Source organism: Solanum verrucosum, unplaced genomic scaffold, assembly GCF_900185275.1.
Source record: "Solanum verrucosum unplaced genomic scaffold, falcon-dt-bn FXZP01000103.1, whole genome shotgun sequence".
Classification (NCBI taxonomy): Eukaryota; Viridiplantae; Streptophyta; class Magnoliopsida; order Solanales; family Solanaceae; genus Solanum; species Solanum verrucosum.
In genome coordinates this window covers 6,033,258-6,165,411 of record NW_026020048.1, presented here as the reverse complement: position 1 = coordinate 6,165,411, position 132,154 = coordinate 6,033,258, and the positions used below count along the sequence as shown (strand labels likewise).

General features: G+C 34.3%; 13 protein-coding genes and 3 pseudogenes across 14 annotated transcripts; 9 read left to right on the top strand and 7 right to left on the bottom strand.

Annotated features, from left to right (window-relative positions):
• Window positions 1-6,052: 6,052 nt before the first annotated feature.
• Window positions 6,053-7,056, bottom strand: LOC125822436 (histone H1). Its single transcript, XM_049501831.1, has 2 exons — window positions 6,833-7,056; window positions 6,053-6,717 (listed from the first exon to the last, which is right to left on the bottom strand). The coding sequence occupies exons 1-2, from the start codon at window positions 7,007-7,009 to the stop codon at window positions 6,271-6,273; spliced, it is 624 nt and encodes a 207-aa protein (XP_049357788.1). The 5' UTR covers window positions 7,010-7,056; the 3' UTR covers window positions 6,053-6,270.
• A 7,269-nt stretch (window positions 7,057-14,325) lies between these two features.
• Window positions 14,326-19,896, top strand: LOC125822167 (barley B recombinant-like protein D). Its single transcript, XM_049501546.1, has 3 exons — window positions 14,326-14,487; window positions 17,677-17,731; window positions 18,759-19,896. Exons 2-3 carry the CDS (start codon window positions 17,726-17,728, stop codon window positions 19,653-19,655), a joined length of 903 nt encoding a protein of 300 aa, XP_049357503.1. The 5' UTR covers window positions 14,326-14,487; window positions 17,677-17,725; the 3' UTR covers window positions 19,656-19,896.
• Window positions 19,897-20,289: 393 nt separating this feature from the next.
• LOC125822476 (uncharacterized) lies at window positions 20,290-26,703 on the top strand. The gene is made up of 6 exons (XM_049501876.1): window positions 20,290-20,533; window positions 20,626-20,709; window positions 20,795-20,879; window positions 24,662-24,750; window positions 25,882-25,993; window positions 26,181-26,703. Exons 1-6 carry the CDS (start codon window positions 20,498-20,500, stop codon window positions 26,387-26,389), a joined length of 615 nt encoding a protein of 204 aa, XP_049357833.1. The 5' UTR covers window positions 20,290-20,497; the 3' UTR covers window positions 26,390-26,703.
• Window positions 26,704-28,064: 1,361 nt separating this feature from the next.
• LOC125822475 (GDP-mannose 4,6 dehydratase 1-like) lies at window positions 28,065-29,203 on the bottom strand. The gene has a single exon (XM_049501875.1). The coding sequence runs from the start codon at window positions 29,193-29,195 to the stop codon at window positions 28,113-28,115; it is 1,083 nt and encodes a 360-aa protein (XP_049357832.1). The 5' UTR covers window positions 29,196-29,203; the 3' UTR covers window positions 28,065-28,112.
• Window positions 29,204-30,947: 1,744 nt separating this feature from the next.
• Window positions 30,948-37,331, top strand: LOC125822223 (zinc finger CCCH domain-containing protein 68-like). Its single transcript, XM_049501603.1, has 4 exons — window positions 30,948-31,067; window positions 35,400-35,519; window positions 35,612-35,736; window positions 35,828-37,331. The coding sequence occupies exons 1-4, from the start codon at window positions 31,011-31,013 to the stop codon at window positions 37,329-37,331; spliced, it is 1,806 nt and encodes a 601-aa protein (XP_049357560.1). The 5' UTR covers window positions 30,948-31,010.
• A 4,479-nt stretch (window positions 37,332-41,810) lies between these two features.
• Window positions 41,811-43,318, top strand: LOC125821927 (uncharacterized). The gene is made up of 6 exons (XM_049501281.1): window positions 41,811-42,005; window positions 42,223-42,346; window positions 42,753-42,775; window positions 42,921-43,053; window positions 43,146-43,148; window positions 43,259-43,318. Coding segments are annotated over exons 1-6 (345 nt in total). The 5' UTR covers window positions 41,811-42,003.
• A 14,308-nt stretch (window positions 43,319-57,626) lies between these two features.
• LOC125821925 (zinc finger CCCH domain-containing protein 6-like) lies at window positions 57,627-60,360 on the top strand (annotated as a pseudogene).
• Window positions 60,361-64,403: 4,043 nt separating this feature from the next.
• Window positions 64,404-68,703, top strand: LOC125821924 (putative Peroxidase 48; annotated as a pseudogene).
• A 2,521-nt stretch (window positions 68,704-71,224) lies between these two features.
• Window positions 71,225-81,516, top strand: LOC125821923 (zinc finger CCCH domain-containing protein 45-like). The gene is made up of 5 exons (XM_049501279.1): window positions 71,225-71,281; window positions 79,501-79,585; window positions 79,637-79,683; window positions 79,780-79,904; window positions 80,004-81,516. Exons 1-5 carry the CDS (start codon window positions 71,225-71,227, stop codon window positions 81,514-81,516), a joined length of 1,827 nt encoding a protein of 608 aa, XP_049357236.1.
• A 2,682-nt stretch (window positions 81,517-84,198) lies between these two features.
• On the bottom strand, window positions 84,199-89,373 carry LOC125822637 (peptide methionine sulfoxide reductase A5). Its single transcript, XM_049502060.1, has 4 exons — window positions 88,902-89,373; window positions 87,495-87,607; window positions 87,259-87,403; window positions 84,199-84,817 (listed from the first exon to the last, which is right to left on the bottom strand). Exons 1-4 carry the CDS (start codon window positions 89,202-89,204, stop codon window positions 84,620-84,622), a joined length of 759 nt encoding a protein of 252 aa, XP_049358017.1. The 5' UTR covers window positions 89,205-89,373; the 3' UTR covers window positions 84,199-84,619.
• Window positions 89,374-90,742: 1,369 nt separating this feature from the next.
• Window positions 90,743-95,025, top strand: LOC125822149 (small nuclear ribonucleoprotein SmD3b-like). Its single transcript, XM_049501526.1, has 5 exons — window positions 90,743-91,002; window positions 93,931-93,983; window positions 94,056-94,122; window positions 94,197-94,253; window positions 94,775-95,025. The coding sequence occupies exons 1-5, from the start codon at window positions 90,844-90,846 to the stop codon at window positions 94,835-94,837; spliced, it is 399 nt and encodes a 132-aa protein (XP_049357483.1). The 5' UTR covers window positions 90,743-90,843; the 3' UTR covers window positions 94,838-95,025.
• Window positions 95,026-100,523: 5,498 nt separating this feature from the next.
• On the bottom strand, window positions 100,524-101,116 carry LOC125822316 (auxin-responsive protein SAUR50-like). Its single transcript, XM_049501712.1, has one exon. The coding sequence runs from the start codon at window positions 101,093-101,095 to the stop codon at window positions 100,790-100,792; it is 306 nt and encodes a 101-aa protein (XP_049357669.1). The 5' UTR covers window positions 101,096-101,116; the 3' UTR covers window positions 100,524-100,789.
• A 10,756-nt stretch (window positions 101,117-111,872) lies between these two features.
• LOC125822012 (transcription initiation factor TFIID subunit 14b-like) lies at window positions 111,873-115,040 on the bottom strand (annotated as a pseudogene).
• A 1,449-nt stretch (window positions 115,041-116,489) lies between these two features.
• Window positions 116,490-120,736, bottom strand: LOC125822011 (uncharacterized). The gene is made up of 3 exons (XM_049501388.1): window positions 120,600-120,736; window positions 118,840-119,733; window positions 116,490-116,830 (listed from the first exon to the last, which is right to left on the bottom strand). The coding sequence occupies exons 2-3, from the start codon at window positions 119,697-119,699 to the stop codon at window positions 116,656-116,658; spliced, it is 1,035 nt and encodes a 344-aa protein (XP_049357345.1). The 5' UTR covers window positions 119,700-119,733; window positions 120,600-120,736; the 3' UTR covers window positions 116,490-116,655.
• A 688-nt stretch (window positions 120,737-121,424) lies between these two features.
• Window positions 121,425-125,572, bottom strand: LOC125822487 (endoglucanase 2-like). Of its 2 annotated transcripts, XM_049501889.1 has the most exons (7): window positions 125,411-125,572; window positions 124,376-124,498; window positions 124,007-124,290; window positions 123,221-123,655; window positions 122,736-122,886; window positions 122,409-122,575; window positions 121,425-122,123 (listed from the first exon to the last, which is right to left on the bottom strand). In XM_049501889.1, the coding sequence occupies exons 1-7, from the start codon at window positions 125,418-125,420 to the stop codon at window positions 121,785-121,787; spliced, it is 1,509 nt and encodes a 502-aa protein (XP_049357846.1). In that variant the 5' UTR covers window positions 125,421-125,572; the 3' UTR covers window positions 121,425-121,784. The 2 variants fall into 2 exon arrangements, with proteins under 2 accessions (XP_049357846.1, XP_049357845.1); XM_049501888.1 differs by lacking the exon at window positions 125,411-125,572 and having other exon boundaries at window positions 124,376-124,633.
• Window positions 125,573-126,605: 1,033 nt separating this feature from the next.
• On the top strand, window positions 126,606-131,844 carry LOC125822105 (RNA demethylase ALKBH9B). The gene is made up of 6 exons (XM_049501476.1): window positions 126,606-126,800; window positions 127,148-127,834; window positions 130,019-130,104; window positions 130,311-130,621; window positions 130,695-130,766; window positions 130,866-131,844. The coding sequence occupies exons 1-6, from the start codon at window positions 126,629-126,631 to the stop codon at window positions 131,128-131,130; spliced, it is 1,593 nt and encodes a 530-aa protein (XP_049357433.1). The 5' UTR covers window positions 126,606-126,628; the 3' UTR covers window positions 131,131-131,844.
• Window positions 131,845-132,154: the final 310 nt, after the last annotated feature.

Below are 132,154 nucleotides of genomic sequence, written 5' to 3'. Positions count from 1 at the left end.
AAGGCAAATTAGATGTTCAGTTTGTCAGTAACTCCTATTACTATGAAATCACTCATCAGAGAAGAACCATTAAACCCCAAAAGAGACCAGTACTGTTATACAAGGCAACGGAGGATAGTCGGCACCTGATTCTACTACACCTATTGGCAAAAGTAACAACAAAGGTAAAGGTGTAGCCATTCACGAATATGATAGTGATGACGACTACTGGCTCTCATACGACGATTGATTGTAATACATTCTCACCCATCAAACAAAGCAGCAGTTTCATACTCATGCTCAAGTTTTACATGTTAATCAGCTGTACTCTCATTTTTGTCATGTTCTTGTACCTTATCCTCTAAAACGTTTCTGCAATATCAGGGACCATGCAATTAACATCTATTATATTTTCTCCATTCTTTTTGATAGATCGCAGAGCTTCACTTGGGAGAAAGTTTAATTTGTAGCTGAAACCCTTGCTCTCTTGAAATGTTTACTGTTAGTGTTTAATGAGGCGAATTCAAGATTTAAAACTTAATGAATTCAACTTCTAAGGTTACTAAGTAATGAATTTTTACATGTAAATTGATACTCCGCGTGGGGTATATTGGATTCAGGTAAACTTGACTCTGTAACTCTAAATACATCAGGTCAGGAATGATTGGGTAAGTAAAAAATCAGAAGACTAAGTTCAAGTTGGGAGAATTGTCAGTCTTAGAAGCAGCAAACACATTGTAATAAGAAATACAACACTCCAATCAGTAAAACAAATATGTACGACATGTCCTCGTTAACATTGGCCTGTTTGGTTTTGCAACCAAAAGAAGCTAGAAATGTGGTTTTGCATTGTTGTCAGATAACAAACGGAATATTATTTTGTTCTCTGGGAACAGCTGTGACACAAGGGCATTGCTCGTCAGGGGGGCTTTATTACTTCAAAATCCAATACGATTAGTAAAAAATAATGATGCTTAGCCAGTTCTAACTTCACCCACATTAAAGTTTCAAAAAATGATTAGGTGTTTTGAAATATTTTTTACAGAAAACAACCCAAACCAAGTCTTACAAAACAATCTCTAACACAAACTCAATTCTACAACAATAAATTCAAAGACTGGGAACTTAATGACATATTTGCCCTCTTTGCCAAATTGCAGCCTTGCTCCTTTTCACCCCAAGAGCCTAATAGATTGAAATGGGGTAACTCAAGAAAAGGTCACTACACAGTCAAGGAAGGGTATCACAGCTTTTGCTCAAGGAACTCAATGATTGACAAATGGCCATGGAAGCATATATGGAAGACAAAATTACCTACCAAAGTGATTTGTTTCTGTTGGACTGCACTGCATAACTCATGCCTCACACAGGATAATCTCTCCAAAAGGAAACTCCAGCTTGCTAACCGATGCTATTTCTGCCACAAGCACACAGAAAATGTCAACCACTTGCTACTGCACTGCCCAGCTGCCTCAGACCTCTGGAATATGTTTTGTTGCTTTTTTGGTCTTTCCTGGGTCATGCCTTTCTCTGTTAGGGATGCTCTTGAAAGTTGGAGTTCACGGGATGTTGAGAAAGCCATCAAGAGCATGTCGATGATGATCCCTGGTGTTATCTTTTGGTGTTTATGGACAGAGAGGAACAAAAGATGTTTTGATGGAATTTCAACTTCTAGAAATCTTTTGCGAGGCAGATGTCTAGTTAGCCTTTTTAGTTGGTCCAAACTAACCCCTGTAAATAATTTAGAACTCTTCTTGGATTTTGTTAGCTCTATAGCTTAGAAAGAGGCTACAAATCCTTTTTTTGTGAGCTTAACTGATCTAACCTTGTAAAGCTTGCATCTTCTTGATGCCTTGAAATGAATCTACTTACTTCATCCAAAAAAAATAAAAAATTCAAAGACTCACACTCGTTTCCCAACCCCAAAAAAACTAAATAATAAATGCCAACAAAAAATTCACCTTAAATTCCACAGAGTACATTGAAGGCTCCAACGTCAAATCATATAAAGATATTGGGCAGTTTAGGTTCAACAAAAACAGTGGATATATCTGAGATCAACTTCGCTGCTCATAGTCAGAAGCACTGCCAAAAGTCATTGCGATCTTATTAAGTAATTTATGTCTTGGTCCTTTGGAAACAAATCTTGAATTGATATCTGCATTATGAGGGTCAAAGAAAACAAAAACGCTGTCAAAAACAAGCATCCAATATAGAAAATGCTAATCTAAGATTAGTTTTCCATTTTCTTTGTTCAGGAAAATATACTGAAGTAAGTCCATACAAAAATATTCAAGGACCTGCAAATTAAATAGTGGTTGTAAGGGAACCAAAGTATAGAAAAGATAACTTATCACATCTCCTATCCATCAATTTGGGCCTGTATAGCTTTCACTGTGTAAACATCAGGACCTGACCTGAGATGTATCCTGATAGTTTGAATAAGCCATCACTTGCATTCAATTTTATAAGGGAACTTAGATGAATCCCAAAACCACTGGACAATAGCGTTAACGGAGGAGGAGAAACACGTGTGCAAAGCAGGTCATCTTCACTGCGTGCAAATGAACAAAATCTTAAAAAATAAGACAGGAATATCCTTAAGTTAGCTGGAATAACAAAGACGGACCTTTCAATATCAACAAAATTGCAGGAGACATTGGGATGCACAAGGGCGATTCTTAGTAGGGACTTTTTCAGAGAATGCAAGACACCCACTTTGGGCTTCCAGATTATATATGCAAACCAAAAGATCAATCAGGACAGAGTACAGCTTTAGAAGTAATGTATGTAAATCAATATTTTTTATTCGTTTGAATTGTGAGAGAACTAGAAGTACTTGGAGTGCATTTGTTTCCTTCGAACTGGCTGGTTGTAAAATACATCACGAACAACAAATGCAAAAAGAAAAATCCCAACAAATTTCCTTACTAGCAAACAGCAGTCAAACTAGTCAACTCTTGTCTCAGGCAGCCTTATACAGAACTACCTGTTGTACCAACATCTTGTCTACAATCATCAATTCCAAGGTGCAAACACTTGCCCTGTGAACAATGGGAAGAACAAAGACCAAGTTAGTAGTTTTATACTTATCCTAATGGATACTACCAACTAAAACTCAAAAGAACCTTACCGTCAAAATCTTTCCATGAGTTTTAGTAACAATTTTCAACAAGGAAACGTTAGAAGTAGAACTCAGAGACTCTCCTTTAAGGCCAAAGCTTGCTGGGAAAGCATGCATATCATCTGAATGGCAGTATTTTGATGTTGCTGGTGTTAGGCAAGCATACCCAACCATAGTTAAAATGGCCAGACGAAAAGGAAGCATTACAGAATAATAAATAAGAGAGCATCTTTAAGAAGATACATGCAATCCTATAGACTACAACAACCATTTGTAGTCCAGCATTTTGCACAAAGATTACCATATCTTTTCTCCCATCAGCACCAGTCCATTTTGTGGGACACCAGATCCTTCAAAAGAAAGTACAATTTTCAAGTGATGAAATAAAATAAAAAGTTGAGCAGAACTTTCTGCACACCAAAACGCATTGGATCAATGTCAAAGAAATTACAATACTTACCATTGCCATCCACCTTAATATAACAACAGATACCTGGTGGAAGTGGGAAGTGGAAACTGGAAACGGGGTTAAAGTTCAAACTAGGAGTACACAATTTCCATGAAATTTTACACCCATTTTTCTGCATTTTATGTAATGCTTTTCCGTTTGTGTTTTTGGGCGTTCAACAGGGCATGGACAGCTTCAAAAAGGCATCAAAAAACCAGTTATTTCAGGCCTGAAACTGCCTTGAAAATGACCCACCACCAGTCCTCTGTTGATGAATTTTTCGTCGATAACCTTCTTGACCTCTCCAATGACTTCGCTGAAGAAAAAGTTGAGCAATTAGACGAACACCCAAATGGATTTAACACCCCAAACCCATCCTCTGTTTCAACCCAGAAGAAATGGAGGCTGAAAATAAAGAGTCTCACCGGTCACTGCCTTTTGTGCAAGCCACAGACAAATTCACAGGTGCAATCAGTCTAAATGATTAAAACTGCATGAAAGCACGACTTGCCACCGTTAGTCACCTTACTGATCCTCAAATGAAAACATTAACAAAATCAGAAACAATCAAAGTCGAGAAGTCTAGACCATGTAAAGGAAAATGGTCAGTGAGGGCGTTTACAAAGTCTGTCTGTCTGTTTTATAATTAAACTACTTAATTCAAAATATTACAAATACTACTAATCACAACTTCGTATAATTAGAGTTGTGCGAATGGGTTCAAGAACAACTCCACATCTTTCCATAAAGAGTATTGAAACTTTGAAAGGGTAAAGAATAACTTTGTGGCACCAGCATAGAGCTGTTGAAAACCAACTCCGCACCAACCCTTGTGAAATCATACAAGATAACAACATATCACATTGAACTCCAAATAGCCTTAGGTATTCGCTTAGTAAAGTAAAAACAAATTCTTGAACAACCTTAACACACACGGCGAGAATAATAACATAATTTTTTTTTAAAAAGAAAAGATTTCTTGAAGATCCTTGATATTTGTAATACCAATATATTCTTGAAAACTTCAATTTCTTTGATTTCCTTAAAATATACGTTAAAGATTACCAATGTAGTAATTTTAGAAAGCCAACAAGTTCTTGATTTTTCTTAAATCAAGAATTCCAATTTAACTTCAAAAAGACAACAATTTCTTGGTTTTTTTTTTTCTTAAAAGAATGTATGCAAGAATTCAAAGATAATCGGATAATTAAGTTCTCGAATTTTCCTTGTTTCCTTTTTCAACAGATAGAAGGAAACCGGAATCATCGGGGATTCTAAAATTGATTTGGGGTTTAGGGTTTTGATCGGAATCGTCACTGGGACAGCAATCCAGTGGAGAATTCTTGATCTTGATCGGCCATCGTCACCGGGACAGCATGCGAATTCCAATAAACTCGAGTTCTCGAGATTTTATGGATGGAAGAATACCAAGATCCGCCATCGTCACCGGAGAGCAGTGACGCGGAGTAGTCTATGTTACGCTGTGAGTTCTAAAATGAGCGACTACCTTTATTTATATTTATAGTTTTCATAAACGCGGAAAAAAAAAACTACGTCTAGCTAATACAAAATATATTATTTTTGTTTTAATAATAATAAAAAAAAAGTTACTATTTCTCAATCTAAAAATATTAAAACGATTTGGACATATTTCAAATCGTAACTTTGAATTAGTAATTTAAATGTTGATTTTGATTTGCATGGCCAAAATTTCACAATTTATGAAAATTATCAAAAATTCTTCCATGCTTATACATTCTCAACAAATAAGTAAATTACAGTTGATACAGGGTATCAAAATATTTAAGACACTATATTAATTATCACACATCTCAATATTTTGTTTATCAATAATTATTTGTGATAATATATTACTATTAAAAAATTTTAAATACACATAATTTTATAAAAAATTATTAATCCAAAATATCAACAACAGTTCCAACCCGAGATTATTTACATAATACGAATAATCTAATCACTTTAATTATAAATACTTTTTAAGCAAAATTTAAAATTATGAGTCTTTTTTTATACAATATAAATAAACTTAAGAGATTTAAGTTGTACATTTTATAAAATTTTGAGATCAACTTCCAACTTTTTGGGATATGAAATTAAAGTTCAAAATTTGTGTACATATCATAAGTAAGCCTTGAATTCAAATTAAATATTTTTAAATTGGGATTCTAAATTTTGTGATCAAAATGAATTACTTAAAAGGAATTACAGGCTTTCGTATGGTGAACTATTTTTGAGTTTGCGTCTCTTACCACCGATAAAAAATACTTATATACATTATAAATCAATTATGAAACTTGAAAAATGTATTAATAAATATATTTTTTTATCATTCTTCAATGGAATTGCTCGTGTAATGTTCACAAAATCTTGAATTTGTGATACAGGCAATTGATTATCATCGATCAACCAATGATAGTACAACGCCATTAATGATCATTAGAGAAGTAACTCGGCAAATTGGGAAAAAGCATGTTGCAGATTATTAACAGAACAACGCCTTAATTTGCAGAGACACAGAGCGTTCATTAACCAAACTTCAGCAAACCCAAGAAGGGGTTGTGATCCAACCTACACTACGGTCTACGAACTAGATGATTGAAAGTAAAAGCTAAGCTTCATTTTTCCTATTCACAGAACTACAAGAAGCAAACCATTATTCCTCCTATATACACACTGTATTATCCCACCGCCATACTTAGACTGCAATCTTCTTGGCCCTTTTAGCAGCAGGAGACTTGATAGACTTTGGCTGCTTTGCCTTCGCCGGAGTGGACTTCCTTGTCCTCTTGGCTCCAACCTTCTTCGGTTTTGGCGTCGCTTTTGCTTTCTTCGGCACCTCTGTTTTCTTCGCTGCAGTTGTAGTGGCCCTGGTGCTTCTAGGTTTCTTCTTAGAATCGGCCTTGGGGAGCTTTTTGGTAGATGTTTTTGTTGTAGTCTCCTTCTTTCCAGCCTCAGATAGTTTGTATGAAGCCTTGATTTTGATTAGCTTCCCCTTTGCTGCAGAATTCTTCAATTGAAGACCTAGAATTTTCCTGAAATTTGCTGGTAATTCATCCTTGTGTTTGTCTTCCATGTATTTAGCAATTGCATACGGACTCGATCCACCTTTCTCGTTCAGAGCCAACAGAGCCTCCTTAATCATCTGCAAGAATTCCATACCAAAAACTTAATCAAGTTGAAATTTGCAAGTTAAATGAATATCGGCAAAATAATAATGAAAAGCACAGCCATATAGATCGATGAATTGATAAAAATACCTGAAAATAAGGAGGATGAGTAACAGCCTTGGCAGATTTAGGCTTCTTCTCTTTGGGAACCCTAGGTTTCTTCTCCTTAACAGGCTTCTTCGTCGCCGGAGCCTGCTCCTTAACCTTGGCAGCCTCTGTCGATGGCTGCACAACGGCGGGGTTCTCAACTTCTCCGATTGCCATCATCTTCTCAATTCTCACAATCCTCAAAAATATCTCAATAACCGTTTGCTGTGATCAATCTGTAATGCAACTTACGCAATTTATATTAGAGTAACGATCCTGGTTTCACAACTCTCTGCATTTTGATTGGTCAATTTAAGGGGACACGGATCGAACTTTTCTGAAGAATTAATCAGATGCTCACACGTGGATATTATCTAGACGTTGATTTAATTTGCATTGGATTAAGAGCTGTTATTCTTATCTAAGTCTAGTATAGCAAGAAATACTGTGTGCTGTTTTTCTTTACTTCATTTTTATTGTGTGTGTATTAGGGGATGTGTTTTCTAGTTAAACTTGGGATTAAAATTTTAATCATAAAATTTAAATCCTGACATGGAACATTTTTGGGGATTGAAATTAAGAAAATGCTGAATCTAATGTGGCTGGAAATAGGCAAAATGAAGGTCATTTGCATGTATTTTAAAGTCATTAAAGAAATATAATAATCATGCCATTTTCTTTCACTTGTTTACTTTAAATTTTACACTCTCCTTAATAAATAATTACTACTCCTTTTGTCCATCAATATTTGTCCACCGTAATTTTACTATATCACCATTTTTTAGTAATAAATATAATGTCTTTAAAAATGTAATAAAGAAATAACTATAATTAACGACAAGAATAAATTATGAATTAAGTGTAAAATTATCCATTGATTTCAGAAAGTATCAAGTATTGTTTGACATCCCAAAAAATAGTATAGTGAACAACTATTATTGAACGAGGGGAGTAATTAATATAAATACTTTATACCAATATCCAAAATAATTAACATAAAAATTTAAAAGAATAATTACTTTTAAAAATAATTTTGAACATAATACACAAACAGACATTGCCAAGCATATTTTTTTTGGCTATAATTAATTTAAATAGTAAAATACTGGTAAAGACAATGGACAAATTATAATTAATTTATCTTGATGATAAGTAGCTTAAAGTAATTATAACAAAAGAAATTTTAAATAAAAGAGATATAGATGTAATTTAATATCACAAATACAAAGAATGTTGGTGTTATGAAATCAAATTTAGAAGGAGAATTTTGAAACTATTCATATATACTTTCTTACAAGATTTTTTTAGTTTAAATGTCTTGTATTATCTATATTTTATTGTATATACCAAAGTTTCAATGGATCGTTCAGTTTTACTCAAGGTGCCTTTACAAGTATAAACAATCCTGGCAAGAATAATGAAAGCTTTTACTATCTGGGACCGCCCTAAACGCCCTTCTGGCTAACGGGTAATTCAACGGATTCCTTCATCAGCCTTTCAAAAATCTGCCTGGATCATTTTAACTTGACCTTAATAGAACTGTTTGATATGTTCAAACAATAGACATAATCGTCATTTCTTGTAGTAACTTAGTATGTTATAGTTCAACACAAATAGTCTAGCCTATCATTTAGGCTAATCACATAAAGAAAAACAAGAATTAAAATAGTACCTGGAGTAGAACTCCACACAGGATGATGTACAAACCAAGCTGAAGGCTTTTTATTATTCAAACTTAAAAATTTACAGAAGAAAGTATTACAATACTAGAGAGAGAGAGAGAGAGAGGGGATTCTAAGGCCTGCCTCACTAATAAAAGTTTCGCCTCTTTATATAGAGGTCGAGAAATCTAAAACGATAAGACAAGGTGGCTCACACAATTTACAATGGCAAATAAGAAAATGATAAGACCGACAAATAGACGTGATCTTTCCACTACGAAATATGGCCGACATATTATCTTGGCCCGCTTTATTAAAAAAATTTGACTTATTACCCTAATTATTTAATTTGTGGGGCCTTTTTGCCTTACGTCTTTCCTTTTCCTTTGCATGCAGCAACTGGAAGATTCTTCCACTTGGTCTTGGAGTCTTTGGAGAAGAGTATCAATGTCAATCTCTTCATTGCTATTAGCATTCCGTGTTCTCCTGCCATACATGATTCTTCACCATCATTGGTGTGGCTAGCTGAGGCCATGGATATATCATCCCTTATATCTATATCGGGATTTTTAATTAAATCTCTTTTTACTTCCTTCATATATATGGCTATGGCTTCTGATTTGGATATTATTCATTTCTTCATCCGAAGCTTTCTGGCAATCTGTTCGAATGGACTTAGATCATTACCTGTGATTTTGATCTTTCTGTATTTTGATATTTGTCCATGGTTGTCTTTATTAAATCTATAATTTCTTGACCATGAATTTTTCCTTCAAGGTCTTTTTGTATTAATTTGTTCTAGAACTTTTTTACTTTGTATAAAAAGTTCTCTGTAAACATGAAAATCCTTCAGAGGTATTATCATCCTTTACAGACCATCTCATAATCCATGGGATTGAGAATTCTATAAAGAAGTACATTAAGGACATATCCTTAAAGAATATATTATCTTGTTCTAAACTCCTGAGTTTAGGGGATGACATCCACCCATTCAGAATATAATCTCTTGTAAGGTTCTGGTAAATTTTTTACTGAGGGACCATATAAAATCCACCATTGGCAATACCAATTTGGAATGGATTGGTTAAAAACATGAGAACATATTTTTATAAATCAAGAATGTTTTTTATTAGCATTTTCATATAATAAAGCTTTATTAAAGCTATCCATATAGTCCCAGTAATTGTATTTTACTGCTATATTTTGCTCTGGATGGATATAATCATTTTCCTTTAAGGGGGTCATTCCCCATTCTTCTGGAGCCATAACTCTTTTTATAATAATCTTTGAAAAGTTATAAACTTTTTTTGTATTGGCTGGATAAAAAATGCTGAAATTCACCAGACCATGTTGCTGAGAGTATCATCTCATAATGCATTTTGTATTTATAAGCATGTGTGGTATAAGAAACTGAATCCAGATACCTTGACATTATTTGCCACGGGTCATTTTTCCATCGCAAATCACTATGTTCTAGAAGAAGTATAACTTCTTTCTTATCATTTTGATCAAATATCTCTGTGCTCTCTTCATATGTGAGAACTGTGGAATATGATGGAGGAATACTATTCTTTCCTTGCTTTGATTGCATGAAATCCAAGAATTTTTTGTACATTGGATGGTCTGTATTAAGACCACTTGTAGAAGCAATATTTGCTGCTACCAATCTTTGGTTTCCCATTTGAGCGAGGATATTACCTCGTCCAGTTCATGTTCTTCCTCTTCCTCTCTTTGAGGGCGGAGGCCACGAAGGTCTTATCCTGTTATAAAAAATAAAGATTAATTTAAGTATTCTCTCGTAAGAAAATCAGGCAAACTATTATCTAAACCTTTCTTTTATAATGGATATCAAAATCAAATGGTGCTAATAAAGCTTGCCATCTTGCAAACATTTGTTTAGAAACATCATGCTTACAATCTTTATTAAACATGAATTTAGCTGCTTGACAGTCAGTTTTTATCAAAAACTTCTGGTTGTAAAGATCACCTTGAAACTTTAAACACTTTTAACTATTGCCAAAATCTCTTTTGCTATAGTGGCATAATTTTTCTGAGCATCGTTTCATTGGTCAGAATAGAACTAAATAATATAATGGCGTTTATTATCCGGACATTATTGGGTCAGGATACCTCCATATCCTATGTCTGAAGCATCTATCTCAACTCCCAATTTGGGTTGGCTAAAGTAAGACTGGGAAGGTTATGAACCTTTGTTTTAATCCTTTTAGCTGCTTCAGAATGTTTAGCAAACCAGACTTTAGAATTATTTTTTAGCATGTCATACAGAATAGCAGTGTCCTTGGCTAAATCCTTTATAAAAGGAGCAACATAGTTAAGACTTCTAAGAAATCTCTGTAACTGAGTTTTATTAGTCAAAATATCAGGGAATTTGGATGCAAATTCAATACTTCTATTAATAGGGCTAATGTTACCCCTTTCAATATTATGATCCAAAATTCTAACATTTGTTTGAAACAAAGCCATTTTGGGGCTGGATATTACCAAGTCGTTTTGGATAATAATTCTTTTAAATAGATCAAGGTGTTTAAAATGAGTTTCCACATTTTTGAAAAATACAAGAATATCATCTATATAAACTATTATGAAATTACTGTAAGGCATGAAAATATCATTCATGATCTTTTGAAATTCAGAGGGAGCATTTTTTAAATCAAATGGCATAACGTTCCATTCATACTGTCCCATATGGACATTAAAAGTTGGTTTGTACCTGTCTGACTCAGCTATCTCAATCTGCCAATAACTTGATTTTAAATCAAATTTTGAAAATATAGATTGATAATATTCTTCAAAATCCTAAATTACAGGATAAGATTGCCATTTTAAAAAATTAGTTCTCCCTTAATATTTGTGGGATCATCCAAATGCTTTCTGGAATAGAAAAAAGCATGTTGTTAGCCTTCCATATGAGGATAACTTTATTGAGGATAGTATTCCTACAAAAGCAAGACCTTGCCAGATGAACTCGGATTATCTGGAATTATGCAAGAAAGAAATTGACTCCTTGCTTCAAAAAGGCCTTATAAGACATTCTAAATCTCTGTGGTCTTGTACAACTTTTTATGTTAATAAACATGTTGAACAAGAAAGAGGTATGCCCAGGTTGGTAATTAATTATAAACCTCTTAATAAAGCTTTAAAATGGATTAGGTACCCTATCCCTAATAAGAAAGATTTATTGGATAGAGTTTATGATGCCATTATATTTTCAAAATTTGATTTAAAATCAGGTTATTGGCAGATTCAAATAGCTGAGTCAAACAAGTACAAAACAACTTTTAGTGTCCTTATGGGACCGTATGAATGAAACGTTATGCCATTTGGTTTAAAAAACGCTCTCTATGAATTTCAAAAGATCATGAATGATATTTTCATGCCTTACAGTAATTTCATAATAGTTTATATAGATGATATTCTTGTATTTTTCAAAAATGTAGAAACTCATTTTAAATACCTAGATCTGTTTAAAAGAATTATTATCCAAAACGACTTGGTAATATCCAGCCCCAAAATGGCTTTGTTTTTTGATGATATTAATAAAATCTCAGAAAAATATGCAAGAAAACCGATCCAAATGATGTGCTACTATCCTAGACCTACTCCTCAGGATGTGCTCTTGGAAGAGCGTGAACATGTTATAACTAATAGTTATAATGGAAAGGAAATCTATGAATGGAACATAGATGGTTATACAGATAGACAAATTTATACAACTGTACATAGAATACATATGTACAACACTATTTGTAAGGCTAACAAGAATAGTGATAAAACTATTGTTGATATGATAATAATGTTATAAATATATTGTATTGATGATGCCTTTTTAAATACACAATTTTTGAATAAGCTTTCAATTGAATAGGTGTGCAAGTTTGCAATCAAACAACTATCTGAAAAGGCTCACAACAATTGTTTTTTCTTCTTCTATAATTATAAAGTCAATTCAGTTTATTTATATATCAATTTGAAAGATGAATAAATGATCTTTCTCTCCCTTTTCAAATTACAATAATAATTTAACGAGACATGTTATCCATTAATGAACATTCAAGTGGAAAGTGATTACATATACACCATTTATGATGTCCATTTAAGTTCATAAATTTGTGAATGAGCTTGCAATCAAACATGTCGTTGACAAATATCTTATGCACACAACATCCTGAAAAACCATTTAATAACTTATTTTCATCCATAAATAGGAAACTAATACAAATAATTTATACCATAGTTTGAAAAGAAATAAAAACTACTCTTATCTCCTAATTATTCAGAGAGAATTTTACAAATAGTTTATATAATAGACATAATAAGGTTTTATAACTACAGTTTTAATAATTGCACTCTATAGCTATAGTTTTGTTTGTTATGGAGACTGTGATTTGTATATTTCTGTTTGTTTGTATAATTCACTTGTGAATATACAAATATGGTAAGTATATACAAATTCTATATTTGTACATTTAGAAATTTTTTCATAACTCCGTTTGTATATTTCGCTTGCCAATATACAAACATGGTAATTTATTATGATTTTTTCATAAATCGTATACAAATAGCTAGAGTAACCATATACCAATATTCTGAATTTATACAATCAAGAACTGAATTATACAAATTATGGAATTATACAAATCATGCGAATAATAAGAATTAGAGAAAATATAGCCGCGGAATTATAATACCTAATATAGGCTAAATGTTCGTTATTCTACATCATATTCTCATTAATTTATCTACTAGGTACAAAAGCTCTGGCAATCCCGAGCCCAACATATATTAGTTGGAAAAATTACTGAAATACACGTCTTATGTTTCCCTTATTTCTAATATTTCCTTCTATTTCTAAAAACCTCTAAAATTCCTTATTTCTCTCCTAATTCTAAATTATTTTATAATGTATCCGAGCTAGTTTTTAATGTATCTGAGCTACATATTATGTATCCGATTTGTTTTACTTTTTCAGGGATTAATGTAATTACAAACTAAATAGGGATAAATTGTAATTTCATATTAAAACTATGTGATTCATAAAATTTATACTTTAATTTATATGATACTGATAAAATTAGAAGAGTCACTTAAATTATTAAATATTTTTTATTGTTAATTATATTTATAATATTTGTAACGTACTTTTTGAATTATATTTGTGGTACATGTGAATTTTGAGAGTTCATTAATTTTGTAATATATTTTAAAAAAAATTTCCAGTTGTTAATTATTGTGATCTATGTGACTATGTGACACATGTGAAATTTTAATATTTTATGTACTTAATTTTTAAATAATGTATGTTACTTCCTTGTTTCAATTTACGTAGCACATGTGAAATTTTGAGAGTTAATCAACTTTTTAATATGTTTTTAAATACTCAAAGTTGTGATTTATAATACTCTTAACGTAATTTTCAAATAATATATGTTACTACCTTTGTCCCAATTTATGTGACACACATGAAATTTCAAGAGTTAATCACATTTGAATGTTTTTCAAATATTTAAATTGCTAATTATTATGATTTATAGTACTCTCCATGTAATTCTCAAATAATATACGTTATTCTCTTGATCTCAATTATACAATATGGATCAAATTACGAAAAAGTTAACCAATTTTTTAATATTCTACCTTGATTTTTAATATACAATATGTTACTCTATTCTCTTGATCGGTAATGCCTGCAAGGCTGAAACGAGTCAAATCCAAAACGCCGTAGTTTAGTCATTCCAAGATAATTAAACGACAGTGTTTCGATACCGATTCTGAGATTAGACAGTGCATAAGCATCTTCTCTGAATCCATCAGTTGGACAAATCGGAAAAAAGAAGAAAAAAAAAGAAAAAAAGAAAAAAGAAAACAAAGAGGAACAGATAAAGAAGACAACAAAAAGAGGCTTTTGGAATCGAACCTCTCACCTCTGCATCGGTTCTAATCAATTTTCTCGCTTAGCTCTTCTCCCCTCTCCCTCTTGTAAGCTTCGTTCCAATGGCGTTCTCAATTTCATGTTTTCGTTGTTTGATCTCTTCTATTTTGATACTTCATTTCGCTAATCCGAACTGCATTTTTGTGTTTTCTTCTACTTATTCGCTTTTGACTTGTATAAACCCCAGCTTTCGATCTTATTCTGTGTATACCATTTGATCTATGTTGTTTTAGCTTGTGTGCATCCCTAAGAAGTGACTTGTAGAAAGTGTTCTTTTTCCAAAATGTAGATTTAAAAGGTCGAATTCGATTGGATTTACACTTTGTACATATCACAATATGATGAACTTTCTAGGTTCGAAATGATCTAATTGCTTTCACTGCTTGTTGAACCTTAGTGTATGCGAGATGTTGCTTGGACTTTGCTCGAGGAGAATGATGTAATAAATGAAAATGAAGCACATATAGTTAAAGTTGATAAAATGAGGAATGATATGAGGGGTGCTATGCAATAATAAGATGCTTAACTAAGTAAAGAGACTAGCTCTATAGAACGCTAAGAACAATAATGTTATATGAAAGTGAATATTGGGCAGTAAGGCTATACATATCTGTTAAGAATTCCCACATCGGAAAAGGGATGGGAATTCGGTCTCCTTATATGGACTTGGACAATCCTCTCTTCATAAGCTAGCTTTTGAGGTTGAGTTAGGTCCAAGATCCATCTTTACATGGTATCAGGCCCGTCCCAATTTCTTTGTTCACCGATGTTGGGCCCCATATTATAGTGTCCACGCTCCAGTTAACGAGGTCTGGCGTGCGGAGGAGTGTTAAGAATTCCCACATTGGAAAAGGGATGGGAATTTGATCTCCTTATATGGACTTGGACAATTCTCCCTTCATAAGCTAGCTTTTGAGGTTGGGATGGGTATTTGGTCTCCTTATATGGACTTGGACAATCCTCCCTTCATAAGCTAGCTTTTGAGGTTGAGTTAGGCCCAAGATCCATCTTTACAATATCTAGAACATGAGTGTCACAAAATTATTGGACAAGTTCCATATGTGAGGGTGCAAGTATTAGACGTGGAAGATGTAATAAGAGAAGTTCGCCTAAGATGATTTGACCATGTTCTACTTAAACCTTCATGGATTCATTGAAAGGTGTGATAAGTGACGAGGTAGACCTAAAATTAAATAGTGAAAAATTGTCTAGGGAGACCTATAATGTGTCAGATTCAATGTGTATTAAGCTAAGGACAGAACACAATTGAAAGAAAGGGGATTCATATAGGTAATCTTGATCAGTTGGGATAAAGGCTTACTTATTGGTGTCATTCTTACCTTACTTTTAGATTAAAGGGATTCATATAAACGAATATTGTTTATAAGCAAGGTGTAGTGGAATGATTTAGTGCCTAATAAACTGGAGCGGTCATAGAGTATTCAACATGTGTCATACGATGGAACTTTGGGAGTGAGTGATAGAACATAGACTTTCACAAGGTGTCAGAAAACCATTTTGGGTTTATGCTTTGTACAGCGACATCATATGCTGTATATTTGCTAAGAAGATTGATGAAAATTTATAAGGAATGGAAGAATGATCTTTCACCTGATGTTTGTTTATCTAGAAATAGAGTATGTAATTGAATGTCAAGCAAGTCTTTGCTGAATGTGTTGGTGGGTATTGGCGAATTTAAGGATTCTTACCAGATGTACATAACATAAATGATATGTATAAAGGAGTTGCCACAACTGTGAGAACATTAGGAGGATGTATAGGAATTTCTTGCAACTTATTGCAATTAGTTTATGATTGAGGCTTAGTTATTACTACTGTTGTTGGTTATAGAGGATAATGTAGCCTAACTCAACTTTGTTAAATGAAGCATAATTGCTTATTACCTAAGTTGCTCGGACTCTTCACTTTCAATGCCGCACCCGTGTCGACACGATGTGGGTGTGGGATTCGTACCCAATTTGGTCTGCCGATTTTGGGTATTTTGACCAAATTCGAGGGAGAAATTTTGGACAAATTCAATGATTTGTGTAATCAAAACAAAAACTAATGTGAAATTGAAGAAAATGGAATACCTTGTATATATAAATTTCTATTGTCACTCCCTTACCTTTTATCTCCTTCGAGGATTCTCCTCAAGTTTTCCATATTATATCTCATTATTTAGGTTTTATAACTCTATTTTTAGATATTTGAATTAACTTTAGCTGAATCCCCGCACCCGCATCCATTACATGGATCCATATCCCCGAATTTTAAAATTTAGATTATAGAGGATCGGACCTCTACATTCTGCACCCGTATCGTACACCCGCACCAGAGTCCGAGCAACTTAGCTTATTACTATATCTACAACTGATGATTTTATATTAGTAATAATCTGTGAGTGATATCGTCATACTAGAAAACCATACTATAGCTCTGTTTGTCCTTTGTACATAGTTAGAGTTGTAAAAAGAGAGAAAACTACCTTTGGTTTGGGGAAACTTGTGTTTGCTTCCTTGGTTTCTTTGCATAAAATTCAGTAAACTTGTGTCAATCTCATAATTTGTAGGGGTTGAATATATAAATATTTTGTATCCATTCAAGTCTATTTCATTCCGATAATATATAATTTACCCTCGGCAGGTTTGTTGAACCCTGCTGCAGGTAAAAGCTTGGTATTTATGTGGAGAAGGGTAGAGAGGCGGACCCATCATATACTGAGTTTCAATTTGTGCACCATTGGTCCTTCACCGCCCTCATGGATTTCTTGGTTATAAAATAGTGATTTGCTTTTTTAAGAAAAATTATCAGTTCTCAAAGTTTCAACTTTTAGTACACTACTAACTAACTTAATCTCAATTTGAATTGATGTTTTGTATTCATTTTTGTTCTATCCCTAGCTAAGTCGCCTATAGAGTTGGGAGTTGGAGTTTGTTGGTCCTCCTTTACGAAGTCAGAGATGGTAAAAGAAAGGAACTGCTTTTTGTGTGGAAACCTGTGTTTGCTTCCTTTATCTTTGCATATGGACGGACTTAATCTTGAGAAATATTAGATAGAATAGATGGAGATAAGATAAAGTCCCTGTCTCTGGAAAAGCTTGAATGAAAACAATAAGTATTTAGGGTTTGTGACTGATGTGCAGCATTCATTCATCTAGCACTTTGATTGCTTTGAGATCATTAGATCATGCTTTTAGATCACTACATAAAGTATGTTCTTTTGTATTTCTGCAGAAACGGCCACATTGAAGATGGGTTTTTAGCATCTGCTTTCCCCCCCTTAATGATGGTATGATGATGTACTTATATCTTTGCTATTGCATTTTTCTGTATCAGAATATCTTGTTCAGTAAAGGTGGTTTGTTTTTCATTAGAAACAGAAAAATTTATTAGTACTTTTGTGAGAAAAGGCCCAAAATAGTCCCTCATCTTTAGGTTAAGACTCAAAGTCATCCTTGAATTTTCACATGGAGCATTAATAGTCCCTCATGTTTGCAATATTGGTGCACTTTTGGTCCTTCAAAATTTTGTCTATTTTTAAACATTGATTTTATTCATAATTTATGTATGGAATGTTTAATGGTCATTTTATATATTTAGTAGAAATAATAACTCCATGTGAGAGATTGTGAGAATTAAAACACCTTGTTTTGTTTAGAAGAAATCGTATTGCAGGTAAAGTCGAGAGGTTCATCACGATGATTTCACATGCAATAGTACAAATTTTTCTTTTCTTGCAATGTCATATGTTAATGTTTTTAGTTTAGTTGCAGTAATATTTATACTGAACAGAACAAGGTGTTCTTCTCACCTTCTCTCACATAGAGTTATTATTTATACTAAATATATAAAAAGACGATGGGACATTCCTTACATAAAATTATGAACAAAATTAATGTTAAAAAATAGGCAAAAGTTTAGGGGAGGACCAAAAGTGCACCAATATTGCAAACACGAGGGACTATTAGTGCTCCATGTGAAAACTCAATGATGACTTTGAGTCTTAACCCAAAGATGAGGGACTATTTTGGGCCTCCTCTCTACTTTTGTTTAAGGAACTTTAAATATTATCTTAGCAGTGATTATCAGTTATTTATTTGAAATCTCTTAGACTGGGTTTCATTTACTGCAAATTAATGAGACCTGATTGAGCTTATTCTGTATAACCACCAAAAAGATAACTTGTAGAATTTACTCATGGATAATCGTTGCCTCAATTAACTGGCAACTAAATTATTTTTCCTGAACAAGCTACTGCATTAATCTTTAATTGATTTGATTTTGTATGTGCTTAATAATTCTTTCTTTTAATAAAGGACCACAATAACTTTACTATAAAGACTTACATGGCCATCATGGCCGAGAGGGATGCTGCCATCCGTGAACGGAATATGGCACTAGAGGAGAGAAAGAGGGCTTTTGCAGAGCGAGACATGGCAATGCTTCAGAGAGATGCAGCACTTGCAGAGCGTAATGCTTTGATTCAAGAAAGGAACGATGCCATTACTGCTCTTCGATTGCAGGACAGCTCTACAAATGACAACAATATGGTTCCAGATTCACCAGGAAATGGAACTGAAAGTGGTGCAAAGCACATTTATAACCAACAGCAAATGTATAGAACCACAGCTGAAGCTGCTCATGGTTCAATGGAAGATCCCTCAGCTGGCTACTTGAAAGACACAGATACTTCTGAAGCAAAGATTCCTAAAAAGGTCAAGCGACCTAAAGAGAGCAGACACAATAAGCAAGCCAAGATTCCAAGAGTGGGTAAAATTGGCACAGATAGTTTAAGCATGCAGGTCATAGCCACAACATCAGATGATTGGGCAAATCTGCAAGAGATGGACAGTGACAAGGAAGGAGATACACAGCTCACATCATGGAAAGATAATTTGGGGTTCCAAATCAATTTTGATGAGTCTGCCATGCCAGTGCCTGTTTGCTCCTGTACTGGGACTCCACAGCCATGCTATAAATGGGGTCATGGTGGGTGGCAGTCAGCTTGCTGCACAACTACCATATCTATGTATCCATTACCTCAAATATCAAACAAACGCTATTCCCGTGTGGGTGGAAGAAAGATGAGTGGTGGTGCCTTCAGTAAATTGCTTAATCGTCTTGCTGCTCAAGGTTATGACCTGTCTATTCCTCTTGACCTGAAGGATCATTGGGCTAAACATGGCACAAACCGCTACAGCACATTGAAATAGCTTCTGTGTGCACGTTGGATTGGGACCTCACAATATAGAGAAGGCATCGTCGGAAAATGTGTGTTGTGGATGAAAGAAAGTGTACTTTAATACCGTGCAGGAGATATACCGCTAATAGCTATTCATTCACATTTTTTGAGCTCTGTCTCTGTCTCAGAGTTCCAATTCATCTTATCAGAACGGCCACATATTATGTACTGTATTTTTGCTTTCTTCAATATATGTTTAATGAATATGGTGATTCGGGTGTCAAATAGCTTTGCCTAGACAGCGTAAATAGCAATTTGTGTATATCATTTGTTTTCTCACATTACCATAGCAAACTTCATTTATTGCTTCATCTACAGAAAAAAAATTCAATGTGGTAGAACAGGAGCAGTAAATAAAAAAGATGTTATTACTTGTGGTTCAGCTTAAGTAATTATTGCTGTTTGACTCAGAAAATAAAATTTAAATCCATTTGGCATAGTAAGTAATGTCTTCACATTTAAATGAACAAAAAAGAAATGGCACAATGTATTCTCAAATAAATATAAATTGGTTTTTATTAGGAAAAAGGAAGAAAGTTATAAGAGGACTATATATCTCTGCAGTTTCCACCTATGGGCTATGGCCTATGTGGCATCGAGCATTTTGACCCATCTCAGGCCCATTTATGAACAGCCTCTTGACACACAGCTGCTTCCGAGAAAAAGACAGGTTACCGGGGAAGCTTTAACCGTTACAAAATTCAGATTTTCTGTTCTTCCTCCGGCGAAAGGATTTTACTCTTACTACTAGGAGAAGTCCATACCTGTCTATTCATCGGGCTTTAGCACGCTAGTCGTTTCTGTACCCATTCAATGGGTGCATCCGAATCAGTTCTCTCCGGCTCACAAGTAATAATTCTTCTGCTTCATTTTCTATGAATCTCAGTTTAAATTGTTCGCCTTTTTGTCTTTTATTATTTTGAATTTTCTCATGAATGAAGGGGCCAATCGATGAGATCACCACAGTTTCTGAGCGTGTAGAAGGCGTTGATCCTATTTTGGAGAGGCTAAAATCTCTCAAAATTGTAAGTTTTCTTTTCGCTAACTTCACTATATTGGTTTTGAATAGCTATTAAGCGATCACTTATTGTATGAAATTTGTATGACTAGGCTGCTCCAATTCTGAAATCGCCGCCAGCTGAGAGTAGCTTGACTGACATTCTGGTGAGGAAAGCATCCTCCACTTCAAATAAAGGTAATTTCCATATACTATAAACAGTTTCCAATACCTTCTGGCAATGCCATATGCCGTATTGAACATTTTTGAACTTAGGATTTTATGTTAACCTTGAAAATTCTAATTTAAACTTGTTTCAAGTAATTTATTGTCTAGAGCTTACATAAATATCAATTTAGGTTATCTGGTTTGTTTTGCTCCTTAGTACGAAAGGTGTTGGGGATTCAAGTCTAGTTTAGACCTTGTTATTTTCATATAGCAATAGGTGCATATAAAACAATTATTATAAAAATTGGAATAGATTCATTGGCAAGGATTCAAACTTGGGGAAAATGCTGCATCATAGTGGTGCTGAACCAACAAGCCGTGGAGCTATTTGCGTTAAGTAGTGTCACTTATAAAATTCTATAAGTATTTTAATTCTTCAGATAATATACATATATATTATCATTAAAAAAATTGACGAAGGGGTGTAGGATGACACCCCTTGTCTTAAGGTGCATCCGTCCCTGCCTCCTGGACAGGTTTGTAGGGGATGTGAGAAAAGTTTAAAGAGATGATATCACTTGCAAGTTTTGAGAATATGCGTGCCTGTTAATAATTGAAGCGTTGTGTTGCAAGCGGACTGTGGTGGTGTTACTTGGACATAGAAAGTACTTCAGAGTTCCTCAAATGGACAGTATATCAAGAGAATATATCTAGCTTTTTCAAAAAAGGAAAAAGGAAGTAGAGAAAGTCAGTAACATTTCATCCTACAAATTACATTGAGCATAGATCCAAACTGATGGATTCTGTCAGGCTTGTAACGTCTCTAAGTTTATGCCTTATTGCTCTCTTCAAAGTTTCACGGTGTGACTACTAAGTTCAATACCACAATAATCCACATCTTTTAATATATCCTCTATTGGCTTATATCGAGTTAAGTTACTCTTTTTTTAATGTAACATTAAGTAACTTGGTTAGACATTTTAGCCTTTTACAAACTTGTGTTGGGATACTATTTGGACCACATGCTTCTCTATTCGTTATATTCTTCATGGCATCCTTTACTTCAGAATACCGAATTTATGTGCTTCAGCTTCTAAGTCTTATGCTTCTGTAGTTTCGTTTCATATCCAGGTCCACAATGTATGTTCAGTATCTTCCTAGAACTTAGTGTCATTTTCCTTGTTTATTAGCATAGGCACTACCATGTTAATTTTCTCTTTTCCCACACTATCCTAATGAGATAATAATCATGTCGCCAATTCTCTTCAAGGGTGGTGTACTTTCTTCTTTACCCTCATCCGTCCAGGAAGATGTTGGAGATCTTTCCTATCTAACTTCACATCTGGGTGCCAATGTATGGGGTGAATGCCTTAGTCACACCATCCATGATGTGACAACCCTTGGTTATGCTCTCTCATCCCCTGGATGCAACATGGTGGAACTTCTTGGTTAAATTAAAGTTACACCCCTGCATCGATGTAGCATGTTCCAAGAAGACCATGACCGATATAGTTAATATGAGGATTCATTATAAATTTAACTATTTTTTAAATGGCCTTCAACTATTGCAATGTTCTCCTTTCTACAGGATTGGATTGATTGTGCTCTGTGAGCATAGGTAGAGTTTGATGAATCCTAATGATAACCATTTCCCTAGAGTTTCAAACCTACACTAATGAACTGTGATTATTTGTGCAAATATTTAAGTCGTGCTTGAAACTTGAACTAGCCTCCATTCACAATGATAGTTGGTTTGTCTTAAACTGAAGAAAACCAAATCAGAAAATGGGTTGTGGCTTAACTAGGAACTGAAAAGGAACTGAAAACATTGATGATCTGATTCAAGAGATGAAAATGCTAAGCAGCTTAGAGCTCACTTGGCTGCTGCTTCTGAATCTTTTCTTCTGAGAAACCTGTATTACTTCTCAAATTGACTGGCTACAGGGGCCGCTTAACAAAGTTGATGGCCTAAACAAGAATTTTTTAGAAGGCCTTATGTTTTTTTCAAATGTTATTGATATATATTTTTAAGTCTATTTTTCTAAAGTTTTTTAGATGCAAAGTTGTTTACATTTTTCCAAATCAATTTATTCTAAAAAAAGTTCAAGTGATGATATCGCTAATCAATCTTTGACTGTGGATGAATGAGTAACACATACGAAAGGAAACAACAGCTGCTAATCCTCGTAAGTTAAGAAGCAAAAGGAGGAATCCGCTCGGGGGGGGTGGGCTCGCGTCTGATTAGCTAATTGGTGAGGCAATAGCTTACCAAGGCGATGATCAGCCACACTAGGACTGAGATGCGGGCCCAAACTCCCACGAGAGGTAGTAGTGGGGATCTCTCTATTGACATCTTAGAGTGTCCATTCCTTGCAAGCAACATAAGCCCAAGCCCCGCTTCCTTCCTCTTCGGGCAAGCAACTTTTCTTCTTTTGCCCTCTCTCCTGCCGTAGAGTACCCAATGATTTAAAATAGAACAGAGATAAAGGATCCCAGCACAAGGAAACACCTTTGTAGTTGTCTTAATAACTGGATCAGATTGAAGAATCCGATTTTAAACGAGGCAAACAAAAGAGGAGGAAAAACCACTCAATAAATGAAATTGCTGAAGGAAAAAGGATTTTCCTTGAACTGTTTGAAAGTTATCCAACTTGGGTTTCTTTCTATATGGTGTAAATATATGACACCTGGCCTAACTCAATCCCAAAAACTAGCACATGAGGGGAGGTTTGTCCAAGACCATATAAGGAGACCAATTTCCCATCCCTCTACCAATGTGGGACTTCTTAACACTCCCCCGCACGCCCAGACCTTAACTAGAGCGTGAACACTTATAAATGGGGGCCCAACATCGATGAACAACAAATTGAGATGGGCCTAGCTCTAATACCATGTAAAAATATGACACCTGGGCCTAACTCAACCCCTAAAACTAGCTCATGAGGGGAAGTTTGTCCAAGTCCATATAAGGAGACCAATTTCCCATCCCTCTACCGATGTGGGACTTCTTAACATATAGAATAGAAAACTATTGATACGTCTGATGGAAATGAAATCTGTCAATAGTAACATAGTCACACTATTTCAATTAAAACAAAAAAATAAATCAAAATAAATGAAAGTCAAGTACTCTTTTTCACATTCTACATTACATACACTTTTTCTTCGAGAATGCTGGGAATCCCACTCATAATACTTTCATTTAGTTTCTAGATATGTAAATTTTATCGGAATAAATTGAAGATTCTATATCCAAATTTATACTGAACATTAATTAGTTTGATCCTCGTATTCCAAATAAAGCCACATAAATAAAATCACGGGGAGTAAATATATATTTTTTTAAATAGCTATGGAACCTACTATAAATAAAGAAAAAAGGGGAGGGGGGGAGGGAGTTTGTGGGGCCTAAAGCCTTTGCGCTAGTGGCTTTGGCCTTGAGCTGGCTAAGTAACCTAATCATACAAACTGTAGCCCACCAACATCAGATGGCGCACCAGAATCCGGTACTGGAAGTCCTTGAAGGGGACAGGAGCTTCAAAGATGGTAAGTGGAGAATCTAGCTTCCCCCTTAGTCTCAAATATAACCAATGAATTACAACTGAAGCTTCTCTTGAAACGTAATTGCCCAAAAATGGAATGTTCTTTAGATCCAATCCAGGGCAAAACTTTGGAGATTGTGAATGAGATTATATATATGTATGTTTTGATCGAATTAGCATTTGATAAACAATTGTCATCAGGAATAAGTAGGGATTTTTTCTCTTATCCTGCTGGGGAAATATTGATATTCCTTTCTTTTGTTGTTGTAGGTTGCGTAGATCCAAAAGTTCTACTTGAGCTCTTCTCTGTATATCGCCAGTGGCAAGAGGAGAAGGCCCAGAAGATCTGTAAAAGACAGGTTTGCTCAATCATTATCATGTTCTTCTGGTCACTTAATGCTTCAGTAGCCATTTTCCAGTGTGGTAGTGGTTCCATCCATAGAAAGTGTGGATCTAGAACAGGCTGAAATGTATATTTGTATAAGTTTGAGTTAGACTGTATGTAATTACACAAACCATTCTATTCTTAATGCATTCACTTGTCTAACATGGTCGCTTGTGAGTCATTTCTTATTAACACACACACACACTCACACACACAGAGGGGCGGGAGGAGGGAAATTATGAGTATCCTTTTGAGTCAAAGCTGTGGTCTGAATTTGTATGGAATTCTTGCAAGTAAATTAAGGTCAAATAGTTCAGATAACTACTGTTAGCCGTTTTGGGCCAGCAATGAGGTGGATTATCCCGCCGATCCCTCCCAAAGGAAGTAAAACATAGTCATCGTGTTCACCAAAGAAGTTGCATACATGCTCAAAGTTGTTTAGTAGTTATTTGATCCTTATTATGTTTACTATGTAGAAGTGGCTGACTAGATTGATTTGGGTTCTCTAAAACTTGATTCCAACTTTAATATGTGTAAAGGAGCAGCTGCCTCAAAAAAAAATTCTATCTGATTACTAGATATTCCCCAACTTTTCAGACATATATATTTCCTGAAGTTAGTTGCTAAAATTAAATGCCCTCTAGATCAGTAGTAGACAATATCCTTTTGAATCAGTAATTGCCCATCAATCATCATCACACTGAACTTTCAAAGGGTGGGAAAAGATTTTACAAGGTTTATTTTTGTGTTTGATTGTAGCTACATCATTATTTCACCCATCATACGTTGGTCGAGAATTTTCTTGCCACATTCCATAATATGGCTCGTACTATACAGATGGTTGTATGCCATTTATAACGTGTGCTTCCCTGTGACTAGAGTTTAAAGTTAATAGTCAATTTGGTGGTGGTTTTTTCGACACTAGGATTTTTAAGCTCTGTTCAGTACATTAAGTACTATGTTCAAGGTGTTAGGGTACGTATGCTAGCATGTTGAAGTTCTTCATCATGTTTACAAGCTTGTGTTGTTTGTTGTGGTTCTTCTTCATGTGAAAAGAAGAGCTCATATATCTTTTTAAAGTAGATTCCTTGGATAATTGCTGCAGGAAGAACTAGAAAACAAAATAGAAGTTGCAGATGCATTGGCTGTTAAGCTTCTTCAACGCTTCAATTACTCTGTTTCCGCAATGAAAACAACCTCACAGCATCTATCAGAAGGTATTTTAATAGCCAATCTCGGAAAGCAGAAGAGAAAAAAAATGTCCGTCGGGATAACTAGGGCTACTGTAGTGTGGAGCTTTAGAATAAAGTTAAATGTTTGTCCTTGTGATATCTGATTCCCATTATTAAAAAATCTAGCAAGCTAATGCTGTTTTTTTTACCTCAATGTTTGAATTGCACACAGTACATGGTTTGCAGGTTGAACTTGGAGTGTTGAAAGGCAGGTTGACAGAGGTAATCAGTAATTGTGATGCATTGTGCAAGAGGATTGATGCAGAGGGACCAGAATCGCTGCGATCATCTATCAAACCATTTACAACAGCTTCCTCTGATACAGAAAGCAATAGCAGCAGCATGCATACTCTGCAAGGTAAAGTAGATGAAAAGCAATAGTGCCGAGGCCTCTCTTTGGAGCTTATAAAATGTCTCTATACCCCGGTGTACATTACTTGTTTGAGCATTAATGACCCATACTTGTATCTAGCCAACTGACTGGTAGTTCAAGGCTTCAAGCACACTTGGAAATTGATTGCACAGGAAACATAGTCGGGAAATTAATTTCATAGCAAGCATGTTGATCGACTTCTCAGCTAGTATTGACTGTTCATTTAATTGTACTTGAAATGTTAAGATTCACTGTGGTGATGCTATGTTTTTCCCCTCTAAATTATGATAGATGTCCTTCCTATGGATATTCAGGAGCTGTTATGGATTTGAGAATTTAATTGTAGTATGCTGATTCTAATTTTGAGCTGTTGTTTTTCAACTTGATTATGAGAAATCGCTGATGTATTTATGAATATTCGTGAAGAAATTGGGGGTATTCGGATAATAAAGTTTTAAGGGTGCGTACGAAAATGTTTTTCATGGAAAATAAGTGGGTTTTCTACTTATTCTCTTGTGTTCGATTGGTAGATAATAATAATTTAGACAGATACTATATAAGGTGGGGTGGGGAGGTAGGTGTATGGGATGGTAGGGATAAGAGCCAAGGGGAGTGCGGTGAAGATGAATTCTATTAGAGGATGGAGAGGATAAGATCAATGTTGTGGAATGTCTCTAGTAGAGTTTGTTTTCCTAAACTTTTATTAGGTGAGAAGTTTGACTTTTAGAAAAAATATTTTTATAAATATTTGACCAATCGAAGTTAAAAAAAAAATGGAAGACATTTCCTTCCACGACCCATGTTGTACCGTTCCTCCATGATTGAAAAATGACTATCGAAGGTGACTCAACTGCTAGTCTGCTACACAAGTTACTCCGCTGTTATATCTCCTCAATCTAAAAGAGACGAGGTTGAAAGGAGGAAATTCGTGAAAACGTAATTCTTTATAATTTGAATTAAAGAAATTAACTCTAGTTGAATATTCCAACTTCCGTTTTGATTATCTAGACATCTTAACTTGATGTAAGTTGACATCATAAACGATGTTCGATAGATCTAATGTGTGAGTTGCACTCACCAATAGCATGACGAAGTAACAAATAAAAAGTTGAAAACATGTACGTATGTAAACTCATTGATACATTCGCGCGGTTTTGGAAAATATTAGTGCACTAATAAGTTTCAAACAATTAATAACAAGAGGACTAAGTGACGAATGAATGAAGATATATAGTCTGAAATTTGCGGAGTTACGGTGGGAAATATAATATAGCGATATACCATTAGAATTCATGTGCCTTTTGAGTAGTGGCGGAGCAAAAAAATATTGTGTTATTTAGGGTTTGAATCTGGAACTACTTCATTTAAATGGACACTCATTATCAATATGTGTCCATGCTACGGCTACACCCTTGCTTTTGAGGTTAGCGATTAGAGTAATGGAACAAGAAAAAGATGATAAAACAATGATGCTTAAAAAATTAACGTCAATATATCACTCGAAACCTTTAAATTTTGAAATCGTTTTAATTCTCTTAACATTATAAAAAAAGATGAGAGAAAAATACAAAGTAGGAAAAAAAAATTGGTTACACATTAGTTGAACTTTTCATCGTCGCTTGACAATACATTTTTTTTTAAAAAATACAATAAGATAAAAATAAACATATAGTTGCACTAGAACACACAAAAACAAAATGTGGAAGATTTGGTGAAAAACATAACACGTGATCAAGGCTGTTGTTGGGCATCAATATATCCAGCATCAACAAGAACTTTCTCTCTTTTAGCCAACTCTACATCTTCATCCACCATCATCTTCACCAGTTGCTCAAATCCCACTTTTGGTTTCCAACCCAACACTTTTTTCGCTTTGCTTGCATCTCCTTTCAGATTATCAACTTCCGTTGGCCGGAAATATCTCTTGTCAATCTCCACATGTTCCTTCCAGTTCAATCCAACGTACATAAATGCTACTTCTAGAAACTCCTCTACAGTATGTGAATCCTCCGTTGCCACAACGTAGTCGTCTGGTTTCTCTTGCTGCAGCATCATCCACATTGCTTCTACATAGTCTCCAGCAAAGCCCCAGTCCCTTGACGCCTGTAAATTCCCCAAAAACACCTTGCTCTGTAACCCGATTTTTATCCTCCCTACAGCCCGGGTTATCTTCCTCGTCACGAAATTCTCACCCCGACGAGGAGACTCGTGGTTGAAGAGAATCCCATTGCACGCGAATATCCCGTACGCTTCGCGGTAATTCACTGTGTACCAATGCGCCGAGCATTTGGAAACGGCGTAAGGAGATCTCGGGTGAAACGGAGTAGATTCCGATTGCGGTGGCGGTGTAGATCCGAACATCTCCGATGATCCGGCTTGGTAATACTTGACGTGTGACCTTCCGGTAGCGGAGATGTGAGAACGAAGCGCCTCAAGGAAGCGGAGGGCGCCAGTAGCCACCACGTCGGCGGTGTAATCAGGGATCTCAAAAGAGACGGCGACATGAGATTGAGCAGCTAGGTTGTAAATCTCATCAGGGAGGATAATATCGAGCCAGCGTCGGAGAGAACTAGCGTCGGAGAGATCAGCATAATGGAGCTTCATTTTGGCTCTGTAGGTGTTATGAGGATCGATATAAATGTGATTGATGCGTTGGGTATTGAAACTGGAGGATCTACGAATAAGGCCATGGACTTCATAGTTTTTGCTAATGAGTAATTCAGTGAGATAGGAACCATCTTGGCCTGTGATGCCAGTGATCAGTGCAATTTTAGATCTAGGAGAGTTGCCGGTGCTGCCATTTTCAGCTGCCATTTTTGTTGCCAGTTTGGATCAGGTGATTTTGAGACAAATGGGGGTATTTGTTTGATTGTAATGAGAGGCAAATTAGAATTCCAAAATATCGCACTATATATAACACCAATGAAAACTATTAAAAAATTACTAGTATACATAAAAGATTGAGTCAATGTTCTAAAAGAAAAAATGAGAAGTTATTTATTTTCCTTTTCCAATGTCGTGGTCCAGATTAATGAATTGAAATAAGAATTGTAAGATTTTACGTTCAAACTTGAAGCAAAAACATTATTTTTTCCATCCATTGTTATTTATTTTTCATATTAAAAATAAATATTCAACCAAAAGATATTTTATCCTTAAAGGACTATTTAATTGGGGAACAAATTATTTCACCACATGGAATTAAAATAACACAATAATGTCGTCTTTTACTAGTATAGGAAGTGTTCAATATATTTTGAGAATTTACTTTTCTTTATGAGAGGTGCTTGAATGAAGAGTAGAAAAAATTAGAACACATAGTCAATGTTCTAAAAGAAAAAATGAGAAGTTATTCTTTTCATTTAATGAATAAAAAATGACCTTCTTTGTTCTAGCTTCTGCTTTTTTCCCAGGAATTTTCAGTATAAGAAAAAAATAATCACATCCAATGATCTAGTGATTAACAAATTGGGTTGAAAATTATGAGGTTTTAAAATTCTGATAGAAGTAAAAATATTATTTTCTTCGTCCATTTTTTTTCATCTATTATATTAAAAATAAGTATTCAACTAAAAGATAAGTTATTACTTAAAACTCGTTTGATTGGGAACACGTTATTCTCAACATGGAATAAAAATAACACTACATTCCAAATTATTATTCATAGGGAGTCTTTACTTAGTAAATGATAGGGTTGTTCACAACTGAACTGAAATTGATAACCTGAATAAGGAAAAAATTATTCATTTATCAATAATGAATTACGTATGATTTAGCGGTTTTGGTAACAATTTTTTTTATTATAAGATTATCGATTCTTGACGGTTTGAAGTTTCTTCTTAACGGGTTAATCGATAGCCAATAGTAAATTAATAAATTATATTTATATCATTCGGTATATAAAATCATTGACATAGGGTTTAGTTTCATACTTTAATTCCTGATTGTCTTAAACTTTCGATTGTCCTACAATGTATTAGTGTTTGATTTTGAGCAATGTGTAATTTGTCAATTCATGTGCCTGGTTCATTGAGTTTGTTATCTTGTTTTTAAGTGATTTCATTTTTTTGGGTCACATCTTAACGATCAAAATGATAATTAAATCGATAATGATCGATAACCGATAAATCAATAACTTAATAATTCTATGAGGATTTAACATATCACAAGCCGGTAACCGATAAACTTCAAAACTAAACCAAACCAGCGACTAGGAACTAGGAAGTGTAGTGCTTAATTTAAAAATATAAGGGGTCTATCTGCATCTAAGTAATAGTATAAGGGTATTTTAGTGTAATTAACCCTAAATGAAAAATAAAAGGACGAGGACGTAATGAGGTGTAGGCGGTAAATATGAAAAGGCGTGTAACGATCTTTCAAGCAGCAGCCAAAATACAAATATGCTTCCTCCCGCAGCGGCGCAACGTCTTCGACTCTCTTATTTTTTCCACTCCCCAAACAACGATTGCTAGGGTTTTCATTCCAATCTCTGTTCCTCCCGATTTCTACTCTCAATTTTTTTTTTACTGAAACAACATTCCGATTCTTACTCGCATTATCAAGTTGATAATCTGAAGGCGATTTTGAGTGTTGTAGGGTAAATCAAGTGTCCGATAAAGTGATTTCTTTATGGGTTTGAAGAAAGCAAAAACGGTTTCTTGGGCTTCTGGACCTAATCTTTGTCAGGTATACATTACTCATTGAGTCTGTTTACTCTGTTTAGTGCTCAATTTTTTATGTTTATTTTTAATTTTTTATATACGACTATGGATTAAATTCACTCTTTCTTGTATACATAGATATAGATGTGTGTCTGTTTCAGAAAATCACAAAGATGAGTTTTCTTGCAGAATCCTACTGCATTGCCTTTTTTTTTTTTTATGGTTTACCGGTTCTTATGAGTTCTGTGATTTTTTTTGTTAGATTAGATTGGGGAAAGAAGATGCTAACTTGTTTTGCTGCTTTGTCTTACCTGCATTATTTTCTGCTTGATGTTCTGTTATGAATGAGTGGCTGGAATTTAGGAAAATCTGGAAAGGGAAATTATGGATTTTGATACTACTAAAATATTAGGACAAAAGAGTAAAGAAAAAGATTAAGATTAGGTAAATTCTGAAACCTAGCGGGAATCAGTTAATGGCCTTGAGATTATGTTTGATGAGTACCTATATGTTTCTTATATTGGATGTAGACAAGAGAAACTCCAGGTGACCAAGAATTGCTTTGAACAGTGTTAGGGTTTGTAAGGGTAGCAGCCATTTATTTTCTTTTCCAGCTTTGACTTAGTTGTTTACCTTTTCGTTGAAAGGTACCTATCATGCCCTAAATTCATGTGACTGGCACACGAAACACTAACTTACATGTGTGAACCAAACTCGTATAATGCTCCCCGACCACATTTGAACCAAATGTGGAAACATTTGAAAATTTTATACATTCTCAAATCAATCATGAAATGTTCTCAAATTTAAAACTATACATGAATCATTTCATAAGAAAAATAAATGTGTTTTTCCATGTATGTCACGTACACTCCCATTATTAAGACCCAAGTTATCTATGGAGCCTCTATACAATGGAATGTAATTAAACTCTCGGGACAACTTCTGACTAAAGAAAAAGAAGAACATAGTAGTTGACACAAAATAAAAGTGGAAGAAGATCATAATAGGCTAACACGAAATAAAGGCATAATGCATACATGTGCCCTTTAACTTGGCCTCATTGCACATTTATGCCTTTCAACTTTGGTGTGCATAAATAAACATTTAAACTTGTATAAAGTTGAAGAAGTAGGCATATGAGTCCTCTAGGCATATGAGTCCTCTGTGACATAATACACGTAGGACTCAAATTGTCATGTAGCATGCCAAGGAGGATGCGTGTGTCTATTTGTTTAACTTTATACAAGTTTAAGTGTCTATTTGTGCACACTCAAAGTTGGAGAGCATCAATGTGAGCTGAAACCTAGTTAAAAAGTATATTTATGTATTATGCCCAAAATAAAAGTGGTGCTTTAACATGTACCTCAGGAAGAAAGTAACCTTAGCAATGTCCACTCATAACATGCCATGCCTCATTCTTAAATATGGAAACATAGTGGGGGCCTAAAAGGTTTGAGTACACCTTCACAATACTCAATAAGAATTATCGACTCTCTTTCATTAAAAGTTGGGACAACTACTCACCCTGCAAAGAGGTGGAACCAACCAAGACCGACTGAAAAGGAGGCTCGATCCAGAGGGAGAGCATTCGATGTGATTCCAAGAGCCGAACGAGAATCAATACCATAAAGAAAAGTCGAAGACTTTATTAGGGAATCAATTCAAGTATTATTCGACATAGAACAAAATGCACTAAATTTTAAATCACAATATATTTTATATTTGAATTGCAGGATCAAGTGTAAATTTATTTCAACTCAACCTTATTTCGATTCCATTAACAAAATAATTTAATTAAATCATTAAATTCCTTTCAATTGAATTGAAACATAAGAATCACTTTCGGTTCCTTAGGCCCAAGCTTATTCAAATCTTTTATACCTTTCATGGGTAGTACTATACTAGCACCGACACAAGATCCAAAAGGTCAAGTAGGTGATCAATACTGTGAAAAGTATCATAGAACCTACTTGCTCATGTCATGTCATCTCATCGTAGTGTCACATGAATCGACTCAACCATGCTATTATAGCACAATATTAGTACTCTCCCATGAGGCACTTTGGCATAGCCCTTTACTATTAGGTAGAGTCCATGCATACACTAACACGTGTAGTTTCAAGGTGACAATCAAAATTTATCTGAAGCCAATCTCGGTGAACACAAGTAACTCCCAAAATATTTAAATATGTCAAAAATAAATATATGGCCTAGTAGCCTTAAAAGATATACTTACATCACATACTGATGTTCATAACCAATCCAACTCATTTAAATAGAATCAACTATAAGATCTTTTCCTCGAGAGAAAATTTAAGACTCAAAATATTCAACAAGTGCTATTTCAAATCATTTGGCTCTTAGAAGCATAAATACTAATGAATGTAAATTCTTTTTTTTTGTTTTTTTGAACTTGGTAACTTCTAATGAATGTAAATTCTTTATAGCAGATAACACTTGGGTGAATATTTTCAAAATCACTCTCAGATCAATCGTGAAGCATTTTCAACTTTAAAACAATACATGAATCATTTCATAAGAATAATAAATAAAAAATAAAATAAATGTGTTTCCATGTATACACTCCCCATTATTATGACCAAGACAACTATCTATGGAGTCTAATATACAATGGAATGGAATTAAACTCTTGGGACAATTTCTATCTAAAGAAAAGAAGGAACACACGTATTACATACTCGTGTCTACTGTAGTTTGATCCACTTAGTCCAATGTATGTCCATGGACTATGTACTTTCTCATGTTTTGCCAACACTTGAATTTTACTCAAATCACACATGTTCCCAAGTTGTAAAGGTCTATTTGAGTTGACTATTAAATCTTTGCCTACTACAGAATAATTTCAACACCCTCGATGCAGAATATCATATCTGTAACTCATGAGCCTGCAATTTTCGTACAAGCACTTTATTGTAAATATACCCATTTCATTATGAAGGTCACTAACGATCTTCCTTTGTCTTGTTTCTGGTTTCTAGAATCTTTCTTTCTTCACCAGCATCTTAAGGTGACTTTTACGTGTCCCAATTATCCCCCCACTTAGGACTTAGGAGTAGGTCCAATTCAAACTTGTACTGTGTCACTCAGAGATTCCGTTAAGTCATCATCTCTCAGGTACTTCTTGACCATTTACATGTTCAACCTGTTATAACAAGTTATGTTATTCTGAACTAAGAAATCTCACTTTACCATTTCCATTTTCCTTCATCAATCCTTGATTTTCTACCTTTTGTCATCACAGTTGTATTGCTTTTTATTCTGACAATAAGGTACATGTGTGGATGTACGATGAGAAATGAGATCAACACTGGGAGAGGAGCAGGTTTATTTAAGTCATGTGTTTGTGCCATTTCAGCCAAGAGATTCTTTAGTGGGATGTAATAGATTAAAAGAAAGATGCAGCTTGATGCAGATCATATAAAATATTCATTAAAAAAGCCCAACTTAGAATCATATCAATTCCCAACCCACAAGGTAGTCCTTTGACAAGAGCTTTCATCAATTTTGTTCTTGGTCCTATATTATCTTATATTTTGTAGAGATATCAACAACATTCCTAATAACTGGTAATGCTAGGAGGAGAGTAAGTGACTTGATAAATGTTATTGACGCTAACATGTTCCTTGCTTAAAAGTGCATCTTCTTGCATAGGTGCTTGTTCTTAACATGTTTGACATAGAAGTTACAATTGCAAGATCTGTAAACATAGTGAACATGAAGGAAAATGATGAGTTTATACTCTACGATTTCCAAAGCCTATCCCTTAGCTTGAATACTGTCTTCTCCATTTAAGCTCCAAAATTTGGCAATTTCAAGTAGAATGCCCCAACCCTCTTACTGGTTTTCCATTGTTTTGTGCTTAAAACTTTTTCTCTGTCAATTCATCACACACCTAAAGGATTGCTGAGAAATGTTTCTGTTTGTTGTCTAATGTCCATAGACTCTACATGCTTCTAACTGTTAATTGCACTTTTAAACTCCATCTTAGTCATACGAAGTCATAAAAGAAATAAATTGGGATGAAGATTTAGTCGCCTTTCTCCCTTTGGAGAGAAGATGAGCTCCTGATTTGGTGCCTCTTCACAAGACGCACCCAAATGTTTGAGTTGTTAATTGAAAATTGTTCCCCACTTTTTGAAGGTAGAGCAAACATGAAGAAGTGATGTTGTGTTGTTGCTGTATATTATTTTTCCAAGGAGATATTTCTAGTGTAGTCTAAAGGACATGTCAATTTGACATGCTTTCAGGTTTACTTGTCAAGAACATTAATTGCTTTAGTTTTTTCCAATTTCTCCTTAACAAGTTTGCATATTTTACCATTCAACATTATCAGGTAAAACATTATCAAGAAGAGGATTGCCCATCAAAAGTCAGTAGGGGATCTCAACATCATCTTCAGCTGCAAGGGAGGCTTTGTTACAAATCTTTGGCTAAATGGAAATGTCCTCCCAAGGTAATCTAAGTTTTAGATGATAGGAGGTGACTTTATATGCATAGTTTCTGCACACATTATCGTAATAACCAAGTTAATGTTGTTATTTGTAGTTTAACTTGAACGAGAAATGGCGTGTGGTTGCTGGTGAAGAAAGTAAAGAAGCAGGAGATCAGGAGCATAGGGAAAAGAGAGTGCTTGAGGTGGTTTTTCCTTGTCGATCTGCAATTCCTCCGAAGTAAGTAATTTTGGACTATCTCTTTGGTTTATAGCTTATTTGTATCAATTTACTTGGGTTGTAATCCATTGTTTTGCTTATTGCCGTACAGTCCTTCCACCTCGTTGGATCTGGACCAAAATTATGATGATAACCGAACTCCAGCAATCCGAATCATTCCTATTGAAGAAGAAGCAGATGTAGAAGTTCCATCCCAAACCATCAGCAGCAAATCGCCAGATGCATGTCTACCTAACAGTGCCTCATCATCTTTCAGTTTAGTTACTTCGCAAAAGCTACCTGCTAATGAAAAATCACTTCCCCAGTCTTTATCAACCATCCAAAATCCCAGGAAACCTTCAAGCAACTCTCCTCCTTCTGCAAAATGGCCTTCTAAAGTTCAATCAACTCCTCCATATCTTTCAAGATGTCGAAATCTGAAGGGATCTGACCAAACCAAAGTTTCTCCTAAACCACCAACTGTTCCCCAGCATCAGCCGACATTTAAAAATATCAGCACTCAAGACCAGACTGAAATTTATCCAGACCAATCAGCTAATCATAACTATGGGCCCAAATATCAAAGAATATGTGAAAACCAGAATATTCCCCAGCTCAAGTCTGAAGTTTCTGGAATGCCACCTGCTAAGCACAACCCTGTCACCCAGAATATTCCTGGTTTTGAGGGTGATTTGACAGTTGCTATAGCCACAGCTGTAGCTGCTCTTGCAAAAAGTCAAGAGCAGGATAGTCTGATCGATACCAACTTATTGGTTAGGCTTCTCCTTAACCCAGAAGAAATACCAAAGCTGATGAATGAACGTGGACTGGCTACCAATGCCAAAACTGGTGCTGTAACAATTGATTCTCTCGTTGCTGCCATGTCTAGGCCAGTGGATCTACCGGTTCCCTTGCCTAGGACAAAACCCGATAAGGTAATTATCAAGCCCATTAATGAATACCAAGCTCCCCATGCAGGATCTGGACAAATTTTTGGGCCAAAGCCAATGGCAAAATCTGTGCCCTTGACGATGACTAAGCCTGAAACATCATCTGTGAAAAGTAATTTGGTTAATGAACAAAGGGCCCCTCCTCATGTGGGAACTGCAAACATTAGAGAGAGTAAGTCACTAGCTCACCCCACTTCAGACCTAAATCTGGAAAAGATTAAGAAATTGATTAACAAATATGGAGTACCTGACAATGTAGGAGGAAAGCCGTTGGTTAATTCTGAGTTGGTTCCTTCTTCTTGTTCCAAATATGATGTGGTTTCACCCAATGTTGGCCATACATCCCCTTTCTCCTCAATGACTAGTCCTACCCCTCTTCACAAGGATATCAATTACTGCAAGTCCTTGATCAAGCAACATGGAGAAATTTGTGAGTCTGCAGTTGATGATCGTTTGCAAAATACCAATCCTCGTGGTAATTATACACGAGTGCCAGGTTTGTTAATGAACCAAAAACCGATTCAGTGCAGTTTGACGCGTTGTGTTTTCTTTAATAAACCTAGGGGATGCCGTAATGGTTCCTCTTGTCCCTTCCTGCATGATATATCCGGACAAAAGAGGTCTGGGGGGATTTTGGAAGATCGGGATTTTAAGAGAATGTCGTAAAGTGAGGACATGACTCAAGGGGTATTTCTTTTCTTTTATACAGGAAACTAGTGACAAAAGGCAACTGTTAGAACAAAAGCACTCCCGTTGCGCCTTTTCCTTGAGGGAAATTTTGAAAAGCAGATCTTTAAAACTTGGATTAAAATTTTAGAATCAGACATGGCTTTTATCTGAAAATCTTGAAGGAGTTGTCCTTTGAAACTTTGAAGTTGGATGAAGCGTTTTTTGCCTTGGACAATAATTCTCTTTCGACAGGTTTTGAAGTCGTTTTTTTGCTCTCCTAATTGCAATTACAATCCAGTATATTGACCCCTCCCTCCCCTCACTTTAAAAATGAAAAAGTGACCGTTTGATATCAATAATGAATTTAAGATAATTTGATTTAATGCTATAATTTAGTGGGAATTGACAAGGCAATGAAGGATTTGATAGACCGAAGTTTATTAAATTCTTTAAAGGTAGTGAAAATGGTACTAAATCGAATAATAATGGGATAGGGTAATGCTAAATGATCAGAAAATTTGGGTAGAATTTTTGAAAAATCTATAATATTTTTTTTTATTTTAAAAGAATTTTTTTTAAATTTTTTTAATTATAAGATATAAAAGTTAAAAGGATAAAAATGTTTATAAAAGTAAAATGACATAAGTAAAATATGACTAAATTCTGACCAAAAGGATTTTTCCAATGGGATGATGTTGACAATTGACATTAAGTTTGGTTGGAGGAAATGTTGCTTGGCCAGGAAAGAGGAAATAAATAAGCGAATATTATATATAATAACAAACTATTAATTTAAATTAAATGCTATAAATATACTTTGATTTAATTGTATCTTATAGCAAACTATTGCTATTTTCACCACTCTCCCTGGTGGAATCTTGCTCGCCACTCTCGTTTGGTGGCAGTCTCGCTCGCCTCTCTCGCTTTTATACAAACACAAATGTATAAAATGTGTTTGTGTTTGTATGAAACAAGAAGAAATTGTATATATACATATATTTTCGTTCCCCTCTCTCCTCTCTCCCAGATCTCGCTCGCCACTCTCCCAAATCTCACTCGCCACCCTCGCTTCTCTCGCTTATACAAACAGAAACGAAATGTATAAATTGCGCTTCTGTTTGTATAAAGCAAGAGAAAATTGTATATACACATGCAAATACATATATCTTTGTCCTATACACTTATAATTATACAATACAAATATTTTTCTGCCAGTTTTCTTTTGCCTTTCTCGTTTTATACATACACAAATTATACAATTGATCTTTTGTATACAACTGCTTTCTTTTGTATATGTATAGCGAATTATACAACTGTTTTTTTTTGTATATGTATAACGAATTATACATTTGTATGTTTGTTATAGAGCGCAATTATGCAAACTTTGCTACAGCATACAAATATGAATTTTGTGTTTGCTATATGAAAATTACTCAATAAATAAACTGATAATGGGTGGGCACAATTTTCTACAAATTCTGAATTATTTGGAGACTCGGTCTAAAGGCAATTCCTTTATCTTCCCGACAAGTTACTTCATGACCAGAGTTTGTATTGACAAATGCTTCAACTTAAACTACATGAATTACCTGAAAATAATGCATTGTCAGTCGAATGAAGCAAAGATTTAACTGTGCTTTGCGTTGGACTTGATCGGGAAAAAGAGTGATTCATTAGGTAAGAAATAGATAGATCAGCCTTGGCGCGGAGGAACTTGATCGGAAAAGAAAAAAGGTTCATAACTATTTTATACATTAATACAATCGAGAAAGAGATAGATTCATCATTGCTTTCAAAAGACAGCTTGCACAGATTCATTTGGAATCCCGCAATATGCAATGAACAACAATTGATTCGGAGTTGCAAAGTAGCTTGGCCTGCATATTTAATGGCAGGGGTGGATCTAGGGTATCAAGTTTAGTTTTTTGGAAACAACTTTTACATAAACCTTGTGCTTCCACTTAGTCCAATGATAGTGAAGGAATACACACTTTTTTTTTTTTTTACGGGGTTCAATTCTCTTGGACACGTATAAAGAATTTTTCTTTTTTAATTTGAAATATTAAAAGTTCATAAATTTTTGGATCCGCTTTAATAGATTAAATAAAAGCAACGTTCCAACAAAATGTATGATTATGACCTAACCGACCCATATTGGGACGTTAAAGGTTTAACAAATTCTAAGCTATGGGTTTGTGAATTGTGACAGGTTTTACAGAATTGCTACTTTATAAAACCTGAACAACCATGTTAGTCCTCCGCCCAACCGCTTAAACTAAAATTGGCGACATGTATTATATGTGTATAATAATATATAGTAATAATTTTTATATATAAGCTAGAAAAAAGTAAACAGTGAATTTTACTAGCTATTGTTTAGATCATGACACATTGTTATTAAGAAAACAGAAAAAATTTCCCCGTATTACTTTTCAGTTGTCCGATAAAAGTTTAGAAGTAGACAAAGGATAATAAGCAAATTGGATTCAATTTTTCTACAACAAAAATCAATTCTACTTGAGTCAGTTGTAGAGAACTTGAAACAAGACAAACTCAGAAAAGGGACATGGGAGCACAAAACTTTTGCTCATAAGTAGCCACAGAGTCAGTTGTAGAGAAGACAAGCTGATATTTGATCTGTTAATTCAATTGGCTGAACATAAGTCAGGACAGAACATGCCTGAATTTAATGTTGGTGGAGGAACTTGATCGGAAAAAAGAGGGATTCACTAAGCTTTGGGTTGACAAATTAAACGAGAAAGAGATGGATTAGCCTTGGTGGAGGAACTAGATCGGATGACAGCTAACACAATACATTTGAAATTGAGTAAAAATCTTACATATTTCATATTCGTCCTGGACAAATATAAAGAAGTCATAGTTTCCTACAAATTCTGAATTCCATAAACTTGAGACTTAGATGCAAATTTCATATGTATTCAAATGAATGCGTAATTCATTTTCTCATTTATTTCTTTATTCGTTTATTTTTTTCTCAACTTTTTTTTTTCTTGTTTTTTTTGTTATTATTTATTTTTCTCATTTCATTTAATCGTTTTTACGTTTTTATTTGCTTCCGTATGCAATAATACTGTAACTGGTATTATTAAGATTACCTACATTCATTCATTTACCATCAATCATCCGCATTGTGCAAAGAAAAAGATAGAATAAGTGCATAGGAAAATAAATAAATATAAAAAGTGACATCAAACTGATCCCGCGGGAATAATTTGTTTTGTCCAATTTTCAAGTTTATAAAAAACATATATCTACCCCTCTCTCTCTCTAAAATAATTTAAATATGTTTGTAATTCTTGAAAAAATTACATATTTTTTTAAAAAAATTACTTTATATAATTTTTATTTATAACAATTAAATAAAATTGTAGTGTTTTTTTTTCTATAATAGACGCGAACATATAAAATAAACAACGCGTCAAGTTGAAGCTGCTCTCTATAAAAATTACCAAACGCCTTCCACGCTGCTCTCATTCTAGTACTTATCAGTTGTTTATTCGTGATTTTTTATCAAGTTTGACAGTGTTTTAGTCTAATATATTATTTTAATCAAAATTTAATCAATGATTGATAAAGTCTACTTCTTCTTGTTATGTTTCTTGCTTTTCGATCATTCTAGTACTTATCAGTTGTTTTTTTCTGATTTTTCATCAAGTTTGACTATGTTTTTTCATCAAAATTTTGAAATTTAAAGATTTAGTCTAATGCATTATTTCATCTTTTTTTTTTTGGATGTTGGTGGGTAGGCGGGGATGACATGTACATTATGCAGTTCCTTGAGATGATTATTAAGATCTTAAATCTCTCTCTGTGTCTCATTAGTATTATGATTTCAAGATTTTCAGTTAAGTGAAAGAAACTCTCCCTCTCTCCTCTCTGGCATTAAAGTAAGCTTCCTCTCTATTTCAATGGATATTCGTATTATGATTTCAAGATTTTCGGTGAAGTCAAAGAAAGAAAGTAGAAAAATTCAAAATTTACATTTCTACTATATCTAAAATAGTTCTGTTAAAGGTATACTCTTCCAATATTTGCCTTTTTTTTTTTTTTTTTATCTTTCTTTGATCTTTTTTTTTTTCATGTTGACATCATCAAAATCATCCTCACCCCTCCAGATTTGGAGCTTGAGGTGCTGCTGCAGCGTGCCAACAGTTACATTATCAAACTTCTTCAAATAAACCTCCATTTTTGCAAGTTCTTTGCATTTATAGTCTAGATCGGAAGTACTCTTGAACTTGTAGCTTATTATTCAAATATTTGATTTAAGTACCTTGACCTGGTTAAATACTATAATCTTACAATAGTAGGTTTATACATGGATAGAGAAGCCAACAAACTTATGAAAATGAAAAGTGTGAGGCTGTGTGCTTGTAAAACGTCATTTACACCTGTTGTGAAAAGTCTTTTTGAGGTTCAACTTGCATGCAATGAGAAATTATTTGTTTATGATTTTGGACTACCAGGAGAAGGAAAAAAATATGTTGTTTGAAGATGAAAGAGAATATTTAAAGTTGATGATTTCTTTTGCTTTTCACATTTCATATTGTTTCTTACTTCCTTTTTTTCCTTTTAATTGTGGATCCTTATTTTTGCTCTCACAGAACCCAAAAATGCTCTTTGCAAGAAATACAAGCAATCAACTTGAATAATGTAAGCTTTTGGCTAAGTTCTGTTTACCTTTAACCTACAATATTTCATTCTTCTGAAAAAGGAAGTTTCTCTGTATTTATCCCCAACACATTCACAGGAAAAAAGGGAAAGAGAAGAAGAATAAGCCACTCTTGATAAAAAAAAATGATACTCCATTCTGATGAACTGTATCAAAATCAATCAAGTAACTGCTAAACGATTTGTTTTGATGTTACAGGTCGACTTACAGTTTACCGAGAATGCACTTTGAGTTATTGTTGAGGAAGGCATTGCCAAAAAACACTGGTGCACGAGGCTTAAGATCTATACTAGAAAGTATTCTGACTGAAGCCATGTTTGAGGTATTGCATGACACCACAACTTTTTGTATTTGGCGTTAATTCTAGAAGAGCTTGGAAAAATATTTCACCCATTTTACTCTTATCACATTGAGGCTACTAAAGGGAGGAGACATGTCACCTTTTATTTGAGAGTTTGAAGTACCTGCTTTTGAGTATTACTTTCAAAATTTTACGTGAAAACCCCATGAGTGTTGACATAGCTATCTTATGTGAAGAACTTTGCCCAAAATGAAACTAAACATGACTTTTACCTGTCTTTTGAAATGTGCCTAAATATTGGTTTCAAAGGCTCGTATTTCATTGTCAAGCAGACTGCATGGTTTCTCTTTTGTAATCTGGTTCACTTTTGCACTATCAGCAACATAGTTATTCAATTATAAATGTTGGTGTCCATGTTTGTTTGCAGGCTGCTGACTTCAATGTCGAAGCAGCTCAGCAAGGGGTTGCCTACATAGACGAAGTTGATAAAATAGCCAAAAATTATTATCTACTTTATGAATTTGGATAATTGACTTTAAAGTAGTCATTCTCATCAGTCATCTGTTTAGGCTGAGAGCCTTGACATTGGCAGCGATGTATCTGAGGAGGACGTCCAACAGGCACTGCTAAAGATGCTTGAAGGAACTGTGAGTATTTATTGCAAATTATTTCTTCTGTTTGTTCCAATTGCCTATTACTCTTGTAAACATGTTTACAAATTCCTATCTGTAGTTCCTTCACTTCAAATGTGTTCTCTTATGGAACATTTTTCGAAGTTTAATAATTTCACTTGTTGAGTTTATCTTTATTTCTTCTTCAGATTGTAAGTGTACCTGACAATAGAGCATGAAAGCATCCACATGGAGATACTATTCAGGTATACTGAATTTATTATAGCCTCTTTTATCTACTTTTTCTTTTTTTTAATTGCAGGCAAACAGTTTTGAGGGAAAAGCACTAACCACTTGCTATTTGGATAGTAATATAGTTTAGTGCTTTTTAGAATCTATTTGATTAAGTTGCAGGTGGAAAACAAATCTTTACTGGGATAGATTGTTTGGCCAAGGAAAATCAACAAACAAGAAACAACACTTCTTCAGCTTAACTACACGGAAGTCAAGTCAAATACTGATTTATATGCCTTGCAGCAATTATCTACGAAGGCTGTGAAATTAGAACGAGCTGGACATTAATTGTTCAATAGCTCATCACTGTTCTTTCTAGATGCTGACTGCTCTTTATATTTTTCCATATACTAATTTGCAGATAGCTAAAGATATCCTTTTTATCTGTGGTGGAGCTTTTGTGGTTTAGAGAAGGTAATTTTAGAAAGGTTATCTGAAAAACTCAATTAATTTCATGAAACACATTTAGGTTAAGTGATATAATATGGTTCAGCTTATCATTCCTTTACTCCAGACGACAAGATTCTTCAATTGGATTCGGAGCATTTGTTCAAACTAACATGAGAATTGGTGGTCTAACTGATGCTGCAGTTACATCATCACTATTGGAATCTGTGAGGAGGAGATCCCTGTGACTTGAGCATAGTTTTCTTTTCCGGATCACTATTTTGTAAATCTAGTGATTTTATGACTCTTTATTCTCGTGAAATTCTAAAAATCAAATGCATCAGAAGCATTTGTTTGGCATTGCCTTCTGTATCTAGGTAGAAAGTCATGATCTCACTGCGTATGGACTCATACCTGAATTTATGGGGCGGTTTCCAATTTTAGGAGTTTGATGGATGTTTTGGTCACTACTTTTAGGTTCTTTTCTAGGGTTGTAATGCAATTGGCTGTGGAATCTTTATGGTGAAATACTTGGTTAAGATCAAATATATTTTTGGGCTCTTTATTGTTTTTATTTTTCTTTTAAAATGTACCAAGAGTTGAATGTCTGCTGTTATACAATTGGATGGTATTTTTCCCCCTAATATATATGAAGTTAATAATCTGTATGTTCCTGTGCTCTATAGTTAAGTAGCTACAGTGGCTTGGTCATGTTAGAATTCATTTGTATTGTGTGTGACTTTTCCTTTTTCTTATACTCGTGCTGTTCCCGTCTTGGGACTAGGAGCTTCTTATTAACCCTACTAAAATGGTTGTAGTCTTTTTCATATTATAGATCTTGTTGCATAATCAACATCGGCCTGCCAAATATTTCATTTCCTTGTTAAATGGTTCAGCCTTTTCCCATTTGTTGTTTTTTGTGTTGTTCCTATCTTGGGACTAGGAGCTTTTTATTGAACCTACTACAATGGTAGTGATCTTTTTCGTATTATGGATCCTGTTGCATAATCACCCTAGGTCTGTCAAATATTTCATTTTCCTTGTTAAATGGTTTAACCTTTCCCATTTGTTGTTTCTTGTGCTGTTCCTGGCTTGGGACTAGGTGCTTCTTATTGACCCTTACTAAAATGATGGTAATCTTTTTCATATTATCGATCCTATTGCATAATCACCATAGGTCTGCCAAATATTTTGAGACCAAACATGTTTGGCAATTGCACTGTTCAAGTTGTTTTGTGCAACCCTGTTTGATGCCTTGCAGCAATCATCTACGAATGATCTAAAATTCAGCACTGTTCTTTTTAGATGCTGACTGCTCTTCACAATTTTCCATATACTAATTTGCAGATAGACACTAAAAGATTTCCTTTTTATCTGTGGTGGTGCTTTTGTTGGTTTAGAGAAGACAATTTCAGAAAGGTTATCTGTCAAACAAAATTAACTTCATGGAACACAGTTAGGTTAAGTGGAATATTATGGTTCAACTTATCATTCCTTTACTCCCAGACAACAAGATTTTTCAATTGGATTTGGAGCACCAGTTCGAACCAACATGAGAATTGGCGGTCTAACTGATGCTGTAGTCACATCATCACTATTGGAATCTGTGAGGAGATCCCTGTGACTTGAGCATAGTTTTCTTTTCCGGATCACTATTTTGTAGATATAATGACTCTTGTTCTCTTGAAATTCTAGAAACCAAATGCACTGGAAGCATTTATTTGACATTGCTTTCTGTATCTAGGTAGAAAGTGTTGATCTCACTGCATATGAATTTGTGGGGAGATTTCCAGTTTTAGTGAGTTTATCTTCACTGGATGAGGAGCAGCTCGTTCAGGTTTGTCTACTCTTTTTGCCTTTTGGCGATGTAGTTTCCACTTTCACATTCTCCTGATTTAATTGGCTTTTGAGGAACTCTAACTTTGCTTAGGAGGTTGATGGCCAACTTAAAAATAGTCAAATTATAATGAATCCTCATAGTATATGTTGATGAAGTCCTAATGAAATTCGCCCAACCAATGGGAATTATACCCAGATTTGTAAATGTGGTTTTGATCGATTGATTCAATAGGGAACTTTAGTAGTTCTTCATTTTGCTTTTAGGTGCTATTGTGGACTCTTAGCTGGCATTAAGAAGGGAAGAGCAGTAAGCTCAGTATGTTCTGTTAAAAGGTAGCCTCTTCCAATTTTTTCCTTTTCTCTTTTTCTTTGATTCTTTTTTCGATGTTGACAATAGTAAAATCATCTTTGTCCCTTAAGAATTGGAGCTTAAGGTGCTGCTGCCGCATGCCAGCAATTACATTATCAAACTTCTTCAAATAACCTTGCATCCTTTCAGATTCTTTGCATTCATAGTCTAGATTCGAAGTATTCTTGAACTTGTAGATTATAATTCAAATATCTGATTTCAATAGTAGGTTAATACATGGATATATAAGCCAGCCAACTGAAAAATAATGAAAAGTGTGTGGCTGTGCGTGTTTGCAGAACATCACTCACAGTAGTATCTGATGGATGTTTTGGTCACTACTTTGGTTATGGTATGGAGTTCTAGAGGGGCTTTGCAGCTTTGTGGAGGCCTCATTTGTTCCAATATAACAGTAGCTCTTTCAGGGATTCAGGGATGTCTTATTTCACTTCTAGTATATTCATCTGTTCATTCCAATTGCCCATAACTCTTGTAAATATGCTTACAAATTCATATTATGTAGTTCCTTGACTTCAAATACGTTCTCTTTGAAGCATTATTCGAGATTAATGATTTCACTTGCTGAGTTTATTTTTATTTCTTCTTCAGATTGTAAGTGTACCTGAAGAGCACGGAAACTTCCATGTGGCAATACTATTCAGGTATACTGAATCTATTTAGTGCCTATTTTATCTGCATTTTCTTTTTAAAAATTGCAGTCTAACAATTTTGTGGGAAAAACACTTACCACTTGCTAGGAAAGAATGTTTGGCCAAGGAAAATCAGATGTCAGGCACTGACCTATTCAACAGCAAGAAACAGAACATCTTCAGCTAGACTACACTTTTGTTGGGAGGGAGAGGTCAAGTGATGATCTCACTGCATATGGACTCATATCTGTATTTGTGAGGCGGTTTCCAGTTTTAGTGAGTTTTATCTTCACTGGACGAGGATCATCTTGTTCAGGTTTGTCTACTCTTTTTGCCTTTTTGCGATATAGTTTCTAGTTTCACGTTTTCATGATTAGTCGGCTTTTTGGGAACTCCAACTGTGCTTAGGAGGTTGATTACCAACTTTAAAATAGTCATATTATGATGAGTCCTCATAGTATTTGTTGAGATGATGTCCTTTAGGTGCTATCATGTACTCTTAGCTGTCATTAAGAAGGGAAGCAAACTCAATATGTTCTGTTAAAGGTATCCTCTTCCAATATTTGCCTTTTCTATCTTTCTTTGATCCTTTTTACCATGTTGACATCAGTAAAATCATCTTTACCCCTCTAGATTTGGAGCTCAAGGTGCTGCTGCAGCGTGCTAACAATTACATCATCAAACTTCTTCAAACAAACCTCCATTTTTGCAAATTCTTTGCATTTATAGTTTAAATCGGAAGTACTCTTGAACTTGGAGCTTATTTTTCAAATATCTCATTTAAGCACCTTGACCTAGTTAAATGCTATAATCTTACAATAGTAGGTTTATACATGGATATAGAAGCCAACAAACTTATGAAAATTATAAGTGTGAGGCTGTGTGTTTGTAAATCGTCATTACACCTGTTGTGAAAAGTCTTTTTGAGGTTTAACTTGCATGCATTGAGAAATTATTTGTTTATGAATTTTTGACTCCCAGGAGAAGGAAAAAAGTATGCTGCTTGAAGATGAAAGAGGATAATTGAAGTTGATGTTCTCTTTTGTTTTTCACATTTCATATTGTTTCTCACTTCTTTTTTTTCCTTTTAATTGTGGATCCTTGTTTTTGCTCTCACAGAACCCAAAATGCTCTTTGCAAGAAATACACACAATCAACTTGAATAATGTAAGCTTTTAGCTTAGTGCTGTTTAGCTTTAACGTACGATGTTTCATTTCTCTGAAAAAGGAAGTTTCTGTGTCTTTATCCCCAACACATTCACAGGAAAAAAGGGAAAGAGAAGAAGAAGAAGCCACTCTTGATAAAAAAGAAGAAGATAACTCTATTGTGATGCACTGTATCAAAATCGGTCAATTTACTGCTAAAACAATTGTTTTGATGTTACAGGTCAACTTACAGTTTACCGAGAATGCACTTTGAGTTATTGTTGAGGAAGGCATTGCCAAAAACACTGGTGCACGAGACGTAAGATCTATACTAGAAAGTATTCTGACTTAAGCCATGTTTGAGGTATTGCATGGCACCACAACTTTTTGTAATTGGTGTTAATTCTGGAAGAGCTTGGAAAAATATTTCACCCATTTTACTCTTATCACACTGAGGCTACTAAAGGGAGGAGATATGTCACCATTTATTTGAGAGTTTGAAGTACCTGTTTTTGAGTGTTACTTTCAAAATTTTACGTGAGCACCCCATGAGTGTTGAAATGGCTATCTTTTGAAGAACTTAGCCTAAAATGAAACAACATGACTTTTACCTGCCTTTTGAAATGTTTCTAAATATTGGTTTCAAAGGCTCGTATTTCATTGTCAAGTAGACTACAGGGTTTCTCTTTTGTAATCTGGTTCACTTTTGCACTATCAGCAGCATAGTTATTCAATTATAAACTTTTGGTGTTCATGTTTGTTTGCAGGCTTTTGACTTCAATGTTGAAGCAGCTCAGCAAGGGGTTGTCTATATTAGGGGTGGCAATTTCAGCCCATATTAATGAAATGAGTCCATTTTGCCCATATTTAATGACTTGGATCACTCATATTTTAATTGGTTAAATATGAGTTTCAAGCTATTTTAAAAGTCTCTACAAATATGGTCAAAATGGGTTAAATATGGGTATTCATATTGATCCATAATAGATCACTTAGTTTTCACTTCCAATCAAAATTCTTAATTTTGCTAAAAAAAAATAAAAAAAATATTAATTTTCAAAAATTCAATTAATTTTCAAACTTAATTGAAAAAACAGATTTTTTTTTGTTTTTGGAAAACAAAAAAAAAAATTAGGGGTAGGTTGGTGGAAGGGGGGCAAAAAATGCAGGCAAACAGTTTTGTGAGAAAGACACTTACCACTTGCCATTTGGATGGTAATATAGTTTAGTGCTTTTTAGAATCAATTGGATTAAGTTGGGGGTGGAAAACTAATTTCTACGAGGAAAGAATGTTTGGCCAAGGAAAATCAGATGTCAGACCTATTCAACAAACAAGAACAACACTTCTTAGCTAAACTATGTGTTGGGAGTGGGAAGTCAAGTTAAATACCGGTTTATATGCCTTGCAATAATTATCTACCAAGGTTGTCAAGTTGTACTCGTGTTGTTCCTGTCTTGGGACTAGGAGCTTCTTATTGACCCTACTAAAATGGTTGTAGTCTTTTTCATATTATAGATCTTGTTACATAATCAACATCGACCTGCCAAATATTTCATTTTCCTTGTTAAATGGTTTAACCTTTTCCCATTTGTTGTTTCTTGTGTTGTTCCTGTCTTGGGTCCAGGAACGTCTTATTGACCCTACTAAAATGGTAGTAATCTTTTTTCGTATTATAGATTCTGTTGCATAATCACCATTGGTCTGATAAATATTCCATTTTCCTTGTTAAATGGTTTAACCTTTTCCCATTTTGTTGTTTCTTGTGCTGTTCCTTTCTTGGGACTAGGAGCTTCTTATTGACCCAACTACAATGGTAGTAATATTTTTCGTATTATAGATCTTGATGCATAATGTCCCTAGGTCTGTCAAATATTTCATTTTCCTTGTTAAATGGTTTATCCTTTTCCCATTTGTTGTTTCGTATGCTGTTTGGGCTTGGGACTTAGGTGCTTCTTATTGACCCTTACTAAAATGATGGTAATCTTTTTCATATTATAGATCCTATCGCATAATCACCATTTGTCTGCCAAATATTTTGAGACTAAACATGTTTGGCAATTGCACTGTTCAAGTTGTTTTGTGCAACGCTGTTTGTCAAATACTGGTTTATATGCCTTGCAGCAATCATCTATTACAAACATATACTCGAGAAGGTAAACATCACATGGCATGGTATTTTTCTCTTGTATCCATTTCTTACACTCATTTATTTGCAGTACCTAATTCCTAATGCTCCATCCAAATGTGCAGTTTGAGTTAGCTTGACTCCATTTTGCAGATGACAGGCAGGGACAAGGACTACAGATATATGACAACTTCTGATTTGCTAAATGAGCAAAGAGGGGTTTAAACTAAATGTTTCTGGATTGGCAGTGAAATGGTTTGACCTTTTCTCATTTGCTCATAAGTATCCACCGAGTCAGTTGTAGAGAAGACAACTCGTCAAGCATGTCTTCTCGTCTCTCATCTGCTGGTATTTAGAATCTTTCTTTTCTTCACCATCATCTCAAGGCGACTTTCAACTGTCCCAATTCTAAACTAGTTTGCATATTTTACCATTCAACAAGTAAAACATTATCGAGAAGAGGATTGCCCGTCAAAAGTTGGTAGGGGATCTCAACAACATCCACAGTTACAGAGGACGCATCAAAGTATTGTTAGCTCATCATTTGAAGAAAGACATTGCCTGAAGAAGTCAAAAAAGAGACTTTCTTACAAATCTCCGGCTAAATGAAAATCTCCTCCCAAGGTAATCTAAGTTTTAGATGATAGGAGGTACCTTTATATGTGTAGTTTCCACACACATTGTCGTAATAGCTCTTTTAATGTTGTTATTGGTAGTTTCATTTGAACGAGGAATGGCATGTGGTTACTAGTGAAGAAAGTAAAGAAGCAGGGGATCAGCATCATAAGAAAAAAAAGAGTGCTTGAGGTGGTTTGTCCTTGCGTCGGTCCACAATTCCTCCAAAGTATGTAATTTATGGATTATCTCTTAGATTTATAGCTTTCTTTGTCTCAATTTACTTGGTTTTAATCCGTTGTTTCTCCTATTTCCATACAGTTCTTACACTTCATCAGATCTGGACCAAAGTTATGAATTATGATGATAGCAAACTTCGGTTATCTGAACCATTCCCATTGAAGAAGAAGCAGATGTAGAAGTTTCATTTCAATTAGAACCAAGCAATATATGCTGAAGAAGCAGATTTGCTCTTGATGGTTTAGGATGGTGCTAATTGAAATGAACTTCTATATCTGTTTCTTCTTCAATGAGAATGATTTGAATAAGTGACCGAAATCTCAGAGACACATCTTAACTAAATTAAGGTCCTATTATCCTTGAACTAATTTTTTATTTGTAGTTTGAACACATTTTTGACTTACGTGGCAAAACTGCAAAAACAAATGGTCCATTTTTTGCTGCCTGTAATGAATCTTTGTTCAAGAGCCGGAGAGGGAAGAGATGGGAGAGCCTTTTCTTGTCTACGTGAGATTTTCCCATTATTAATAAAATTATTATTATTATTATTACCGTATCAAAAAAAAGGGAAACTGCTATTTTTTATTTTTGTCCTCAAAAAGGTTTACCCCCTCAATAAACAAATAGACACATTTTTCATTTGCTTTTAATTTAAAATTGTGGTGTTTAAATAAATTTGTGCGAACCTCAATTAGTTTTAGGAAATACTGGCAAGTTATTACTAATAATTGGTTATATCTTATAGATAATTTATTTTCATTTTCTATTTATGAGTTTTAAATGATAAATGTTTCAAAAAGGGAAAAGGCTCAAATATGCCATCGAACTTTCAGAAAAGGCTCATTTATGCCATCCGTTAAAAGTTTGGCTCATCTATGCCATTACCGTTTAAGAAAAAGGCTCATTCATCCCATTATTTTTTAACGGTGGTTTTGCAAAACCATTTTTTACACGTGGCCAATTATAATTCGGCCACGTCATTATTTTTTTTATTAATAAAAAATCAAAATTCATGAACAAATATTGAATTAAAATAACCCATCCAACTAAAAACCCACCCAAGTAAAGACCCACCCAAATTTAAATCCCTATAACCCATCAGTAACCCAATTTTTCATTCAACTTTTCAATCCAAAAAGCCCTAAGATCCTTCTCACCCTCTTTCACTTCTTGGGCGATTGGATGAGTTCTAACACATTCCCTAACCCTCAAACTTAATTCTTCCATTATCATCTCTTTCAATTAATTTATTTTCTAACAATGTCTGAGGGGTCGAATGTCTCTTCTAGTTCAAAGAGGAGGTGTTATTGTGGACTTGAAGTCAGTCAATTCACGGCGTGGACACCGAGCAATGGACACCAAATGGATGTTACAAAATGTGTTTGACTGATAACAACTTCAAGAATCTAGCTACTGGAGATGTTGTTGACAAAATTCGTGTGCCATTAACACATGAGGATTTGGTTGGGACTACAAATGTTGAGGGTTATTTCAAGACTTCACTTTTCCACGGAGATTGCAAAGCTATTGTTACTCATCCTATGATGGTGGTTTCATCCTCACCACAATTTAACAGTGCTGCCTACTACATCTGAAAGTAGCAGTGAAAGAGTATTCAGTTACAAATTTATGGCTGCTTGAGTCAAACATGCCATAGGGATTATGTGTAGTAATCTATTTTTTTTTATTTTTTTTTGTGTTGCATTTAAGTGTTTATCATAAATGAAAGTCAGGTTGGACGAACGAATTACTTGTTTTCTATTATTACTATCAACATACTTTTTAGTTGTCATTTTGCGCTAGATATTCGTAACGGAAAGTCTTACAACTTGCAACCTTCTTCATGTCAAATATGATGAAAAATACATCTTCAAATGTTGGTTAAAATTTATATTGTTTGACTTTCAAAATTGAAATTTATATTGTTTGACTCTCAAAATTTCGTGAGCTACTCAGTCGCTCCAATTATCTTGGTTGATCGCAAAAGCTTGTCCATCCCTCCCTTAATCACAAGGGAATAACTCTGCCCATATCACGTCCTATCGCAGAGTGTTTAAACGACATCTTACATCATGATTTTAAAAACAGTGCCCAAAATAAACAACTTTGCTAGAGAAATGCTAGAGAAGCATATCAAAATGAGATTAGAAAGCACCATAATCTGCTATATAAATTCCAGAGTTGCACTTCACCATTGACCAACTATAGAAAGATAACAGTAACATGCACCAGACCGTAGACATTGTCATACATGCATCTAACAGAAATAATGACACAAGACCTTCAACCTCTTAAGTGGAGGATAATAATCACAATGCATAAACAAATTCCAAGCAGTAGCAATACAAAAGCTCATTGAAAAGAATTGTGATGTCAACCTGCACTAAGGAGATACACTTCATTGGTCACTTTAAATCCATTGACAACACCATTGCAAGCAATTTTTCTATGCAGGAAGACAACAAATCTATAACACAAAACTTCAATATCAACATATTGCATAACCTAATATTTCAACAAATCTAGCATCAATTGTCATCCTATTACAAAATAGTTATCATTTTAAGGTTAAACTAATTGTAAAAACAAAAATCACATGTCAACCGCTTTAACCTTTAAAATGTCTAGGCATCACAAAATAAAAGGTTTAACCTTTAAAATGTCTAGGCATCACAAAAGAAAAACAAAACAACTTTCATATTTCAGAAGAATCGGGGGCTGGTTCCCCTTGCCCTTTTCTTGCCATCATCTTGATACGTTTTTTCCTCGCGTCATTTAGTAACTGATTGCATGTAACGACTTCCTTTCCTCGCCAAGTTATCTTTGTTGGTGAATAAGGCAAGTTTGTTGGAGTTGACACCCCAGTTGCATCTCTGATGAATTGAATTCTTCTACCACCAGTTGATGGCGTCATTCTGCTCTTTCTCATGGACAACAATGTATTAGCTTCAGAGATGATTTTTGGCCTCAATATTGGGTCTTCATCGTCACCAATATCAGGTCCATAAGCTATTGACTGTTGAGTATCAAATTGAGTTTGAAAGGCTGATTGTTGAGATGGTTACGTACCAAATTTAGGCTCATAACTGTTGCTTCTTGAGGCATGGCCAGATTGTTGTGTTCCAGTTGATGTCTCACCAATTTTTTCTTTGCCTTTGCCTTTCTTTGAAATCTGTTCAGCCGCTTTTGCCAATCAAACAAAATAATGTTAACTCATATTTCTAACTATTGCAGTCTAAGGAAATACAAAGCTGTAGCAGTCCCAAAAACTAAAACAGTCGCAACAATTTTAGTTTTCAAATATTCAAAATTAAAGTCTAAAGAAATGCCCAACTAAAAACAGTCATAACAACTATTCAACTATTTTTATTCAACTAAAAATAGTTCCAACTATTGCAATCTCCAAAAATACACAATTAATGCAAGTTAAAGATTTACCTAAAATAAGATAATAAGTTAAAAATATACCTTATAACAACCTCTTGCGTTGTGATTTTGTTCCCCACAATTACTACATGTCATTATAGAACCTTTTCTTGATGAAGTCCATTCCCTTTTTCTTTTTCTTGCTTCATCTGTTGTTCTATCTCTTTTTTTCTTGGGTCTTCCAATCGTTTTGATCATATTAGGTGGTTCCATTGCATGAGCAGGATCAACCATTGACATAGGAGCGAAGTACATTGCTCACAACATTCAGTAACCCCTGTAAGATTAAAAAGAAGATAGCAATGAAGTAGAGTTCACGATTAAAACAGAAAATAAGTAAAAAAAATATAATGAAACATGTTTAAAAAATGATAAACCTTTTGCATGTCAGAAATAAAAGTCACTCCACTTCCATCTTTAAGGTCCAAAGACCTCTTCAAAAGCTCCACAAACCATGACCATGTCCTGGTAGTTTCTTTGTCAACCACTGCCAAGCAATTGGATAGAATTGATTCATAGAATCTTGTCCCATAACAACCAACAATTGACCTTTGATCCTATCCTTCAAGAAAGTACCATCCAAACCAATGAGTGGTCTTAATCCACTTTTCCAACCTACCTTCAAGGCATTAAAACATATGTACATCCTCAAGAACTTTCTTATACCTTGCTCAAAAGCATCTTTTGAGATGTTTATTTCAACATCAGTTCCTGGATTAGACTTTTTTAATTCAGCCCCATATGCTTCAAGTTTGTTAAAGTCATCCTTGAAACTCCCGTCTAGTTTTTCAAGGATCATCACCTTAGTCCTCTTTACCTTGAATTTTGTAACATTCAAATCAAAATCAGTTGATAATTCTTCTTTTATTTTCTTCACAGTGTACTTAGGATCTCTCTGTAATTTACTTTTGAAGTATTGAGCTAATGTCTTCGAATTAGCCCTCGAATTTTTGTAGCATGGAAAATAAGTATGCTCACTTATCAAATTTTTTATACTAAATCCAGAAGCCCCTTTTTTATCCTGTGAAATATTACATTTAAAAAGGCATCCAACTTGACAAACATACCTAGCCCTGCTACGATCAGTTTTTTCAATCTTCAATCCACGTCTACTACTAGCCCTGCTACGATCAGTTTTTTCAATCTTCAATCCACGTCTACTAGCTATAGCATAGTAGTTCAGTATCTTTCTAGCTTCCTCAATGGTGGCAAATGACATCCCCTTCTCCAATTCCTTGTAGTGATCCAATTTATCACTTACAGTACTGTTTCTTTGTTTCTCAAACAACTGAAGCCTTTCTTCATCATACTCCACATCAGAAGGAGTATCAACCTCACAATCAGAATCTCCTGGTACATGTTCATTATCTGATGCAACTTCAACATCTACATGATATCTCTCTAAATGATGAAGAATGTTATGGGTATCAACTGTCAAGTCCGTATTATCTACAACAAATAAGTCAATATTCTTAAACTCATGACAAATCAGACATTGTAAAGCCCGAATACCATCATCACCTTCAACTATGTAGTATCTACCAGATGGTCCAGCAACTAAGAGTTGTTTCACTTTAAAATAACCAAGCTCATTTTTAAATTCTTCACACAAGTCTTCGTAAGACAACAAGTCTGGATCAAATTCATGCCACATATGCATCAACTTCTTAGTGTACAATAATTGGGGAGAAAAGATCCATTCACCCCCATAGTGAAAAAGTATTGTTACTTTAGCAATCATTCTTCGGTAATGTACACATGCCAAAAAAAAACAATTGAATAAATGAGGGACCAGCAACATACAACAATAAAAATATAATGATTAAACTATCCATAATAACATAAATCGAAGAACAAGAAACAAGTCTTCAAATTAAAGTAGCTAAGCAACTTGTCTACGATTCATGTCAAATTACTTGATGGAGGGCAAAGGGAGAAAGATTAAAGGAATGCAAGAAACTGAATAGTATAGTGTAAAAGTTTTGTAGAGAATATACACTTCAAAACCACAACAAAAAGGAACAAATAACATCATTAAAAGACAAATTCTAACTAATAAACAATGATTCCCTTTATACTATTGTCACATAAAAACCCCCAAATCTAACATCTGAATACTATTCGGGGCCACAACAAAAAGAAACAAACAAGATCATTAAAAGTTGAGAACTTTAACTATAAAATAGTGTTAAACCATTTACAGAACAATCATAAAAAATACCTAAATTTGACAATGAATACAATATGGGACCACAACAAAAAGAAACAAACAAAGACCATTAAAAGTCAAAAACATTACCTATTACCTATTAAACAGTACATTTACACATACAAAAATAACAAACCCACATCACTTAGAACCCCATATGTACACTTTCTTGAAATCCTCTACCAACCACATTAAATAAATATTTAGTAGTAATATGTAAACTAACCTCTTTTATCTTCATAAACGAGATTGAAGAAAGATCAATAAATTCATCGGAGAAGGAGAAGGAGTTGGTCCTCCTTATAGAAGTGAAAGAAACTTCCTTTCTTAATTAGGGTTTTTAGATTAAAAGTGAATGAAAAATTGGGTTACTATGGGTTATAGGGATTTAAATTTGGGTGGGTCTTTACTTGGGTGGATTTTTAATTGAGTGGGTTATTTTAATTCAATGTTTGTTCATAAATTTTGATTTTTTATTATAAAAAAAAAAATACCGTGACCGAATTATAATTGGCCACGTGTAAAAAATGGTTTTGCAAAACCACCGTTAAAAAATTATGGCATGAATGAGCCTTTTCTTGAATGGTAATGGCATAGATGAGCCAAACTTTTAACGAATGACATAAATAAGTCTTTTCTGAAAGTTCGATGGCATATTTGAGCCTTTTCCCTTTCAAAAAATGTCTTCCCTTTTCTTAAGCAAACATGAAAAGAAAATTTATCTTCTTTTTAAAATTTCATAAAAATTAATCTGTCTTACCGTTTACAATTACTTTTAATTTGTCTTTTACTCTCTCTTCATTTCTACTTGTCACAATTTGACTTGATACACCCATTAAAAAATAATTATTCAAATAGATATTTTATCAAACTATTCTTTATTAAATGATGTCTTGAAAAATAATTTGGAAAATAAGTATTTAATGTTGACGGTAAAACATGAAAAATTATTATCTTTTTTTTTTTACAAGTCAAAAGTGACGAGTAAAAAGAAAATCTATTTTAGAAATAAGTGACAAGTAAAAGTAAATCGAAGGATAATAATTACGTAGATATAATTGACAGTGGGTCATATATAAAGGATCTATCCGTAACTAAGTAGTAGTATAGGGGTATTTTGGTCTAATTAACCCTTAATGAAAAAAATAAAAAGGCATGTCGCAATGAGGTGCTAGGCGGTTAAATACGAAAAGGCAGGTAACGAATCTTTCCACCGGCAGACATATTACAAAGATAGAAAGTACATTACTCACTCCCGCAGACAGAAAGTCCATCTTCTTCATTCACCAAAACGAGAAATTCTAGGGTTCCAGGCTTCTCTTTTGTTGATAAACTCCGATCTCTGATTCTGTTTCAGAGTTGCATTGACAGATAATCATCTTGAAAAGGCGAATTTTGAGTGTTTCATCATGACTTTGAAGAAATCGAGGAAGGTTTCATGGGCTCCTGGACCTGATTTTTGTCAGGTATACACAGCATTTCTTCATCGAGTCTCTGTTTAGTGCAAGAATTTTAATATTTATTTTTATTCATCATAAGTTTTTCATAGATATAGATATGCCTGTTGCAGAAAAGCACACAAATGAATTTGCTTGCAGAATTCTATAATTTTCTTTTGCTAGTTTGGATTGGGGAAAAGATGACGCTAACTAGTTTTGATGCTCTGTTATGAATGAGTCGCTGGAATGTAGAAATTAAGGATTTCGATACTCCCAAAAGACAAGGACAAAACTCAAAAGAGTAAAAAACTGAATTTTTATTAAATTTGAAACATAGCGGGAAAGAGGCAATTGCCTTTGAGATAACTATTTGAGACTTTTGAGTCCCTATATGTTCCTTGAGTTACCTTTTGGACGTCCTAAATCCACATGACTAGCATCCGACACACTAATTGATAAGAGTGAACCAAATCCGTATGGTGCACTCCTACCACATTTGGACCAACCGCGAAAGCCATTTGAAATTTTTTATACATTCTCAAATCAATCCTAAAGTGTTATCAAATTTAAAGCTATAGATGAATAATTTCATAAGAAAGTGTATATTTCATTTCCCAAGGAGATATTCTAAGAGTGTAGTATCAAGGACATGTCAAATTGACATGCTTTCAGTTTTACTTATCAAGAACATTGATATGCTTTAGTTTTTTTCTAAACTTCTCCTTAACAAGTTTGTATAATTTATCACTCAACAGGTAAAACATTATCGAAAAGAGGATTGCCCATCAAAAGTTGGCAGCGGATCTCAGTTAAAACAGACGCATCAAAGCATTGATAGATCATCATCTGAAAGAAGATATTGCTTGAAGAAGTCAAAAGAGAGACTTTCTTCCAAATCTCTGGCTATATGGAAATGCCCTCCCAAGGTAATCTAAGTTTAGATGATTGGAGTTGCCTTTATTTGAATAGTTTCTGTACGCATTGTCGCAATAACCCCATTTATTGTTGTTACTTGTAGTTCCATTTGAACGAGAAATGGCTAGTGGTTGCTGGTGAAGAAAGTAAAGAAGCCAGTAATCAGGAGGATAAGAAAAGAAGGGTGATTGAGGCGGTTTTCCCTAATCGGTCTGCAATTCCTCCAAAGTAAGTAAGTTTTGGATTAATATTTATTGTGCTTATAGCTTTCATTGTCTTAATTTACTTGGTTTTAATCTGTTATTTTTCTTATTTAATTTCCATACAGTCCTTACAACTTGTCTGACCTGGAACAAAGTTATGATGATAACCAAACTCCAGTAATCCGAACCATTCCTATAGAAGAAGAAGAAGCAGATGTAGAAGTTCCAACCCAAACCATTAGCAGATGTCTACCTAACAGTCCATCATCATCTGTCAGGACAGTTACTTCTCAAAAGCTACCTGATAATGGAAAGTCGCTTCCAGAATCTTTGTCAGCCTTCCCAAATGCCAGAAAACCTCCGAGCAACTCTCCTTTATCTAAAAGATCGCCTTCTAATGTGCAATCTACTCCAACATATCATTTAAGATGTCAAAATCTGAAGGGATCTAAGCAAACCCAAGTTTCTCCTAAACTACCTATTAGTTACAGCTTTGTTCCCCGGTATCAGCCGACATTTAAAAGTATCGGCACTCAGACTGAAATATTTCCAGACCAACCAGCTAATGAAAACCATGGGACCAAGTATCAAACAATATGTGAAAACCAGAATATTCCCCAACTCAAGTCTCAAGTTTCTGGAATGGCACCTGCTAAGCACAACCCTGTCACCGAATCTCCATCCACACATGATTTGACAGTTGCTGTAGCCACAGATGTAGCTGCTCTTGCAAAAAGTCAAGAGCAGGGTAGTCTGATCGATACCAACTTATTGGTTAGGCTTCTCCTCAACCCAGAAGAAATACCAAAGCTGATGAATGAACGTGGCATTGCTACCAATACTGCCATGTCTAGGCCAGAGGATCTACTGCTTCCTTTGCCTAGGACAAAACCCGATAAGGTAATTAACAAGCCCATTAATGAATACCAAGCTTCCCTTGCAGGATCTGGACCAAGCTTTGTGCCAAAGCCAATGGCAAATTCTGCACCCTTGATGATGACTAAGCCTGAAACATCCATGAGAAGTAATTTGGTTGCTGAACAAGGGTCCCCTCCAAGTGTAGAAACTGCAAACACTAGAGAGAGTAAGTCACTAGCCCACCCCACTTCAGACCTAAATCTGGAAATTATTAAGAAACTGGTTAACAAATATGGAGTACCTGACAATGAAGGAGGAAAGCCCTCGGTTAATTCTGAGTTTGTTTCCAAATATGGTCGTACCACCTTGCAGCCTAAGCTGTTTCACCAAATGTTGGACATACATCCCCTTCTTCCTCGATATTGACTAGTCATACCCCTCTTCACAAGGATATCAATTATTGCAAGTCCCTGATCAAGCAACATGGAGAACAATGTGAGTCTGTGGTTGATGAAAGCTTACAAAATACCAACCCTCATGGTACTACATGGGGGGCAGGTTTGTTAAAGAACCAAAAACCAATTCCGCACAGCTTGACACCTTGTGTTTTCTTTAATAAACCTAAGGGATGCCGTAATGGTTCCTCTTGTCGCTTCCTGCATGATATATCTGGTCAAAAGAGGTCTGGGGGGACGTCGGAAGGTCGGGATTCGAAGAGAATGAAGTAAAGTGGGGAACATTAATATGACATGACTCAAGAGGTATTCTTTTCTTTTTAAACAAAAGCACTCCGTTTTGCCTTTCCATTGAGGGAAATTTTGAAACGCAGACGTTCAAAACATCAGAATCAATTTTTTGTCAGGTATACCCAACATTTGAAAAACTTGAAGGAGTTTTCCCTTGAAACTTTGAACTTGGATGAAGCATTGTTTTGCCTTGACAATATTTCTATTCTGACAAGTTTTGGTATAATCATTTTTTTATCTCCTAATTGCAATATATTATAGCCCTCCCCCAATTTAAAAACTAAAACGTAAAAGTGATATACTGTTGATATCAATAATGAATTCAACATGTTAATTTGATTTATACTATAAGGTATGGAAGCATGTATTAAATTCTTTGAAGGCAGTGAAAATTGTACCAACGAATAACAATAATAAGATGACTACATAGAGTACCTGTATAAGTTTAGTTTGGTTGGAGTGAAATGTTACTTGAGAATTGAGGCCACAATTTCCTACAAATTCTGAATTCCAGATACTTGAGACTTGAACGGGGTAATATTCTGCTTTCACATATCGTTTGATACTTAGGCCCATGGTTTTGTTCACAATTCTTTTAAAACATCCTTTTACATCATTTAATCTAATTAATTTAGATTTGTATAGTATGAATCTCTTTGAAACACACTTCAATTGATATTTTAATTAAATATTTCATAAATTAATAACTACGTCATAAACGATGAAAAAAATTCATCCTAGCAGCCTTCGTAACGTTTCAAATGTTGTATAGTCACTAAGATTTGATCTTTTCTCTTTTTTCCTTTTTACCTTTTATTACCTTTAAAATATGTTTTCAAATGATTGTGTAATTGTTAAAGGACTTTATATGTTTGGAAGTCGGAAATCTCATATTGATAATACAATATTTTGATTTGATTAATTTTTTTTTTTAGGAAAAACTAAGCTCAGGTCTCATAAAAATAAATTAATTACAAACATATATCCCCATATAATTATGTCTCCTAATTAATTACTGAAAATGTCACATTTCCTTGTAGCTTTAGTTATTTGACTCTTTTTTTAAATTCTTTTGCTTTTTATTTCTCTATTTTTTTATGTTTCTTTATTCATTTAATTTTTTTCTAATTGTTTTATTCTTTATTTGTTTACATCATAATCTATTTTTCACTCAATATTTATTTTATATACTTCCTTTCTTCTTCTTTTTTTCTCATTTATTTTTTGATAAGTCTATTTTTTCTCATTTTGATTTAATTATTTTTACATTTTTATTTCTGTTTATTATAATTTGTAAAATATAATTTGTATAACTGTTTAAAGCTCAAATGATTGTGTTCGTATAAATTCGTTAGTTAAAGTTTTATCATATCATATAATTCTGAATTTTGTATTACTCAATTATACAAAATACACGCAAATTATACTAACGTGCCCGCGAATTATACAAACGAGGTGCGAATAATACAAATTATTGTCCTCTCTCGCTCGCCTCACCTATAGCTACGTATCGTAATTAGCAGATTATAGCTATGAAACGTAATTAAACTATTTTTTAATAGGTATATGCGAAAGTTCCCATTAAGATTTCCTATATTCATTCATGTACAACCAATTATCTGCATAATGCAAAGTAGAAATTGAATTAGCGCATAGGAAAATATATAAATATAAAAGGTGGCATCAAACTGATCTCGCGGTAATAATTTGTTTTGTTGAGTTTTCAAATTTATATATAAAAAAACATATATGTACCCCTCTCTCTCTCTCTCTCTAGAATAATTTAAATGTGTTTGTGATTGTTAATTCTTGATTTTTTTTATTTTTTTTAAAATATTACTTATAGCATTAAATAAAATTTAAACATAAAAAAAGGCGGGGTAGGGGTGGAGTAGACAATAGTACAAGGAGTAATATTTTTAAAAACTTTCTATAATGGACACGGACATGAAATAAACAAGCCAATTTGAAGCAGCTATCTGTATAAATTACCCAAACGCATTCCACTCTTTATATAACCCAAAGTCCAAACGCTGGCATTAGAGTAAGCTTTGTAAAAGAAACTCTCCTTATCTTCTCTCCCTGGCATCTTTCTCTCTCTATTTCAATGTTGATTTCAAGATTTTTGGTGAAGTCAAACAAATTCTCCCTCTTTTGATTGCATCTTAGGTTCTTTAGGGTTTTGTGTTGGAGAATTTGAATTCGTGATGTTTCTTGATTGGAATTTCACAATGTAATTGATGTTCTTTTTGCTTTAGTGGTTTCAAATGTTCAAGAATTTACTATGTCTTTGTGATTTTTTACCAAGATTCTATAATGTCTTTTCTTTAGCAAAGAAAATTGTCTGATAGATTTTTTATCAAAATTGTAATTGTTTGTGGAATCTTTAATAGTGAAATACTTGGTTAGTATCAAATAGATTTCTGGGTTCGCCTGTTTAGAATTGACAACTTCTATTTGTTCTTGTTATGTTTCTTGATTTTCAATCATTCTAGTACTTATCAGTTGTTTTTTTTCTGATTTTTCATCAAGATTATTATCAAGATTGATAGTGTTTTTTCATCAAGATTCTGAAATTTATAAGTTTAGTCTAATGCATTATTTCACCTTTTTTTTTTTGGTTGTTGGTGGGTAGGCGGGGTGTCACACCCCGAGCTACCCCCGAGATGCGGACACGGGACCTAGGACCACAAGTGATCTCAAGCTAACCCTGTTGGCATGATCATGAGCATACTAAATATAATCTGAATAATGGAAACTGTGCAGAAGCTAAATCATAAATAAGATAAAAAGATGGAGAATACCCATATACTATAACTGAGATAAATGAAAACTGATGAATTTAATACAAGGAAGATATTAACTCAATACTAAGCTGAATCTATCTATGTCTGAAATAAGCCTCTAAACTGACTAGAAATGTTGGGACATGCCCCAACTAGGTCTAGCAAAACTGAAACTAAAGACTAAAAGCAATAAAGATAAACATGTCATTAGTCCTCGAAGAATGAAGACTCACCACTAATGCTTCTGAACTGAATATTGGGAATCGATCTAAGCGTGACCTAGATGCTGAGAACCTGAACTTACATCACGAGAAGATGTAGCGTACGTATGCGTCAGTACTTGAAAGGTACTAAGCATGCAAGATAGAGTAAAGCTGAAAGAACATATAACTGAACAAAGCAATGAAATAATCTGAACATGATATAGATACTGAATACTGAGCTAACTGAATGCAATGATCAATTTATAACATGTTGACTGAATACTGAATGAACTGTAAATGTGGTCAATGCAATAGAGTCTGACTGAACTGTGGGAGCTAATAATAACCGACAATAAAACCACATGAGCTAAATGTGGAGTCCAATGTATATGCCCTATCGAGAGGATCCAATATACCCGGCCAGAGGTATAGAGGCATGCTGGCGTGATCACTAAACTGATGTTTCCCACAGAGGAGACTTACACCTACGTGGCTCGTAGTTCTGGGACTATATGGGTACGTTGAACCCTAGTCCAACTCGGTATTATGCTACTCCCAATGAATTAAGTAGTTAACTGGTTATGACTGAATTTCTGTAAATATTGGATAACTCAAGACTGAACATGCAAACTGAGAATGCAACAATTAATCTGATTATGATGCATTAATAACTGAGGCATGTATAACTGAATAACTGAAATATCTGACCTAGCATGTGTAATTCAAGAACTAAAGAAATACATAGCTAGGGTTCTAAAATTCATGCAAGAAACGATGTAACAACATGATAATCTGATTTGGAACATGTTAATAACTAATTCATGATGATCTGCTGTAATTCTAGAAACCCTAGGTCTATTCATAATAAGGGAATCAAGAAACTGACTGAATTTTAGGGACCCAATGGGCGAAAGGAACCCACTAGTGAAATCCCATATACCTGGTGACGAATTCCACGGAGAAATCTTTCGATTTCGGGGCTGGAACTGATGGAACCTTGCTGCGTTCTTGAACTAGGCGCTGCTGAAGAGTGAAGATGCTTGAAGGAACTGTTGAGTATTTATCGCAAATTATTTCAGTTGTTCGTTCTAATTGCTTGTTACCCTTGTTAACATGTTTACAAGTTGATGTCTGTAGTTCCTGAATTTCAAATGTGTCCTCTTTCTAAGCATTTTTCTGGGATCAGTAATCTCACTTGCTCAGTTTATCTTTATTTCTTCTTCAGATTGTAAGTGTACCTGATAATAGAGCATGGAAGCATTCACGTGGCGATGCTATTCAGGTATACTGGATCTATTAAAGCCTCTTTTATCTACTTTTTCTTTTTTAAGAATTGCAGGTAAACAGTTTTGTGGGAAAAGCACTAACCCCTGGCTATTTGGATGGTAAAATATAGTTTAGTGAGTTATCTTACCCAGAGATAAGGATCAGTGTTTGTCTACTCAAATCGCCTTTGGTGATGTAGTTTCTAGTTTCACGTTTTCCTGATTTAATTGGCTATTTGGGAACTCCAACTGTGCTTAGGAGGTTGATGGTATTATTTTATTTTTCCTAAAATATATGAAGATTAATAATCAGTATGTTCCTTTGCTCTATAGTTAAGTAGCTACAATGGCTTGGTCATAGCAGTTAGAATTCAGCTGTATTGTGTGACTTCTCCTTTTTCTGTTTCCTCACTCCTAGAGCTCTTCTTTTCCTGCGATGAACAAATAATTTTTTTCGGTGATGTAGGTTTCTTTTTGACTAGTACATCCTTGTTGGCAAGACACTTGTTAGAGTTATTATACTGTGAATTGAAACTTTGCGAATTTGCACATGATTAGTGATTGTTATTATTTAAAAATAATAATGTTGTTAATTATTATTATTAGTATTTTTGTTTTCATTATTATCTTTTCCATCTGCAGCCAATTAAACTGCAATTGTTTCCTTCTGTTGGTAGAGACCAGGGAAAACATAAACTTTGGAGGTCCCCAAAAATGGTGAATTTGACTCTATTACAAACATACTCTGAGAAGGTAAACATCTCATGGCATGGGTATTTTTCTCTTGTATCCATTTCTTACACATTTATTTGCAGTACCTAACTCCTATTGCTCCATCCAAATGTGCAGTTTGACTTAGCTTGACTCCATTTTTGCAGATGACAGGAAGGGACAAAAACTACAGATATATGGCAACTTCTGATTTGCTAAATGAGTTAAGCAAAGAGGGTTTTAAAATAAATGTTTCTGGATTGGCTGTGAAATGGTATGACCTTTTCTCATTTGTTGTTTCTTATGCTCGTGTTGTTCCTGTTATGGGACTAGGAGCTTCTAATTTGACCCCCTACTAAAATGGTTGTAATCTTTTTCATATTATAACCATAGGCCTGTCAAATATTTTACTTTCCTTGTTAAATGGTGAGCTTTTCCCATTTGTTGTTTCTTGTGTTGTTCCTGTCTTGGGATTAGGATCTTCTTTTTGACCCTTACTAAAGTGATTGAAATCTTTTTCATATTATAGATCCTGTTGCATGATCACCATAGGTCTGTCAAATATTTTACTTTACTTGTTAAATGGTTCAACCTTTTCCCATTTGTTGTTTCTTGTGCTGTTCCTGTCTTGGGATTAGGATCTTCTTATTGACCCTTACTAAAATGATTGTATTTTTTTCATATTAAAGATCCTATCGCATAATCACCATAGGTCTGCCAAATTTTTTGCTTTCCTTGTTGATATTTTTCTTAGTATTGAGACCAATCATGTAGGACAATTGCTCTGCTCATATTTTGCTTTCCTTGTTGATATTTTTCTTAGTATTGAGACCAATTGGGTTAACCTGAGTCAGGACCAGAACATGCCTGAATCAAATTTGATCTGCAAATCAAATGAGAAAGAGATAGATCAGCCTTTGTGGAGGAACTGGATCAGAAAAAACGGGGATTCATTACTGATTAGGACTAGGGTTGACAATTCAAACGAGAAAGAGATAGATCCAGCATAGCTTTCGAAACAAATTGCATAGATTCATATGATTGCGTAAAAACTTGCATATTTGTTCTGGACATATAAAGAAGTCAGATAATTGATAATGTCAAAATGCAACTAGTAATTAGCTAACCTGACACATAAAAAAACAGGTTACACCGAAAAATGCAATGAACTACATTTGATTCAGAGCTGCAAAGTAGCTTGACCTTGCCTACTTAAAGGCCACGGCGGATCTGGGGTATCAGGTTAGGGTTTTCAGGAATAACTTTTGGGCAAACATTATATTTATACTGAGAAATCTATTAAATATATAATAAATATTTGTTGAGAACTTACTAACAAAGCAGTCAGTTGGTCCCGTGTTATTATTGAAGAAGACACTTATAGTTAGCTTACCTTTTTGTATGGGGTTCGATTCGCCTTGGACACATATAAAGAAGTTTTGCTTTTAAATTTGTAATTATTGGGAATTCATAAATTGAACTAGAAAGGGGTAGCACTTAAGCTCAAATTTCTGAAAAATGGACAATAGTGATTTGTTAATATATATATATATATAGTAGTAAAATTATCCACGCATCATGCGGGAATTTAATATCATGGAATTTATAAAATAATACTTAAAATCTATCCGTCATTAATAATGTAAAGGATAATGAAAATTATTACATCTTATCATTTATCCTTAATAACATAAGCATAAATTAATGACTGTAAAAATACATAACAGGATTTGTAACATAAGCAATGGTGTCAGTGAGCCACTCAACAGGAGCAGAGTACACAAATATTTAATTGTAAAGAAGAAGAGGTTCGGAATTTTCATTGTTTTAAAATGAGAGGAAATCCTTTATTTATAGACAACAAAGGGTAGTGTGAACAAATGTTTATTATGCCTTATCGGAAAGGTTACAACTATTTGGAAAAGTTGCAACCCTTCGGAAATGTCACAACCTTTCATAAAAGTCGCAACTCTTCATAAAGTCTTAATTTTTCATAAAAGTCACAACTTTTCATGAAAAGGGAAGAATAGTTTTGTAAATAAATAAATTAAAAGGGAATTCTGGTTTGTGGTGGCGCCACATAGACGGACCTAAGGTTCTCTTTTATAGATATACTAGACTAGAAGCTTAAGTTAATCTCAAATTAAATGAATAATTTTTTCAAACTCATAAATTTTATATTAATCCAATTTCACAACAATATTAAAGCATTTATTGGTTGCTAATCGAACTTGCACTTAGATACTATATATAAGCAGATTTCTAAACTCAATGAAGTTAGTCCAGTTATATTACAGTTTTCCAGAAAAAGACTTGAAACTTGAAACTGAGCAGGGTCGAACACAAAACCTCAAGTAACATTACCTTTGTTTCTTATAGTCAAGCATCTTAAGTTCCTTTGCTGATTTCTTTTTTCTTGCTCTTAGTGCTTTCTATTTCAAGAGCTAATTAAGAGAATAGAATCTGGCTTGGTAAATAGATGTAACTCATACACTTGCATCTTTCCATAGTTCCGTTAAACGATCTTGTAGTGCATATTTTGCACCTTCCAATGGTATCATATGTTAACAACACAGTTCTGAAAATATGGGAATATTCATATACGGTGCATATTATATCTTTAATATCTCGCCTTCACTCTCAAATGCTGATTTCCTACCTTTTTTAGGCTGGTCGACCATATTATCCTGTGCGTACAGGCAGAAGGGACAGTAAGGAGTCATTTTTTGATAGGCGATGGCTGAAATTCCACGACCAAATGGGAATATCATTGAAACTCTTAGACTATTGTCGCTCAGAGGATTTGATGAGTGGGAAACAGTTGCCCTCCTTGGTAATCTTTCTAATCCCGCTACTTTAATCTTCATTCACTGCACCTTTTTTGGAATATACATATTCTGAAATTCTATTATTTTTTCTTCTTTTATCGCACATAATATTGGGAGGATTGGTTGTCAATTTATTCGGCCCAGGCTCGATAATTTCACGGGGACAGGTTTACCTGATCCAACAATTCCTCCTGACTTTGTTGAAGAGTTGAGGCGGAAGTGTCCAGACGACAACAACACCATCAGCAATATGTTGAATGATGAAGATACAGATACAGCTAGGGGTCTGAGTGTATCAATTGGGACATCATTAGATAATCACTACTACAAGACTTTAATGAGAGGAAGAGGGCTGCTGTTTGCTGATCAACAGTTGATGGCTAATGAAAAGACTGCTGCAGCAGTGACAGATTACGCTATTGTTGATGGCATTATATTTAGGACAGAGTTTGCTCATGCCATGGCTAAACTGTCCAATTTTGGTGTTCTTACTGGATCCGAAGGAGAAGTTCGGCACAGTTGCTCACCCTAAATTCGTAGATTAGATAAATTCATGACTTTTACTAGTGCTTGGATCATGGCACACACATGTACAGAGTGAATTGTTTGTTTGGATGAATGCTTAGATCACTATCTGATTTTTCTCATTATTGCATATCTTTTATATGTACATCAATCAACAAATATGTGTGTCTGAGGAATTGCACTAAGGTAAATCAAGAAAAAGAATTGTTTAAATCAAGAACTTGTCAAGATTTGATCAAAAGTCGATTATATCATATAGAAATAATGCTGTGAGCCCTTTCTTTTCCCCGAAGCAAATACTACAGGAAAACCTAATCTGTTGGTACAAGCTAAGTTGATGCCGCCAAATTGAACAAAAAAGCGTAAAGATTTTCAAGATAGTTGTAAAGATTATTATAAACATGAGATTATAGACGACACAATTGGATTTAACAAATATGTATGTATGTCAATATAGTATGAAACAAGAATATAAACAAGATCATACTTGTTTGTTGTTGCTTTGTTGTAGAACGATTAATTCAATGAATTGAAATCAGATCTGAGGAGGATAGGAATTGAAAAGAGATGGCTAAAGTTGTTCTTCTTCATCAATCTCAATTCCCTGGTATCAATCCTTGAAATTATTTTTAAAATCTTGATACGTCCCGTAAGTCCTCAAATGTGGCTTCAAACAACGAAATTCTTTCCATATACCTTGTCTGACCATCTCTATTTATAATACTGCAACAAAACCTATAAAAAAAAAACTATTTTAATTTGGTTTCCTATTCCTATTTAACTAGGAATCCCACTTTTTCTTGCCAAAATATTAAAAAACATAAAAGACTTTTTTAAAAAAAATATGCGGGAATATATATTTACAGTTATTCAGTTAACATAGCCAAAACATTAACAAACATAAAAGACTTTTTTTTTAAAATATGCGGGAATATATATTTACAGTTAACTTATGTTACAAACTACAGGATGTATTTAGTATTATTTATAAACAAAATTGACTATAGGATACTTTAAAAAAAAAAAGACTATAGGATACTTTAAATTTATATTCTTTTTAATTTATCTTTTACTAGTAAAATTATTCGCATTTGCGCTTCGCGCGGGAATTTACTATCACGGAATTTATAAAATAATACTTAAAACCTATCAGTCATTAAAACTAAAACATTATATTATCTTACATACAAGATTAGTAACAAACATTAATAATGTAAAGGAAATGAAAATTATTACATCTTATCATTTATCCTCAATAACATAAACATAAATTAATGACTGTAAAAATACATACCAGGATCTGTAACATAATCAATGGTGTCAATGATCCACTCAACAAGAGTAAAATACACAAATATTTAATTGTGAAGAAGAAGAAGAGGTTCGGAATTTTCGTTGTTTTAAAATGAGAGGAAATCCCTCTATTTATAGACAACAAAGGGTAGTGTGAACAAATGTTTATTGTGCCTTATCGGAAAGGTTACAACTATTTGGAAAAGTTGCAACCCTTCGGAAAGGTCACAACCTTTCATAAAAGTCACAACTTTTCACAAAAATCGCAACTCCTCACCGAAGGCGCAACTCTTCATAAAAGTCACAATTTTTCATAAAAATCACATTTTTTCATAAATGTTACAACTTTTCATGAAAGGGGAAGGTTAGTTTTGGAAATAAATAAATTAAAAGGAAATTCTGATTTGTGGTAGCGCCGCATAGGCGGGCCTAAGATTCTCTTTTATATATGATATATATGATATGAGATGCTATGATTTATTTTGATTTTCTGTTTATGAGATTTGAATGATAAATATTTCAAAAAATGTCTTCCCTTTTTTTTTTAGTCAGACATGAAAAGAAAATTTATCTTCTTTTTAAAATTTCATTAAAAAAAATCTGTCTTATTGTTTATAATTACTTTCAATTTGTCTTTTACTCCCTCCGTTCAATTCTACTTGTCACAATTTGACTTGACACACCCATTAAAAAAATAATTATTCGTATAGATGTTTTACCAAACTATTCTTTATTAACTGATGTCTTGAAAAATAAGTATTTAATGCTGAGAGTAAAACATGAAAAAAATAATTATTGTCCTTTTTTGATATGTCAAAAGTGATAAGTAAAAATAAAAATTTATTTTAAAAATAAATGACAAGTACAATTGAACCGGAGGATAATAATTACATAGATATAATTGATAGTGGGTCATATATAAAGGATCTATCCGTAACTAAGTAGTAGTATAGGGGTATTTTGGTCTAATTAACCCTAAATGAAAAAATAAAAAGACATGACGTAATGAGGTGTTAGGCGGTTAAATACGAAAACGCATGTAACGAATTTTTCCTGCGACAGACAGAATTCAAACATTGAAATTACATTTACTCACTCCCTCCCGCAGGCTGCAGCGGCGCATCCCTCTTCATTCTTCGTTTTCTTCACGGCTTCTCTTTTGTTGATAAACTCCGATCTTTGTTTCTGTTTCAGAGTTATAATCACCTGAAAAGGCGAATTTTGAGTGTTTCATCATGACTTTGAAGAAATTGAAGAAGGTTTCATGGGCTACTGGACCTGATTTTTGTCAGGTATACACAGAATTTCTTCATCGAGTGATGTTTATTTTTATTCATTTTAAGTTATACGACTATGGATCAATTTCAGGTTGGTCTATGTTTCTGGTATAGATGTGTGTCTGTGCACACAGATGAATTTGCTTGCAGAATTCTATGATTTTCTTTTGTTAGTTTGAATTGGGGAAAAAATGATGCTAACTAGTTTGGATCCTCTGTTATGAATGAGTCGATGGAATCTAGAAAAAAAGTAGAAAGGGAAATTAAGGATTTCGATACTATCAAAAGACAAGAACAAAACTCAAAAGAGTAAAAAAAAAAAAAGGATTTTGATAAAATTTGAAACATACCGGGAAAGAGGCAATGGCCTTTGAGATAACTATTTGAAACTTTGAGTCCCTATATGTTCCTTCAATTGGATGTAGACAAAAGAAACTTTGGGTGACCTTTTGGTTGAAAGAGTACTTAACACGTTCTTAATCCACGTGACTAGTATTTTACACATTAATTATATGAGCGAACCAAATCCGTATGATGCACCCCGGCCACATTTGAACCAACCGCAAAAACCGTTTGAAATTTTTTATACATTCTCAAATTAATCATGAAGTGTTCTCAAATTTAAAACTATACATGAATAATTTCATTGGAAAAATAAATATGTTTTTCCATGTATGTCATGTACACTTCTATTATTACAACCCAACACAACTATCGATCTATAGAGCCTCTAATGATATAATTGAATATAAATATAAACTCTTGAGACAATTTCCGATTAAAGAAAAAAGAACATATACTAGCTAACACAAAATAAAAGTGGTGCCTCAACATATATCTCAGGAAAAGAGTAACCTTAGCCTTGTCCACTCATCAATTGCCACACCTCATCCTTAAATATGGAAAATAGAGGGGCCCTTAAAGAGGGTTGAGTACACCATAACAATACTCAAATAAGTATTATTGACTCTGGTTTACTAAAAGTTAGGATAACTACTAGTGTTATTATCCTGCAAAGAAGTGGAACTAACCAAGACCGACTGAAAAGGAGGCTCAACTCAAAGGGAGAGCGGTGGATGTGATTCTAAGAGCCTTACGAGAATGAATACCACAAAGAAACACAACGAATTGTCAACCGACTTTGTTAGGAAATCAATGCAAGTATTATTGGACATAGAACAAAATGCATTAAATGTCAAATAATAATTTATTTTACATTTGAGATGGAGGATCTAGTGTAAATTTGTTTCAACTCAACCTTATATACTTTCAATTCCATTCACAAGATAATTTAAATAAAATCATTAAATCCCATTTCAATTGAATTGAATCATAAGAATCATTTTCGGCTGCTTAGATCTAAACATATTCAAATCTTTTGTACCTTTATTGGGGAGTAACATACTAATACCAACACAATATCCAAGGCCAACTATGTGATCAACTTTTTGACAAATATCATAGAACCTACTTGCTCATGTTCAAGTCATCTCCGCGTAGTGTTGCACGAATCGACTCAACCCTATTAGGTAGAGTTTACGTATACACAGACAAGTGTAGTTTCAAGATGACAATCAAAATTTATCTGAAGCCAATCTGGATAAACATAATTAAATCCCAAAATATTTAAATATGTCGAAAACAAATTTATGGCCTAGTAGCTACTTATAGTAAATCATGGCGTTCATAACCAATCCAACTCATTTTGATAGAAACAACTGTAAATTTTTTTCCTCAAGTTATCAAAGCATATGTCAAATGAAGATTTAATACTTAAAATATTTAACAAGTGTTATTTCAAATATTTGTCTCTCAGGAGATGATATTTTTAAAGATCACTCAGCTTTGGGAATATATATGGTAAAGTCATTGAATTTTGTTTTGTATCAATAAAATTACTCAACTTAGACCTTTGAGATATCATTATTCACTAAATAGTCTTTTTTTAATTCCTATTCTAATCCTTCTTCAAAAGGATTAGTGGTTGTTTTTTTTTCCTCCAAAACAAAACCCCTTTTATTATTGCATCAACGGAATACATAGTTTAACCATATCTTTCGCATCCTGGATGATCCAACTTGGAAAAACTTCTCCCAAGAGACTTCCTTCATCAAAGAGATGGAGTATCTAGCTAAACTATCAACTATTTTGTTCATAGATCTAGAAATATATATAAATTCTACATGATTGAACATTCTTGAAAGCTTCCAAATGTCTTCACACAACACTTCAATCTCCCATGAAGTTGTTACTCGTTTCTGAATCATATCAACAACATTTTTAGCATCAGATAAAATCTTCACTCTCTTTCATCCCTTAATGATAGCATATTCAAGAGCTTTCCCAATAGCAATTGCTTTATCAGTCATGACTTTCCTAACAAATTGGATTGGGGATCCATGGGCATGAAGCATGTTCCCAAGGCTATCCAAAGCCACAATACCGATACTTAACCCTCCATCATCATTCTGCAATCCTCGCATCTGTAAACAATAAAATGCCATCTTGCAATTTTGTTAGTTTAATCATAGGATGATTTATAGAGGAACAAGAAAGATTTTTTGTTAGTAACTCTTTATATTCTTCATACTCCAACATAGATCTAGAAACAATATCTCTTGGTTCTAACCTTTCCGGATTAAACAACCAACTATTTGCCACATAATGTTACCGCTCAAGTTTAACAAGTCAATAGATTCAGAAAAAGATTTGGTATTTAAGAACAAGTCATACCACCAGAAAGAAAAATCAGTAATATTTCCTATATCAGGCCAATTTATAGGACATTGCTTCCACACAAGTTGAGACCGAGGACCTTTGAATAACATATGTTCTATATCTTCAAGTCCAAGACCACAAATCTTACAAGTCTCATCTACATTGTGTAGTCTTTTTGCTAAATTAATATGGATGGGTAAAGAGTTGAGTACACATTTTCTCAAAAAGTGTTTAAGCTTATTTTTAACTCCCAACTTCCACAGGAAGTCCCAAAAACATTTTGGAAAAGAGTGACAACTCGCTTGAGCTTCCGAATTTTTCAATGTCTTACCGATCAAATCCTTTGCGATGTAGTAACCTGACTTAACTTCATAGTTTCTTGTTTTTGTATGGTGCCATATTAACCTATCATTAGAACCTGCAATAGAAATTGGGATAGACAATATAACATTAACATCTTCAGCTTCAAACAATGGATTTAGCTCTTGTATTTCCCATGAGTGCACATTCTTATCAATTGAATCAGATACTACTAAATCTAAATTATATGCCCATGGATACTCTTAGGGATGAAGCCATTATTATTTGGTATCCAAGGGTCAATCCAAACATTAATATTTTTCCCATCAGAAATCCTTTAATCCTTTAGTCAAAAGATTTCTTCCCCACAAAATACTCTTCCATATCCAAGAACCAGAAGATGATGTTGAAGCTTTAAGAAAGGTTGAGTTTGGAAAATATTTGCTTTTAAGAACTCTTGCTATTAAAGAATCTGGTTGCGATAGAATTTGCCAAGCTTGCTTAGCTAATAGAGCCATATTAAAAGTTTTTAGATCTCTAAAGCCTAATCCTCCTATTGATTTAGAGTCACATAATCTATCCCATTTCTCAAAATGCATCTTTCTTTTCTCCTCTGTTTGTCCCCACCAAAAATTTGAAAAGGGGGATGTAATTTCCTTGCACAGACCATCAGGGAGCTCGAAACAAGACAAAGCATATGTAGGGATCGCTGCTAGTACGGACTTAAGCATAATTTCTTTTCTCCAGTACTTTAAAATTTTCCCTTCCGTCCTTTTATTTTCGTCTTGACTCTTTCTGTTATAAACTCTAGCATCCTTTTCTTGGAACATCCCACAACAACCGGTAAGCCTAAATACATACCCATGTCATTTCTTTGTCATTGTCCAAGCAACAAGGATATCTCAACTTTTTCCTCCTCTCTCAATTTTTTACTAAAACAGATAGCTGATTTATTTAGATTAACCACTTGCCCAGAGCATCGTTCATATTTCTTTAAGATATTGGCTACACAACTTGCATTTTGATTGTTAGTTGAACAAAATATAAATGAGTCATCAGCAAAAAATAAATGAGTCATGCTCGGCCCATGTCTATTCAACTTTAGCCCTTGGATTTCATTTTGTTCCTCGAATATGTTCAACAAGGTAGATAAACCTTCAGCACATATTAAAAATAAATATGGTGATAGTGGATCCCCCTGTCTTATCCCTCTGGTAGGTTTAACCGATCTAACTATCTCCTCATTTATATTAAAACTATAAGCAGGTGTAGAGATGCATTGCATTATCCATTTGACAAATCATTTATGGAAACCCATTTGTAAAAGCATTTCTTGTAAATAAATCCATTCGACTCTGTAATAGGCTCTCGACATATCCAATTTCATAGCCATATATTTTTGCCTACATCTGCGTTTGTTTCTTAAAACCTGCATAAATTCATGAGCTAAAGTAGCATTGTCAGTTATTTGTCTATGACCGATGAAAGCCACTTGAGTAGGGGATATCACCTTAGTTAGAACACATTTCATTCTTGCCGCCAGAATTTTTGCAAAAATCTTGTACAAGGTAGAACATAAACTTACAGGTCTAAACTGCAAAACTAAGATGGGGCTTTTAACTTTGGGGACTAGAGTTATTAAAGTATGGTTCCATGTAGGAAGTAGATATCCTGTACTAAAGAAACTTTTAACAGCATAACAGATTTCCTTTGATAAGATATTCCAATACGTTTGAAAAAATAAAGGAGTCATACCATCAACACCTTCAACACCTGGTGCTTCAAGAGGATACATCGCAAACACCGCATTCTTTATTTCCTCATCATCAACTTCCTTAATTAAACATGATTCAAAATACAGTCCAAGTCTGTCGGGTTAGATGTAGAGAATAAATTGTTATAATATTGCTCAACTTCTTGGATTATATCAGTTTGGTCTACCACCCACCTCCCATCAGATGTCTGGAAACCTTTTATCATATTTCTATTTCTTCTTTGCAAGGTTGCCATGTGAAAGTATTAAGTATTTTTATCCCCTTCAAGCAACCATAAAGCTCTAGACTTCTGTTTTCAAAAGGTTTCCTCATCGTTATAGGCTTTGCTTAGTTCCCTTTTCAGTAACCTTAATTTACTCCAGTCAAAATTACTAGTGTTCCTAAGGGCTGTAATCTTTCCCTTAATGCCAATAATTCTCTTTCTTGCATTACCATTACCCCCCACCCCCCCTTAGCCAAGCTAACAAAGATCTACGATAATGTAATGATTTTAAAGCTAACTCGAGATTGCTCAAAGCCATTACAATCATACGACCAAGCTTTTGAAATAATATTCTGAACTCCTTCATGCTCAATCCACCTTCTATCAAAGCAAAACCGTTTTTTCTTCCTAATTGGTTCCGCATCAGAAGACAACATCAAGGAAGAATGATCTGATGCCTCAGTTTCAATATGTTGCACATTCGCATTCTCGAATTTAATTTTCCAATTAGGAGAGACTAAGACACGATCTAGCCTTTCCTGGATTATACCCTCATTTTCCCTGCAACACCACCATGTCCAAGGTTTTCCTTTATAACCTAAGTCAATTGCACCTAAGTTCCATATAAAATTCTTAAAGTCTCTAAAGGTCCAAGTATCTCTACTTCTTCCTCCTTGTCTTTCCGATCCATCAATAATATCATTAAAGTCACCAGCTATGACCCACAAAGCACCCCAATCTATGCATTTTTTAACTAATTTTTGCATCTGATATTTACGAGTGACTCTATCTGTACGTAGATGCACAAATATACACCAATATTTGCAATCAGCTAAGCCATCTTGTATCAAAGTTGCGATATAAAAGGAGAAGAATGTGATTCACATACCTGGATAGTGTCATTCCAAAATAAAGCTAGACCTTCTAATAATCCCATCGGCTCCACAGTTACAGTGTGCACCATATTTACTTGTCTTTGTACCCTCTTAACCGTGCCTTCTCTAATTTTTGTTTCACTTAAGAAAATCATACTTGGAGAGTGAAGACGCATTGTCTCCTTCAAAAAGGGAACTGTCAAGGATCCCACCAGGCCTCGACAATTCCACACCATAGCCCTCATTGTGAAGAGGGAAGCCATTTAGGGCTGGCCTCTCGCTCCGCCATGATTTTATTGTTTTTTGTTGCTATATCAATACTTAAAGCATTACCATTCTTTCGTTTATCCCCTGTAGCTTGTATTCCTTCCTCTATAATAAAAAGCTCACCATAATTTCCGTTAACAATCTTTCATTTTGTATCCTTATTTAAACTATTAGAAACACCAACTAGTCTAGCCCTCTGTTTCCAGTTTATCCTTTTTTTCCCTTCATTCTGATTGTCATTCCTTAGTTACTTAAACTTATTATATTCATTACAATGTTCAAATGCTAACGACTGAGATAAGCACTCAGAATAACCTTCAAGAGCAAAAGTACATACCTGATCTTTTGTTCCAGCTTGTATGGTATTGATTCCTTTATGGCCTCCGATTTGATTAGCGATTATGATACCCTGGTTAATGTTTTCTGTTAGATCTTTTGTATTCATCTGGGCAGCATCTTCATTTTCATTTGTTGTGGCGTCATATGTATTCTTATCATGTGGTAGTTTTGAGCACTTATCCTCCTCCCCCAATCCAATATCCAAAATTTGGGTTTTATTAGCAACAGAAGTTCCCTCTTCTGATTCATAAGTTGCTATCTCCATAGGCTGCAATTGGTTTGATTTTTTCTGTGCAAGGAATCCTCGTCAGTTCCCTTAAGACCTGCAGTTTCTTTGCATTCATTTTGACATAATTTATGGGCATTATCTTTCTTTATACCTATCTGTGTATTAGTCAAGTCAACTCCTTCTTGTATGTGTATCAAGCTTTTTCCAGTTCCTACATCTCTTTTCCTCTCAATCAATTTGGAATTTTTATTTTTCATCAGATTATGCCCCTCGGTACTATGTACTCCTTTATGTCTCTGATAATCTGCGGAAGCCACACGATTCTCTGCTTTTAGCCATGCCCCAAATTGATCCTTTTTTAGTGTGTCTGATCGTATATGTTTGGCTCTTTGGACACAAGTTTTCTCATTGAGTCCTAGTATACCGCAATAGAAACAAACACAAGGAAGATTCTCATATCGTAGTTCAACCCATGTAGTATCCCCTCTTAAGTTGATTAATTTACCTCTAGGCAGTGGCTTGGAGATATTCATCATGACCTTAAGTCTCGTTTATCGTCCCTCCTTGCTCCCATTTCCAGGGATTACAACAGCAATAGTTCCTCCCAACGCTTGCCCTATTTTGCGCCCAACGTCCCCTGACATCCGGTGTAAGGGGACGTTCCAAACTTGAACCCACATATTACATTCATTAAACACTACGGAATCGCTCTTCAATCGTAGTTCCCAAGGATGAGCATTAAGGAGGTATCTATCATATAACCATGGTGTACCCAATCTTATGCTGTCCATACTTTCCTTATCCTTAAAACTAAACTGAAAAAAATTATATCCTATTTCCTTTATTTTCAATCCTACTGGGTTTCCCCAAGCCAAAGGTATAGTGTTCTTGATTCCGTGACAGTTAACCTTTTTATCCGATATCACTTTACCAAAAAGACTTACCTCACACTCCTTCAAGCTTGACTGGATGTCTGGAATTTCATAGCTACAACCTCCTTTTCTTCCTCTGTTAGAATAAATTGATGTAGCCGTTCGGTAATCTCCTCCGTCATCATCCGAATTGTAGGGTTTACTCTCCAATTGGAGTTTGTTGAAACGCTGATGTAACCCAGTAAAGCCACAAAGGAAAACTCTTGATAATTTTAGATTGATTTGAAATTTTGCAGATTTTGGTAGCTAATCTTCAAAAGAAAAGAACCTCCCCTAAAGAGGAAGAAATCTCACAGTATAGACCGGAAAGAGGAAAACCCTCAGTCGGTGACGAGGGAGCTTAAACCACCTATGTTGGAATATAGTGGTTGTTGAATGCATCTGATTTGCTAATTGAGCTATCGAGGCACCTAAATGCTTGAGTTACATTTGTGATGTTAGTGTATATTTCATTTCCCAAGGAGATATTCTAAGTGTGTAGTATCAAGGACATGTCAAATTGAGATGCTTTCAGTTTTACTTATCAAGAACATTGATATGCTTTAGTTTTTTTCCAAATTTCTCCTTAACGAGTTTGTATAATTTACCACTCAACAGGTAAAACATTATCGAAAAGAGGATTGCCCATCAAAAGTTGGCAGCAGATCTCAACAGCATTCTCAGTTAAAGCAGACACACCAAAGCATTAACAGATCATCATCTGAAAGAAGAGATTGCTTGAAGAAGTCAGAAGAGAGACTTTCTTCCAAATCTTTGGCTACATGGAAATGCCCTCCCAAGGTAATCTAAGTTTAGATGATAGGAGTTGCCTTTATTTGAATAGTTTTTGTACACATTGTTGTGATAACCCCATTTATTATTGTTAATTATTTGTAGTTTCATTTGAATAAGAAATGGCTAGTGGTTGCTGGTGAAGAAAGTAAAGAAGCCAGTAAGCAGGAGCATAGGAAAAGGAGGGTGATTGAGGCGGTTTTCCCTAAGAAGTCTGCAATTCCTCCAAAGTAAGTAATTTTTGGATTATTTCTTATGTTTTGTAGGTTTCGTTGTCTTAATTTTACTTGGTTTTAATCTGTTATTTTTCTTATTTAATTTCCATACAGTCCTTACAACTTGTCTGACCTGGAACAAAGTTATGATGATGACCAAACTCCAGTAATCCGAACCACTCCTATAGAAGAAGAAGAAGCAGATGTAGAAGTTCCAGCCCAAACCATCTGCTGCAAATCGCCAGATGCATGTCTACCTAACAGTACATCATCTGTCAGGATAGTTACTTCTCAAAAGCTACCTGATAATGGAACATCGCTTCCAAAGTCTTTGTCAACCTTTCCAAATCCCAGAAAACCTCCGAGAAACTCTCCTTTTTCTAAAAGATCCCCTTTTAATGTGCAATCTACTCCACCATATCATTCAAGATATCAAAATCTGAAGGGATCTGAGCAAACCCAAGTTTCTCCTAAACTACCTGTTAGTTACAACTCTGTTCCTCAGTATAGGCCTACATTAAAAAATATCGGCACTCAGACTGAAACTTTTCCAGACCAACCAGCTAATGAAAACCATGAGCCCAAGTATCGAACAACATGTGAAAACCAGAATATTCCCCAGCTCAAGTCTCAAGTTTCTGGAATGGCACCTGCTAAGCACAACCCTGTCACCGAATCTCCATCCACGCGTGATTTGACAGTTGATGTAGCCACAGCTGTAGCTGCTCTTGCAAAAAGTCAAGAGCAGGGTAGTTGGATCGATACCAACTTATTGGTTAGGCTTCTCCTCAACCCAGAAGAAATACCAAAGTTGATGAATGAACGTGGCATGAATACCAATGTTGCAACTGCTGCTGCAGTAGCTGTTTCTCTCAATGCTGCCATGTCTAGGCCAGTGGATCTACTGGTTCCCTTGCCCAGGACAAAACCGGATAAGGTAATTAACAAACCCATTAATGAATGCCAAGCTCCCCATGCAGGATCTGGACAAAGTTTTGGGCCAAAGCCAATGGAAAAATCTGTGCCTTTGACAATGACGAAGCCTGAAACATCTGTGAAAAGTGATTTGGTTAATGAACAAGGGACCCCTCCTCAGGTAGAAACTGCAAACATTAGAGAGAGTAAGTCACTAGCCTACTCCACTTCAGACCTTGATCTGGAAAATATTAAGAAACTGATTAGCAAATATGGAGTACCTGACAATGCAGGAGGAAAGCCCTTAGTTAATTCTGAGTTGGTTTCTAGATATGGTCCTACCAGCTTGCAGCCTAAGCTGTCTCTTTCACCAAATGTTGGCCATACATCCCCTTCCTCCTCGATGACTAGTCATACCCCTCTTCACAAGGATATCATCAATTACTGCAAGTCCCTGATCAAGCAACGTGGAGAAAAAAGTGAGCATGTGGTTGATGAAAGCTTACAAAATACGAATCCTCATGGTACTCCACGGGGGGCAGGTTTGTTAAAGAACCAAAAACCAATTCCGCGCAGCTTGACACCTTGTGTTTTCTTTAATAAACCTAAGGGATGCCATAGTGGTTCCTATTGTCGTTTCCTGCATGATATATCTGGTAAAAAGAGGTCTGGGGGGAGATCGGAAGGTCGGGATTCGAAGAGACTGAAGTAAAGTGGAGAACATTAATATGACATGACTCAAAGAGGCTGTTTTTATATATATATATATATATACAGGAAACTAGTGACAAAGGCAGTTGCACCGCTGTTTAAACAAAAGCACTCTGTTTTGCCTTTCCCTTGAGGGAAATTTTGAAACGCAGACTTTTAAAACTTTAGAATTTATCTGAAAAACTTGGAAGGAGTTTTCCTTTGAAACTTTGAACTTGGATGAAGCATTGTTTTGCCTTGACAATATTTCTATTCCGACAAGTTTTTTTGAAATCATTGTTTGCTCTCCTAATTGCAATGGCAATATGGTATAGGCAATAACCCTCCCGCACTTTAAAAACGAAAACATAAAAGTGATGTACTGTTGATATCAACAATGAATTTAAGATGATAATTTGATTTATAATATGATTCAGTGGGAATTAATAAGGTATGGAAGCATTTGATAGAACAAATTAAGTGTATTAAATTCTTTGAAGGCAGTGAAAATTGTACTAGCGAATAATAACAATAATGAGATGATTACATACATGTATAAGTGAGAAATGTTACTAATAATGGCTTGCCACAATTTCCTACAAACTCTGAATTCCAGAAACTTGAAACTTGAAACTTGAGCTGGGGAATATTCTGGTTTTCGCATATTGTTCGATACTTGGGCTCATGGTTTTCATTAGTTGGTTGGTCTGGAAAAATTTCAGTCTGAGTGCCGATATTTTTAAATGTAGGCGTATACTGGGGAACAGAGCTGTAACTAACAGGTACTTTAGGAGAAACTTGGGTTTGCTCAGATCCCTTCAGATTTTGAATGCTTATATGGCAACTTGATGCCCCTTTTCTGGAGAAATAAAGAAGTTGGATCACCGATAAGGCACCGACGAAACTAGTAAATAGCTCACCGCAATATGCAAGAACTGCAGTTGATTCAGATCTGCAAAGTCGCTTGGCCATCATACTTAATGGCAGCGGCGGATCTAGGGTATCGGGTTAGGGTTTTCGAGAACAATTTAAGTACGCATGGCCTAGCCGGTGGATCTCGGGTATCAGGTAAGGGTTTTCGGGAACAGTTTAAGCGTGAATGGCGAAATCGGTGGATCTAGGGTATTGGGTAAGGGTTTTCGGGAACAATTTAAACATGAAGGCCAAGCCGGCGGATCTAGGCAACCGGGTTAGGGTTTTCGGTAACAGTTTAAGCATGGCGTCCAAGCCTGCGGATCTAGGCTATCGGGTTAGGTTTGTTGTTTTTTTTATGACAAGGAAAATCAGGGGCCGCTGTAAGGTAAAATCTTGCTCCTATGTAATAACTCGCAAATCACACAATTTAACACATGAAGGCCAAACGATCTAGGCTATCGGAATCAAACGAAGGTCGAAAGACCATTCGATATATTAAGGGGCATAGCGGCGCCCTCACCCGGCGCCATTTCCGAACCTAGCAACAGACAGGCGAGCCATGCCTGGACAAATATGTAGAGATCTTTGTGGGACCGTGAAAGGAGTCTCAATCGATCTTTTCTAGGATTCCTTATCATGCCACACATGGAGATCTTTCCATTGATAGATCAGAGGGTCCTCCCTTGAACAAATTCTTAAAGGTTATGTTACTACCTGCTTCTACGGAAGAGATTTACTTTACTACCGCCCGGAGGTCATATAGATCTGAATCCGGAGCGATAAGAACGAGGTTAGGGTTTTCGGGTACAGTTTAAGCATGGCGGCCAAGCCTGTGAATCTAGGCTATCGGGTTAGGTTTAGGATTTTTTTTTTATGACAAGGAAAATCCGCCGTTGTAAGGTAAAATCCCACTCCTATGTAATAACTCACAAATCACACAGAAAAGGTAACATGCACTAGGCAAGCCGAGGTTAGGGTTTTCGGGAATGATTTTTGTGCAAACTTTACATTTATATTGAGAAATCTATTAAATATATATAAAAAGAATATTTATTGAGAATCTACTAACAAGCTAATCAATTGATCCGGTTATAGGGAAGGAACTCACTTAAACTTAGCTTGCCTTTTTGTAAAGACTAAAGAGGTTTGTTTCCCCTTGATACATACTTAAGGTATTTTTCATTTTTATTTGAAATTATTGAAAATCATAAATTTCAAGTTTTGAATTCATCTTATCTAGCAAAAAGCAAAGTTTCAACCGAATATTTGGGACGTTAAAGATTTGACAGATTCTAAGCTATGGATTTGAAAATCATAAATTTCAAGTTTTGAATTCGTCTTATCTAGCAAAAAGCAAAGTTTCAACCGAATATTTGGGACGTTAAAGATTTGACAGATTCTAAGCTATGGATTTGTGACAGGTTTTGACAGAATTGCTACTTCATAAAACCTGAATAAATAGAAGCACTTATAAATTCCCTCGTATTCCTTTCCAGTTGTCACATAAAAGAAGTAAACACAGAGAATAAGTAAACGAACTGGTAAATCGGTTTGACAGAATTGATTCAACTTTTCTACTAGAATAATCTCTCTGCTGCTGGTTCTGTTCATCTACGGACAATCAAATCTTAACTTCTACAGCATTTCGTTAGCCAGCAGTTTTAAGACAGGTAAAAAGAACATTTAACATCTGTTAAATTCTTAAACCCTCCGAAAACTGGTCAAATTTATAAAAAGAAAAATCCAATCAGCTAAATGTGGTGCTGATTGTAGATAAATAGTAGTATATGTATTTGCAAATTGCAACTACTACAACATGAAAACGGGGTAGCCAAGCATACATGAATTATAAAGTGCTACAACAACATGATTTTAAGGTCCCACAGCCTTGTATCACAATAATATTCAGTTTTGGTGCAATTTACCTATACAGAACAGTCAGATAGTACAAAAAATTTTGATTAATCCCCGCCAAAAAACGTATCTGCTTAGTCTACTCCAATCAACCTATTCTGATTGTACAAACAAATTTTGATTAATCTCTGTAAAAAGGTCTCTGCTCGCTATTCAGACTTCAGAATCTATAGTGTAGGATGAATTTGCATGAAGGTATTCTGTCATCTGCAAGACATTACTTCAGCAAAGGAAACTCTCAGTTTCTACACATTAACAAAGGTCTGCAGGATCTCATATAACCTTAAGATGTATACCTAAACTTCTTTGAGAATGGGCCAACCTTTCTTGATAATATCATTGATCTTTGCATCAATCCGCTTTTGGATTCTTGATGAACAAAGCTCTGCTGCATAGCCATTTAGTTTTGTAGCCAGTGTTGATCTCTCAAGCTCCTCCTCAGGCAAGTTTCCCATCAATTGAAGTAGGAAGGGGTTCCGCTTGAGCTCAAATTTCTGAAAAATGGACAGTAGTGATTTGTCAGTCATGTACTTCAAATGATCATTGGAGCAATGACAGTCGAATAAAAAAGAAGAATTTATATAAACATGAGGAAAAAAAAAGGCCACATTATTTGTGAATCAATAAATGATAAATCACAAAATCAAGGTGGATCTGTTTCTGGGGAAGTTCTGGGTCTTCTATTTCAGAGAAATAATTTTTCTCGTTTCCTGATTTCACTCCTAAAAAATAATTAAAGAAATAAACGTTTGGCAAGAAAAGGTCTTTCTTTTCCAAGTGACTAAAAATCTAAATGTTGTAACAAACTGCGAAACCAAATGGTCCAGTAAACTAAAAGTTTAGAGACACATTTGGTGCCAGTAGTGAATCTTTGTTGAAGAGCAATGGAGGGAAGAGATAGGAGAGCCTTTGATGGGGAAGAGAAAAACTAGTTTCTTTTTGGTGCACCCATGAGTTTTTTCAATTAGTAAAGAAGAGTGGGTATCATCTGTAAAGAATCATGGTTTGATGTAGATTCTCTACCATTTGGTAAACTGCTCGTCTACGGGAGATTTCCCATCATCAATAAAATTATTTACCTAATCAAAGAAGTCCAAACCCACTTGTGGTATTACACTGAGTATGAGTATGTTGTTTGTACTTTGTACCTTATTAAAAAAAGAAAAGAAAAGGTAACCTACAATTTCTTTTTCCTTTTTGGTTCTCCTGTAGTCCTATAGCAACTTTTTCTGAGTGTTAACATTTTGGCAGTTCCTCACAAAAAGATTTCCCCTAAATAGACAAACATGTTTCCCATTTGCTTTGCTTTCACATGAAAGAAAAATTGCAATAAATATTGTCTATATACCACATCATCTAGCCCGCTTAGATTTTTTTATCCCAACTTTTAAAGCAATCTGGGTACCAAATTCCTTGGTGGTTAGAATAAAGGATCAAAATAACATGAGAACAGGGAAATAGGTCAATATGGTGCAAGTCCCTAAAAATTTTCCTTGAACCATTTATCTGTTATAAATCAAATATTTTATTAAGATACACCAAGATAGGGTTAAATACACAAGTATTCTATTATAAATATACTTTCATTTCCCTAGATGATTAGTTAGCTCTTCTAACTAGAGCACCCTAACCCCTGTAAGTATAATTGTTAATTTTTTTTTTACTTGGTTAGAACCATGGTCTTGGCATAGTTTACTCATGTAGTGAGCCAACTACATCTCTTTTGCATGTATTGCATCTTCTTGATGCCTTATTAATGGAATCTTCTTACTTCATTCACATTTTTTGTTGGATGTTCCAAAGAGACTGCAGTCATGACCTTTGTTCACATTGGAAACGGATAAAAGGGGAAATTCCATGGTTTAAGGAAGAGTCGTCAAATGAGACTCCAGCCAGAATAATATATGATTCTTGATTCCAATTTTTTATTAAGAACCCTACGAATCAGGATAAAGCTTATCTACATAATCGCTTTTACACACTCATAACTGATGATGATTTGACGTCATCTGGAAAACAAATCTCTATGTTGATTTATCCAATAGAGCTCAAGAATTCATCCAATTGAAAATAGCTAGTCTCCCAATGTCCAAACCCCTATTTCTGATTGGCATTGTGACACTCTTCTAGCAGACCAGATGTACATTTTTAACCGTTCCATTTCAAAGGAAGTACTCATAGATTCTCAAGTTTCTTAGATATTGGATGGAATGGAGAAGAAAAAAATAGAATATATAGGAATACAAGAAAGATTCTAGTGCGACGAGCTCGACCCAGAAGGTAAACCCCTTGCTTTCGCTAGCAAGGGGTTTCGAACTTGAGACCTCCAACATGGAAGTCCCAAGCTCAAACCACTGGGCCACCCCGAAGGGTTCCGTTCAGATGTTTCTGTTTCCTGCTTACCTCATATAATTCTTCCTAAAGGCACAATACATTTTTTTTGCAATCCTCATAAACTCCAAAAATAACAGTACCAGGGTTTTGGTCTAGTCGTGAGAGTCAACTTGTGATGTGTGGTTTAGGCAGACGTCACGAGGTGGGAACCTTATTGCACACAAGTTTTATACTTAAGTGGAGAGAGGTAAAGAGATGGGCCCATTTGCCACGGAATTCCAGACCACGTGCCAGCTGACACTCAAGGATTTTTCAGTTACACTTGAGCAAATATATGTGTACATATCACTCCAGATAAAACCCATTCTATTTCTTCCCCTTTGCATCTGAACTGTCAAGAGAGGCATTGCATCAATGGAATCTCCTGAATCCCCACCATGTATAACTCTATGAATTTTATGGAGGTAAGAATCAACCATGGCAGGAAACTTCAGTACTAAACCCTTTTTTTGATAACGAAAGGAAGTGCAACAAACATTCAGTACTAAACCCCTTAGAAATTATGATTAGTATCAGCATAATGTAGTTATGGATACTAGACCTGATGTTCAGGCTCTGCAGGATAAAAAGCTTCAAGCTGTTGAATTTGAGTGATAACAACGCTGCTCTTTGACTTTGATTGTTCTCTTTCTTTGCTAACAGCAGCCAATCTGGATTCCTCAGTGCCGCTTGTGAAAATAATAGACCTGCACTAGGCAGATTTATAACATTGCTCTTCATACGTTTGTCTTCAGTCTCAAGTAAAAAAGGAACCCAGGTTGAAGTCAAGGATCATACCTGTACTGGTTACCCACATCAGGACCTTGCCCAAAGACTTGCCTGGAATCATGGCTAGCCCAGAAGACCTCCAATAGTTGTCTGAAACCAAGTACTCGGGGGTCATACTCGACCTACAAGAAATTAAATTTAGTACATTGAACAAGTTGAATAGGAGATAAATGAAACATTCAAATTTTTTTAATGTAAAATTCAAGATAAGAAAATTTTAAAATGCCACTCAATCTATAATCCATTTATTTGAAGTAATCGGGAACAAACCATGGGTATACATTTAATTACTCCAGACAAGGGACGGGAAAGCTCATTCAGAACCTAAAACATTTTCAGGCAAGACTAGAATGTCAACGAAATGGAAACTGTAAAACAAGATTACATCAACCACTATCCACAAAACTCAAAGAATTAGATTTCAAAAGTATATGTAGCAGCAACTAAAAGCTATAAGAAAAAATCCGACAAGATATATATCAAATCCAAAAAGGCACAAAACGATATCATATCTAGTACACACATGACATGGACAGAAACAGGGGAATTTCAATTAAAGCACTTGGAATAACATTTAAACCTATACCTTCATGTTCATTCCGTTCGGAAAGTAGCATGTGAACAATATGCTAGCATGTTACTGTAACCCCTCCATTCACATTGCAATTATACAAGACAAAGACAAAAGGTCTGCAACTACAAATTAGAATGGGACTAACCGGTCATTGAGATATTAATTAGGTTTAGCACTTTAGCTTGTGTTAACTCAGCTAGACAGTAAAAATGAGTAAGATATGTATTAGCTGACTCTTCTATCATATTGTTTGGATTAGATAACCACTGATTAGAGTGCTGTTTGCTCATTTCCCACCTCAGCTAATGTCACTCCTATCATTTCATAGAAAGTGCAATTCAAGCTGTTAGCAATTTGTCCCTCATATACATCTTTGCGACTAAATTTTGATCAAACTTGCTCCTGGATTCGGCATACTCTAGTTTATTGTATAACCACAAAAAGTTTATACTCCCTATAGCCTAGTCTTTCTTCAAAGATGGTCATTGGTAATCATACACAATAACTTCCATACTCCACTTTATAACCAGAGATGCTTCCACAATACTTTTTTCTACCGAAAATTAACTACTAGTAGTATTTATGTACATAACGAAGATACAAGGCACTGGTTTGGTCTACGGTCTACCCGAAAACCTAATTGTAACTGTCAATTTTTCTTTTCGCAATGGAGTCAACATAGCTGAAAATGTTCCAACAGATCGCAGCAAAGGCTTTTAAAAGAAAAGCTGGCGAACACATTACATTAGAGTAATGTCAATTACAGGCGATTAAGGCACAATTATGATGGGGCAATCAATTTCAGTTCTTAGTCTACAAAAGGAAAGAGATCAAACAAATACCTGTACAGATTCAGCGTGGTCGCCCAAATTTCTGTACTCGGGATTGGCTTTTGAACCACCAGAATAACCGACGGTGGTTCTTACGATTCCGTTTAAGCAGCCAAATGACGCTTCCGATCTCCAGAAGCTTCCGAGAGAGAAAACTGCAGTTTGTAATGGCTGATTAGAGGCATCCTGTGGAACCTCCGGGATCCGATCTGGAAATCGGATGCTTAGAACTGGATTCAATGCCAGAAGAATGATCGTGAAAAGGAAATTGAAGCAAAAAGATGAAAAGAAGTAGTTGCTCTTAGCGACTTTCATCTGTACACATGCAGGGGGGAAGCCGGCCGATTACGCCCACTTTCCGGCGAAATTTTTCGAGGCGGAATAGTTTCACTCGCTCTCGCTGGAATTGCCAGCTCCGCTTGTCCGATAATTTCTCAATTCCGATTTGTTAAAATATCATCAAATCTCTCTTTAGAGAGAAAATGGTCCCTTACATTTGGGCACGTAAAAATAACCTCTTAAATATTTTTATAGAATTTTAATTCATTGTAATTTGTCAAAAATGTTCTCTCATTTTTTCTTAAAATATTTCACAAACACTAATTATTAGATTTAATAAAAGTTTTGAAAAGAAAAAGTAATTTAATTTTAACTCATATCCGAAGATGCAATTTTTAGATTTTACAATTTTTATTATTTTAATTTATATTTTGAAGTTTGATGCAATTTTTTGAGGTTCAATTTATGTAGATTTTTAAATTTATTCTGATATTTATAATTTTTAATATCGAGATTTATGATTTTTAACACAAATAATTATCCACGGGCATAACGAACTAAGATTAGAATTTATTAAATATGACAACTTTCTAAAATTGTGAGATATCTTCTTGTGTATTAGTCGATTTGGTTTGATTTTATGTATTATCAATTAGATTTATCGGTTTTCGATTTTTAATATGTTAAATTAATAATCAATTCAATAAGATAATTTTAATTGATTTATCAATTTTGGTCCTTAACGATTTGGTATTTGATTCAACCAATAAGAAAACTCTTATAAAATAATATATAATTCTCCAACAATTTGATGCGACAATATAATAATGTAACTTATAGAATGGTCATAGTAATAACTAACATGAAAAGAACCATATAAATGCAACAGAGATATTAAGAGGAATAAAGTTCTTATTTAGGATTTTGGCGTTTCGTATAATGTGAAATTGTGAATTCAAAGTCATTGTGAAGAGTGAACTGAAGGCTAAAAAATAAAGATAGTAACTAGTATGGTACTAAGTTTAATATTTAATATTTATGTAGAGGGAAAATAGTAAATTACAACAGTCTTATTAAGTAATGAGTTTACCCAATAACTCAATATTAAAACAAATCGAACTGATAACCCGATTTTTTTATTTTATAAAATCATTAAAAAATCATTAACCCAAAAACAATAAACCAATAACATTTTTTTTAATTCAATTTATCGGTCAATTCAATTTTTACAAACCCCTATCCTGTTAAACTTTTTATGTCCAATTTAGAGTCAAATCTTCACTTTCGTTCCTCATTTTTCCACTTGCATTATACAACAACATATTCAGTCTAATCCTTATACTTCCCGTGGGTGTTATAAGAAACTTTAGAAATTTGGTGACTCAATTGCAAAGTCTCGGAAAATTTTGGTAGTGAAGTTAAATTACCAGATGAAACTTCCCAAAGAAAAAAAAAGGAAAAGAAAAGCGTACCCATCATATAACACAGGTAAACAAGAACCGTTGGATCAGAATTGATCCACCGGCCAAGAACCAGCAAGAATTTGCCCTAAGAACCGTTTGATCATATTGGTTAAACATTTGTTCACACTCTGTCACAGTAGAAGAAGCTGCACTCTCCTCTAACCAGCAACGTTAGGTTTTTGGAGAAGTAAAGAAAGCGGGAGAAATCCGCCATGAGTCGGAGCTTGGGCATACCGGTGAAGCTTCTACATGAAGCGACAGGGCATATAGTGACGGTAGAGATGAAGAGTGGAGAGCTATACAGAGGAAGTATGGTGGAGTGCGAGGATAACTGGAATTGCCAACTGGAGAGCATTACGTACACAGCTAAAGTACGCTTACATATCTTTCTGGTTTCTTGTGTGATTTTTCCGATTTTGTTAAGCGTTATTATCTGTGCTTTCTTTTTCTGTTTCTTAAACCCTAAACCCTAGTTATTTTCTTCGATTGTCTTGTCTGCTTATGATATTGTATCTTTCTCTTGTTTGCACTTATCCTATATTCTGTTTAACATGTGCATTAGTTTGGAGACAAGCTAATCGATTGTCAGTGCAATATTTAGGGTGACAATAGTGGATACTTGTTTAACTTCCAAAGTGGAGGAGTAGTATACAGAATGACATACTCATTTTTACTAAGTTTTATCCATTTACCTGTTGTTCCACATTTTACCAGTAGAGTGTACTGCCCCTGTTAAGATATGCTTATTCACACTGCTTGAAGTAGGAAGTTGTTGATCACCTGAGTAGCTTGATTTCTTTGAATTTGCTCCTGGATTCGTTCTATCTTGGTTAGGCATTTCTAGACTGGGATTGCTCTGAAATATATCATATATTGACTTTTAATTTCAAATTATGGCCTCTATTATTTCAAATCTTCTTCTAAATCTGTAAATATCAAGTCCTGTTTATTCCTGTATAGTAACAAAGCCTATTTTTTAATCACATAGAAACACTTATGTTAACTCAAGAATTTCACGTTTTGAGTAGCTTTATGTAAAGTCTGTTGATTTGTCGCTTAGAAGCAATGAACCAATGCAAAATAAGGGATTATTGCTTCATTGGTGAAGCCATACATTTAAGAGAAGTGTGTGGTCCACTCAGTGATGCACAAAGTGATTCTGATGAGAAGCGGTTCACTCTCTTAATCTCAACTTCGAGGAATAGGCTGAGTATTAACATTATTGTTATTTGATGCTGATATTAGTTATTTTAGTTGAAATTTGCTTACATGGTATTTCTTAATCCTTCATAAATTGTGTGCTTCACTTATCGCCTTTTCGCTTCAAGCACTGTGGACCTTGCCATTTTCTTTTTTGTGTTATTGGCTGATTTGAGTTGCTTCTGTCACATCTCAACCTTGAAAAGCAAACATGGTGTTGACTTCATAGATGTGTAGCCCAAAAACAGAGATTTAGAGCATCTCCTTTCCAGTGTTGTTAAGATAGCACAAAGCATTTGAGAACCTAGAGAAAAAAGAAAGTTTTTGAAGTTCAAGTTACCAAGAGTTTGCTCCCTTCCTTTTCGAATAAGGGGGAACTATAGAAAGCCTCATTCAACCATACAAAACAGGTGCAATTTGCTGACAATTCTTGTAGGAAGGGGAATATATTGTGATTCCTCGGGACAAAGCCCATAAAAGTCAAGGGTTGTTTTTCTTGCTTTTCCTAATTACCATAACAAATGTTATACTGTTCATTAATGAGGTTGGCAGAAAAACACATCTTCTATCTCGCTTCTTTCTCTACCTCCTGTCTCCCATCAATATGAGAAGGTCTCGTTGACATCCATAACTACATCCGAGTTGCTTCTAGGCATAAAATTTGTATTGTCAACTAAAGAAATTGGCACAACTATGCATATCAAACATTGATAATGGAAAAATCTGAGTTTCCCTTCCATGATGACCCATTTTGAGGCCTCACTCATGGATAGAATAAATGACCAGTAGACCTTTCTTTCTCTGTCTTTTTTCCTTTCAATGGAAATTGAAGAGTTCATGAAATTTCTTTCAACTGGAAATGAAAGATCTTTTGTTTTTCTTGACTGGTAAGATGAGAGTTAACATTTACCTTATCATAAAAAAGTTGAGAGTTGGAGCAAGTCCCACCATCTTCACCGGGTCTTCAAAAAGTCATCATTGCTCAAGAGAAAACCAACTAGTTTGGCAGACCAGTGCACATTGTGAGCAGATTAGGTGCTTTTCATTTACTTTTTTTTTAATAAGGAAGGTCATTCCCAATCACTTTCGTGGATTATTTTTATTCTATCATGCTCTTGAGAAATCTGCTTCATGTTAATGGAGAAGCTAGTTCCAGTCATTGGAGCAATGTCTTGTCATTTCTAGTGTTGAGCTAAATTCCTCCAAAAAATGAAGTAAGGAGAAGATGCTTTGAAGGCACTCTTACTCCAAGCTTCAAGCTTAAAGCCAGAGTCTTAACATGTCTCTGTAGCCTGAGCAACCTTTCCCCTGTAACTTCCCTGATGTGTTGTTGAACTTTGTTAGCTCCTTAACTTTAGGTTAGACCTTTTGTAATAGAGCTAACATTGTCTTTTCTGTAGTATTGTTCTGTAAATTTTGTATCTCCTTGATGCCTTCTATGCAATTCATTACCTTATTAAAAAAAAAGGAAGTAATAAGAAGATGGAAAACTAGAGATTTTAAGGAGGACGCCATCTTTCTAAAGAACGGAGAAAGGAAATCTTTCCAATTTAGGAAACCTTTATCTTCCAAGTTTTGTTCTTCCTAATTTTGGGCCTACTGATGTCATATCAAGATGCTGGGAGTTGAAGAAACAGTAATGATTTAGATTTTGTGGCATTTTGCCTTAAAACTTTAATGTGCTATCTGATAATGAGCTCCACATTTATATTTTTTCAACTGTATGCCTTCTTTTGGTTCCTCACTTTTTTCTTTTTCTTGGGTAGGTGTATGCAGTATTGCCTATAAATTATGAAAAGTAGGAAAAAGTGAGTTTTACCTACTGCTGTGCCTATCCTTGATTCTTATAACAACGTTTCTTCTTTAGTAAAAGGAGAAACACATGGTGTCTGAAAAGAAAATGCATCAAGATACAAAATTGTATATAAAAATTAAATAAAGCACATAAAACTATCTTAATTTTTAGCAAATGCTGAATTTTTTGGTTATACTAAAAATGACACTTCAAGGCATATTTTGGTGAGTTGATGAAGGAAGTGAGAAGCTGGATTTACTAGAATTCAAAGTCTATTTTACATTGCTAATATTGATCACTGCAGGATGGGAGAGTGTCACAACTAGAGCATGTTTTCATTCGAGGCAGCAAAGTCAGGTACATGGTTAACTTTTTTTGTATACTGTGCTATTGCTGGTAAGATCATATCTGAACATTAATTTCCACCAGGTTCATGATAATTCCTGATATGCTTAAGAATGCTCCCATGTTCAAGCGGCTAGAAGCAAGAATCAAGGTTCTTTCCTCACTTTTTCTAAATTGTCACTGTTCTGTCAAGTGCTTTGCTTATGTTTATTTTCATTTTTGAAGGGAAAAGGTACATCACTTGGTGTTGGTCGGGGACGTGCTATTGCTATGCGAGCTAAAGTGAGTGCTTCTTCAGTTTTTACTGTTTATAGTTGCACTTTTGTATTTGTAGTCAACTTCTAAGCTTACCTCATCTGGTACTCGTAGACCTCAAGCTCATTGCAGTTATAATTCGAGAGGGTGGTGCCAACTCTACTTTTGGTTTAGATAAGAGGAGGGGAGTGGGAACTTTACGTTATCTGATTGTTTTACCTTTCCTTCTATTTTTTCTTTGAAAAAACTTTTTTGCTAGTTATAGGAGATGTTAAATTTATATTTCCTGCCTGCATCCAATTTTAAGAGTGTTAACCCTTTGACTTTTACTCTTCCTATCCTTTCCTCATTTGAACATAACTATATTGCCTAGATTTCTTCCCAGCGCTTTTATTTGGCTCTCTATTTGTTATGGGGGAAAGGGTTGGGGGGTTGTAATTCGGGGGAGGCTGAGGTGGTATATAAGGAATTAATCATAAATATGCTAGCCAAGTCTTACAACTCTTCTATTGGAGAAATACAGCTGATTATAAACACCTTGCTTGCAGGCTCAGGCTGCTGGTCGTGGAGCACCACCTGGTCGGGGTACTGTGCCACCTGTAAGAAGATGATTGCTCAATGCGGGATTTTATTCTATCTGGTTTAGCAACCGTAAAAATTCAGTGTAAGAATGTTGGAGTAGATTTCCTAAGGTTGGTCCTTGGTCTAATAGTCTGAGTCACATTCGTCTACTTTGTAATTTAACCTTTTTCACATACGACTTAAGAAGGCTGGAATATGAGTGCTTTTCAAATTGCCTGTGTGCTTGTACTTCGCCTGTGTTGAGAAATATGGAGTAGTCCAGTTCTTCACTATCACCCTGTGTGCCCCAAGTATGTCATTGGGCCTGTCTTTCTAATGCTGATGTGGGCCTTTTGAGCTCACAAAAAGGAATACTCTGTTTGTTTGGGAAGGCAAGTTTTCTTCGGGTTATTTTTGTTGGTTGTTGGAGGATCCGTATACTATCTGTTGGACTTCAGAAGCCTACTTTTGTATCGTTAAAGCTAATATATGCGTGGAACTGAAGAGTGTTGAAAGTGCCTTTCTTTTCTTGATTCTTTTCTGAGGTGAAGTAATGGGTAATGCATAACAAATCTGATTCTTTGTTAGGATCAAAAACATACATTTGGTTGAATTATGGATCATTATATCTGCATCTTGAGTTCTGGGGTCGAGTTTCTGCTGTTCATTTAAAATTTCAGGGAGGCTAAACATTTTATACTTTGTTATTTGGTCATGTATGCTAGTAGTGCAGCACTCTAATTAGGAGGAGAATAAGTGAATAAGCCAGTACACCTACTTCCCGAAAGGGGTTTTAGAGTACTAAAACAATAATTAGCAACAAAGTTGTACTTGAACAAACAAAACAGAAAGTTATGCCCCAAATTTCACGTTGCACATTCCATAATCTCTATGTTTCCAAATTTTAGTTTTACCGGTTTGATTAGGGAGATAAAATTCCACCTGCATAAGTACACCATTAACTACTGTGTAGAAATGTTCTTTTTCTTCTAAATTACTGGTCTTTGTTATTTGGAATATATTTTGAACTGTTTGTAGATGTGAGATTCAATGCTAGTCTAATGCATTTCTAAGGTTTCAAGGAGATGATTCTAGAATTTTCAATTCATTACGATATACTTGTTGTGTCATTATTCACATATGGTCGTATTATTGCATTCAAAAGTGTGAGCTAATAGTCAATGATGTGAAATGGATCAGGACTTAAATTACAATAGAGACAATACGTTATTCGGTACCTATAGCTAGTGTTAGGTAGCAGATAGTTGATGGAATGTTTGAGGTTGAACTACCCGTATAATTAGATGCCTATAAGAAGAAAGGGAACAAAGTATAAGTAAAATAGATACGACGGTGGGAACATAAGAGGAAGTTTGATTAGGCAGGTTGACAAAAGAGGTGTGATTCAAATTGTGTGGTGGAAAGCTGGACAGTGCATTGTAAGCTACCAATGAGATGAGGAAAAGAGATGTGAATTGAACAAGTGTAGACAACTTAGACCAATGATTCTGAGGTTCAATTTGTTCTTCTTTTCCACCTTTTTAAGGAATATGCACACTTAAGACAGTGATTAGTAACGATTGTTTATTGAAGCTTGAACAGTCTCAGCCATAAACAAAAAAGATATAATTAATGCATGTTTGATGGCTACAACAATACTTTGAACACTTGTTTAACAAACTGCTAAAAGGGTCCATCAACATTTGCTTTGTCTTTGCTAATTTAATCAAACTTTTTTTTCTGTGGCTTGTGATATCTGAGGGTTGTTAAGTGCAACATTGATGTTGATTGTCTCCTCATATTAAATGCTAGCCAATGAAAAAATGTCTACAATTGTTTGTACGGTGGTACTGAATTTGTCCTCGGTTTTCGCGTTCATGTGTGTGAATTTTTCAAATTGTAATTGCTTGAAATGTCTTCTCGTAATGGCATAAAATGTAGCAGAAGAGTACCCCAGTTGAACATGAATGCATATTTAGGTAGGTACATATTGGGACACCGACTTTAAATGATGTCTCAAGAATATTGTTTTTGGAAAAGTCACCATTTTGTTATATACTCTATGAGGAAATTGTCTGTTTTAGATTGTTGACTCAATCAATTTTAAGCTCTTTGAGTACTTACCATTACTATTTTTCTCATATGCTGGCGGTGAAAGCTTTTACTATATACTATATACCTCTTCTTGTAGCTAGTCTTTTTTCATAAATTCCAAAAATTCTAAATCATAAATGCATCTTCAAGAAAATAAAACAATAATAAACAATACGTTGTTTTTTTTTCTCCAGAAAACATAATACAACATTTTGGTCTCTTTATATGGTTTTAGATATATAATCTTCACCTTTTGAGTCTAAGCTTTTTGCTCAATGCCCATATCTCTATTACGGTGAAGAGTAAGATGTATTCCAATTCGTTATTTATTCGTTGTTGGACACCAATTTTATATTGTTCACGGTTTAAATGTTTAGTCATGGGCGTTCCCGGCATGTTGAGTCCCATACCGGTGGGTCAAAGATATTTGTTCTTGGGTCATCCTTGCCTGTTAAGTTGACTTTTGATGTTGAGTTAGATTCTTGTCCACACATAGGGCTGAGGAATAAAAGAAAATATGCTTAGAAATGTAAAATCATGATCGTACTGTAATTTCTTATTAGTTCTCTCTTTAACAATTCGATTGTCTTATTTTTCTTTTTATTTTAGTCCGTTAAAAAAAATGTCTCTTTCTCTTTTAGTTTTGACTTTGCACATGGCATTGTTTTATAAGATTACAACATTGAAGAATATGTTGGTACGTTGTATGTATCTTTAGCTTAAACTTACAAAATTCAAAATTATATTTTACTTTCTTAAATTTCGTATCAAATCATAATCAGACAAATACTAAATTAAAACGGAGGGAACACGTGTTTTCATATTTAGAGGAGAATGATAAAGGCAAAATATGAATGCAACCAAAACACAAATTACATAACTGCTGACAATTAATGAGCAGTCATACTTAATTAATGATCGATAATGCATTACACATGATGGATTCCATTTCATCAGATAATTACAACAGAAAAACCAAATAGACAAAAATCTAACCTAAGAATCTAAGGAACTAAAAGTATTAGTTCAGTCATTAGAAAAAAAAATTAATTTATTTTTTAATAAATCTTACTTTTGATGATAAAAGATGATTTGAGATATAATTGCTTATTTTGTTAATAAAACTGTTCACATGTCTACCATTGTCTCCCTTTTAATCTCACTTTGTCTTCAACTGACTCATGCGTCCCATATAAAAGTAAACAAACTTAGTATTTGGACAAAAATTATATATTTAATTTTTCATATTACAATTCTAAAGTATTATTAATTAAATTGATTGATAAGTTATAGGAATATGCTCATACTGGTCTGGTCCTACAACCATGTGCTTCAAAAGGATGTGTCTTTGTTAAATTAGATTATCACATTATCATATCAAAACCTTTATTGATTATATCATTGAAACTAATTAATATTATTCTTGATAATAATTAATATAAGGATCGAGACCTTTTTCTTTTTCTAAGAGAAAGTAACAATAAATTAATGGAATAATATATATGGTTAGTCCAGGAATTAAATTTGGAATTTTGGCAGAGTAGATAAAACAACTCTTAACTAATATTAGCCTATATAAAATCTAATATAATTAAATCTATGGAAAAAATACAAGAAAATTAAAAGGTGCCACATAATTAGCATTTTGAAAGAGTTCAATTTTTTTCTTTTTCAAAATAATGTGACACCTTGATTGTGATACATTAGCAAAACGTTATAAGCAGAATAGTAGTAAACGCGTTAGAAGATGAAAATTAACCCAAAACTTCCATTGGAAATTAGCTATCAATGTCAAAGTAGAATTACAAAGTTTTCTAGTTTTTTCTAGAAACTATTCTTGATAATTTCCCTTGTACTAAAAATCAAACATAAGATATATTGTAATAGTAATTAAGAGTTTAAGTTTTATACTGTAAAAAAAAATTAAAAATATCATACTATCAAATCACACGAGCGATAATTACAGATAATGTCTAAGATAAATGTGAATTAATTATCTAAAATATATAAGATAAATTATAATAGGTTAATATACATCGATAATACAAAAAATATTTTTCGAATATAAGTTTAAAAGTGTAAACGTGAAACTGGAGAAGTCGTTAGCGGTCAATCTAGGTAGTCAAATCTATTTGTTACTTAGTTGTTGGTAATATATATGTGCAAAACCATACAGGACATCTTTGACAAAAAAAAATTAATTAAAAAAATAAAAATAAAAATTGAACCGTTGATTAATATCTAAATGCTTCGTCATTTATACTCTTAGATATGCAGTTAAATCAAACATACAACAATCACATTGATTATATTTAGAAACTATATAAAAGATAGGCTTAACTCATCTACGGCCCCTTAAAATTGTCCGCATAATTCACTTGGACACCTCAACTAGGACTCGTACCTATTGAACACCTAAATTGTTCAAAACATATACCTATTAAACACAAAATGCTGATGTGGCGAAATAAGTGTAACTCACTGCAGCTAGCGCGTGAATGGATTTTTTAAAAAATAAATTAGTGCTTACTTTCTTGACACTTGGCATGTATTAATTAAATAACAAAAAACTTATTTAATTAAACATTTATCTCTTTATTTATAAAAGAAAATAACCCCACACCCATGTACAAGTCCTCTTCTTCTTCAACCCACCATTTTAAAGACTTCAAATTCTCAGCCTTTTGTTTTGTTCTTCTTATTTTTTCCCATTTTTCGTTATAATCAAACTAATTGAATTTGCAAAAAGAAGAAAAAAAAATCGGACCATTGAAGTTAAAAAGTTAGCCGACATTCATGCATATCTATTTTCAATAACTCCGTTCAAGCAACCTTCACCATTCATTAAACTTATTAAAAATGGTATAAAAAATTGATATTCTTTTGATTTCTCTTCATCGTCGATTTTGAATTAATTTATCGACATCGATTATTTTCACAAAAATCTCAATAATCACAGGAAAAATAGAATACAATAGGTGACAAGGGAAGGAAGAAAAAGGCAAAAGTTTAGGTGGGTGTATTAGGATAGGGTGGGAGATAATTTTTTTTTTTGTTATCGTTGAGGAATTGATGGTGGAGTGATAGGGAAGAAGAAGAAGAAAGGACAATGGGTTAAGTGGGGGGAGGAGAAAATTTCTTTTTTATTCTTTTTTCAATTTAATTTTTCTAGATTATTAATGGCTGGAAATATTTTTCATTTTTCAAAATTAAAAATTTGGACCAATGTGTCACGTGTCGTAATTTTATTCATGATTTTTTCAAGAAAATGTGTGTGAATTACACGCACAATATTTTTCAAGCTAATTGTCATTTTATGTTCAATAGATAAATATTCGTTAATATTAAAGTGTCTAATAGGTAAGAGTCCTAGTTGAGGTGTCTAAGTGAATTATGCGGACAACTTTAAGGGGCCGTGGATGACTTAAGCCTAAAAGGTATTATAAGTTAAATGAATTTTCAGACGTTAAAATAAAATGTACTACATTTCAGAAATTCATTGTGTATTTTACTGTCGATCTATTTGTGTAAGCTCAAAGGTCTTATTACAATATTATTTACAATTGTCGATGTATATAAGTAATCGATGAATTATAATTGCTTGAAAATAAAAAGGAAATCAGAAAAATTGATAGTATTGAATTTGTATAATAATAACAATAGAAACAAGAGATTTAATTTCCACGGGTGCAGAATCCACACCACTGATGAAACTGACAACAATAAAGTAGATGAAAAACCAAATATACAAACCCAAAAAACTCCACAAGAGTTTATAATATATGGGAATATCCTTTTGTCAGTGAAATAAAACCTATTTACTTATAATAATAATAAGTAATAACCTAATTAATTAAAATCTCTCATCATATGATAGAGACAAAAAAAAAAAAGATAGGAACATTTTTTCATCTAAACATTGAAATAAGTGAACAAAAATCATGTTCATGACAAGGAATAGTAATGCCCATATCATGACTAAATCCAAATTCTTCTTCAGCTCTTTGAAGCAAATTTTGAAATTGAGGATATGTTAACCAAGAAATAGGAATTATATATCTACTTCTATTTTCTCCAACATAAACAACAAAATGTCCTTTTGGAACATCATGAGGGAAACCATTCTCATTTTTTCCAAAGCTAGAACATCTTTTGATCAATTGTTTCAAAGCTGCTGTTTGTTGTTTGCTGCTACTTGTTTTCTTTAGACCCATTTTTTTTCTTTTGTTGTTTAGAAAGAGAAATATATTGAATGTGAGGAAAAAAAGAGAGGAAAAAAGGAGTATTTATGGAGTTGAAAAATGAAAAAACATAGGCATGTGGAGGGAGTGGGGACAAAGAAACTGAATAGGTAATGGGATGGTTTATTATGGGTACGTTTGTACGAGGACATTGAGGGCCTCTTTACTCCCTCCCATTGGTCTTCTACCCTACCTACACACATTATACTAAACAATCTAGCCAGCTAGATCAATACATACACTCACCACATAATTTTCTACTACTAAAGTTTATTACGATTTGTGATATACTTATCGATTAGATATTTATGGTGATGTATATATCATATCCATCAACATATTATGTAGTACTAAACGTATGAATTGTACGGGTAAATTTAGAATTACTGGTGTTTTCTGTCATGAGTTGCATTTATCGGAATTTCCAGGGATCCACTAGCACTTTGCAGAGGCGTATTCAGGAGGGGGTCATTGGGTTCACGTGAATCCATGCCCCCACCCGAAATCATATATAGTAGTGTTATATTTTTTAATTTTTTGTAAAATATATATAGATGTGTGAACCCACACACAAAGTATCATATAATGTGAGGATGATTGGGTGCACCTCTTAGTGAGGTTAGGAATTTGAATTTTATATCTATCTTGTTTTATTTTTCTTTTTAAAATTGGGTAACACCTCTCTAAGTGGTGGTTATTGATAGCACTTTTGGCATTATAATTAATTAAGCATTTCAATTTTGAACCTACAGTTTTAAAATTGTAACTCTTTTCAATGATAAGAACTTAAATGTCAAACCGATTAGATCCACCTTTTCATAATAGTGCACACATCATCCCGAAATCCTGAATACGCCTTTGACACTTTGGAGCCAATTAGTTCCAATACAAAAGTTATTTTTGTATTTAAGTGGGGTTAAAAGTTAAATAATGACAGGCAAATAATCTGTTTGTATAGATCATTCTCGATTTTTTTTCTTGGATTAAAATGAGCAGGTTAATTATAGGAAATTACCTCCAATGACCTTAAAAATGAGTTATTTTGAACTTTTGATCCTCACTTGTCCATGAGTAAACCTTTAAAGTTAAATGTTAAAAATATTGCTCATTAATCAAAATTTGTTAAACTTGAAATTTTACTCTAGCAAACGGATCAAAAGCAAGGTCGTCTTCCAAATCACCCGGTCAATTTGGCTACGTGTCCAATGACATTTCTCATTTGTTTCTTTTATGATTTGTATAAATCAAACTGATAAATATCCTTTTCCTTTGTCATGATTATCTCAAACAAACCAAACACAAATATAATTTTCTATATATTATGATAACTATTTTACAGGTCAATTGGGGCTAATATTAATGCAGACCAAATGGACCCAAACTTTAAATGAACTAGCTTAGGCTAATGAACATATACATAACCCGGTAACCGAATCAATATATTCCATGTCTTGATATCACATTTTTAATACTCTTTGTAAAATGTCCCTTAAGCTATAACGATATTAAATCTAATGACAATTCACTATAATGCTGGTAAATATTAACATTTTTTAATTTGCTAATATGTATATTTATTATCGTTAAAAGTTATTTTTGTTGTTTTATGAAACATTATATTCCTTGTGCCAAAGTGATTTCACACACACATGTTAAATGCAATGTAATTTACTCATGATCAGGAACTTTTAAGCAGAAAATTAAGGAGACATCAATCAGTTAATTAGTTGTAAATTAACGTTGTCTTAATTAAACAATATAATAGTATTGACAATATAGGAATAAAATGTATATGCATGGCTGTAAAGTCAAATACTGGGGGCTTCCAATTATAAATAGTAGTCAAGTTCTGCTAAAAATGGCCACTTTGAAAAAGTGGACAACATTGAAAGAAATGCAAAGAGTAAGAATTATAACTGATAAAATGTCGATGCCACTTTAAGTGATTCAAATTCGTTGCACTTAAAAGTCAAAAGATGTAGGTTTAATTATTATTTCCTCCCGTCTCAAATTATCTGTCATAATTTCTAAAGATAGTTCTTACAAATTATTTATCGTTTTAAAAGTTCAAAATAAAATGAGTTATTTATTCTCAATTTATCCTTAAGAGTTATTGTTATTGAAGATGACATGTAGGGTTATTCATCAAGACTAATAAAAGGTAAAATAATTTAAAATTATACCTTAATAATGTTTCTTTAAGAGGCTTGTAAAAAATCTTTTTAAAGTGGAACTCTGTGACTATAATATCCAAACCTATGGTTTATGTTCGTAATTATTGGAGTGTAACAATTTTCTAACAAGTAATATTTTTTTCATATCATTTGAGTAAGGGAAATGGTACGAAATAACAAATTATTAATTCAAATTAAATGTTTTAGCTATATTTTATTTTATTTGTAATTCGCAGCAAACATTTCATTTTTTTTGTCATCTGGTTTGATATACAATTACCCATTCAGTATACAAATGTCTAAAATGTATAAAATGTGTTTGTGTTTGTATAAAGCAAGAAAAAAGTGTATATACAAATACAAATACATATATTTTCGTCCTATACACTTATAATTATACAAATACAGATCTTATTATATAAATTACAATGTATAAATGAATTTATACAAAACTGAACAATTTGTATAAAATTGGATGTATCTAGCGAATTATACAAATCAAAAGCTCCATAGCAAACATAAAATTTGTTATGGAGCGCAATTATACAAACTATAGCTATAACATATAAATATGATTTTTATGTTTGCTATATGTGAAGTTATTCTTTGAGTAACGACAGAAACTAATATATGTCATTTTCATTTTCTGTCAAATATCAAATGTATGGTACTTCTAAATATTATTAAATACGCTAGAATGATTTGTCACTAACTTAAGAACCCGCGTTTTGCTAATTTCTATATGAGGGATAAGATGTATTTTTGAATTGTTTCCTTTTATAAAAGAATTTATTTCATATTTAAACAAAATATTTTTAGTCGAAAGGAAGAAAATAATTTGCATCCCTTATAAATGAGAGGAATCATTTTTCTTTAAAATACTTCGATGCTTAAAAATTGTTATTGAGGTAATATGAATATATGATAATATTTGTTTACACTTTATCTTATTTAAATCTTATTTATGAGATTTTATTAGATATGTCATTGTTATTATTTAATTATTATTAATCTTTAATTAACGAAGTAGTAGAAGTACCGGCCTCCTATGGATCCAACCAAATATTGGAAATCCCCTTAGGGTATTTTCTAACATAAAGCATTTTCCTATACATACAAAATGCACCATATATATTCAGCATGTAACCAAATTAAATGATCCAAAAATTCCAAATACAGTCAAATTTCGTTCGCTTTACCAATAGTTTCTTATGATAATCTGATTTTGTTTTGAAATTGATTTTTCATGTTATATTTTACTTTATAACTGATTTTCATTATATAAGTACCAGTAAAATTATTCATCTATAATAATTATATTTAAATATTATAAAGAGTATTTTGTAAGAAATATATTATGTATAAAAATAAAATATTTATAGTAATCATTGTATTTAAATAATGCCCATTATATATATATATATATATATATATATATATAGACTACTCATGTTTGCCTTATATTTATATTCATATTCTTTCTATTTTTTCGCTTAAATTAGTTAACAAATGCTTTCTTTCTTCTTGGTATACAAAATCATTACACAATTTTTTTTTTACTTTTACTTATAACAACTAAATAAGATTTAAACGTCAAATATCAATATACATGTATAACATCACCTCACTTTCCTAAATTTCTATTACACTTTATACAAAAGTGTCATATGTTTCTTTAGGGGTGTAAATGGATCAAGTTGGTTCGGATTTTTTAAATATCAAACTAAACCATTTATGTCGGATTTTTAAATCTATAAATCAAACTAAACTAATAACATTCAGGGTTTTTAACCTCAGATTTTTTCGGGTTTCACGGGTTTTTGAGTTTTTCCGGTAAAGTATTCATACAAACATATAATTAACTTGTCTTTCAATTTTTTCTTTAGTCTTACCAAAATATAATTATCTAAGGTGTTTCTTAAGAAAATAATACAAAATATGATGAGTGATGATACTAAAATATTCAACAAAAATAATAATGAAATCACATAAAACAAATATTGCAAATAAATAAGTCAAAATGAAAATGATCATAATTTTAAGATGCTAAATCATGCCAAAATAAGTCTAATAAGTATTAATTATATGACTAAACATTAAAGAAAACTAAAATTAGGTATAATATTCTAATTATCTAAACCAATATATAACTAAGGACAAATATTCAACATTATTGTCATACTTAGTATTTGAGTTGATTTTTTGTTAACAATAATATTGATTTGAGCTTCATTAGAATTAATAATAAATATGGAATATACAATTTATAGGACTATTCAAAATTTTAAGTCAAACTTGAAATAATATGTTAAAAGATAAAAATTATGAAAAAGTATAAGAAATATTTATAAATTATATGAAAGTAAATACTTTTATGTATAAAATAATTTTTAAAAATTAAAAATATGTTATCAAGTTGGTTTGGTTGATTTTTTTTTTCTCAATTTACAATTTGGTGTGATTTTCGATTAGATTTTGTTCACCTGTGTTTCTCCCGTTCTTCCTTTTTGAAGAAAATTAAGTGATTTTATCTCTCATATGTTTAGAGACAATATGATACTCCCTTTCCCTTCTTAATCACAATTATATTCTAATTATTCTTTATTTTATATTTATTTTTAGTTGGTAAATGAATTTTATAAGTGTTCAAAAATCAAACTCAATACATTATTCAGATAGTATTAACATTAGCATCGTATATTCATATGGCACCGGCACGTGTCCCTAATAATCAACGAAGAAATACTAATATTTTAGGTTTAACAAGATGAGCTACAATATGGGTTGACATTGCCAATGGTGGTAGATTAAAGACAAGTCAACACCACAACATTAAATAATGGATATAATACCTTTTGAGGTCAACTAGATTGAAGCACATAATATGTGTTTACTCTTAAAATAAATCAATTATATTTATAAACATGGTTTAAAGACACACGAATTGAGATAATTAATTAAAACACACTATTTATATACTATAACTTGCTTAATTGATATGAACTAGGCAAAAGAAAAACAAATGGATTAATTAATAAGTTAAGTAAATAGAATGAGCTTGTGTTCCGGTGCTAGCTAGTAGCTAACATCGTCACGAAGTAAACTTGATTTTATTGAGAACAATGGAATAACAAAGCTCAAAGCTTAAGAACTCAAAGTATTAGTGTTGATGATGAATTAGATGGTTCATACACGTAATAATTCCCATGCATTATTGAGACTATGATTTTCAACATTGAAAACTATTTGTACTCAACAATAACGACCCTGTTTTTGCCAATTTGAATCATGTTTCAACTTATAAAAACGATAGATGGACAATTTCATAATTGGACCACCACGTTAGATAGTCAGAAATCACCCTACAGCCAGGACATCAATCATCAATTTTTTTATATAAAAAATAGTAAATGACAGCACTTTCTCTTAAATGTCACTCCCATTTCTGCCCCTAGGTCATACTCAATGGTTTCAAAAGGATTGAAGTCGTTAATTGAGTTTATATATATCAAATTCCACCAATGAAACCTAATCATATTTTTCAAATCCTTAATACTAAATAGATTACTTCTCGATATAATTTTGAGAATATTCGTTTTGTTATCCACGTGTATGTCACTAAAGTTGCAGAACAAAAAGAAGTTGTTATTCCTCATCCTAATGATACCCTATACTTTTATTTTCTCATATAGGCTTAATTTTTATTTTATTTTTAACGTGATAATTGAAATGTTCACTTTGGGGACACAAATTAAAGGATGTACAAAAGGTAAAAGCACTTAGAGTGAATGAGAATGACCTTTCAAACTAACGTACTACAACTTTTAACTTTGATATTGATTTAAGCCTAAACTTTTTCCAGCTTGTGAGATGATGTGAACCAACTTGGTGTTCTCTTACTTACCATATCATTGAATTATCAATATCCATTGTCTTGTAAAGTTAAAGTTATTAACGAGAAACTCATTTGTTCAATCATATTATAAATATGTCTCCCCTCACACGCGACCTTCACTCTTTTCTATTTACATCTTAACATTTAACTCAAGATCTTCAAAGAAGAGATGGATAATTTCTTATATCCTATATTGTGAAACTTTACATAACTCTCCAAACTATTTGATAAGTAGGCGTATCTCGTGGAGGTGTGTAGATTGCAATATTCTTCTAGTGGAGAGATTACGAAAGAAAAAAATTGATGGACAAATGATATATCATTATGTGAACACACTCAATATCCCAATAAAAACATCTTCGTATGCCTAAGGAATTTCACTATAACCTTATCACTCTGGTCCCTCTTAGAATAGGAACCATATAGCTGTGATGTGCTTAAATTTAAATATAGACTTGTCTATTCTAGCTACATGTCGTGTATCATGTGTATTGATGCAGAGTGAGTTAAAGCGTGTTTGGATGGGCTTATAGCTTATAATGTATATGCCAAACATAGATTATTATGACTTAGATTTTAAGTAAGTGCTTCAAAACATTTTTAATCTTTATCCAAACACACTATAGTTTGAACTTTGAAGTACTATTACACTTCTAAGGATTATAATAGAGCAATAACTAAAAACAAAATTGCATATATCTGAATTGAGAGAATTATTTAGGAATTTTAAAATGCCAAATGACCCCCTTGAGCCTCTCCTCATTCGACATAATAACCTATTCTAAAGAAAATGTCATGTATCGACTTATAATATAGACTTCCCACATTCAAAAGAAAAGCCAGTTTTCTGGTCCATTCAGCCTTTTGTTTGTTTATTATTTTAATAATGGTGATGTTTGGCCAGTCTTGACTATTTCTTCTATACCTTTTATCTCCTACCAACACAAGTTCAAGTAGCTCTACTATCAAAGCTTAATCAAATGCATAAGAAGATTTTAGATTCATGATTTTAAGTTTAGGAGCTCTAAATTTTATTTTTTTATTTTTTTTATGACGAGGGAAATCCGCAGTCGCTATTTTTTGGGTGCGCACATGGTAAAAACCCCGCTCCTATGCAATAACTCGCAAACCACATAGAAGAGGTAACCAAGCAAGCCCGGTGCGACGAACTCGACCCAAAAGGCAAACCCCTTGAGACCTCCAATATGGAAGTCCCAAGCCCAAACCACTGGGCCACCCCGAAGGGTTAAGAGCTCTAAATTATAGCCATATTTGTTTATTGGATTTCAATAAATTATTTATACATATTAAGTGAATTTTCTACTAAACAAATAGGGTTTTGGATAAAAACTATTGAATGTCACCTCAGTCAAATAAGAAGAAACCACCTAGTATCTCATAGTTTTTATCCACTTGATTGACCGCTAAGACACATCATTGTACTGGCTCCTTTGAAAGCATCATTTGTTGTTTGGCGGTAAGGAGAAAATGAAATGTCTCAACATCATAAAACCTACCATGTGACCCTGCTTGAAGCTTGGTATCAACATCATAAGCAAATAAATACAGAAACTGACGTACTGCTAATGTCTACCCAAAAGATATAAATGAGAAAAATGACAAAGCAGACATGCATTCTAAAATTCAAAAAAGAGCACAACTATTATTAAGTCTTCTATTCTGGTGACAGGTTATGATAATTTTCATGCTTTCAGTCCTTCACATGTGGTGAGGCCCAAAAGTTGCCTTTAAAATTTGTCTGTATTGGTTTTCCAACATTCAAGAGAAATAAATCATCACATCCCATGCCTATGTTAAGAAATTAGTTAGAAACAAAACTAAAAACATAGGTAGTAGAAACAAATGAAGATTCAGGGTCGAGAATATGTAACAACCCAATCTACTAGTGATACTATTTTAGAACCCGACATGGTTTTAAAACTCATTACTAGAGTTTAAAACGTGTTTGCTTATATACCCAACATCTCTTTATGTCGATGTAAAAAGGGGAATATTGGTCAAGAATGGCTGATCATTGGGGTGGGTTCTGTTATGAATGAAGAATGGACAACATAACACACTGCTGACTAAAGGACCATCAAAGTTAATAATAACACAAGAAACAAATAGCATTTTCTATGTACATCCCTAGGGACAAGTGACAACATAATACTTGAATTAGCATGTGAAGCCATGTTACTCTTGCTTTCAAGTTGAAACAAAACGGAGGCTGCTAATACATCCGAGTTCTCAATTTCTACGGTAATCATAAACTTAATTTGTCCTGTGTTGTACAATTTGGAAATAACGAACATCAGAACATGTGAATTCTTTTGCCTAATTTCTACTGAATTTTAAGGGAGCCACACAAATTACTAGTTTAAAGAAATTGCGCAATGATCTCAAATGAACAATTGCAACTAGACAGCCGATTATAGAGGAATACATAAATTGAACATAGTAAAATAAGAAGTTAAAAATTTTCATTGAAATTTCCATGTCCCCACCCCCATCCCTATTTGAACCTCAAGGAAATCTTAATTGATATGAGAATGCGCTCTAGAAACCAAACCTATACAAGGGGCTTGAGCTAGAAAACCAATCTCAGTCAAATTACTAATTGAAAGAAAATATTATGGCTTAAACATGTGGTTGCCCTTCCTTTGTTATTTCCTGAGTGAAGTGATTCACACAAAGCCCCCTTCAACAAGAAAAGGTATAAATATGAAAAATTCTACACCATTTGGATTAGAGAATTTATGGAGGAATTGGGTTCTAAATCCCTAGAAACAAATCACTCGTTCTTGAATTGAAACATGCTCAGAAACGGCAATTCCAAGCATCACACCTCTACCACTAAAATCCTTGTGCATGAAAATAATAATCAATTTGGTTGTTATCGTCCAAAGTTGAAACTCTGTTATGAATTTTGACCACATTCTTCAACTGGAACATGTTCAAAAGCAACTACTCCAAGCAGGGGGGATAAGGGGGTTCCGTCGAAAAATTACAGTATATACATAAGATTAAATTTTTAATATACAAGTATATATATACTATTGAACCCCCTGAACATACACCAAAGTCGTAGCTCAGTGGCGTTGGGGGTTCAGGAATTCGCTCTACTGCACGCAAGGTCGCGTGTTCAAATCCGGGCAGAGTCATTTTTTTTATCAGCTTATATTTTAGGCATTTTAATTATTTTTAAAAAATAATAATGCAATCAGAAAACGATGTTTAGTTCCAAAAAATTATAACGCTGATTGGGAATTTAGAATTTATTAGCTTTATCCCTAATTATAAAGTCAACTATTAAAAAACCCTTTTCTTCTTGATTCGACCGTTTAATCCGACCCGTTTATATCCGATTCGACCCATTTATTTGTGGATATTATTTATGTGATTAATTTTTTTTTGAACCCCCTTGATGAAAATCCTCCCTCCGCCACTGACTCCAAGCATCACCTCTGCCACTAAGATCCTAATGCATGAGAATAATGAATTTGGTTGTTATAGTTTGACTGTACTATGGATTTTGACCACATTCTCTTGCATTAATTTGGTTGTTATAATTTGACTCTATTACAGATTTTGACCACATTCTCCATAAGACGCTCTTATTTCTTCCTTTCTCCAAGCTTTGGTTATGGAAAAAGGAACCAAGAGGGTCCAAACACTAGCCCACCAAATTATTGCTATAATAATTGATTTTTTTGTAGATATGCTCAAATTAGTCAATAATATAACGTTCCAAAAATGACCGTCGCGCTCTAACTATTGCTTCAAGCTTGAAGCCTTGTGGAACAACAATGATATAGTGGGTCTTGTGTAATATTTAGTAGGGATACTTATTTTCACTAGCTAAGCATATATTTAATAGTGCATTCATGCCGCCAAAACTGAAAAGGTACTTGAGAGAGGGTACTGCTATTGCTAATTAGTTTACCTTCTTGTATATAGGACAAATACCTTACCAGACCAGCAACAAAAAGATTCTAAGGATCAAGTTGAGTCAAGGTTAACTGGTTAAATACCAGGACAGAGTACAATATGGGAGGAAAAGGTCTAGTAGGCTTCCATTCATTACCAGATAAAAAAGAGGCAACACTCAACAGCTAAAGATGTGTTCTACCATTGATGCTAAAGAATGTCAAATGGCTGTCATAACAAAAATAATGATAGTAATACTTTCAACTTCAACCAGAAAATATATATATGCATGCTTTATTCAACACCATTAGTAAGAAAAAAAGAAGAGAATTTATCACATCTAGGCTTCTCTTTGCAAATAGTTGATGGTGCAACGTTAAATGAAGCGTGTTATAGAAAAATAATAGTCAAAAGGACTTATCCAAGTGCATGATATCACATATAAAACCAAAAGAAACAGCTAACTGCAAGTACATGTGCTAGAGTTCACACAGTAACCCCACACAGATACCAGAAACAACAAGAGCATAGCTAATGAAACATGAACTATGGAAAGACCATGTTAAAATCGAGAAGAGATGTCACATAACTACTGATGTGAAGAGTAGCACCAACCAAAAAAAGTAGAAATTATTAAAACATGAAAAGCAATAATGTGATGAGCATACCTGTGCGTAAAACCTGCCACTGAGGGAGCAAATGTACCAATTTAAGTCTCATGTAACATATCCGGAAAGCAACCCAGTAAGACTTCAGTCAGGAAATTTTCTTCCAATTTTTTTGACAAATGGTTTAACCATAAATCCTGGTAACATTCTTTTTTACAGAGGAGCCTGAATAACACAACTATCCTAGATGTTACAGAAAAATATCCTTAGACGTTATCCAGGACATAGTATAGCCTGTACCTCACAGCATATGGAGGAGATAGAAATGAAAGGAGGGGCCGGGGGGTAGTGAAAGGGTTAGGTCGAGATTTTAACAAGATATGGATGGAGAAAAGAAAATGAACTTCCACTAACTGAGCTAGTCGACATGTACAAAAGAACATGTAAATGTGACCGGCCAATCATGTACATACTCTAATCAGAATCCAGTTTGAATGTCTGGGGTAGCTCATCCATCACACTCAACTGCCTCCTCAACTTAACAATGTGAGCTTGCACCTGTCAGACCAATGTCCAATCAATTAGCTAATAGTAAAGTACTACTACTACAAATGTGGAAATTGAGTCTGTAAGCTCAAAGCGCATGGCTTAGAGGAGACTAAATGAGAAGATAGACAAATAAATAATCAAGGCAAGAAGGCTGGTGTGGCCAGCTGTAAACTTGTTCACAAAATATCTAATTTGCTTCAAAATGCAGCCTTTAGATATACATATTTGCATTTTGAGGTGCTTAACACAGGTGTTGTTTGAAATGTTACGAGTTCATCAATCAGGGATTTGAATCACTTGCACAATGTAGCTGACGCATGAAGCTTTGAACCATAGTTCGTTACCATGGTGAAATTGGGTTACTTTTATTATCTAGCGATCTGCTTCTCTCTTCTTTTTTCTAGTGAATGTATTCATCTACTTCTCTGATTAAGAAAAAAAAAAAGAACTGGGTCTCTTAAGAGCCGAAGGCATTCATATGCTTGAAGTTCCCTTTAAAACCCTAATGAAGTAGATAACTGACGGTCTAAAGGAGAAAAAAGGCACTCTCCAGTCTAGACAAGACAGTTTATCCAGGTCAGATGAAAATCGAGAATTCAATCCTAGCACTGAAAGATACAAGTAAAGAATTAATGATTGGATAGAGAAATTAAAGCTCAAGGAAAAATGTTGAAACATAAGTCTCATTCACCCAACATGTTTCGAGAATACACTTCTGCTCTACATTTCATCCAAAAATGAAAAAGGTAAATATAAACTTAATATAGAGATGAAAATGAACATTCAAGCTGTATTAACATAATTTATGTCAGAAATGTTTTTTTATAACCATGGAATCCGGGCCAACTTGTGTGCACTTCAACTAATCCCATGGTTACCTGCTATCTCCCACCAACACATGGTAACTCTGTCCACAAAGGCTTGGACAAATGGAAGAAATCACCTAGTGTGTTTGCCTGTTTACCTGTGCTGGGATTTGAACCTAAGATCTCATGGTTCTTAACCCACTTTATTGGCCACTAGGCCACACCCTTCTGTCACCAATATAATTCCATCAGCTTAAATAACTATAGGTCGCTACTCAGCTTTATATATAAGAAATTACGCATCCAGCTTTATCTCAAGGGAGGTACAGACACACGTGATTTCTAGTATCTATGAGCATGAATGTTTTTTACACAAAGAAGTTTAGATGCACTGAGCATGTCTGCATATGTGTGTGTGAGCGGGAGAGAGAGAGTTAAGTTAAGCTCACCCTCTGACGAGCTGCTGTGAGTTTTAAGAGTTCATCAGCCTCAGAGAAATTGATGAACCACTGACTAAGAGGATGGTTTTTTTGTATCACCTCTCTTCAAGGCATGCAGGTCCTCAATTGGTGCTAAGAAACATAAAGTAGAAAATTACAAACTGAAAGGACCAAGTTATTCCAGCAGCAAATCCAAAAGATCTCAGCAAAGAAGATATTTACCAGGAGGCAACTTAAATGTTGCAGGAAGCCGTGGCACGACTACTGCAGGATGGTTCTGAATACGAGAAAAGAAATCCTCAGGAGGGTCCGGGAATACAATCTCATTGTAAGTTTCCACAACAATAGGTTTCTTTGTTGACTGGGGGCCAGGCTCATTCTCTGCGTATAACTTCAAATGATGATACCTAGGGAAACAAGATCACTGTAAGTATATCCACGCTGCCAGGCAAAGTTTAAAGAGAAAAAGAAACCAATTCACAAAGTGAAGAACTTACAAATCCAACTTCTTTTCACCAACGTCATCGTGGAAGAGAAGGGATATTGCAATTTCAAACTCGCCCCAACCACATTCTGACAACTCAAAGGGCGGTGATTCTACCACTCTAACAGGATTATTAAAGCTTGGATGCAGTTGAAAAACAACTTTCTTGATAACGCCACTAAGATCCTCATTTGTTGCCCCACGAACATATACTGACCACCTATGTGACTGAGTTCTGATTGACAACCCCATATATTATAATTGTATCAAGAAGCATAATACTCTGAGCAAATAAATGCACTAAAAAGAATACCCACGCCCACTTACTCAGTGGCTTTCTTGCCTAGCCAAAATGCAATTGTTCCAAAGACTATTGGGACATAAATTTCAACATCTTTCAGCCTCTTGCATGAAGTCTGTGTAATACCAGAAATTAGTCAAATTATATCTCAAGCTATGAAAGAAGTTAGGTAACGGAAAAAACTGGTCAATGCGCAAGTCTCAAATAAATAACACTGCAAACTGATCAAACAGAATAATTCATCAAATACATAAATATAAGCAGCATGATGAAATATTACACTCTAGGATCCATGTAAAATCGAATCGTGCAGGTAATATGAAAAATGAAGAACTACTACCACTATATTATCAAAAACAGGGCCAATAACCTCCATTTTTATTAATATCCTAACATGAAACATACTTGCACCAATATCCGCACAAACATAGGAGTTAAAAGCATACGATACACCAAAAAATAGAAAAATAGTGAGAAGTACTAGTCATAAATTTATCAGATAACAATAACGTGCCTTTTTTTCAAAATCTTCGGAAGGGTTAGCAATTTTGGTGAGTTGTAGCCTTGGATCAGCGTCATTTCCACCAAGGTCACTGTCATTCGGCGTCATGGAAGGCGAGTTTAGAGGCATTTTACATGCAAAACGAACCTAGTTATGGAAATTGAGGTTGTTTTGACTAGTAATTTGAAGAAATTGGGAATTAGGGTTTTGAAATTGAAGAAAAAAAGGGGGATTTTAGAGGGAAGAGGGGAAATCTGATGCGTTTGGTGGGAATTAGAAAGGCGTGGAGTTTTGGGTATTACTGCGTATTTGCATGAAACAAAAGAATGTTCCAATTCTGGTTTTCGCCTCCCTCCAAACTAACCCGCCAAATATCAAGGATGTCTCTGTTTTCTTTTGAGGAAAGTTTATTATATTAGCAAACATATGTACTTTATTTATTTGAAATTTAAAATAGTGAGAGTTTAAAAAATAGCCAGAGTTTGAGTTTTATCTGCTTTATTTTGTATTTATCGACTTGATATGTATCATTTTATCAACACATTGTGATATAAAATGATACACCAAACTATTACTACGTTTTGTAATTAGTCAAATTATTGATATGATTGATAATTAAATTTCTCCTATTAATAAGGAAATTAAGATTGTTTCCCTAATTTTGATTAGTCATTTTACTATTCAACTCATCCTCCTTTCTAGCAAAAGATGGAATTATTATTATTTAAAAAGAAAAAAAATGCTTTTAAATTAGTACATTATATACAACTTTTTAGAAGGTTCTATGCGTATGATATTCTTGCAATTATTATAAGGCCAAAATGACAAATGTTGAGTAAAAGATTTAATTATACGATATTTGTGAATATATTGAAGCGTTATCTATATGATATTTGATAGTTTGACTCATTCTTTTCTATGTTAGTATATATTGTAATCATCAAAGAAGAGATTTGAGAGTTTAAGATAACCAAACGCCTATTTAGTATAATGTCTAAAATATACATGCTTATCCAAATAATCAGAGGTGCATCTTTAGCCAAGAACGAGTTAAGGTTTACAATTCGAAGATCAAGTCAGAGACTGCTAGACATCTTGCAAAGCAACTCTCACTGAACAAGAATGTTGAAATAGTTCAAGAAAAGAATTGTGGCGTAATCAAATTGGTTTATGAGAAAAAAAAATATATATTCTTACTTGATATGTTCTAAGGGTATATAGTACTAGAGTAATAATGAAAAATAATAGTAACTTTTAAGGTACATAAAAGCAATTAAAACTTAATATGAGTTGGATAAATTGAATTATAACCCAAGTCTCAATCAATTTTAACCCGAGTAACTTTTGAATGGATCAATAGCCCACACCCATTTATTAACTCAAACTATCTTGATCTGTTCAAATTCAGCTCAACCCGCCCATTTGCGACCTATAAATTGAACTTTGGTACATCACGAATTTAGGTACTAGAGAGCAAGGCATTATTCTTAGACCCATGCATACTTGTAAAAGAAAAACCAATGCCACTTGTCATTTATCGAAAAAGAACAAATATCATTATATCAATACCATTGTGTGACTGCCATCCTCAATAAATTGAAAAGGTGAAGAACAGAAGATATACAAGGCACGACACCGAAGAGGGTGCAGTCTAGTTTTTCCATTAGATTTGAGAATAAATCTGCATTTTATAAATGTGACAGTACAAGACAACAAGGGGTACAAAGATTCCACTCAAAGTTGCATTTACTGGATACAAGGTTTTGCAGAATGCAGTTGCTGCATTCACCTTTTATGCAGCAGGTGACAATGCCACAAGAAACAAATGGTCTAAACACACTGAGCTAAATATTTGAAGCACTTAGCGCCATAACTTTGCACTGTTCATTCATGGCCAAAAGCTGTGCCTCTTTCTTATCAAGTAGAGCAGCCAACCTCACATTTTGTTCCATCAGTTTTTGTACTTGGGCCTCTTTCTGCGTCTTCTCACTCTCCAATTGTGTTGTCTTGGCGACCAGCCTGGTTTCACATAAAACAAACTCAGCACACAATTTATCCAGATGATGAAAAATCAGTTCATCAAATTATTACAGCTTTAACATTTTGTGCCAATTGGGATATGAGAAAAATTTAGCTTGAGCACAGAAGAAAGTTGTAAGGAGCACAAAATTTAAAGCTTATATTAGCTCAAATAAATCTAGAAGTAAGAACAAGGGGCGTTCTCTCAATTCCAATCAGATGAAACTTCATCAAAGTTCGCGCTTTCTTTTTGTTCTGTACTACTATGTTACTTGGTCATACAACTACCAACGACTTTAAGATGCTAATTGGGTTGAGCAAGAGAGTAATGAAATGGAGGATATTGGAACATCATTTCAAATATATAGCATCAAGTTCTAATCTCAATTAATTATCAATTAGAAAAAGATTATTCAACTTCATTCAAAAAGAAAAGAACAAATTTTATGCCATCAGATAGAGAATACAACTTTTTCTTTTAATAAAAGTTTGAGAGAGCTGGGTTTTAAAATTGATGAACTTGACACTCATTATTGCCTTATATTGGATTAAGGTGTTACAAACTAGCAGTAAAACCTTCCGAGTTTATTCTCAATTATTTCATCCTGGTATCATCGAGTTTTTATTTATACTTTGAGATTCTTTAGTTTCTGGACTAATATGCTTTTACGCTCCATGACAGAATAACCAGGGCTCGTATACAAAAAAATAAAAATAAAATTGAGGACTTCAAATTTTACCCTGTAAGTAAATGAAAAATAGAGAAATTCTTTTAATTTTGTGTTCTTTGGCCAATGTACACCATTGGAGCAGATGCACTTTGTATAGAGTAAAGGCTCTAACCTCTGCTCCTTCGACTGATTGTTCTAATTTCTCACAAATATTTCTATTAAAAAAAAGTGGACCTTTGGCCTAGCTCAACCTCAAAAGCTAGCTCATATGGTGAGAGAAAACCATAAAATGAGACATCAACCATAGATTAAGAGATGTTTATTCCCTAGAATCAGTATTGTACCATATTGTAACCTAGTAACTAGTATAAATTCTCAACCAAACTTATGGGAATAATCAAACTTTTCCAATCACTCCTTAATCTTTTCCCTAATTTCTCACCCCTTGTAGAGTTTTCAGATGGTATATCTGTCTTACATCTGGGAGTTAGTGCAACAAAGCACACATCAAAATAAAATAAACATAACTCCATAAGCAACAATTTGGATTTTTTTTCCTTTTTGGTTCAGTTATCCCTGTAACATCATGTAAACAATGCATTGTTAATTCCAAATGGTCCCAGCCCTTAGCAGTGAACAATGATCAACACTGTTAAGATTCAAATGATCCCCCATCCCACCCCAAGCCTGGAAAATAATAAAAAAGAGAAATATGACGACCCTAGATCATTACACGAACAAGATCCTACAATAGTCCAATAGCTAAAAAGGGACGTTACAGCACTAAGCTTGTCAAGAGTCCAGCATGGTATTAATAGTCTAAATCAACCACACCCAAAGAAAAAGAAAAGTTTAGAACACTTGAACAACTATAAGTATCTAATTATCTATCCTTGCACTCCCTTTAAATCAATAGCTGCCTTGAGGTGAAATACATATATATACTACTTCTAAATTCTAATTCCTAAAAGCAATATTTTATACACAAAAAAACAGCCAGACCAGAGAAACAAGGTAGTAATATAGTGGAGCTATCACAACATTTTTTACCAAATAATACACATTAGACTTGTGCATTTGTATTGCAATTATTATACACAAGCTGCAAGGCAAGTATTATTCGAACACACAGGAAGAAGTTGTGCTTGGACAATTGTATTCCAGTTACAAGTTGTATGGCAAGTATTAAGATGCAGTGCTATGAAAGTAAGGCAAAAAGATATATTAATATTTAACTTCATGCATCACAGACACATTGTATAGCCAGGAAATAAAGAAACAGTTCGGTCCGCATGTTATGGTTAATGGAAATTTCTTTGACGAAAGGGGAATACTTACCGCTCAAAAAGCCTTTCAATTGTCTGGAATTGCTTTTCTGATGATAGAATTGTTTCTCTCACACTAATGAGACTACTGACATAGGATTTCAGAGACTCAAAGTCTGTCTTAACACGACAAAGCTCCTGCTCATTTTCTGCAGCTCTCTGCCTCTGTCTAGAAGTTTCTTCAACCAAATCTTCAACTCTCTGCCGCATCTCAGTCAGGATAAGATTTGTACCCAGAGCAAATCTTTCCATTTCCTCTAACTTAATAGACATGTTTTCAATCAGGAGCGTCTTCCTTTTAATCACTTCTTCACCTACTGTTACCTTGTCTTTCTCTATAGCAGTTTCAGATTCCGCCATTATAATCCTCTTGACAAGACTTTCCATAACATCTGTAACCAATTGTACACTTCTGAGTAATTCACTCATATAAGATCCATCTTGTTCATCAAGTTGACCATGTTTACTCGAAAGTCTAATCCATAATTCATCATCAGCATCATCAAAAGATGGGAGATCAACATCCCTAGTCCAACTGGATAATGGTATGCCATTTTTATCAACAATACCCACTCCATCTAGTTCTTTGATGCCGCATGAGGAATGGGCCAAATCTGGAACAGCCACGACTCTGGCTTTAGCTTTCAAATACGTCATCAATGTTGTAGCAGTTCTTACTCTATGCCATAGAACATCTAACTCCTTCTTTGTATCTTCTTCTGATCCCTGAATAGAAGCTTTTACCTCCAACAGTTTTGCTTGCAAAGCATCCACTTGGGACTGGCTTTTCTCCATCTCTAGCTTCCAAGTAACGTCTGTTTGAGTCAATTGGGATTTCAAAGCTGAGAGATCAATATGTCCCTCCCCCGCCATCACCTTATCAAGTCACTGATGTGAGTTCAGGAACCTATAAAATTAAATGTTTTAGGAACATTGGGTTTTCGTAACTAGTAGAAGACAGTTGGTCAAATGAACCACATGGGAATCATATCAAAACTTTAACTTTAATAACCACCCTGCAGCTCTCGACCTTTGGGTAAAAAAGGCCAATTGAATACAAATTCTTCTACGGTGATTTTATTCACTTTCATTCAAGCAGAATATTCAGATTAAAAAAGTTAAGCTGCACTCATTTAAAACTTGTTGAGGAATTCCCATGACATCACAGGATAAAGCATAATAAATCCACCATGTTCTTTGCAATGCCCCAGGAATTAGTCTAATTTCATTCACAATACACCACAAGGACAGCATTTCCAGATAAAGTTTATTAAGAACATTATAAAGTCATACAAATTCGTGGCGAACTGTGCTTTCGCAAGGCTAGAAAAGTACAAAACAAACTGGCAGGAAGTTTAGACATCGCTCTACTGATTACATCCATATTAATCCAAAACCCAACTGTCAAAAAGCCTTCTTTGACGAATCAAGCTCATAAAAATCCAAGAAAGAGAAACCCCATTATCTGTTCCTCCCCCTCCTAGAAAAAAACAAAGAAAATAAAACACCTAAAAGAATTAGAATTTCAGACCAAGAAATGGACAATTTTCCCGCATAAAGTATACCAAAATCATAGGATTAAACCCTTCTTATCAACACCCATCAAATTCCGATCAACATTCAAAGAATTGGAACGAAAAGAAATACAAAATCAAGGTAATTTGTTAATCTAAACAACTTTGCGCAGTTATAAAAGGGAAACAGGATTTCGGAGGAAGACAAAGTAAGCAGAACCAAAAATTACAATTTGTGAAGATAAATAAAAGAAGGCACCTCGCAAAATTGAGGGTAATTTTGGGTGTTGATGATGATAATGCTTCAACACGTATAGTCTCATGGAAAATTATCAATGAAAATTTCCATCACGAACCAATTTGGTAAAGGCAGTTTCTTGCTTTTTGTTGTCTCTACCTTTTCCTTGTCCAGTTTCCTTACAAAATTATATAGTGGGACCTTTAGGTGTTTTGTTTAGTCCATAAAATGAAAAACCACCAAATGGATTCAGGATAAAATGACATAAAAAATGTTTATGGTTGTGTGTCATGTTCAATTTTAACTTTTTTTTATATACCAAATAATGTTGTCTTAAAAGATTTTTTTGGAACTCGTTTGCTGTCCCATTTTTTAAAATTTAAGTACTTTTTCATTAGAAATTATAATCCGGAGTAAAAAAAGTTGCTCATAGAATTACATCTAGCAAGATAACATAAAGTGTATAAGAATATTACTCCTGAGATTATCTTGTTCAAAATTTTCACAAATACACACCAACTTCCAAAAAAAAAAAATCAAAAAAGTTTTCACAAACAAATGTCAGTGTAGAGTTAGTTGCACTATCAGTTATTGAAAGGCATTTGTTGATCATTACCAATAATAAATGAAATTAGTAATCTAGAAAATAAGATAAATAATTTTAATTACATTAAATTGCATTGATATTGTAAAAGTTTCATTACATCAACAGTGAGTATAAATTAGTAAATCCTTGTTTATATACCATTGGTCATAGCTCAGTTGGACAAACAAAAATGAAATTTAGGGCATGACACTACATGCAGATCATAGTACCTGCTTCAAATTAAATACTACAACTGCACCTGGATGAGATGTCTTTTGTTCTTATTTCAAATATTTACATATGAAACACCCAATGCATGGACAAATATAGGTGCCTCCAATTGCATACAAAGGTGTCACTACTAGGTTGAAGGAAGTTAGGAATGTACATTTTGACAACTTCTTTACTTTGACCTAATAATCGCTCTTAGGACATATCTATCATGATACATTTCTTTATATATAATATATACATGATCCGAGCCAAAGCTACTAACCCTGTCCAGATAGAGTATAGTTTAGGCCACCAGCTTGGTGAGGGCAGGCTGTCTGAATTCTGATGACAGGTTAAGGCAAGGCCTGCTTAGTAAACAGGGAAAAATGAGTGATGGAGTTGAGTTTTCAGTTTTTCACAAACGACTCTACTTGTGAAGAAGAGGTGATAAGGCCTGAGATGAGTCCTACAATGAGGGCACTGTTGTAGGTAGTTGGTTCACTTTGCGAAATGTTGTTCCGAGAGTCCATGTATGTATCACTAAGGGATGGTCCCCCAACAAGAGCTCCAACTGCAACATTTGGATTAGGGTGTCTTGTGTGAAGCCATTTGAAGCCATCACTGCAATTAGAATTAGCATTTACTGGAATTGAAGCACCTCTATGGTGAACTTGCTGAGGATATCTACTTCCATAACCAACAAGGTAGCTCATTTCCATTGGATTGTTTCCCAAGATATAATCCAACTGAAAACAAAATAAGAAGTTCGATGGCCTTGAGGTGTAATGCATTCAGAGTTAAAAAAACAAAAATACTGCTTAAAAGCATATCAAGAAAGAAGAAAATACATAAGATAAAAGTTTATTCAAGAGAAATTATTTAAAAGATGTTCTTCTTAACCCTTTAGTCTGTTCAACGGACCATTTCATCTACACAGAAAATCAGACTCTGGAGTCATGTGTTGTTCAACTGAAACTACTAAAAGGATGTTAATGACATGTTCAATTGGCCGTGCATACATTAGTACATACCTGTGAAACTGCAAAGTTGCGCAACTCTGTTGGTTCATATAACTTCCCACTGCAATATAAATTTGATATTTGGGAGCTAAGCATGTAATCACTGTAAACCACTGCCAGAAATGAAGAGGCCACAGAATACTGGAATGGATTCCACTGGTTCACCCATACCAGGCGATCTGCCACAAAATTATAGTTTTATTGCAGCAACTTTTCTTTCTAAAAAGAAAAACATCATAATTATACAATGACTTGTTGACAATGTTTTTCTTTATTTGGAAGGGATCTAAATATAGATGGGCCAAATTTGCTGACAGGGTCACAATTTCATCACAATACCTGCTGTTCTTTGAGAGGTTGTCGTTGGGGATTCAGGTAGAAGTCCACACAAGAATATCTCAGAAGTTTGTCTGTACGACTGGAGGGAAAGACTTTCCTCAGTTGAAATGTCTTCCTTTGAACCAAAGAAATTGACCCTTGATAATAGGACCTGAATCAAACATAAAAATCTGCATAGTTAGCTGGAGAAATCTTTCTTCTGAATAATAAAAAAAAGGTCAATACTCAATTTTTGTTTATGAACATGATTTATCAGTATAGAGGTACATGCTTCACCAAATTATGGGCCATAACCTATTATAACAAAGCAAAGTAAGCAACCCAAACATAAGCAAGATTTTGTGTTCTTCATAGTATTTCCAAGTATCGTATTTTTCCAACTTCATGCTAATTGCACAAACAGATTCTATCAGTTCTAATAGCTAACATCTAAAAGCTAGAATTCTGGAATACATGCAACTTCGTGACATGTATGTGTACAATACCTGAACTCCAGCCAATTTGTTTTCCCAAGAAAACCAAGATGGATTTCCCCAATTAGCAAACGCATTGTCATTTACAGACACATATGTTAAGTAAGATTTGTCTCCGGTAGCATGATAAAGCCAAGCAGATGCCCACAAGAGTTCATCCACAAATCCAGTAGAATTATAGAAATCTTGCACTCCGGGTATGCTGATACTATACGAACCTCTATAACTATCAGCAAATTTGAATAACTGTTTGGCATGCTTTAATAGTGTTCCTGAGTAGGCAGAGTCAATTGACTTGAACACCAAGGATGCAGCCGCCATTGCTGCTGCACTTTCAGCCGCAACATCTGTCCCAGGATACGATGCGTTAACTTGTGTAAGAGGCCTTTTTCCTGTCATTTCCTCAGGTCTTTCCCAGCATGTGTGATCCAGCTTTGGGTCCCCCACCTTTCTTGCAGAAAAAAAAAACATAAAGACACTTCATTAAGCAACATTTCCCTTTTATCTTAATACTGCAGGCGTTTATGACTTGTGTATATGTTGTGTGCAGCAACAAACTAAAACGTCGTCATTTGCATTGGCTAGAAGGATAAGAAAACACATTCTCAGCAGTCAGAAAACCAGTTACAGGAGGCCTTGTTTAGGAAGTTGGAAGTAGAAAACAAAATGGAAGTTCTACATGATTATAGTGCAAATGAAGGAACAACAATTTCGCAAAGGAAATATCACAGGAAGTTCCAAATTAGTACTGAGGAAAAACTGAAAATACTTCTCAATTGTCATAGGGAATTATTCTACCTGAATATACAGGACATTTTCCGAAGGATGAGCATTAATAAGAAAATCAGTGATCCACTTGAGGGATTCATGGGCGTTATCCAGCTCGTTCACCATGTTCATGTGGTTTCCATACTCCAAAATTGCCCATGATAAAACTGTAGCAGTGAATGCCATTGGAAATCCAAACTTCACATGGTCTCCAGCATCATACATTCCTCTACTTAAATCCAAATTCACTTCACTTCCATCTCCCAAAGCCGAATCTCCTCTCCAAGCAATCTTATTATTCACCAATTTTCCAGCTGCAGTTAATGATTCAAAAATCAAAATAAGTACTCCTAAACTTAGGACTAATTAAGTGACCAATGTGAATATAGCTAGTCTTACACTTCTGAACGTCGAAGAATTGCATAGCAATGCTTAGAGCATTTGCATATTTGTCAACCACTTGGTGAGCATCTGCCTCTGAAGAATTAGAACGATGAAAATATTTTCGGAAACTGATTAAAACTGCAGCAAGAACAAGAGCCATGATCACCAGGATCAGCCCCCTCCATACCCATCTTTTATCCTTGTGTGGTTCTTTCTCCATTCAATTTCAATTCTCTTCACCAAAATGTTTCGAATAAAATCAGACCTTCCATTCTTTGAATGAACTAAATTATACTCTTCGTGTGGCCTCATTATATATGCTATTTGAGTATCTTGACAATCACTAAAATACAGTACATAGAGATGAAACCGGCATATCTGAGCTTTGTCTTTATCTGATTCTTGATTTCTCTCCTTCCAACATTTTGGAAGTATTTGGAATTGTAATTAACGAGAATCTTGATGTTTATTCCTCTTCCTAAACTATGTCACCAATAAAACCCTCCCGCTTACGAAAGGTTATTCTTTCTTAATCATATTCCAACTATGCTTGCTCCCTCTTTGTCAGGGAACAAATAGCTTCAACTTTACTCCATAAAAAAAGGAATATTAAAAATCAAGTAAAAAAATGTAATATTTAAGTTCTGAAAGAGAATATATCATGGACCATCTTAAATTTTCTTATGTCATTGGGTGTACAAAGAGGTTGACAATTTCAAGTTCAAGAAATAGCATTAAGGGGATGCTTGCTTCATGTTTTAGTTATATAGAGATTTCATATTTTATCGCCCATAAAATATATATATCCTCGCATAACTTATGCAAGTATTACCACTGAACTCTTCTTTGATACAGCATCATGACTAAGAGTACTGTAGTTGTTAAAGGGATAACAAAAATATATAGTATCCAATTATTTGCTTAAATCTAGTAGTACTAATAACTTTCAAGTTTACAAAAAATTGGACTAATTAAAGCAAAGAGGGGAAAAATTTCTTCTGATGATCTCAAACTTGAACTTTCCAGTGGATCAAGGTTTGTCTCCTGTACCTTTAAACATAGATTCAGGAGCAAGAGGAGTAGGAGTATCCAACTGGTAAAGGTCAAATGCAGGACCAACAAATCAAAAAAGTATCCAACCCCCAATTATAATAAAAATAGAAGCATAAGCAAATTTGTTTAGCCAGAACAAAAGTCCTTTTTCTCCAACGTACAATTTTTTATGATAAGCGAAATTCATAGTTATTATCTGCTGGGTACATATAAAGTAAAATTTCATTCCTATAAGTTATTTGTATTTTTCATCTATATAAATATTGAGTAATTTTGCTCAACAATACATAAATGTTAATTGGGTACTAATTTCCAACTTTACACTAAACCTTCCACTACCTCCCTTCTATCAAAGTCTCGAGATTGCTTGACAATCATATGTTACTGGAGTTTCGACTGAATTGTTAGGTTTCTTTTTAATTACGACATATTTTGACTAACTTCAAAATATATAAAGAAAAGAATATTTTTGAAAGTCATAATCATGAGATATTTTGTTACTATAAAAATAAGTACTTATTATAATTTCTTTTCAAAATTACAAGTCTCAAATATTAAAAGAATTCTTTTTTAGTGAATAATAGTAGTAAAATAGACCAATGGAATAAGAATTTGTTCCCATCTCTCTTATAGTTTCTTTTTTATTAAAAAATAAAAAGTAAACAAAGATCTTTTTAGTTTGGGTAGCCTTCATAAACTTTCACTATAGAAAATAAATGGAGTCTTAAGGTGTATTTGGTAAGAGGAAAATATTTAAAAATTAATAATTTTCAAATTCTTTTTTTTTTTTTTGTTTTAGTCTCATCCTTCAACTTAGGTCAGAAACTCAAAATTTAAACTCGATTTAAAATATGACACTTCATCGAAACTCAATTCAAAAATCGGAGTCGGAAATGGGTCCCATATGTTTTTCTGTTCTCTTCCAATGTTTCTTTTCAACAGTTTCTCGAATTTCCCTTTTAAGGTGGCTGCTCTTTCCCCCTACAAAAATTAAAGTAGTTTTAGTTACATGTGGAGATGGAAAATCAAATTCTAGTAATCAGGGTATGCTTAGGAAACTTCAACCGCTTAATTTTCTTTACCTATATGAATTGACAAAACACCCCTCCAAATTTTCTTGGAATTACACCAACATCTTATTCTCAAAGCAACTTCACAATTCGCAAAAATTGAATCATCCACTCGCCTTCAATATACCCAGTTGACTCGTCCGCCATGTCCGACCACCAGCGAACTCGGAAGGACGATCCCTTCATTCTCAATTACAACTCCGATGAACTCCGTATCGCCTCCGAGTTTCTCTCCAATTGGCTCCCCTTTCTCTCCCGTGACCTTTGCCGCTCCTGCACCCAGACCCTCTCCGATCGCATCCGATCCCTCAATTTTAGTAATTTCTCTTTATCCTTCTATATCCTTCCCTTAATGTGTGTTAATGCATATGTTTGCTATTGATAAACTGTGTAGTTCATAAACTGATTTATACTTGCATAAAGTTCACAGCTTTTATGTGCTTTACTCTTTTTGTTGGATGAGGTTTTTCTCTAGAGGGAGAGTGTGTTGCTTCAAGTTTGATTATTTGTTGAAATTTTGTAATAAAGATGTTTTTGGGTAATTACTTAGTCGTGAAGAACCTACTCTGATTTCTGCTTTTCGGTTATACTTTAATATTATGAAGGTGTAAAGTTGTTTATTTTGTGAGTTTTCTAATCAGAGACATTGTTGGTATGATTGCAGAAGTTAGTGGTAATGCAGAATGCTTGAAGCAACCAAAGAATGTGAGTGTTTTGGCTCCAGAACGTTGTGATTCGGATGGATGCAATGGGAGTCAAGAGAATTGTGACAACAATTCGCTTGGAAGTTGGAATGATTACGGTGACTTGAATGATAATGCAGATACAAACTCATTGGGGAGTTGGAAAGATGAGGCTGGTGGGGAGCCCTTTGAGGAGCTTTCTGTGGACAGAAATTCATCTGACAGTTGTATAGATGGCGCAGATTCTCAATCTCAACCTGTTGGAGAGGCATCTACAAGTGAAGCAATCAACTCATCCTTACCTGTGACTACCCCAAAAGTGAAGATGTCATGGGCAGATATGGCTCAGGAGGATGAACTTCAAGCTGAGGAAGTGAGTGAGTCAATTGCCTTGAGAAGTCAGGTGAATGGTGTGGCTGAAGAGGAAATTACTACTCCGGAGAGTAAGCAAAAAACAGAATTGTCAAGGGAGCAACGAGAGTACATTAGATTCTGTAATGTGAGGAGGAAAAAGGATTTCATATGTTTGGAGAGGGTGAGCGGGAAATTTGTGAATATACTTGATGGATTGGAGCTACATGAGGGTGTCTTTAGCGCCGCTGAGCAAATTAGAATAGTTAAATATGTGGAGAAGCTTGACCAGATGGGGAAGAATGGGGAACTGAAAGGTTTGTTTTACTCTTGATATAGCCCTTAACCATTCTTCTTCCTTTTCTCAAATGGATTTTATTGTCATATTGGGTTTTGCAAAGCATACTTAAAGCAGGCATAGTTTCTTGCTTGAAATTGTCTAACTGTTAATGCTTAAACTTCAAGTGTGTTTGAAATTTAAGCAGCTGTTTCTGTGAATTAGAACTCTCATTTTTAATCCACTTTGTTGTTGTTAGAATTGTGTTAGCATTACAATATTAATGGTGTTCGATGATTGGTACTAACTAGCGTGTTCTCTTTTTTTCTTTTCTTATTGATTTCTTTATTTGCTCTTGAGCTCTCTCAATCATGGCATGCAATCCTGTCACTGACCAGAGGGCTAAATAATCTGTATTTGTAGCATAGATGTGAGCTTATTTGTCAAATTAATATTTGTTTCCCTGTGAGGTGGTAGGGCTGGCTGAGTTTAACGGAGAAATCACACGGCAAGCTCAAGAAATTCTGATTGATTGCGTGTACATTACACAACTGCTAGTTTTGTAGAATGCGAGATGTACCATTGTTGTTTCTGGTTCAGTTTATCCAACAATTTAGCAATGGAATTAAGCATCTTGATGTGAATATAGTTGTTCATGCTTTAATCTTTATTTTGGCAGATAGTCATCCAATACCTTTTAGGCTCTATGCTATTTAGATGCTGAAATCTTTCAAGTAGGGCGATTGACATGGAGTTAGTGTATTAGCTTAACTACAGGAAAAGTAAGAAAAAGAATTTTGGCTTTGCTTGAGAGGGGATCAATCTATTGCATTGGCATGCTTCTTTTTACCTACCAGTATCTTTTACAATAAGAATCTTATGCAGGAAAACGTACCTATTACTCCTTATTTGAGAGGATATCGAATCATTCAGATTCAACATTAGCTGTCTACATCTTTCAAGATGCCTTATTTCTCTTTTTTGTCTGTTACTGAGAGCTGCAGTAATGTACGTTGAAGCAAAGCTGCTTTGAGCATCCTAGACTTCAATGTATTGAAATGGGGAATCTTGTCTCAGTAATGTTTATTCTATTTTAGTTTGTTGATGTTGATATCTATATAAGGTGGTACTATGTGGCATGAGAAATCTCTTTTTCCTTTTTTCGGAATTGAAGAAACTTTGTTAAAATGCCTAGTGTTGATGCCAGATGTCTAGATTAATTGCACATACCTAGATTAATTGCATAGAAATCCAGTAATATGGAAATTACCTTTATTATTGCATCTTAACTAAAAGAAAAGAGTCCGCTTCTACCATGGTAACTCTTGGAGTCCCACATTGGTGGGTCAAAGTTTACTTGGTCTCTATATATATATATATATAGTCTTGGGCAATCCTCACGTCTTGAGCTTAGCTTTTGAAGTTTTGTTGCGCTCAAGGTCCATTTCTCTAACATAGTATAATAGTCAAGCTCATCAAAATTCATTGTTTACGATGTTGGGTCTCCCGTCTTATATTGTCCATGCTCTGGATGCCCAGTTCTGGGCGTATGGGGTGTATTAGAGTCCCATATTGGCGGGTCAAGAGTTATTTGTTCTCTTTATATGTTCTTGAGCAATCTGCACTTCTTGATCTAGCTTTTAAGGTTGAGTTAGGTTCAAGGTCCATGTCTTCAACGGTAAATAACCAATATAACTAGATTTAGCACCAATTTTTTCTTGATTCAACTTAGAAACTGTTCCCTGTTGAATACATTAACAAAGATATCATAGAATTTTGTTGAGTATGGTATAGGAAAGAATAAGTTGCAAAAATAAAGGTTTAGGCATAACTATGAGTTTTCAGTTGAAAAAAATGTGCAATTAGTTTTACAAGATGCACATTTTGTCCATTTGGCTAATTTGTCGTTTTCTGTTAGAATGACACGGGTACCTTCCCTTTTTGAAGATTCCTGAAGTAGTTCACGGACCTTTCTTTAAAAATCTTCTATACCCTAATTCAGTAATTTACCCTAGTTTTGTGTCAATTTGTCTTCCTTGTGAATCACTCATGAATTAGTTCGATCTGTTATTGTTTTTCCTTTAAATTTGTTAGTTGTAACAACAGGATTTTTTTTTTCTTTGAGCTTCCCCTCCTTAAATTTCTCTTTTAAATTTGTTTGTTAAGTTATTTCTGTCAATTTTAGTTATCTTATGGTTCTTACCTGCCTATGGTGATTGTTTAGAGAGGACTTATACTACACCAACAAAGTGGATGAGGGGCAAAGGACGTGTGACAATCCAATTTGGCTGTTGTTACAACTATGCACCAGTAAGCATTTTACAATCTTATCTTTTATCCCTCCTTCTCCACACAGAACCGAGTGCCTTAAACTTTGTGTTATTAGTAGGTGACAATTCTGTAACAAAGACCCCTCCTCCAAATCCCCAGTTCAGTTGACAACCTTCTTCTGTGATAGGGATGTGGCATATGGGTTAATCACAGATGGCATAATGACTGAATTTTCTTTATGGCAGGATAAGAGTGGCAATCCCCGAGGGATCCTCAAAAGTGGAACTGTTGATCCATTGCCTGATCTTTTGAAGGTCATGATTAGAAGGCTTGTAAGGTGGCATGTGATGCCTTCAACTTGTGTTCCAGACAGCTGTATTATCAACATTTACGAAGAAGGCGATTGCATACCACCACATATTGACAATCATGATTTTGTGCGCCCATTTTGTACTGTTTCATTCCTTAGCGAGTGCAACATTGTGTTCGGATCCAACTTGAAAATAGTGGGTCCTGGTGAATTTGCTGGTGCGATTCCAATACCGTTGCCTGTGGGGTAAGTGAGCGTGTTCGTCTTATCATAAGTTGTGAAATTAGGAAGATTGATCATTAATGGCATTACATTACAGATCTGTACTTGTCTTGAATGGAAATGGAGCTGATGTAGCTAAACACTGTGTGCCAGCTGTGCCTACTAAGAGGTACAAACTGAATGTTCAGAAGTCTCTAGCTAGTCATAGATAAATCTTCTGTTCCGTTGTGTAACATGCTAACATCTTGCTAATCCTTACCTCACATAGGATTTCAATCACATTTAGAAGAATGGATGAATCTAAAAGGCCAACTGGATATGTTCCCGAGCATGATTTACATGGGTTGCAGCCCTTGTCATATGAAGCAGACTCGCAAAAGAAATCAAGCTCCTCTAGGCCAAGGTTTTCCGCAAGAAAACAGTCAGTGCGACAAGAAGAGGAGAGCATGGAAAGAGTAAAGATGCCAATGAGAAGGCATTCGGAGCCCCGTTATCCAGGTCGATATCGACGAGGACCTGCAAACAGGCAGTGATATGGGGCGAATACGGAAAATTGAAGGCACATTCTGACTTGTGTGTTATTGATCAATCGTCATCTGCTAAAATTATCAACGTTGGGTCCCCTCTCATCTCCTTGTCGAGTTGGTGAAGCATTAAAATTGTGGGAGATTGCTTGTTTGCTACTCCATTTGATGGATATCTTCTAATATAGAAGCTTAATCCTACCGCTCTTTGATCTGCATTCGCAATATCGCAAACCAAGAAGGAACATTCAAGTGGAGAAGTGTGATCTAGAGCTTGTAGCTCTGATATTGTAATATGTATGGTCTTCCAATTTGCGGTGGGTTGTAATGACGTGAGGCAGCTATCAAATAATTACTCGTCAGATTGGATAAACTCTACCTCAAATAATACTCCTCTTGAGGAATGCCCATCCGTGTGTATTTTTTAAGCTTACACGATGTATAATTCATGTCATTGGTTACACATTTAATTATTTGCCCACAAGCTTTGGTCCTAATAAGGGTCGTATTGTTAATGTATGTTTTCAAGTTAAGTTGTCTTATCTGAGAGTTTGTTTTTTTTTTTCTACTTGTTGGCTCCATGGAATATTTACGGCTACTTGTGAATTCCTATACTTTAAAATAGGAGAAAGAGGGATTTCCAGAGATGAAATAATTCATTTGTCAACTATTGTTGTGACTTGTAATACTCTTTCTAAAATATGTTAGTTTTATTTCAAAAAAGTTTTTTTATGTCTAAATTTACGCTGAGTCAAATTAAACAAAGGAATGAATAAATTCACAGGGTTAGGAGAGAAAAAACGAGAACCCATAATTACTAGTGTGAAAAACATTTTATTTTCACTTTCCTTTTTTACCATTAAGCTGTCAATTAATTTTGTCATATATATTTATCTTTATTTAATTTTCTAATACAAATACATGATCTACAAAAAAGCTTGGATTCGTCCGAATCCACGAGCCCCACCTAGCTCCGCCTCTGGAAATAATACTCAGCAATGTCACCAAATGTATAGCAAGGTTGAAACGCCCA

Coding starts and splice junctions, on each gene's coding strand:
- LOC125822436 (XM_049501831.1), bottom strand. CDS start 7,009: ATGATGGCAATCGGAGAAGTTGAGAACCCCGCCGTTGTGCAGCCATCG. Junction 6,718..6,832: donor CTCATCCTCCTTATTTTCAG/GTATTTTTATCA, acceptor GAATTCTTGCAG/ATGATTAAGGAGGCTCTGTT.
- LOC125822476 (XM_049501876.1), top strand. CDS start 20,498: ATGGGTGCATCCGAATCAGTTCTCTCCGGCTCACAA. Junction 20,710..20,794: donor GGCTAAAATCTCTCAAAATT/GTAAGTTTTCTT, acceptor TTGTATGACTAG/GCTGCTCCAATTCTGAAATC. Junction 25,994..26,180: donor CTCACAGCATCTATCAGAAG/GTATTTTAATAG, acceptor AATTGCACACAG/TACATGGTTTGCAGGTTGAA.
- LOC125822475 (XM_049501875.1), bottom strand. CDS start 29,195: ATGGCAGCTGAAAATGGCAGCACCGGCAACTCTCCTAGATCTAAAATT.
- LOC125822223 (XM_049501603.1), top strand. CDS start 31,011: ATGGGTTTGAAGAAAGCAAAAACGGTTTCTTGGGCTTCTGGACCTAAT. Junction 35,520..35,611: donor AATGGAAATGTCCTCCCAAG/GTAATCTAAGTT, acceptor TGTTATTTGTAG/TTTAACTTGAACGAGAAATG. Junction 35,737..35,827: donor CGATCTGCAATTCCTCCGAA/GTAAGTAATTTT, acceptor ATTGCCGTACAG/TCCTTCCACCTCGTTGGATC.
- LOC125821927 (XM_049501281.1), top strand. Junction 42,347..42,752: donor TGACTGAAGCCATGTTTGAG/GTATTGCATGAC, acceptor GTTTGTTTGCAG/GCTGCTGACTTCAATGTCGA. Junction 42,776..42,920: donor GCTGACTTCAATGTCGAAGC/AGCTCAGCAAGG, acceptor CATTGGCAGCGA/TGTATCTGAGGAGGACGTCC.
- LOC125821923 (XM_049501279.1), top strand. CDS start 71,225: ATGACTTTGAAGAAATTGAAGAAGGTTTCATGGGCTACTGGACCTGAT. Junction 79,586..79,636: donor GTTAAAGCAGACACACCAAA/GCATTAACAGAT, acceptor AGAAGTCAGAAG/AGAGACTTTCTTCCAAATCT. Junction 79,905..80,003: donor AAGTCTGCAATTCCTCCAAA/GTAAGTAATTTT, acceptor ATTTCCATACAG/TCCTTACAACTTGTCTGACC.
- LOC125822637 (XM_049502060.1), bottom strand. CDS start 89,204: ATGAAAGTCGCTAAGAGCAACTACTTCTTTTCATCTTTTTGCTTCAAT. Junction 87,608..88,901: donor ACCACGCTGAATCTGTACAG/GTATTTGTTTGA, acceptor AATTTCTTGTAG/GTCGAGTATGACCCCCGAGT. Junction 84,818..87,258: donor CTGCAGAGCCTGAACATCAG/GTCTAGTATCCA, acceptor TCCATTTTTCAG/AAATTTGAGCTCAAGCGGAA.
- LOC125822149 (XM_049501526.1), top strand. CDS start 90,844: ATGAGTCGGAGCTTGGGCATACCGGTGAAGCTTCTACATGAAGCGACA. Junction 91,003..93,930: donor GCATTACGTACACAGCTAAA/GTACGCTTACAT, acceptor TGATCACTGCAG/GATGGGAGAGTGTCACAACT. Junction 93,984..94,055: donor ATTCGAGGCAGCAAAGTCAG/GTACATGGTTAA, acceptor AATTTCCACCAG/GTTCATGATAATTCCTGATA.
- LOC125822316 (XM_049501712.1), bottom strand. CDS start 101,095: ATGGGTCTAAAGAAAACAAGTAGCAGCAAACAACAAACAGCAGCTTTG.
- LOC125822011 (XM_049501388.1), bottom strand. CDS start 119,699: ATGGCGGGGGAGGGACATATTGATCTCTCAGCTTTGAAATCCCAATTG. Junction 116,831..118,839: donor ATTGAAAGGCTTTTTGAGCG/GTAAGTATTCCC, acceptor ATGTGAAACCAG/GCTGGTCGCCAAGACAACAC.
- LOC125822487 (XM_049501888.1), bottom strand. CDS start 124,580: ATGGAGAAAGAACCACACAAGGATAAAAGATGGGTATGGAGGGGGCTG. Junction 122,887..123,220: donor ACAAATTGGCTGGAGTTCAG/GTATTGTACACA, acceptor TGTTTGATTCAG/GTCCTATTATCAAGGGTCAA. Junction 122,576..122,735: donor AACCTCTCAAAGAACAGCAG/GTATTGTGATGA, acceptor ATTTTGTGGCAG/ATCGCCTGGTATGGGTGAAC.
- LOC125822105 (XM_049501476.1), top strand. CDS start 126,629: ATGTCCGACCACCAGCGAACTCGGAAGGACGATCCCTTCATTCTCAAT. Junction 127,835..130,018: donor GAAGAATGGGGAACTGAAAG/GTTTGTTTTACT, acceptor GTGATTGTTTAG/AGAGGACTTATACTACACCA. Junction 130,767..130,865: donor CCAGCTGTGCCTACTAAGAG/GTACAAACTGAA, acceptor TACCTCACATAG/GATTTCAATCACATTTAGAA.